Source organism: Notothenia rossii, assembly GCF_949606895.1.
Source record: "Notothenia rossii genome assembly, chromosome: 9".
NCBI classification, from domain to species: domain Eukaryota; kingdom Metazoa; phylum Chordata; class Actinopteri; order Perciformes; family Nototheniidae; genus Notothenia; species Notothenia rossii.
This window is the reverse complement of record NC_136907.1, coordinates 60,496,056-60,637,385: the sequence shown is the minus strand read 5'-3', so window position 1 is coordinate 60,637,385 and position 141,330 is coordinate 60,496,056. Positions and strand designations below refer to the sequence as shown.

Genomic DNA, 141,330 nt, shown 5'->3' with positions numbered 1-141,330 from the left:
ACGAATAATGAATTAAAATGCTTGTTCTTCTTTCAGGCTTTTCTGATCCTGTCTAATTGTCTCCTCACCTTCCAGTGAGGCCTAGACACACAAACACACAAACACACAAACACACAAACTGCTCTGTGTCGCATAACCGGTTTCTATCTGGTCCATGCACTGAAGGAGACTGCATTGGGCAGGGCAGAGAGCTCCAGTGTGTGTTTATGTGTATGTGTGGGAATCTCAGAATTCAACAGAAGCAGACAGTACCATTTATCAGACACCTTTAGAGCTGCCCCAGGCGATGCATATCATCCATACACAGGCAGGAAGGGTGTCAAAGGATCAAAGAGTCACACAAAAGCCAGAGAGATACACTCAGGAGCACCAGATCACTCCTAGAAAAATATTTCCATTGTGTTAAAAAGACAAAAAAGCATTCCTTGCAGTGAAAGTGTCATGAGGTCAAAGAGAAAGTTTTCCGCCTTGTAAGTGAGGGAACCCTCCCTGCGCCATGTCTGGTGACTCCAGTTTACAAGCGTCCTCTTCTGCCACACACACACACAAATGCATTCCTGCACATTAACCGTAACTTGTGACATACATATACTCTGTCACGGAAGCGTAATGCATTCACAAAAAATATTTGCACTGTTTAAATTAATTAACAAGATTATCATCTTAGAACTTTGAGAAGAAAACAATTGCATGGTTTTTCTGAATATACAAAATACTTCAAAATCCCAATGATAAACTCTTGTTTATTTTTGAAACCTTCATTTAATGGAAGAAAACATGTCTGGCCTGGTTAGTTTAATCCAGTTGTATTCAGCGTCTCTTCTGTTTTAGAGTTATTTCTTTAATTAAAACGAGCAGAATTGTCTTTACATGACAACTTTTCTTGAAATATTTAATTCAGAAAACACTTCCGTAGCCTATTGTGGGTTAGATTGCCACCAAAACATCCATCATACAAATATCCTCCACTTTGTTCCAGAACAAAATATGCTAAGATGCTAAACTAAGATGGTGAACATAGTTAACATTATTCAGCTAAACATCAGTACAGAATGTTAGCATTTTCATTGTTAGCATCTTAGCTCAGAGTAGGCCTATCGCTGTTCAGACGTGCGGCCTCTACAGCTGCTAACATGACTTGTTACACCCACACAGGTGTATGAGTTGGTGTCTATGATTTTCAAAGTTTGTTTAACTCGTGTCTATGAGCAAAGGTGTTTAATCACCCTCAGCTTCCCCCTGTGGCTACATGTCACGGCACAGTGCATATTTGATTCCTCCTAACAAGCTCAGCTGTTTATTGGCCTTCTGGTGAGTCCTAACAGAGGCTATTGCTCAGTCAAAAACATTACATGCCATTTGTGCATGTGTCAGAGAGATCTGTCTTCACAAGTCTGAAAATGATACCTCACCTTGTTAATGCCACAATTTTACAGGTCACCAAGGTAACCAAGAATTCCTGCAGAGCTCCTCAGTGAAATCTCAGGTAAGTGTGATATATAACAGTCTCAGTCTCACACACTGGGATGTAGGTATGCACACCTGGAATGTGGGAACGTGGGAGAACACATTATTCTACTCATTCAGTAGCTACAGGACAATATAGAGAGTGAATGTGTTAACACACAAACACACACACACACACACACACACACACACAGAGATCTTAACACAAAGTGAACAAAATGAGGAATGCAGATGGCAGATATGAACATCACATGTGACTGTATCTTTAGCGCTAGGGATGCAGAGCATTGTAATTTGTATGTGGTACAATACAATTCCTTATCATATACAGTGTTTTGACGTCTAACAGCATCCACCATGAATGAATAAAGAACACTGAATATTTTTTTAGATAAATCAGTAATGTCTCTAATGTAAAATATATTCTGAAGATTTATCTTGTGTCAGACGTGTGACTGAATGCTCTTTCACAGACTTTAGACAAAGCATTCATTATAGCAATTTATGTCAAATGTCACACATAAATGGATTTGGCAACCAACCATATAGAACACAGTTAACTTTCAATAAAAATAAACTTTTTCAGGCTCATGCTCCAAATCTATGTCTGTTTTTTTTCACAAAACTATCTCAGGGCTTCTTAACATTTAACAAACTATGAATGTGTGTCATACCCACCTAACGGGAAGAAACTCAGCTAACTGACGATACGAACATTTTTTATTGAAACAAAACATAAGTCTCACAAGAAGCGTCTAAATGAGCCCTGAAAATGCTAGCGCACTTAGCACAGAACTCACGGTATAAATACTTTACTATTTATTATATTGGATCTACACAGACAAGATATTAGCTAGCAAGCTGAGATTCCACAGATTCTAGAAGGATAAGTATCACCACTGTGCGATCAAAACTCGCGACAGGCGGAGCTAACCCAGATAACACACAACGTAGCTTTACGGAGGAAACGCGGAAAAAAGTCTTACCATGCTGTTTCTGATCAAAAGTTGTGTTCAATGGCATTAAAACGAGAAAAACGCTGCAGATGATTAATCCATACGTTAATCCGATGTGTCTGTGTCACTTTGAAATTACTGAGGATCCATCAACAACCAGCGACCCTCCCCGACAGGCGCAAAGACGCGAGGGCCCGTCCACAACTGCGCACGACTGTGACCACAGTTTTCATTTACATCTTTTTCAATCTGAATTTACTTTAAAATTAAAATAAATCTATATTGATTCTGACTCTTCTACATCCCACTCACAGGTTTATCATTGCTTTGAGAAAAAAGATTATTAATTTACCCCTTTTAGAAGTGAAGTTATAGTCATTTGTTCTGGGAATGTCATTTTCCAGCCTGAGACCTGGAAAACAGGCTCAGGGTTTATCAGATTAAAGGACATGTGTAGGAATTAATATAAATGTGTAGTTTTGTAGCAAAGTCAATATGTCATAAACATCCGTGCCAGTAGAGGAAACCATAGAGGGCATGGAACCATTCGTACCAAACAACTGATATGCTTTGGCTCATGTCCTAACTTTCCACCATATTTCCCTGGAATAATCAAGCAGGTACAAACTCCTGTTTTTTTAGAGGAATTAATAATCCAAAAGGTTTCACCCAGAAGCAATAGAAGCATCACATTTAAAAAGAAAAATGTTTTTTTAAGATTGAATACCAAAGACCAGGCGAGAGAGCAGGAATGAGTCCCGACATGCAGGACAGGAATGAGAGAGGATTCATGACCACAATCCAGCACCTCGCCCTGCCACTCCCTACTCCTTAGTCTTTCCCACCTCTACTCCCTTTAATATCCAACCTCTGCTCTCTGCCTTCACTTTCTCTCCTTCCAGCTGACATACATCTTTTCACATTATTATGTTTCAAAATAAATGAATCATATAAGGGTGGGAGAACATTCAAAACGGCTTACAAGACTCCTGTACTGATTCACAGGAAGCTTGCACACCTTCAGCCACACACACACACACACACACACACACACACACACACACACACACACACACACACACACACACACACACACACACACACACACACACACACACACACACACACACACCTGCCTGAACTTCAAATCGGGAGTACTGTATTGCTTCAACAATAAAGATTGTGCACTTCAGTCCAATGTTTTAGAAGGTCTTTCCTCACAGTTTACAAATCCCTCAAGTCTATTTATGTGAACAAATATAAGCAATCCTTATTGGCATCATCAGATGTCTTCCGTCAAATAAAATGATAATTTATGAATCATTTCCTGGCTGGACATTGCCAGACTCTTGATTAGCTGATCCACCTTTATTTGCCTAATCCTTTCCTGCCCCACCTACAAACTGGCACAGAAACACACACACACACACACACACACACACACACACACACACACACACACACACACACACACACACACACACACACACACACACACACACACACACACACACACACACACACACACACACACACACACACACACACACACACACACACACACACACACACACACACACACACACACACACACACACACACACACACACACACACACACACACACACACACACTGAGCACACAGGCAGGAAGTGAAAACACACCCAGTCGGATGGAATCCAATTTTTTCTTATATGATTTGTTTCCTCTGTAGCATCTCTACTTCACCACCAATACATTCATATATAATAGAAAGCTTTTAATCCCTAAAAAAGAATCCCTTAATCACTGCGATCTTACTTGTGACAATTAACAAAGCTGTAATTTAAGCTCTTATTCAACTAAGACCTGTCAGATAATATACAAGCATACGCATGGTGAGGTAAAGAGAAAGACCCTGTGAGATATTTCATCACATGTCCTTTATTAAATTCACCTTTGGATAAAAGATATATAGTTGAGAGGAACTGGAGAGAAAACAGGATAATGCTGTGGATTGGATTAACAACCCTCAAGCATTATGTTTGTCTTCTTGTTATTGCACATTTTATTTATTCAGCACGTTCTGTCATGCTTGGGAATCTACGTCTGGTAATACTGAGAAAAACCCTTGTCATTGGACGACCATGGACGGTTAATCATCAAGTTGGCCTCAGGCCCTGCAATCCAATGTCGTTAATAGTTGCTTTCCATTAATCTAACAGTGCTTTCTCTGTATGGTTATGGGCCACAAACACATTTTATGATGGTGAGATGTGGTTTGATGTGCGTCTGCTCATCTGACAGACATGAGGGAGGAAGTGAAGCCTGAGCTTGCTACTACATGCTCAACGTAAAACATTATTTCAATGTTTGCTGCCCTCTGCTGGTGGTCACACTTCAAATGTCATGATCACATTGACAAAACACCTCTGAAGCTTGTCTTATAAGCCTACAACTGAGTTAATTCCCCACTGTTATTGCTGATGCCATTTGTGTGGGGATTTGTATTTTTATGAAATAGGGAATATTGTATTCTAAAATTACATAAATATTGGTTGTCAGATGTTTGAAACATAATTTCGATATTAGACACAAAAAAAGATTTGGTTTTCTATAACTGGATTAAATGCATTGCAGTGTAGAGAAGACTGAAACATTTAGACCATAAGTATGAGAGATAGTTACAGATAATATAATGAAACAGAAAAGTTCATGCTTAAAAGGTAAAACAGAGAGAACATAATACAGTGTTTGGTTGATGGCAAGTCTTTTATTTCTTAAGTGGATGGGAGAATTTGGATTAAGGACCTTGATACTCTAAAATACCAAGGAATTACTCGGGTTGTTTCCATTTAAAAGTCCCTCCAAATTGTCACAAATCATTATCAACTTCCATTGTTCAATGTATCCGCTGGTCAGCTGCTGATGGGTTAGCAAAAGAACAGACTGACATTGGGGTTTCTTAAAGTGACAGCACTAACACTCAGGACATGCATAGATCTCTACTACAGTTACACGATGCACCAGCAACTGCTTTTTCTCTGTATACGCTACAATCTAGGGGGAAAAAACAACTCAGTATAATTGAAAATACAGATACTGTATGTGTTGCCCCTAGTTAATAAATATAGGCAAAATAATAAAAAATATATTTTTTATACATTTTACTGGTAGAGACGGTAACTGTCTCGCTTTTTTTGAGGTAAATAGATTTCTAACTTGTTGGCGTGAGCAGTCTCATTTATTCAATTCTAGATTCCTCTCTTCTGGCAGTTTGGTGAGAATATCCACCCCGTCAGATGTGATGACCACCGTGTGCTCAAACTGAGCCGACCTGCATGAATGTCAGTTAAGAAAACACAACATGTGTTAGCTTTAAGAAGAACAATTTAATCTGTGTAAGAGTATGAAACTTGAGATACGTTGGTTAATTTGGTCAAATACAGAAAAAAACCGTAATGTCAAAAATATTTGTCTTTGTTTTATGTACGTCTGCGTCACATAAGAAAAAAACAAAATACCTTGAATGTCATGATAACAATAATACTTGTGTAATGTAATAATGATAAGGGTGTGTTCAGATCTTCTTTTCTGCTGCATTGAGTTTACTGCTAACATACAACATATTGCTTGTTGAGTTCTTAACAATGAAAAGTAAAACACAATTATTTATTTTATTGAATAAATTAAACTTTAATCCAATGTACTAATAAATAAGTATAAGAGTTACGAGACAACAATTACCAAGGTGGAATATCCCAGTCTTTCTCCATAAGTTGAAGTTGTGATAGATTGTGCATTGTCTTAAGCAGTTCTAGTTTTAAGACTTGTATGTGCTATAATGATGCTAGCTTGGAAACATTTTGGTCAGGAAACTTTTTTTTGCTAAAACACAGAGCCAAAATATAACTAGTTGTGACCTTTTATTGTCTGTAGACACTGCAGTCCACTTGTCCCCCAGGATCCTGAACTCTGAAGAGCCCTCCATCAGTATGGGCTCTACAAAGAAACAGAGGTGTTAGTACCACGTTTATACACAGTGGTATCTTAATGTTGAAACAAAAATAAGATAAATAAAGTAACTTGCCTATTGTGAAAGACATCCCTTCATCCATGATCATATCATTGTCGTTTGCTGAAAATAAACAAAAAGATGATTCTCTTAAATGATTAAAAATGACTTTTGGCAACATTGGTATGGTTTCCAGATTCATTTCTATTGTTCCCATTTCAGCTTTTTAATATCCTAGAGTACAAACTAGACAAGTTGTATGAGATGTACAGACTTTTACAGTATTCCATATACATTTTCTCCAGACAGTACATACAATATTTAAAGGAACCCATACAATCCCAAAGAAAGCCTATTGACAAAGTCAGAGTCTGCATGCACACATGTGATAACATCTCAAGGCTTATTCAAACTCACCATGGTGCCAAATCTCAGGATGGCAATGAAAGTAGGAACCTATTCCATGACCAATGAAAAAAGGGCACACACGGAAGCCACTGGCCAGCGCAATTTCACTGCAACAAGAACAAAAAATATTATAAACAATGAATGTCATTCATTTTAGTCTGGATTTCTTTGTTTTTAGAGCTCATTTCAGTTTAGTTTCAGCTTTTCAGAAAGGTTTAGTTTAGTCATAGTTGGCCAGGTATAATGTCTAAGAAGTATGTAGCTACAGAATATATAGTTAGAGAACTGTGTAGGAATGGCTTTCATTTCCAAATCTTTTAATTTGGTAATCAACAACCCTTTCACATTAAATCATGATCTTGGTAGTTATTCTACAAGAAAAAACAAGGATTCATACATTTTTAAATATTGCGGCATAGCGCCCTCTCCTGGAATGTTAAAACCTAAATTAATTTATTTCAATTTGTATTGATTTGAATCACCCAATATAGTTTCAGTTTGGTTTATCTTTCTTAAAGGATAGTATTTGATTTAGTTGTTACCTGATAGTGTTTCCTATAACACAGAGCTGTGCACCCGGCCTGCAGGCAGTGATGGCTTCGTCTCGGCAGCGCCTGGCTGTTTCCACCAATCGCTGCCCCACCTCGTCCACCTGGCCAATCAAGAAGGTCTCTGAGGTGTCACCATGGTAACCATCTAGATACACCTGTAAGAAGCAGGCAGAAGTCAGTGATGTTCTGGTAACGTTTGCAGTAATGTCTTTGAGTTTGATTGTGTGTCTGTTAAAGCATCAACTCACAGTGACATCAACGTTGATGATATCTCCGTCCTCAAGTTGCCGACTGCAGGACACAAGCATATCAAAAATGAACGTTGCAAACACAGAAAATCTCTCACATTCTTAATTTTGTACCACATTTGCATAACATAATAATTGATACTGGCCGTCATAATAGTACCTCAGCTTATAATATAACATAAATCTTTTTTTTATTAGTTGCCAAAATTAATTTGAATGTGTTCTACTCTTGAGATAAAAATCATTTTCAAATTGACATAACATTAAACATTTTAGAATCTTTAATACAAATATTGTTCTGTTTATTTAAATAATGTGTGTCATTAACACCTTAATGTACGTGACTTGAGAATAATTTACAATATATTCAGCTTGCTGAATGTATCAAAATGAAGTATAAATCCCTTAAATTTACTTATTATGATAGTCTCTTAAATAAAAAAGCTCATGGCAAAGGACAAACATTTTTCCTCCATGATGCCCTTAGCATGAAAAGTTTTGGACACCCCTCATCTGAAGGTTGTGAGGGGTGTGCTGTTACCTGTCAGGTATCCCGTGGCAGATCACGTTGTTCACAGACGTACAGACTGACTTGGGAAAACCCCCGTATCTCAGAGGGGATGGGTAGGCGTTGTGCTTGATAGTCTCTTGGTGCACAATGAAGTCTATATCATCTGTTGTCATACCTACCTGGAAGTCACAGATCAAAATTGGAACATTGTTTTTGAAGTTATAGAATCATAAACGCCCCCCGTAGTTATAAGGTGCTTACCCTCAAGCTGCGTCCAGCTAGTAGCAGTACTTGTCTGGCTAACTGACACGCTCTGGCGAGGCCGTCGATCTGCTCTTGGTCTTTGATTTCTAGGTAGTCTGGCCATTCTGGGATAATCCCACTTGTTACATAGCCAGGCTGCACAATGTGCTACAGTCAGGGAGGAAAAACAGAGTACAAAGGGTGGGGAAATTAAAGGAGTCATTATTTAGAAATACACACCAAATTACAATATGAAATTTGAGCTGACTTAGAAAATCACGAGGTGCCGTACCTTAGGTACTGCATAGGCAGGCCGAACAGTAGCTGGGCGAACTACATTTTGAGAACTTTTCCACTTCCTCCAGAAGAGGTGCCGATGTTGCTGACACAGTAGGGCTGTGGGGGGGCCAGAGTTTCTTAAACGGCAAGCTCTCTGCAGAAAACCACCCAAGCCTGGAAAAAAGCAAAGCAACACAATGAAGATATACGGGTTCTCTTTCACAAAGCTTTTCTGCAAACATAAATGGTAGAAGTAGAAATGTTATGATGGGGCTGGGAACCACCTTCACAAATGTTTTTTAATCAATTAAACAACAGTGACTGTGTGGTCAACCATATCTGATGAGAACATCCTCAAATATGTAAGTACATGGGATGTCCTGGACATTGACCTCTAATTGACCGACAAGGTAAACTCAAGTTAGAGTGCAGCAGAAGAAACTTTGTTAAATCAGGGCTACTGTGTGGAAGACCACACGCTGCATGGTTTTATTGTACATGTTTGCATCCGTTTCACTGTAAGGGAAAGATAATATTGAGTAGATAATGACAATCTTGCAAAGGTAATTATTTGGTATATTTTGCTGTGCACATTATATGCTTTAACAAGTAAGACCTTGTTCACCCTAATATGTTATATTATTACCTTTCTTTGTGTAAAAGAAACTTGGGCCAGTGGTTATTATTCCAGCAAATAAGTGATGGTTGTTTTTGGAACTAATAATAAAGCTATAGATTACACTTTGCTCAGTGCAATGGAAACTTGGAGGTAAAAGGGTCAATATCATGGTAAACATCCAGTTCACTTGTGCGGGTAAAATAATATGCAACATACACTTTGTGGCCAATGTATCAGGTACTCCTGTACACTGTAATGCAGTCAAAAGAACTACTTTAACTATTTAACTAAGTGTAATATATTTGAAAACATGTCTTACTTAGTGTGTGTGTGTTGTACTGGACTGCATGGTAATAAGGGGTGTTTCTAATATTCTGACCCCTTACTGCCCAGTCGGGATACAACGGTTCATTTGACGTAACAATAAGTTAGCTAGCAAGCTAACAGTGGTTAAAACACCGCCCCTCTTTGACACAATATTAGAGCTGCTGTCATGTTCTAATGTGTTTGTTAAAGAAGTACTTTATCTATGACTAACGCGAGGACACATGTGGTCCAAGCAGCCGCTGATGTTAGCTGTCTATAGAGTATGGACAGGGATTATTTAGCTCAGTACCTGCCGCTCTTGTTGCTAGTCGTGCAGAACAGTGCGCCGCCATGGATTTTTATTGAGAGTCACGTGGTGCGGAAGTCACGTGACGCACGGATACTAGTTCTCGATCTGTCTCTCTTGCACCATCCAGGCATGGATGTATAATAAGAACCATCCAGGCAATGTCAAGTATAATTTATTATATAAACGTTTCTGTGTATTTTGTTTTCATTATTAATTTTCCACAGACTTGTTTTCTTTCTTATGATTTTTAACATGTATATATATATATATATATATATATATATATATATATATATATATATATATATATATATATATATATATTTAAAAAAACTTGTAGCTATATCATTTAAATTCTAAGCTGTGTTGTTTCTTGTATGGCTTTTTTTCCTCCTTTTTTGTTCAATTTTAAATGTATGTGATGATTTTCCTGTGTGTTTAACACATCATTCTTTTTACCAATACAGTTTAGAAAAACACTCCCAATCTAAAATGTATGTGCAATGTTTTTTCTCTGCTTGTTTTTCTTTTATTGCCTTGTTTTCATCATGTTTGTTGCTGATGGTTGTTGAAAATCACCAAACGTCATTTGGTTGTATGTGTTAAGTGACAATAAAGTGTCTAATGTAAAGACTGACATCTGCTGCCCCCCATTAGGCTACTCTTGTATATCCTGTTGAGTATTACTTTTATTTATTGTAAGGCGACCTTGAGTGCCTTGAAAGGCACCTCAAAAATAAAAATTTTAATTATTATTATTATTATAACTTTGTTTCAATTTTAAGCTTAATTTGATTTTTTCAGGTCCTCAACAATTCACATCTGAAATATTTAACAATCCAATTACGCTCTTCCTCTCCGCCAGGCCCGGTTCCAGAACAAAATGACTCAGGGAGCATCTGAGATTAGAGAGGGTGCAGTGGTAGAGTGCTATTTTTCTAAGTGGGGAGTGGACCTAACACCCAGGAGGTCCTCACCTCCTCTAGGGGGGTCCGGGGCATGCTCCCCCGGGAAGATTTTTTTTTAGATATTGAAGTTAAAAGCATCAATTTGGTGCACTTCAGCAAAAATGAAGAGATCTATGGATACATCTCAACACCCATATGAAACAGAACTGTAAACAGATTTACTATTTCTCTGTACAGGCGAGTTGGGGACTTTTTTAAATATACCTGGGCAGGCTCTGTTTTGCCGAGGTCCTCTGGCACTTGCGGGCCGCTGAGGGGTGGCGGTGTTTGGGGCAACGAAGACGGCTGCGGCTGCTCCGCCTCCGTGGGCGAGGCGGGCAAAGTCGGCGAGTCGGGCGGGAGGACGTTAGTGTCCACGACAGTGGCCGCGGGTAACGTAATGTCCCCATGATCAGGGGCCTCATTTATAAAGGGATATACGTTCAAAAAATGGCGTACGGCAGTTTTTACGCAATGTTTGCGATTTATAAAATACTAACTTGACGGGAAAACGTGCGCTCCTCCACGCAAACTCTAACCGATGCGTACGCATTAAGCACAAAAACGGGAGAGACGAGGAACTGCGACACCGTTGGCAGAAGGAAGAATGGAGAGAAATATGTGGAAATAATACCATAAATAAAATGTTACCTCTCATTTATCATATATGAAGAATTCATTTTCAAACATTGATTAAAGCCAATCTTAAAATGATTTAACAAACGCCTGTTTGAGACTCCTCAGTGCACACAAAAACATAACTGGGAGAAATAAATAAATACGGATATGTTATTTAAAACCACCTCGAATATGTTGTGTTCATGTTATGAAATGTTTTCTCATAAATGATGCGGTAAGCAGGAGGACAGAATTACGTCTACACTGACGCCGTTTTGCATTTATATAGGTTGTAGATACGAGCATGGTTTTATATATGTTTAATACATGTTTAATCGTGTTTTATGTCGTTTGCCAAGACTTGATAAGTCGCTCGTAAAATACAGGATGTATGGAAACTAAGAGCACCATATGTGGTAAATTGTACAGCTAATATAAAACAACACATTAGTTGTATTTCCTTTAACTCGTGGATATAGAGTTGCTGCGGAGGGGGCGGGGGGGGGGGGGGGGGGTTGAGATGCACAGGCTGCAGTGCAGACGATGCGCACAGCTGATCGACAGCTGGGACACAAACCGCCAAATACAACAACATAATTCTGATCCAGCCGTCATGACTCCACTCCGGAGGGATCCCCCGATCATTTCTTAGAGTTTCTCATCAAGGGGGGGTCTCATGTCCCCGGTACAAACACACTGCCTGAGGAAGGCTATGTGTATTTTGTTTGTCATTAACCTTTTTCGGACCACATATTTATTTATTTTGGTGACGATCCGACCTCATGCTGCTACTCTGGTTCAAACTGCATCCACCAAACAACATGATTTATCTCGACCTCCCCAAAATAACCAAAACCTGACACGATGTGAGATGTTTTTTTTAGCTGTTCTGTCGTCATTTCCTGCGATCTTCTCCATGCAGTCAGTCAAAAATGAATGAATGAAAGTGCGTTTCTTTGACTATTTATAGGCAAACATGGGGGTTACGTGAAAGCCCGCAAAAGCTGCACCGCATTTCGAGTCGGTTGTGATTTATAAAGGGAAACAGGCGTAGGAAGTGCCATACGCACTTTCCTCGCCGGTACGCAATGTTTGGTGAATCGGAAAGTGGCGGAAAATGTATGGACCTATTTTTCGGATTTCTACTACGTAAGCAACCTTCCCACGTCAATCCTACGCACGGCGTTATACATGAGGCCCCTGAACTGTTATTACCTGCAGTAGATGCAGTGTTACTGGTGGCGATAAGGGCTGGCAGGTCACGCGCACCTGACAAAATAACGTTACTTATCGTTTAAATTGACCAAATAAATGCAGCAGACAATGTTATTTAACCACAATTACAATTTATTTTATTTCAACTATATTCTTCTTCTTCTTCTTCTTCTTCTTCTTCTTCTTCTTCTTCTTCTTCTTCTTCTTCTTCTTATTATTATTATTATTATTACTACTATTATTATTGTTATTATATATGTAATATTTTTCACTTTTAATAAATACAATTTCTTTTTTTTCACTTTTAATTCAAATGAGGGTGCATGCGACTCAGTGGCGGATTTAGGATTGAAGGAGATCCGGGGCTTAGCCCAGGAGTTGTTGGGGGTGCAGGGGTAGAGTGCTATGTTTTTACAACTGGGGGATGGACCGAACATCCTTTTAGGGGGGGTCGTCGGCTCCTTTAGGGGGGTCCGGGGGCATGCTCCCCCGGGAAGATTTTTTTTGAAATATTGAAGTTAAAAGCATCAATCTGGTGCACTTTGAGAGCAACATTAACCCTACCTTAATAATACCTTAAAGTGGACAAAAGGCACTGGAGAACACTTATTAATTAACATCCTTTAATGAAGCAAACTAATGCCTTAACTCACTCAAATACAGTCGTTTACTTATTTCGGTGAAACTAATGTGCGTAGAGTTTTAAAGGATGCGGATAGTCTCACCTTGATTCTGGCGCATTGCTTATTGTTTATAGACCTATTCTCATCCACCATCTTTGTTTGTGACGTAAAGAGTGTTAGATTCACGTTTCTGAATCGGACAGTGGATGCAGTCACAGCCAATCGGAGTCTGATTCAGAGGGTTGCCTGTCAGTTCCGTTTCCTGTCAGTTCCTTTGCTATGGTTCCGTTGTTAAGTGTACTGAAACGAGAGCCGGTATAATACCAAGACAATATAAAAATTGGAATACGTTATTTTAGTGTCTTAAAGGTAGACTGAGGTATGAAGGGTTAACGTTACATCTTAGGGTAATTTTTAGTCATGTTCTGTATACATACTAACATATAAGGGTATAATTAGTGTTGTTACTCCATGTTTACTAGCTATAACATTAACGTTACATCACTCTTTTTCACTTCTTACTCAGTCAGCCAGACTGCAGATATCACCATTATATTCACAAACCTGAAACATCATCCATTTCTTCATTGCTGGTGATGACATTGTTGTCAGCTGCTGATACTGCTGCTGCTGCAGGTTGTGGCGCCGTTTTCAATGAAAATAACTTTCTCATATCCATAACTTTATAGGCTATTAGCTTAAAACTCGTCAGGCACTAGCAGAGCCATATGGCAGTGGGCACTATGGATCACTTCTTCTTCAGGGCAGGGAAGGCTACGCAGTACGCAGGCTACTGTTCCGCAGCGACTGTCTCTCTGGTGGACTCCGGTACTGGACATTGCTCCCGAGACGTTTTTAAAAATATATATATATATATTTTTTTTAATTGAAACATCCGGTGCTTTTCAGAAAACATCCGGGGCTTGAGCCCAAGTAGCCACCCCTAGCGCCGCCACTGCGACTCAACTGAGGGTGCAATGCACCCTTATGCGGCCTGCTCTCCGCCCACATTACTATTGCTGTGTAATTTCTGAAAGGTCCTGGGGCCTCATGTATAGAGAGGCGAAGTCCCTCCCCTTCCGGGAGCCTCCATGGGACCCCGGAAGCGGAAAATTATACATTGAAGTCAATGGAGAGAGAACAGTTATCTTTTGATCCCGTTTGAATTGTGCCACGAATGACACATATGATGTTTGTCAATCTTAAACAATCATTTCCATGCAAAAAAAGTCACAGTTTGTCGTAAAAATGCTGAAATATAAGACTATGAATAATACGCAACTAGAAAGACTACAAATCCCAAATACATTCTGGGTCGCGTAAGTGATGTCATAGGCGATAATGCTCCAAGACTGGTTGTGACTCGCAAAGCAAAGAGGAAGAAGAAGACTGATTTATTCCCTCCAATAAATATAAGAGATTGCTCCAATAAATTCACTTTTACAAGATGCCTGTGTGCTTTGTACGAGGTTGTAATCACAAAAGAGATCATACCACTTGCTCGTTCTATCGCTTCCCGTCTGATGAAAGGACCAGGAGTCGTTGGACCAAACATATCAGGTAATATACATGTTTTGCATGGAACATAGTCAAGTTAGCTACCTAGCTAGTAGCGAGCATGTTAGTTAGCATTATATTACATTACTTAGCCTTGTCATTTGTATTAGCCTTAACATGAAGTAAACCAAAATGTTAAACAGTAAGAGTAGTCATGATGGTAAGTATTTTGTGAAACATTTGAAGAGTAGCCTATCGCCCCCTCCACCAGGTGCTAAGGGGGCGGGAGGTAGGCTAACGCCACATTAGTATCAGCGATCTTTTCTACTTAATGCTATCTGCACAAATGGTTAACATTGACCATTAAAAGATCAGGCAGTTCAGGGAGAGTCGAAGGAAGGAAGGCAGGCAGCTTTGCATGACATTCTTCTGGACGTGTTTCATTGTGATGATAGTGAGAGTGAGTCAATCTGTTTGTTGGATAGACAGTAGTTGAGTGATTACTGAGAGAAAATTATTAAAAGAGATAATTATTCAGTGTTGTTACTTTAAAGTGTTGTTACTGACCTTTTTCTCTTTTATTTTCTTTACCTCACCTGTAACTGCTGAGACCCTGAGGAACATGCACACTGGTCTGACCTGCTCTGGTAACCTGATTTCCACTGTACGTAATAGTATTTGGTTATGGTATATTATTTATATACATCAAAGGCACAATGCACCCCTCAGAGACACACATGTATTGAGTGTGATATTTTGCATTGGTCATGTGAAATCATCTTTACACACTAGAAAACTGTAGGAGCGGCAACTTGTTTTGAAATTGAATTTTTAATATCCGATAATAAAGTTGATCCGTTTTCTTTATTCTTCTCTCTTCCCAGCTCCATCCATCACCATTCTCTGTTCCTGCCAGGTCCTGCTTGCTAATCAATGCTCATATTTTTTTTACACAATTACAAATAAAGTCAATGTATTGTATGACATGAAGTTGTGCTTCATTCTGAGTCAATAATAAATTCATTCTGCCTTCAGCTGCAAAATTATTGTGGACTGCACCGACATCCATGTAGCAGCCCCCCCCCCCAGTAAGATGAACCAAGCAAAGCTGACATACTCAACATACAGCTGTGCTCTTAAGTTTACATGAAGAATTTGTGAAATATTGGTAATAACAGGTTTAAATGATTATTAGTAATTAATTATATAATTTTCTCATCGTAGATGAGCAGACAGGGAGCAGATGAGAAAAGCAGAATATGCAGCTGCCATTTTCCACATGGAAAAGAGAAAGGGCCAAGTGTATTTGAGTGGACAAAAGAGAAATCCCAAATACGAAAAATAAAATTATACAATTTAGATATGTATACAAATAAATACATATCCTATATACACCATCATGTATAATGATGGTGTATGATGTAGAAGGAAGTGTGGTAGATAACAATTAAATATAGAGTTACATACAGATCCATGTTACAGCAAAAGATGGAATAACTAAGAAGCACACAGTATAATAATAATTACACGCAACAATTAAATAACTGCTCAGCATCTCCACCACAATCCCAATCTGCTGTGTCCTGTTTTCCTCCCCTCTGCATAACACCCCATCACACATACGAAACACAACGCAGAGTCCGAGGGTGTTAAGAGTATGTTTATTTAAATGTCCTCCTCTCTACTGGCCAACACAGGGAGCATATGCTGGGTGTAGAATTGTTCCAGGAGGAGATTGCAATGCCATGCAGGGTCTTTGGGGATGGGGATGATGATCCCCTCCTTCGTGGTCCACAGTAGCAGAGACTCCGGTCTGTGATTTGCAGCTGTTATATAATATACAATACATTTTTTTGAAAAACATTTGATCAAAAAATAAGGATTTGGTCAGGATCTAGAGTCAGTGTGTAGTTTATTAATTAATCAATGCTCTCTACATTAGGAAAACACATACCAGTGTACCAGAGGGAGTCACACACAGCTGTGCCTAGATAACCAAACAAATTGACAACAGGGATGCAAACTCATCAGGTATGAAAAAGGTGACAAGGATCCGAGCCCCCTGACCCCACAGAATATCGGCTTTAAAATGAGGAATAACAGAGGATTTTAGCAGTCAGAACAACTAAAGCAGCAGTGTTAATATTAACAGAAACGCCATAGAGTCACATCTAATAGAAATATATAAAAAGCATTTATTTTAATTGTGTAGCAGTCAGTTAATAATTTTGGCAGCACTGTTGAGCATTTTGAAAATGTATTTTCAGGCCTCTGTGCAAGGCTTAGTCTTTCTATCTTTATAGCCACTGGTGTAAAGTAACTAAGTTCATAAACTCAACAAGTACTATACTTGGGCACAATTTTGAGATACTTGTACTTTACTTAAGTATTTCAATGTTTTTGCTACTTTGTACTTCTACTCCACTACAGTTCAGAGGTAAATGGTGTACTTTTACTCCACTACATGTATGTAATACCTTTAGTTACTTTACAGATGTGGATGAATGATGTGAAATATAATCAAGTGTTAAATCAGACTTTAGTTCCACCTGGAGTAAATCCAAAAGCTACCCTGCAGTATACAAAGTCATTCAGACTAGCTGCACCTTTACCAGCTTTGAGAACACTTTCATGATCAATCATTATAAAACGTATCATATTATTCTGAAATGGACCAATCTGCAAAATGACTACTTTTACTGTCGCTACTTTCACTATATTTTGATAATAATACTTTTCTACTTTTACTTGAGGAACATTTGGAATGCAGGACTTTTACTGTAACAGAGTATTCCTACACTCTGGTACTTCTACTTTTACTCAAGTACAAGAACTGAGTACTTCTAATTTTAATCAATTACAAGATATATACTTATACCACCTCTGTTTATAGCCTATGAAAAAAACGATTAGAAAACGAAGGCTAAAGCTAACGTTAGCAGATAGTGACAATGTATGCTAGTTAGCTAGCTCAACGATAATATTGCGACGGGAAAAAAAAACTTTTCAGTGCACATCACGCTCTGCCGCTCCGACAGGGAGCTCTATTGTGAACACCTGAACGGCCCGTTCTAACAGCTGTTCACCAGCGGTCCAGTCTGTGCCACAGGGACTCCGGACGCACAGTTAATATTAACGAACGCACCGTAGGTAATGTAGCTGCTGAAGCTAGACCATCATCGCCGAGCAGCAGAGGCTTATTATACATCATGAGCAGAGCCGACAGGCAGGAAGACTCGAGCACACAGCTCGCGCTTCATTATAATATATATAAAAAAAGCTCGCGGCCGCACATTAATCCGGGTCCCAGACCCCCTCCCATACCCAAAAAATATTTTTATTGCAGATCTACAGGAATCACAAAAACGACCTATTTTGGATTCAAAACGGAGAATTTCGCCGAAAGGTGACAAGTTTGCATCCCTGGACAAGATAACCAAAATCCTTGAATCTACACACAGCAAATAAACTCAAATGACACAACGAGATGTAAAAAGGAGATCACACATATAGTCGATATAGAACTGGCCGCTTCAATCTGAAGAGCAACTAAAACAAAACACGGGAGTGTATCTTGTTCTTGTGAACACTAATGTTATCCACAGCATACACAGACACCACAAAGTTCTTAAGGAGAAAACTAGTTTCTAAAACAAAACACGTTAGTGTACCTTGTTAGCTAGCTGACATTAACCTTAAACATTGCACTCATATTACTCACTGAAACCTTGTAAAGCCGGTCCTGCATGCTGGCTCTTACAGAACCGCTCCCTTTCGTGTATGTACAGCTCTCAACATGCCCAGACTTGTAGTGATTTTCACCTCGTTTTATACTTTCTCGCCTCATTCTGAAAGAAACAGGTGAAATTTACTAACGTGACAGCCATCTTTGTGATGGTGACGCGTATTGTGCGAGACCAGAGACCTGTAGTTCACTGAGCGGTTTCACACAAAAAAAATTGTAACTTCACAGTTTTACGACACATTTTTATTTTTTTGACTTGCAAAATGTTCTTTTAATTTGACAAACATCATATGTGTCATTCGTGGCACAATTCAAACGGGATCGAAAGATGACTTTTCTCTCTCCATAGAGAGGCGAAGTCCCTCCCCTTCCGGGAGCCTCCATGGGACCCCGGAGGCGGAAAATTATACATTGAAGTCAATGGAGAGAGAAAAGTTATCTTTTGATCCCGTTTGAATTGTGCCACGAATGACACATATGATGTTTGTCAATCTTAAACAATCATTTCCATGCAAAAAAAGTCACAGTTTGTCGTAAAAATGATGAAATATAAGACTATGAATAATACGCAACTAGAAAGACTACAAATCCCAAATGCATTCTGGGTCGCGTAAGTGATGTCATAGGCGATAATGCTCCAAGACTGGTTGTGACTCGCAAAGCAAAGAGGAAGAAGAAGACTGATTTATTCCCTCCAATAAATATAAGAGATTGCTCCAATAAATTCACTTTTACAAGATGCCTGTGTGCTTTGTACGAGGTTGTAATCACAAAAGAGATCATACCACTTGCTCGTTCTATCGCTTCCCGTCTGATGAAAGGACCAGGAGTCGTCGGACCAAACATATCAGGTAATATACATGTTTTGCATGGAACATAGTCAAGTTAGCTACCTAGCTAGTAGCGAGCATGTTAGTTAGCATTATATTACATTACTTAGCCTTGTCATTTGTATTAGCCTTAACATGAAGTAAACCAAAATGTTAAACAGTAAGAGTAGTCATGATGGTAAGTATTTTGTGAAACATTTGAAGAGTAGCCTATCGCCCCCTCCACCAGGTGCTAAGGGGGCGGGAGGTAGGCTAACGCCACATTAGTATCAGCGATCTTTTCTACTTAATGCTATCTGCACAAATGGTTAACATTGACCATTAAAAGATCAGGCAGTTCAGGGAGAGTCGAAGGAAGGCAGGCATGCAGGGAGCTTTGTATGACATTCTTCTGGACATGTGTCATTGTGATGACAGTGAGGGTGAGTCAATCTGTTTGTTGGAAAGACAGTAGTTGAGTGATTACTGAGAGAAAATTATTAAAAGAGATAATTATTCAGTGTTGTTACTTTAAAGTGTTGTTACTGACCTTTTTCTCTTTTATTTTCTTTACCTCACCTGTAACTGCTGAGACCCTGAGGAACATGCACACTGGTCTGACCTGCTCTGGCAACCTGATTTCCACTGTACGTAATAGTATTTGGTTATGGTATATTATTTATATACATCAAAGGCACAATGCACCCCCCAGAGACACACATGTATTGAGTGTGATATATTGCATTGGTCATGTGAAATCATCTTTACATACTAGAAAACTGTAGGAGCGGCAACTTGTTTTGAAATTGAATTTTTAATATCCGATAATAAAGTTGATCCGTTTTCTTTATTCTTCTTTCTTCCCAGCTCCATCCATCACCATTCTCTGTTCCTGCAGGTCCTGCTTGCCAATCAATATTCATATTTTTTTACACAATTACAAATAAAGTCAATGTATTGTATGACATGAAGTTGTGCTTCATTCTGAGTCAATAATACATTCATTCTGCCTTCAGCTGCAAAATTATTGTGGACTGCACCGACATCCATGTAGCTGCCCCCCAGTAAGATGAACCAAGCAAAGCTGACATACTCAACATACAGCTGTACTCTTAAGTTTACATGAAGAATTTGTGAAATATTGGTAATAACAGGTTTAAATGATTATTAGTAATTAATTATATAATTTTCTCATCGTAGATGAGCAGACAGGGAGCAGATGAGAAAAGCAGAATATGCAGCTGCCATTTTCCACATGGAAAAGAGAAAGGGCCAAGTGTATTTGAGTGGACAAAAGAGAAATCCCAAATACGAAAAATAAAATTATACAATTTACAGATATGTATACAAATAAATATATATCCTATATACACCATCATGTATAATGATGGTGTATGATGTAGAAGGAAGTGTGGTAGATAACAAGTAAATATAGAGTTACATACAGATCCATGTTACAGCAAAAGATGGAATAACTAAGAAGCACGCAGTATAATAATAATTACACGCAACAATTAAATAACTGCTCAGCATCTCCACCACAATCCCAATCTGCTGTGTCCTGTTTTCCTCCGCTCTGCATAACACCCCATCACACATACGAAACACAACGCAGAGTCCGAGGGTGTTAAGAGTATGTTTATTTAAATGTCCTCCTCTCTACTGGCCAACACAGGGAGCATATGCTGGGTGTAGAATTGTTCCAGGAGGAGGAGATTTCCATGCCATGCAGGGTCTTTGGGGATGGGGATGATGATCCCCTCCTTCGTGGTCCACAGTAGCAGAGACTCCGGTCTGTGATGTGCAGCTGTTATATAATATACAATACATTTTTTTGAAAAACATTTGATCAAAAAATAAGGATTTGGTCAGGATCTAGAGTCAGTGTGTAGTTTATTAATTAATCAATGCTCTCTACATTAGGAAAACACATACCAGTGTACCAGAGGGAGTCACACACAGCTGTGCCTAGATAACCAAACAAATTGACAACAGGGATGCAAACTCATCAGGTATGAAAAAGGTGACAAGGATCCGAGCCCCCTGACCCCACAGAATATGGCTTTAAAATGAGGAATAACAGAGAATTTTAGCAGTCAGAACAACTAAAGCAGCAGTGTTAATATTAACAGAAACGCCATAGAGTCACATCTAATAGAAATATATAAAAAGCATTTATTTTAATTGTGTAGCAGTCAGTTTATAATTTTGGCAGCACTGTTGAGCATTTTGAAAATGTATTTTCATGCCTCTGTGCAAGGCTTAGTCTTTCTATCTTTATAGCCACTGGTGTAAAGTAACTAAGTTCATAAACTCAACAAGTACTATACTTGGGCACAATTTTGAGATACTTGTACTTTACTTAAGTATTTCAATGTTTTGCTACTTTGTACTTCTACTCCACTACAGTTCAGAGGTAAATGGTGTACTTTTACTCCACTACATGTATGTAATACCTTTAGTTACTTTACAGATGTGGATGAATGATGTGAAATATAATCAAGTGTTAAATCAGACTTTAGTTCCACCTGGAGTAAATCCAAAAGCTACCCTGCCTGCAGTATACAAAGTCATTCAAACTAGCTGCACCTTTACCAGCTTTGATAACACTTTAATGATCAGTCATTATAAAACATATATTATTCTGAAATGGACCAATCTGCAAAATGACTACTTTTACTGTCGCTACTTTCACTATATTTTGATAATAATACTTTTCTACTTTTACTTGAGGAACATTTGGAATGCAGGACTTTTACTGTAACAGAGTATTCCTACACTCTGGTACTTCTACTTTTACTCAAGTACAAGAACTGAGTACTTCTACTTTTAATCAATTACAAGATATATACTTATACCACCTCTGTTTATAGCCTATGAAAAAAACGATTAGAAAACGAAGGCTAAAGCTAACGTTAGCAGATAGTGACAATGTATGCTAGTTGGCTAGCTCAACGATAATATTGCAACGGGGAAAAAAAACTTTTCAGTGCACATCACGCTCTGCCGCTCCGACAGGGAGCTCTACTGTGAACACCTGAACGGCCCGTTCTAACAGCTGTTCACCAGCGGTCCAGTCTGTGCCACAGTGACTCCGGACGCACAGTTAATATTAACGAACGCACCGTAGGTAATGTAGCTGCTGAAGCTAGACCATCATCGCCGAGCAGCAGAGGCTTATTATACATCATGAGCAGAGCCGACAGGCAGGAAGACTCGAGCACACAGCTCGCGCTTCATTATAATATATTAAAAAAAGCTCGCGGCCGCACATTAATCCGGGTCCCAGACCCCCTCCCATACCCCAAAAATATTTTTATTGCAGATCTACAGGAATCACAAAAACGACCTATTTTGGATTCAAAACGGAGAATTTCGCCGAAAGGTGACAAGTTTGCATCCCTGGACAAGATAACCAAAATCCTTGAATCTACACACAGCAAATAAACTCAAATGACACAACGAGATGTAAAAAGGAGATCACACATATAGTTGATATAGAACTGGCCGCTTCAATCTGAAGAGCAACTAAAAGAAAACACGGGAGTGTATCTTGTTCTTGTGAACACTAATGTTAACTTTCCTTTCGGCCCCCAGACCGTAGTCGAGGAGGGCAGAAGCAACAAGCTTCAGGTTCAATAACCAACTTTAGCTGAAATGACTGGAGAGAGGCGAGCTCTTCTTGGGAGGCCGTTGCATTTATTTAGCTGTTCTTCTGTTTCACAAAATACATCACAGACCTCTGTTTTTCTGCTGCCTCGTTTCACTTCCAGAAACACGTTCCCTCACTGTCGCTCTACCATCCACAAACACACATGCACAAGCCACCCCCCCCCCCCCCCCCCTCTCTCTCTCTCTTAAAGGGACAGCGACCTCATCTCACTCTGCATGAATCTAATATCAGAACATGTGTGCTCTAGAGACAATCACAGAACGGACGATCGCCCTTATTATTATGCCGTTTAAACCAATTGTTTAAATGTGTTTGTTAAATTCGGCATCATGTAAGTTGCGCTGACATGTCCACACACTGCTTCCCCGCAGCGAGGCTGATAGTTGACGAGCGTCAAGCTCCTCACCCCACCCCCCCCTGTTGATAATTCTCGATCGTTGGCACGCTGATGTAAAAAGGAGATCACACATATAGTTGATATAGAACTGGCCGCTTCAATCTGAAGAGCAACTAAAACAAAACACGGGAGTGTATCTTGTTCTTGTGAACACTAATGTTATCCACAGCATACACAGACACCACAAAGTTCTTAAGGAGAAAACTAGTTGCTAAAACAAAACACGTTAGTGTACCTTGTTAGCTAGCTGACATTAACCTTAAAAATTGCACTCATATTACTCACTGAAACCTTGTAAAGCCGGTCCTGCATGCTGGCTCTTACAGAACCGCTCCCTTTCGTGTATGTACAGCTCTCAACATGCCCAGACTTGTAGTGATTTTCACCTCGTTTTATACTTTTTCGCCTCATTCTGAAAGAAACAGGTGAAATTTACTAACGTGACAGCCATCTTTGTGATGGTGACGCGTATTGTGCGAGACCAGAGACCTGTAGTTCACTGAGCGGTATCACACAAAAAAAATTGTAACTTCACAGTTTTACGTCACATTTTTATTTTTTTGACTTGCAAAATGTTCTTTTAATTTGACAAACATCATATGTGTCATTCGTGGCACAATTCAAACGGGATCGAAAGATGACTTTTCTCTCTCCATTGACGTCAATGTATAATTTTCCGCTTCCGGGGTCCCATCGGTCGGAAGTAGATGGGCGGGACTTCGCCTCTCTATTATAAGAGAGGCGAAGTCACGCCCATCTACTTCCGGTCCATGGGACCCCGGAAGCGAAAAATTATACATTGAATTCAATGGAGAGAGAAAACGTATCTTTTGATCCCGTTTGAATTGTGCCACGAACTACACATATGATGTTTGTCAATCTTAAACAATCATTTCCATGTCAAAAAAGTCACATTTTGTCGTAAAACTGTTGAAATATAATATTATGAAAAATACGCGACTACAAAGACTACAAATCCCAAATCCCATTCTGGGTCGCGTATGTGATGTCACAGGCGATAATGCTCCAAGTGGTTGAGACTCGTAATTAAAGCGAAGAAGAACATTTCATAACTGATTTATTCCCTCCAATAAATATAAGAGATTGCTCCAATAAATTCACTTTTACAAGAAGCCTGTGTGCTTTGTACCATGTTGTAATCACAAACGTGATCATACCACTTGCTCGTTCTATCACTTCCCGTCTTATGAAAGGACCAGGAGTCGCTGGATCAGACATATCAGGTAATATCATAGGTAATATACATGTTGTGCATGGAACATAGTCAAGTTAGCTACCTAGCTAGTAGCGACGAGTAGCGAGCACGTTAGTTAGCATTACATTACTTAGCCTTGTCATTTTTAGTAGCCTTACCATGAAGTTATTATTTTATTACATGAAGTACACCAAAATGTTAAACAGTAAGAGTAGTCATCATGGTAAGTATTTCGTGAAACATTTGAAGAGTAGCCTACTGCGCCTTCCACCGGGTGCTCAGGAAGCAGTTCAGGGAGAGTCGAAGGAAGGCAGGCAGGCAGGCAGGCAGCTTTGCATGACATTCTTCTGGACATGTGTCATTGTGATGACAGTGAGGGTGAGTCAATCTGTTTGTTGGAAAGACAGTAGTTGAGTGATTACTGAGAGAAAATTATTAAAAGAGATAATTATTCAGTGTTGTTACTTTAAAGTGTTGTTACTGACCTTTTTCTCTTTTATTTTCTTTACCTCACCTGTAACTGCTGAGACCCTGAGGAACATGCATACTGACCTGCTCTGGCAACCTGATTTCCACTGTACGTAATAGTATTTGGTTATGGTATATTATTTATATACATCAAAGGCACAATGCACCCCCCAGAGAGACACATGTATTGAGTGTGATATTTTGCATAGGTCATGTGAAATCATCTTTACATACTAGAAAACTGTAGGAGCGGCAACTTGTTTTGAAATTGAATTTTTAATATCCGATAATAAAGTTGATCTGTTTTCTTTATTCTTCTCTCTTCCCAGCTCCATCCATCACCGTTCTCTGTTCCTGCAGGTCCTGCTTGCTAATCAATGCTTTATCTTTTTACACAATTACAAATAAAGTCAATGTATTGTATGACATGAAGTTGTGCTTCATTCTGAGTCAATAATAAATTCATTCTGCCTTCAACTGCAAAATGATTGTGGACTGCACCAACATCCATGTAGCTGCCCCCAGTAAGATGAACCAAGCAAAGCTGACACTCAACATACAGCTGTGCTCTTAAGTTGACATGAAGAATTTGTGAAATATTGGTAATTATTTGGAAAAAATGACTTACGATGCAGAAAACTTTTTTTATTTAGGAACAGTGGTCAAGTGAAGCATTTATCACTACATATGTGTCACACTTAAAAGGCCAAACACACTGGCCAAACACACCTCGTTTACAACTCCCCAGTTGACAGCCATGACGCCGTCTAAATTGTACCCCCCAAGCACCCTCTTCATGAGGGACGCGCATGGAGTGGATGAAAGTCCCGACCTCAGCACAGCACCAAAATTGCTGGCTGTCAACCTGCCCTGCCTGTGTAACTGCCACGGAGGATTTGTCCGCTGTCCTACGTTGGCTGTCTGGATGGCAGCTTGCTGGTCTCTGCTCAGTTGCATTGAGGCAAGAATTGCCTCAAGCCCCCGACCCCCATGCTCCTTCACTAGCTCCGGCACGTTGAAAATGGCCTGATGTTGAGGCTGCAGCTCTGGCTCAGGTGACAAAAGCCATGCCATGCCACGCTGCGCCCCTCAGTGCAGACCTGAACCAGTCTACTTCCTCAGTGGCGATGTCTCTGGCCAGTGGGTTGTATGTCTCCTCTTGCTGTTGGTAGAGTTGAGACACCGGCTGGACTACTTTTGAAGTGCCAGGCTTCCTCCACTGGCACTCAACTTCTGTGGAGCTGATCTGCCACATGGCAAATATTGCCAATGCTGCAGCGTGGCTGCATTTGTACATCCCCCGTGCACAACCACAGACAGCGCTCTGCATCGCGCCATCCTCTCCCATGTAGATCTGTACAAATAAAGTAAGTACCATGTTTGTTAACATGCTATAATAGATTGAATGAGCAATACAAGGATGGTCCAGATCTGGGGGTGGGAGGGTTTATTTTTCCATAGTTTTTTCCTCTTGTCTGATTGTTGTTATTTTTTGTTTTTTCTGTATTTTTTGTCATTTGTGTTGTATTGGTTGTGATTGTACATTGTATTTTTTTAAATGTGTATTACATTTTTGAAAAACATTTGATCAAAAAAAAAGGATTTGGTCAGGATCTAGACTCAGTGTGTAGTTTATGAATTAATCAATGCTCTCTACATTAGGAAAACACATACCAGTGTACCAGACGGAGTCACACACAGCTGTGCCTAGATAACCAAACAAATTGACAAGATAACCAAAATCCTTGAATCTACACACAGCAAATAAACTCAAATGACACAACGAGATGTAAAAAGGAGATCACACATATAGTCGATATAAAACTGGCCGCTTCAATCTGAAGAGCAACTAAAACAAAACACGGGAGTGTACCTTGTTCTTGTGAACACTAATGTTATCCATAGCATACACACCCGTATACAGTACACCCGTTCTAGGTTCTGATTGGCTCTCTAGGTTGGCATTCTAGCTTCTGACTGGCTGTCCAGGTTGTCAATCACAGCCGTGGGCATATTATACTAGTCGACTCGTAACATCGCTAAACTTTTTTTCTTGACGGTTTTCTCAGTCAACTAATGCTATTGATAACAGTAACATAAATTAAGCACACTGCATTCATTATATGCCGGGTCTGTGGTTCATCATCTTCTTTTTCATTCTCCTCCTTATTGACTGACATTAACGTTAAACATTGCACTTATGTTACTCACCGAAACCTTGTAAAGCCGGTCCCGCATGCTGGCTCTTACAGAACCGACTAACTCCCCTTTCGTGTATGTACAGCTCTCAACATGCCCAGACTTGTAGTGATTTTCACCTCGTTTTATACTTTTATTCTCATTCTGAAAGAATGAGGTGAAATGTGCCAACGTGACGGCCATCTTTGTGTTGGTGACGCGTATTGTGCGGGACCAGAGACATGTAGTTCACTGAGCGGTTTAACACAAAAAAATGTGTTACTTCACAGTTTTACGACACATTTTTATTTTTTTGACTTGCAAAATGTTCTTTTAAATTGACAAACATCATATGTGTAGTTCGTGGCACAATTCAAACGGGATCAAAAGATACGTTTTCTCTCTCCATTTAATTCAATGTATAATTTTCCGCTTCCGGGGTCCCATGAGCTCCCCCGGAAAGGGAGGGACTTCGCCTCTCTATACACACTCGCAAGTGAATACTCCATCTTGTGTTCAATGTTGGAACTGCATCATTAATTAAACTTGTGCAGATAAAATACAAACAAAGACACATGCATTATGGCTCCAACCAACCCATTGTCATTACCATTTAGCTGACACTTTTATCCAACGCAACGTACAATAAGTGCATTCAATCATGAAGACAAAAACTGAAAAAGCAGGAATCCTGCACTTACATTAGCTATCAATAAGCCACAACATTGTAATTGCTTACATTTAATTTAATTTAGCTATTTGCTTCATATCAGCCAAAAACGTGTAAGTGCTGTTGCATTATAATTTCTGCTAGCACGGTAGACAAAGCAGCCTCTTAAGCCCTCCACTCCCCACACCCATTATATGACATTGCAGTGATTCTTACATAATAAGCCATGACTGGTGCTTTAGTGCAGATCGTGCTAATAGGTCGCTGCCTTATCAGCTACAACAAACACTGTTGACATCTCAATATGGACACCTGACCACGAGATGGCAAATGTTTACTTTTTTGCTGAAAAGTGTTTTCACTTTTACTTTATTCAATTCTAATAGTGAATGTTAAAACAATGTCAGTATTTATTGAGGATTATGGGAGAGTTAAAAGTCAATAGTACTATAGGCCCTTTTCACATCAATTAGCCTATACATTATATATTTAACTGTACAGTATTTCATCTCAAATTGTGTTTCATGTCATTCTATTTTATAAGTATATATATATATATATATATATATATATATATATATATATATATATATATATATATATATGTATCTTACTCCTGCAACTTACTTGCCCCATTAGTTACATTTAACTATTTTATGCTTTTTGTTTTTATTTTAAATGTGTGTTGCATTTGTAGAGAAGCCTGAGATTTTCCATGCCAAAACTATGATGAAACTATTGTCCAAAAACTGAAAAAGCAGGAATCCTGCACTTACATTAGCTATCAATAAGCCACAACATTGTAATTGCTTACATTTAATTTAATTGAGCTATTTGCTTCATATCAGCCAAAAACGTGTAAGTGCTGTTGCATTATAATTTCTGCTAGCACGGTACAGAAAGCAGTTATCCATCATACAGTATATATGCAGCCTTTTAAGCCCTCCACTCCCATTATATGACATTGCAGTGATTCTTACATAATAAGCCATGACTGGTGCTTTAGTGCAGATCGTGGTAATAGGTCGCTGCCTTATCAGTTACAAAGAACACTGTTGACATCTCAGTATGGACATCTGACCACGAGATGGCAAATGTTTACTTTTGTGCTGAAAAATGTTTTCACTTTTACTTTATTCAATTTTAATAGTGAATGTTAAAACAATGTCAGTATTTATTGAGGATTATGGGAGAGTTAAAAGTCAATAGTACTATAGGGCGTTTTTACATCAAGTAGCCTATATATTATATATTTAACTGTACAGTATTTCATCTCAAATTGTGTTTCATGTTATTCTATTTTATAAGTATATATATATATATGTATCTTACTCCTGCAACTTACTTGCCCCATTAGTTACATTTAACTATTTTATGCTTTTTGTTTTTATTTTAAATGTGTGTTGCATTTGTAGAGAAGCCTGAGATTTTCCATGCCAAAACTATGATGAAGCTATTGTGCAAAGGACAAATAAAGCCTTTTAATCTTTTGAGTCGTGGTAGCAATTTTAGGTTGGCCTGCTTTCATGTCTATTAGATAACTTATTTTGATGCTAATATTTGTAATTTTTCTCAAGTGAGATTTTAAATGTAGGTATTTTAAGTGTAACATAGTATTTTTAGACAGTGGTGTGACTTTTATTTGGGCAAAATCTGAGTAGTTCCACCACTGTAGGCTACACATCGGTGGTTGAACCCATATCCAGATGCAGGAGAGACAGTTGAGTTTAGACTTTAGAGGAAAACAAGTATAAGTTTATTTAAGAGGGAAAATGTGAGTTGGAGGCTGGCAGGTGTTTTGGCTGAGTAGTGGGAAAGGAATACAAAAAGGGGGGAGGCTGGGCAGAGGAAATCCCAGGAATGAGAGCTGGCTCAACCAGCAACAGACAAAAACCAAAAAGAAATGCACACCTAACAACAAAAACAAAAGGCTGCAATTAACATAAAGCCCTCTCACACACAGGCAGGTATTCACGTGAATGGATATTCTGAACAATCTGTGCTTATTGTATTAGCTGTAAAGTGTCTCTACTGTAGGCTATTTTTATTATATGTACAGCACTTTGGCTCGACCAAAAATCGTTTATAAATGTGCTATATAAATAAAACTTGATTTGATTTTATTCGAATGAGTCAGAGAGGAGAGACTGTGACATTAGTAGGCTACTAGTGGTGGAGAAGGAGTAAAAACAGAGCTTACGTTCTATACATAGATATGTGAATATAAGATTGTCATTCGCTCCATATAATTTCCATTAATCAACAATCAGTGCTGTGCTCATTGAGATACAGAGTGCATCTAGAAGCACTAGATTTGGAAACATTATGTTGCACTGAACAACAACCATCACCCCAAGCTCTCTTAAAAATAGATGGGGGATTTCATTCCTGGGCTTTCATTGTAACTTGGTATTTTTACCGAATCTACAGTTTTATCACTACAAGATTAAAAAAAAACTTGCATCAGGGTTAGGATTAGGTTTTAGGGTTAGCGCACGCGAGTGTGAATTAAGAGTGTGTCTGCGCGCACTCGTTTACGTTTGGTACAGGATACAGTCCCTTGCCAGCATCATCACAATACAACCTACCTTTGTACTGCCCTGTAACGTGTTTTACAATTATTGAATACATGATAACAGCATTAATGATTAGTTAAGTGATATTTCTGCGGGTGTTTCTGAGAGGCTGCGCAGTTTCGTTTTCATGCCCGGACTCGTACACTTCCGAGAGCGTGCGCTGCGCCTTGCTCCGCTCTGCTCTCTCTCTCCGGCTCACTCACTGTACGTGACGTCAGACCAGCATGGCGGCCAAGGTGACTTCGGCATCGCTCTCTTGGCGATTTTCGACCCTCTACTCTAACATGTCTGCATGTCTTCTATTGGTTTTCGTGTGTAGGACTTATGACAGACATTCTCCCTGGTGCTGTCTGTGGGGCGGTGGGCTCTGAGGCTGCTGTAGCATCACTGCGCTAGCTGCCGCCCGGCGGTGGCTGGCCTTGATGAGACATCCACAACCTCCAAGTTAGCGAGATAATGCTAAACAGCTATTGCTATTGCTATTGCTGCCGTGATAAAAGCCACTAACGTGAGCTAGAGTCGCATCTTTACGTAGCAGCCGACGTTTCGTCATTTTACCCTCGCCCTCTCGCTTTTTGCAGATTTAAAGCTTAACATGTCATTGCAACGGTGTGTGTCCTCTTCATATGAGAGTAGTTTGTGTTTGCTAGCCGGCTACCCAGCTGTGATGTTCGTGTGGTCTTTTTTTAGCAGTTTGGCTGATGGGTTATGGTGTATTTATCTGTATAAACATGCTTAACTTGAGGATGTGCCAGGTGTAGTCGTGTAGTTGTGATTGTTTGCCTATAGCGTATTTCTCCTTCACAGCAGTGGACATGTAAAATAGACATTTACCCAGAGCAGCCCGGTTGTTTGGCTTCATGTTGTGACCCATACAACGCCTGCACCTTTATTTGGACATGTGCAAATCTGAATTGCACAACAGTTTTATAATTGTATTTCAATGTGGACTGTTGTAGGTGCAATCTACCAAGCGCGGGGACCCAGCTGAGCTGAAATCAATCTTCCAGAAGGTAAGATTTGCTCATATTACATCACAACACAACCAGCCTTAAATGTCACTCACTTAATGAATGTTACTTTGTGTCATTGATAATAATGTATGTGCTCAGCATGTACATATGTCAGATGTATTTGTGAAACATTGTAGAAAATAGCTCCACAGCACTGTTTGAGGAATGAGCATGTACGTTTGTCATGGGGTTTGAATTACAGCATTAGCCACAGTTAAAAGTTCAGAACAGACTCCTGTTGTTACATTATAGCAGAACTGACTGTAACTGAATAGATTGTCTGTGGTTATATTCATCAGTTAACCTAAACATATTGTGTTTTTGACACAAGTTTAAAGCCTAAACACGACCGTGGTTCAAAATTGTTGAGTCAGCAACAACTGTTGTGAATGGAGCTGTTTTTGGTTCAGTGTTAAAAGAGAAGTGATGCTTCTCTCAGTCTAAATCTGCTATGATTGTCATGACAAGTTCAGGGAATGTTTTCGAGGGTTTTCAAGTCAGTGTTTTCCATGATAGTTGGTAGTCAGTAGAGCATTAGACTTTTAATCTGAGGATCCAGAAGTCCCTATTTAGGCATACTTGTCTGTTTCTGTTTCACTACCTGCAGTGCAGCACAAGAAAGAGCCTGAATGTCCTTTTACTTAACAGAGCATAGAGCACAGTGTCACATCAGTGGTAGTGTTATGTATGTCAAAACATTTGGAGTCACAGTAAAGGTTGATGCATGTCACAGGATACGAGAGACTGACCTATGTGAGAGCATGCAATGTGTAATAGGAGTGGATCTGGGTAACCTTCACCTTACTTCACTGTGTCCTTCATGCTGAGAGTGCATGATCCACTGTGTGGTAGCCGTGCGGGCCAGCAGTTGTCAAATATCTCTAGCTAAAAACATTATTGCACTTGTTGCTACTCATGCTTGTGCACGTGGGCCATTCTGACATGTCACGCTGCAATGCAACAATGAATGACCTTGGTTATCAGGTGCATCGTGAATCACCAGCAAAGTTCAGTTTGAAGACCTATGACTGCTGAGGATTTTGTGAGCCACTGACCTAATAATAGTGTTATTTGAACACTTTTGTTAATAATTTGCACCTGTAACAAGGTCAAATTAGCAGTTTAAAAAAGAAGTCAGTTTATCATCATGAAACATGCACCGTATTATAATGTTTACACAGCTTGTCGCACAACATTTCAACTAATAACAGAGAGCCTACATCATGTTGACCAATGGTTCTCACAAAGGCAGGTTATTAGCTAGGGAGCTGTTAACAAAGCTGCTACAGCTAATATCAAGTCACTCTGTTGAGGTGGATTAACTCCAAGTTCTGTAAATGCTACTCACAATTTTCCTATGTTACTAACAGGAAGTGTAAAGGCACTCCGTTCTGTAGATTATATAAATCGTTTTCTATTTGTGTATAAGGAACACTTTTTGTAATTGTTCCCAAAAAAGATCAGAGATGGTTAAGTTAATGTAGGCTTAAGGGAAAATAGTTAAGTGTCGGTGTTGATTTGATTTTCCTGGGTTCCCCCACAGTATGCCAGTGTTGCGGACAAGGATGGAGAGAGGTTCATGACCTCAGGAGACTTTGTCCAGAGGTATATAGGACTCCACACGCAGATCCACCACAACCCCAAAACTGTGCAGCTCATTGCTGCTGTCGCTGACACCACAAAGGACGGGTAGGTACCCACACACACACGCACTGCATGAACACACATACAGCTTATCTTTAGTAATTGATAGTTTATTGAGCCCTGTCTGATCTGTACTTGCAGTTATTGCTACTAACTGATCAGATAACACTTCTAATAACTCCTGGTTCCCAGACTGTTTGAGCTTGTGTTTATCAGTGCACAATTTACCAACATACTCTACTGACCGAGGTAATTACTGTTTGGATGTGAGCTTTTTATGCATAAATGAACATCTTTTTATCTTCCAGCTGTAGGTACATTTCTCTATGGCCTTTTAGTTAACGCTATAGAATGTTACTGTTTATGTTGCACATCAACATATGCTTTATGCTTATTTCTCATGATTTATGTGAATTATGCCCTTTTTAAGCAATACTGCGTGACGTTTTTGATGCATATGTTTAACAATATTTATTTTTCTCCTTTAACACACATATCAGGCTGATCTCGTTCCAGGAGTTTCTGGCATTTGAATCAGTGTTGTGTGCGCCTGACACCCTCTTCATCGTAGCCTTCCAGCTCTTTGACAAGAATGGAACTGGAAACATTTCCTTCGGTACGAGCAAAATGAACAAACCTCTGTATACTCCTATTATGTAGTTTAATTGCAGAGGCACTGAATCAATCCCTGTTGTGATGCAGTGCTTTATCATTACAGCATTTTCCATGTTTCCCTGCAGTGCAATGTTGAGAAAGAATTTCCTAATGTGACATCGCTAATCAGATTACTACTCAGTCGTGGATTTACATAATAGCTCTCATGCACCTTTTTGTTAATTCCCTCACAACCTTTATTTACTTATTTACATTACATTAAAATACTGCTTTTTTGCATATACGTTTGTGCCGCAGATAACGCACGGGACATCTTCAGCCAGACCACAGTGCACCACCACATTCCCTTTAACTGGGAGTGTGAGTTCATCCGTCTGCACTTCGGCCACGACCGCAAGAAACGCCTCAGCTACCTGGAGTTCACTCAGTTCCTGCAGGTGTGCAGATGATACACATTGTTTCCCCACGTTTTCACTTTGATCCTTCTTCCTCGAGACAGATACACTCAGCCTTGTGGTGTCATGTTTGTAGGAGCTGCAGTTGGAGCATGCACGCCAAGCGTTCGCCCAGAAGGACAACGGGAAGAACGGCGTCATCTCCGCCATGGACTTCAGTGATATTATGGCCACCATCAGACACCACGTGCTCACACCGTTTGTGGAGGAAAACCTTGTCTCTGTGAGTGTGTCTGTGTGCATGGAAACAACAGTCATTGGTAGTGTTTTGACTGTGGCCAAGGAAAACAATCAGTTTTTATTAACTTAATTTTATTTGTTTTAGATAACCTAAGCTTTGACTGTTTTAAATTACTTGTCATAGCTGGAAGCTCATTAATTTCTTTGTTCTAAGATTTTACTAAATGTACTAATCTCATTTTTTTTTGTATTAGCAAACTGTTCAAATAAAAAACTTTTTAAAAAGTACTTGGTCACAGGCTACTGGCAGTAAGATTCTCCCTGACCCGTGGGTTATAAAAGTGTACATACTCAGCACAGGTAAATCCTTATTCCCTTTGCATCTGGGATTATTAGTCTTAGAGGATAATACTGCCTATTTTCAACTTGGGCCCGCTGCATTTCATATTTCATTTACATAATCTTTCAGGCTAAGCTGACGCTTTTTGCTATATTCGTTCCCATGTTCCCTTAATTATAAGCATTAGATACATTATTATAGCACAGGTTGTCATTAAAAGATATTGTACAATATGATAACTAAAATAAAGGAGTTAAGATACTCGGATACTTGGCCCTTCTGAAGACAAGAGAATTCTACGGCACAGCTTAAATGTACATAGGATAATGTTTGGTAATATTTTAAACTTTGGATCTTGTATTTCTCAGCTTAAATTGATCAAAAGAAATACAATTTGTATTTAAAGTAAAGCCTATATGTGATATGCCTTTCTTCTACCAGGCTGCAGGGGGCAGCACTTCCCACCTGGTCAGTTTCTCTTACTTCAATGCCTTCAACTCCCTTCTGAACAACATGGAGATGATTCGTAAGATCTACAGCACGCTGGCTGGCACGCGAAAGGACACGCTCGTGACCAAAGGTGCCCACATTGTTACTTTGTTTTTATATTGCATCTTTGACTTTCAGCTACAGATGTTGCATGAGAGTGACTGGAATGTCCAACAAAAGTCATTTTCTCTCATTCCATGTCTCTGCAGAGGAGTTTGTTCATGCTGCCAACCGCTTCGGTCAGATCACTCCGATGGAGATTGACATCCTGTACCAGCTGTCAGCCCTGCACTCCCCCTCTGGGTAAACACTCTCTGAGACTGTGATCAAATTTGTGTCGCTCTTAAAATGCTCTGTACTAAAGTGACAAATACTGAAAAACAGATATTTTCGATGTAAATAAAGGGGGAACTATACATCTGTCTCTCAGGCGCCTGAATCTCGCTGACATAGAGAGGATAGCTCCGTTGGAGGAAGGATGTCTGCCCTACCACCTGGCTGAAAGCCAAAAACAGGTAGGATGACAGAAAATGTATCATTGACATCATCATAATCTTATTTGGAAATGTACATTTCTAATTCCATATGTGAATTTGCGTCAGACCCACGGGGATAGCTCCAGGCCGGTGTATCTGCAGGTCGCTGAGTCTGCCTACCGGTTCGGCCTGGGCGCCATAGCTGGAGGTCAGTTCTCCTCAGGCACAGCAATTCTTGACATATGTAACTTTATGTAATTAGTATACTAAGTCTGAATTGGATCACACAGCTACGGGAGCCACGGCCGTGTACCCCATCGACCTGGTGAAGACTCGGATGCAGAACCAGAGGTCCACAGGCTCCTTTGTTGGAGAGCTGATGTACAAGAACAGCTTCGACTGCGCTAAGAAGGTGCTGCGCTACGAGGGCTTCTTCGGCTTCTATAGAGGTAGGCCAGCTGCAGTCACTACACCAGGGATTTGTTTGTTTTTTTGTTCCGTCTTCTTAGACTCCTGAGGCCTGTACTACGAAGCTGGTTCAACCTAACCTGGATATGTTTGAGTTAGCCGGTTGGCCTAATCCAAAACATACGCGCTGTCGCTAAGCTGTACTACGACGCGGGTTATCAAGTGGATCGCTCAAGCCAGCCGTGCCCTATCTAGTTAGGTGCGCGTTCACATGAAAGGGGTGGTATTTGAAGCATTCGACCAATCACAAACATGGAAAGGGTACTGACAGCGCAGCGTCATACTTCCTGAATGAAAAGTCAACTATAATATTAGACATATGAAGAAGTTAAACTTTAAACATCCATGACTTAAACACTGTATCTAGGATAAAAGCCACATAGCTGCACCGGCAAGGTGAATACAGCTGGTAACAGAAAAAGTGTTTGAATGCATACATTAACAGGTTTATGATATCACTGCCCCGTCTAAGACACGATCTGACTTTAATTACATTTGTCTCGAGTGTTTCGTCAACCTAATGTGTTGCTTAAAATAATACTTCTGCATACAGCATATCACACTGTGAGTGTTGCACGGCCAGATACGGCTCAGCTGACTCAGATAAGGAAAAATATGATACATTATGATGTGATATGCCGCGGACTGTACTTAATGTCACTATGGTCCGGTTACTTGTGTTGTGGCAGATATTTAAGTAATATTTCTTAACGCTAATGTTATAATAGTCAGATTGCTCTGAAGATGGGAGGTGATATTCTATTAATGTTGACGTTCACACAGTCGGTGATTTTTGCCGGCCGTCTTTCCTGCAACGGCAGCTTTTCTGTATTTCCCTTCTCCTGTAATATGACTTGATCGCTTTAAACTCCGCACACTGAGCTCTGATTGGTATGCAGGCAGTGGTTTCACTAAGTTGAGCTCTTAGCCTGCAACCTAACCTGCTCCGGGGCAGGTTAGCCGCACAGCATAAGTTACCATGGAGATTTAGCCTGCTAAAAAGAGAACCAGCTTCGTAGGACCGGAAACCCCGAGTTTTCCCTGAAGTTAGCCGGCTAAGTGAAAATCCTGCTTCGTAGTATACCCCCCCGTCCTTAATACTGTTGTTATTGTTTCATGTCATTCCTTCTTTGAACCTTTTTTATAATGACATTTATTCAAGGGTTTTTAATTTTTTTTAAATATTCATTTGATCAGTTGTAGCATTTTAATTTAGTTATTTTGAAACAAACATTGAATGAGGCAAATATAAGACTATGTTTTGACATCAAACAGAAAACTATTTGGAAATAGATTGTTAGCCAATTAGAAAATTCCCACTCTATGAATTTGCAGAATTTGCTCCAGTCACAATAACATGCCTCTTTGGTGCCACCTATAGTGAAAGAAACCACATTGAAGCTTTTCTACACAGTATTGCACTTTTGAAATAACAAGCTCGTCTGTATCAGAATCAGTGTGTGTGTGGGTTTATTATGGTATATATTTGGTTAGGAAGAATCATGCAAATGTTTTGTTGTGAAATTTTTATGTCGTTAAGCTTCCTTTTCTTTCATATCCTTTTTCATTTCTTCCTGATTCCCCCTCTTTGCTCCTGTTGGCTTAGTAACACTAATGAAATGAGATTCTTATGTCACTCATATCCCATGATGCTCCACAGGTCTGGTCCCTCAGCTTATAGGCGTAGCACCTGAGAAGGCTATCAAACTCACCGTGAGTATCTCCCCTCTCATACACAAACCTTAATCCTGCTCCACTCATCATTATACACTTTGTCATGTGCCATTTGTAATACCGGGATGTATTTCACGGGAGCTTCTGCACATCAATGTTAATAATATAAGCGTACACATCACATTACATGAACAGGAGGGAGATGTGGATGAAAGAAACCACATTAAAATGTCAAAAAGTCAAGATAACTGATAGATGTTCATTATGTTCTTAATTGTCTCTGTTTGTGTCCCTCAGGTAAACGACCTTGTCAGAGACAAGTTCACCGGCAATGACAACTCTATTCCTCTTCTTGCTGAGATTATATCTGGAGCTTGTGTAAGTACCAGGTCCAATTCACTTTCCTTCTCCACCTGTTTGCGAATGCATAAATAAACAATAGACGAGAAGAAGAGATTCTCTGAGGGCTTGTGACTGATTTGTTGTAAAGGCTGTTAAAAAGTAACTCCTGCATGACGAGTGAGTTTATATGTTGTAATAACTTGCTTGCAGAGTTCCATTACTAACAGAGGACTGCGATGCTACATCACATCCGGGATTCAATTGCCATTGTCCAATGCAACATTTTTTCTGTTTCTGTTTTGATAGCGTTGTTCTTCCTTACACACATTGGCCCAGCACACCTTACCCTCCGAGGAAATGGCAAAGTAAATGAATGATGGATTCATGTTTTATTTTTGATATGTTTCATGAGCAAGACTTGGCCTGATCCCTCAGCAGTGTGCATGTGAGATGCAGGAGCAGTCATCTTTTTTTAATGAAAATATGTGGTCAAGCCCTTCTCCCTCTCCATGTCTCCAGGCTGGAGGCTCTCAGGTGATCTTCACCAACCCTCTGGAGATTGTGAAGATTCGTCTGCAGGTGGCAGGCGAGATCACCACTGGACCCCGAGTCAGCGCTCTCAACGTGATCCGTGACCTGGGCTTCTTCGGCCTCTACAAGGTAATGTCATCTTCTCTCAGGCTGCCCAATGATGCGTGCACAGGTAGTGGTTAAAGTCTACTCCAGGGTGGGTTTCTGAACTGCATTATGCTGAGTTTCACCGCGGCTGTCAGCTGTGTTTACTCCTGCCATTCAAACAGGACGTGCTGGAGAGGGGGCGGGGCTTATATCCATGTAAATACTGTGTCGGAAACCAACTACGACAAAATTAACCATGATTTAATTATAATACACGTTTAAAAAATGATGCCGAAGTAACTAAATACTGATAACGGTCAGTAAAAACCGTGCCTTAATGCTTTGACAAGTGTGCAGACAAGAAAAACCTTTTAAATGCGTGTTTTCTGAATGGAGATCGGATCGATCAGGCTAAACTAACCTGTATCTGCTCCGTCCAAACTCACAACAACGTCCTAAAGACAGGATTAAAGCAGCGACTGTATTCGCCATGACACAGACAGTCTGTGGTTTGTTCATGTTTAACTTTCGTCATCCCTCAATAGCCTTTGTTCCCTGGCATGTGGCCTTTGCGCCATGAAAATATTTGTGACACCAAAGGCCCAAATGACCTTGCCCCTAAAATGACGAAAATCTAAGCCTGGTCTACTCTCAAGTCTCAAACATGTGTCTGTTCTTTGTGTGTCTGTCTAGGGTGCTAAAGCATGTTTCATGAGAGACATCCCCTTCTCTGCGATCTACTTCCCTGCGTACGCCCACCTCAAGACTCAGTTTGCTGATGAGCAAGGCAGGCTGGGCGCTCTGCAGCTTCTCACTGCCGGAGCCATTGCAGGTAACTTCAGATTATGACCCGGAGCAGAGGCCTTCAGTCTGCGCTGTATCTGCACTGTATTTACTAAATACTGCCAAAGAGAGATTACAAAATACCCTTTTAATCACCGTTTCAATTATCAGGATTTCGTTTTTTTTTTGTCAAGAAGTCATTAAGCCATTTCCTGTATCATTGTAGATAAAAAAATATAGATTGACCCATTGTTTAAGATGGCCATGCACACATCATGTAAAAGATACAAATTGAGGACTAGCCTATTGTCGTTGCCAGTTTCATTGATAATAGTGAAAGCATTGTTTGGCAAATGATCAATATTAACAATCTACATTCCTTGATTATGTCATTCTGTATGTAGCCTGCCTGTCAATCGTTTTCAGGCACATGGACTGGCACCATTTTATTTCAGATACCGTGTTATTGATTATAACGGACTCATGGAGACAACACTTTACACAGGTAAACATGCATCATCTGACTTCTTTGTAACTCTATTTCCCAGGTATCCCTGCAGCCTCCCTGGTGACGCCTGCCGATGTCATCAAGACTCGTCTGCAGGTGGCAGCGAGGGCAGGACAGACCTCCTACACGGGGGTCATCGACTGCTTCAGGAAGATTATGCAAGAGGAGGGCTTCAGGGCTTTGTGGAAGGGAGCTGGAGGTGTGTGTTTGTGTACACCTGCATGCACACACACACACACACACAGACACAGACACAGTGTTTGTGTGTGTCCAGATATTTATTTGCGTGTACACTGTGTTAAAATGTCTCTGTATTTCCTCCAGCTCGTATGTGCCGGTCCTCTCCTCAATTCGGCGTGACTCTGGTGACCTATGAGCTCCTGCAGCAGTGGTTCTATGTTGACTTTGGAGGACAGTAAGTGGACTTTTTTGATAAAAGGAAATTGAGCAGTTAGTAACTATCGTGGTTTATTTTTTTTACCAACGTAGACATGGAAGGTGGTCGGGGAAGCACATGAGGATGCATCCGCAGTATAGAACTACAGAACATCTGGTTTTAGATGCAGGAAATGCAGTTTACTGCCTTTTTTAGTTTTTCAGCATATTTTTATGATTATCAGAATATCTTGTATTTTGGCCAGGATAATAGTTTCAATACATTTTCAAATAATGCCTGAATACTTGATAATAAATGTAACTATGAAGGTTAAAAGCAACATTTGAACTCATCACTTCCTCTCTCCTCTCTGCAGTCGTCCCGCGGGATCTCAGCCCAAGTCTCGCATCTCAGAGCTTCCTCCCATCAATGCCGACCACGTGGGGGGCTACCGCCTGGCCGCTGCTACCTTTGCAGGGGTGGAGAACAAATTTGGCCTCCACCTTCCCAAGTTCAAGTCCTCCGGGGTGGTGTCCATCCACCACCCAGAGCCTGTCGCTGCCACGCCAGCCTCGGACCCATAGAGGTCTGAACCTCCACGTCATTCTGCCATCCCCTCCTCCTCCTCCAGGAGCCAGACACTTGCATAGATACATACACACACACACAGTTTAGACACACTGCACACGTAGGGGCATTTGATTTAGGAACAAAACAACAGCAGGGTGCGCTCGACTGGCTGCTGCTGTGGAGTGCTGACTGTGTTGTGTCTTCAGTGGCTGCTTGCTCCTGGCCTCTCCATCTTTTGTGTTCTCCTCTCCAGCTTTCATATGAAACTGCACTCCTCTCTTTCTCATGAGTACCTGATTTGATTTATATTCAGTTTCTGTCTGATACTCAGTGCGACTCTCTTATTGGACAGCGGGCATAGCAAATATTAGATTGGCCGGCATGGTGTGCAGGGCTTCACTCTCGATTGGTCCTCCCAAATGAGGTGACATACTGTACATATTGTATAACTGTCCTGAGACAATGTAATGACGGGAAGGAAGAAAGTTACAAGCTCCGTGAGGTTCAGTTGGGATCATGATACATTGACTGTAATGTTAGGACGATGTGGGGCCTTCCTGGTCTCTGAGAATCACTCTTACTGATGTACAGAACTTTTCAATTAAGTGTTTTCTTGTTAAAACAAGAATCATGAGAAGAGAATTAGATATTAATAAATTAAATGTATCGCATTCAACCATTGTATTTTATTGAAATAAATCATCCATATGGTTTTAATTTTAACAATATGTCTTGAGTTTTATTCCAATGGAAAAGTGCAACCATTAACTGTATCAGGAACAGTTGGAAGGGTAAGAATACAGTACAATTAGTCATTGCACAATACTGGTTGCTACAGTGCATTCTTTTTATTTTAGCTCATTTTACACATTAGAGAAAGCGTATGAAGCTGACATGTTTACCTGCCTGCTGAGGTTGGACTGCTGCATCCTGGAAGGAATTAAATATTGGATGGAAAATAAAAATCAATTCATGGTCTGGGTTAAACATTTCCAACCTCAGCTTTACAACTTGATTTAAATCTTAACGTAGTTTATTTGGATCCTCATAAAGAGGACAGTCAGGAAACGGTTTCAACTACAGTTACAGAGTATAAAACAATAACCTTTGGTACAGAAATCACTTTGAACTGTACTACTGTCAATAAATTCAGGGCAAGTATAGAAACAGATGTTGCCTAGCAGAAAGCTTGTAGTGCTAATCTTAGGTATGTACTACTCAAGCTTTAAGTACAAAGCAGCATTTGTTAAACAAAACTCAACATATTTAAATAAGTGCAACCACCAGAATAAATATTAAATATTGTAGTGGTAGAAATGTAATAATGGCACACTTCTGCACAGGCCAGAGTGCCTGAGTCAGTTAGCACGTTAGCTGATCTAGTAATCATATTCAAGTGCTGCTGAGCATAAAGAGGTCTGATAATGATATGTCAGCTGTTCTTTGTTCGCTCTGCAGAAACACTTTGCCAGCCGTGTGCAAAAGCGTGTTTGGGAAAAATATTAAAACATGTAAAAACACTCAAATGGTAATAAAAGGTGCAGGTACAAAGGTTTGCATATTTAAAAAAAGGACTGAGTTTGCTGAGGCCTCAAGAGAAGAGCAGTGTCTGCAGCCCTGAGGGTTTCCTCAAAGCTAGAAGTCCCATCTATGCTGAAAATCACTGTATTCCTGTCAGTTAAACTTTCAACCACTTCCCTGTGGGATCTGTTCTACTGCTGCTACGAGTGACATTCTTTGTCCCTACCGTTGTACGCTAATACTCTTGAAGACACATTTAAAAACACATCTAAAACTTGTCTGAAGCTGTCTTTTCTATCCATTCTAGCTCTGCAAATCTCCTCAGGCCAATTCATGTAGTAGGTAGGTGGAAAAGCTGGAAGCCAGAGAGTGGAGAGCGCGGCTCCTCTGGCAGTGTGGTGTAGTGTGCTATAGGGGGTGTAGTGTACTGGAGGGAAACTTATGAGCGTTTGTCAGTGTGGGGTTTGTATCATCAGGCGTTGGCCAGTTCCTCAGCCTCATCTCGGTTCTCGTTGATCTCAGCCAGCGTCCTGACGAAGCGCGTCCACTCATCAGCCTTAGGCACGCAGATTTGCTGCAGAGAAAAGAATGGACCGGGCATTTAATAAGCAGTCTAAGGTTTAAACCTGTAAGTAAATTCCATATTGAAATAACCAAAGCATCATAGTAACATGAGCAGCCTCTCACCTCCCCTACGTCGTACACCTGCACCTGTCCGTCAGAGTCCCCGGTGGCGATCTCTTTGCCAGAGGGAGCCCACCTCACACGGTTCAGGGCTGGAGCCCCCTCCACATACACACTGGCGGTGGGAACCTAAAAAACACACACCAGCTTACAAATTGCCGATTTACAGATGATGAGCTGTTTCCCATTCTGAAACCACCACATATTCATGTTTATGAAGTATAATATTAGGAATAAAAGCCAATAATACTGTTATTTCTATGTAGGATATATGCTTATTCAATTGAGGCGAAAAAACAAATAACCCTCTCAGTAATCCAGCATCTTTTGGTTTGCAGAGATAATGCCAAGTTATGCTAATACCCTGCTGGCTTCAGCTGAATAGTAAGTGAGTGTTACTTTTGGAATTGTATAAATCTTATCCTCTTATTATTATTTTTAATTTATATATTTGTTTATGTTATGACAGTTTTCCTAAAATTGTTCTCTTTTTTTTACTTTTATGTATGCACCATGAGATCAAGTCAAATTCCTCGTATGTGTCAACCTACCTGGTAATAAACCTGTTTCTGATTCTCTGACTATCCGCAATAAAGTGAAAGGGAAAAAGTGCACTTCCAAAATGAAACTTGTACTTTGAAGGGTGACATTTCAGTTCTAGGTTTCAGCGCATTGTGTGTGCGCATACTTCTGTGTCATTGTTGAGGTTCCACAGGTCCAGACGTCCAGCCAGGTCCACACAGGCGAACAGAGCCGGGTGTGTTGGAGACCACATGGCATCATAGACATAGTCACAACTGTCCTCAAACGAGTACAACGGACGGGTACTCTGTGCAGAAGAACAGAGGGGGGAAAGGGATTTATGTTAAGAAACAAGACAAATACTGCATCCTATAGTGTAACAGCTTGTCTTTGACTGTAAATGTCTCACCTTGGTGCTCCAGAGTTTGACGGTCCAGTCAAAAGAGGAGGAGATGAAAAGATGAGAGAAGTCGACAGGCCCTCCGGCGCTGTGGCAGCTCAGACCGGTCACCGGACCATGATGGCCCTCAAACACCTCAGTAATACCTGCCTTACTGTAACACACACACACACACACACACACACACACACACACACACACACACACACACACACACACACACACACACACACACACACACACACACACACACACACACACACACACACACACACACACACACACACACACACACACACACACACACACACACACACACACACACACACACACACACACACACACACACACACACACACACACACACACACACACACACACACACACACACACACACACACACACACACACACACACACACACACACACATTACTGAAGGCTCTCCACTAACTAATACCTTGTTTCCCCGCAAGGCTTTTCCAGCACTTGTTGGAAGTGTTGCTGCATGCTGGTTGTGAACCAGACATAAATGTGTGCTTTGGTGCTAATGAAGGCAGAGGTCAAAGGTCACACACCTCCCGTGGCGACAGGCTGTGTACACCGAGCCATCCTCGCTCCCCACCACAAAGTTGTTCACGTCTCCCAGAGGGAACGCCATGGAGGTAACGGCCACCGCTTTGCTCTGTTTGAAAACCAGCTCCAGACTGTCCTGCAGGGAGAACAACACACAGCCTCAGTCTCTGACATCTGATACTAGTAAAGGAAGCCTGTGCATCATGCATTCAAGTGTAATGTACCTGTGGCTGGGAGAGCATGTCCAGGCTCCAGGAGCACATTTTGCCGTCAGTGGAAATGCTGATCAGGTTGTTAGCGTTTTGGGTTCCGACCACATTCACACAGTAGACTGGGTGCTGAGAGAAGAGCACAGACAGAGGAGTTAGACAACTGACACTTCATGTAAGAAAAACATGGCTGTAAAACGAACACTAATATAAGCAGTTGTGTTGATCATATTAGATGAACTCAACTTAAGAGTGTCTGTAGAACAAAGGTTCGAGCGCCTTACTGTGTGTGCAGCTGCAGACAGGGGAGTTCTCTGAACGGGGGTGCGCTTGTTGCTCCTGTTGTCCCATAAGACAATCTGTCCGGAGTACGTCCCACCCACCACCAGGTTGGGGTGGAACTTTGCAAAACCGGCTGACATCACCTCTGACTAGAGGAATAAAAATAAAAAACAGCTTAAATATATCAGCGAAATATTTGTTCTGTCTTAAAGGTTGCATATTATGCAAAATGCACTATTTTATGTCTTTTGTATTTAAATATATATTTCCTTTTTTATTCCACGGACCCAGAATCAGCACTTCTCTAACAGGGCTGAAGGGGTGTGAGGCATGGCTAGAAAGGTGATGGTTTGGTATTATGAGCAAAACACTTCATAGACATGTTTTTTATATATCTGAGACCTATAATATATTCCTAAAAATAGTATAATAGGAGGCTTTTAAGCCTAAAACAATTACATTTGTAATGTGAATTCTTCTTGAAATAATGATTTTAAGCCTGTAGTTTGTAGCGAAATTCCATGTGAACACTTTCCTCACCTGGCAGTGAAAGATGTACTCTGGTGTTTCCTTCTTGTACTTCAAGTTCCAGACCAGAGCCACTCCATCAGGCTCATGGGGGGAATCCTCGTTGTTGTTATACGAGGCCACCAGCAGCTCTGGATACTACGAGGACGACATTAGACAATTATAAACTCAGTGAAGCAAGGAAACACTTATTTAAGAGTCACAAATGAATGACCATATTGATCTGTTTGGATGAAAAACAAACCGACCTGAGGGGACCAGTCCAAACAGGTGACCACTCTGTTTTTAGTCCAGCGCTCATCTGCAAACTGCCTGTTCAGAACCAGCTTAGCCCCTGCCTGCAAGTCACTGCGATGAAAAACATTACAAATGATCAACCCTGTCCATCCACCTATCTGTGATTGAACCCAACGTTTATTGAGTGCCTCACCCCTCCTTATCCTCTAGATCTCTGCCGCTGTAGTCGAAGCAGACGTCCACGTGCTCAGCCAGAGCTCTCTCCACAATCCTGCTGCCCCGCTCGAAGAACGACAGGAAGTCTTCAGAGTGCAGGACCTGCAGCTTTTCTTCCTCCGTCAGCTCTTTGGGACCGTCTATACACAAATAATTCAATATAGAGAACAAACAAAATTACCAGAAAAGATCTCGCTTACTGGTATCAAAATTCTGGATGGATAGAAATGTGTTAAAGTACTGGTAGGAGTAAGAAAATGAACAGTTGAGACTATTTCCTTACCGTCCTCCTGCCCTTCACCATCATCTTTCTCCTCCTGGGCATCATCTGCTGTAGGAGGAGCAGTCATCTCCTCATCCTCTTCCTCATCTGACAACAGATGTTTGTTTTATTTTGTTTTTATTCAGTTTTAAATAGGCCAAGGTAAAACGTTGGCGAAACATTTGGATGTTTTTGTACCTGCTTTTTGATCAGAGTGTGTCAGTGCCTCAGTGGCTGTCTGTGTTTCTTTGCAGTACGACACCATTTCCTTCGGTGCAAAGTCCACCTGGGTCAGTTTGGACATGCCCAGCCTCACAGCTCCACGTCTACACACACATATCATGGAGGAAATAAGCACACATATACACAGGTTTGCAAAATCAGGCAGATTTTGATGCAAATTGTACACGTAAAGACATAAATAATGATGCACGGACATAATACAAACACATTGAGAGAAATCTAAAATGAAACCACAAAAAATGTAATCAAGTTGGAAGACAAGCTAAAGGAGAGAGGAGGAGCAGTACCCCATGAGCTCAGAGTCGGAGTGCAGTTGCAGAGTAGAGGGGTCAGGATCCCAATGCAATGTCCTAATACAGCCAAACCACCAGACGGTGTTAGTAAGAGAAAGACAGGACAGACAGAAAGAAAAAAGGAAAACAGAGAGGATGAAACCAAACGCAAAAGGTAAGCCAATAAAGATGTGAGAGGTGAGACAGAGGAGGAGAGACAGAGAGAGAAGGAGGGCGTGTTAATTTGAGAAACATCAGCGTGCCGGTGAAAAGGCAAAAAGGAGACAGGTCAGAAATCATTAAGTATTTTTAACATATCAATACACATACAATTACCATGCAGGTACAACCTAAAATGACATAAAAAGTGACCTAAAACAACCGATCCCCATCACTCTCTGTCACACACACACACACATGCACAACACACACACACACACCTTGGTCCTGCGTTTCCATCCCCAGAATCCTGGCTTCCTGCATCGCTGCCCACTGATTTGTTGGAGGGAGACATGGGGGCGGGGACTAGGTAGTGAAACAGACACGTATCCTCTGTTACTACCCTCAGGGGCTGAGCTGCGAGTGTGTGTGCATGGTAGTAAGTCAATGAAAGAGTGAGTGAGGAAGTGAGTGAGGGACAAAGGGAGTGAGGCATGGAAGAGGTGCGTGAATGAGTTTGCATGCAGTAAGGAGGACAACACAAAAGGACAAAGGGGAGAGAAGAGAGAATGAAAATAAATGGCAGGCAGGTTTTTTAGGTGTCATGCACAAACAGTAAACAACATGTACAAATGTTCAGATATTGTGTGAGGTGGGGAGAGGGGGCGGGGCGGGGGGGGGGGGGGGGGGGGGTGTGTGGCAGTGACGGAAAACCAAGCCAAACCACAAAGTTAGAAGTGACTTTTTTTTATAAACACTGCGATTCCAAGCTGACACTCAGCAAAGGATGGGACATAAGTGAGGGCGAAAGATAAAAGATAGAAGCGTGCAGGCGTCTCTCACCGTGGGAAATGTCCGGGGTGATGCCGACGCTCTGCAGCAGCATCTCCGCCTCCCTCCTCTTCCTCTCCAGGTCAGAGTCGTCATGGCCGCCCGCCTCCCCTCCACGCTTTGATTCTCCCTGCAGAGTACAGAACGAGCTGGAAACTGAGCAGCAGCCCCGCAGGTCGTTCAGTGATTCATGAAATAAGAAGTGTTTACAGCACACTTTCTACCACTTACGTCCTTCTTTTTCTTCTCCTCTTCTTTTCTCTTCTTCTCCTCTCGAATTTGGGCAATCCGCTGCTTCTTCCTCTCCAGCTCAGCCTTCAGCTCACTTTTGTCAGACATGCTGCAGGAGAAAGAGACAGATTGTTGTTTTTTTTGCCATTTTTGTATACTTATTTGAGAGAGCGGACAATGTAGAAATGGATAAGAGAGAGGGGCATGACTGCAGATGTATTATAGAGCAGAAATTAATAGATTTTCTAGACTTTTCAATTGACTTAATGTTCTACAAATGTTGATATCTTAAAATGTCAGTGTTTTCTTTCCCATACATAGTAGAGCTAAATATATTTGATTGATGTATGAAAAAAACTAAGAATTAAATGTTATATACGAAACGATTAATAGATTAATTGAGACATTTGATGCAATTCTTTCTTAATCATCATCCTTAAAACTCCATTTGCTTTGACATTTAAATCAAGTACATAGAAGGACGTTTTGGATTGCTTCCATAAGGAACAACAGCTGATACAAATCATTTCAATTACGTGGGTGCTTGAGTGAGAAAGATAAATATATACAGATTATGGGTAATTCATTAAACATAGCATCAGAATCGGAATACCACTTGCTACAGCATTCAGACTACACACATCAGCTGCTGATTCTGATGTTTAAAGCAGCAGATCTCAGTAGCCCTGGGCCGGTCATACCCATGACATGTGAACACAACCCAGCTGTTGATAACAATGTTCTCTTTATGAGCTTTCTCCATTATGACACAGCTCATCATGGATGACTGGGAGGGTGTATTAGTCAAAGAATTAGGAGAGATTATTATAAATCCACTTATAATTACCAAAAGTATATTAGTGTATTAACTTTACTCTTATCTTATAAACATATTCAAAGTCAGCTCGCAATAATCATCAGTGACCCATACAACCTTTTTGAGTTTTGCTCTCAATGTTCTTACACAGTTAATACAGCTAGGAACAAGGAAAACCAAACTGGATATACATTTAACGAATATATATCTACATATAAGAAGCAACACATGACCAACAAGTAACACTTAAAGTATGTGCATGTATTCATATTGTAAATACAGGTTGAATAATGAATATTGACGGTGACGGGTCACAGTTCTTTAAAGCTATTTAAAAAATGTAGAATTTTTTTACTTTAGAATTATAATATATATTGGGAGGAGTGGATGTGTTGTTGTCAGAGTTAACAAGCAGTAATATGACATTACACACAAATAAAAGCAACTAAAGTGGTTCGTTACACAATCATATCCTAATTCTATTATTAAAGATTCGTGTTCAGTGAAGATGGACAACAAAGATGACGTTGTGTCAATTTTATCTTTTATTTTTAATAATTAACAGTTTTTTTTTTGGTGAACGCTTTGTGTTAAGAAACCGTCCTTCTCAGTCGAGTATTTGTCCAACATTTTATAATCTGATTAACGGCTGCAGTCACCATGGAGAACTAACTGCTAGCATGCTAATCTCCATGGCAGCCGGCGGGCCTACTGTCACAATAAGTGGAATATAACGGTAGCCTCGCGAACCAACGCCCGAGCCTTTCCGCTTCACCGTGCCGCTCACTGATCCGCAAAGAGCAAACACAGTTATGAATATATGATAAAATACCTGATATCAGATGTTAGATTTTAGCAGGCAGATGACAATATAATCCAATTTTGTGTTCGTTAATTCTGAAGAGAAGGGATGGTGGAAAGACTGATGAGGCTGGAAGAGAGAGGAAAGCGGCGGCCTTCTTCTTCTGTGGTTGCGGCACAGAGCACAGTGTTAGAGTGTTACCGCCCACTAGCGGCCACACTTATATTTCCCTGAACGATTCTTAACACTGTGGGTTTTGTCCACAGCTGTTATAAGGATATATACACTGTTTGTTGCCTGCAGAGGATGAAGAAGTATACAGATCCTTTATTTAAGTACAAATTAATAATGCTACATACATGCTTACATACATTTTACTTTTTAGTTCTGTTTTATTTTTCTATTTTGATATGTTTCTATTTTATGTTTGTTTATTTCCTACTCTTTTTCATAACATTATGTGCAGTGCCTTGTTTGCTGGCTGCTGTGACACGCTTTTTTTTAATCAGTAAAGTATATCTAATCTAATCTGATCTCATTTTACATTACAATTAAAAGTCCAGAATTACATTTTCAACAGTAGGATTGTGAAGTTCATTCATAAAATGTTCAGGTGTCATGTTCTTTGTGCATAACAATTAGGTCAATCAGTTTTTGTCAAATTACTAGATCATATTCATTTAATATATATACAAATATCCTGCAAGTAAAAGCAAAATGAGAATCTGAGACATTAAATACTAAAACATGATACAGCTAAAATGTACACATAAATAAAATGTATACATTTGCAGAAGTAATGAATTCAAGCAGGAATGTTGTATGCAAATGTAGGTCTTAATCCATATTCAGAAGTGATTAAAGTATGCGTAAACAGTGTTAAAGCTGGTTTCAGGATAATGGTAAAAAGATAGGAAGATTAAAGTTGATGTGTATCAAGAGAAAAATAGAAAAGAGAAGCATAGGGTAAGTATTTATACTGCAGAATGTCAGTCACATTAAAAAAAAAAGTATACTGGATTTGTAATACTGATATAAATCATATATTACATACGGATATCTGAAATGGAGCTGATTGTGTCTTACTGTATGGTTGTTAATATATGTGGAAATTGCATCAGGGAATTTGCAGATGTTCTTGCCATGCAAATACTTCACAGAGAGTAAAATACCACAATGAGATATAAAAACACGCATATTTATTACCATAGGTCAATCATTTTGTATTATTATTTATTTTATTTATTCCATTATTTCCATACAAAAGCATTTTGTGCATATTTCATGAACATCCATACAAATTAACCATTGTATGGGTTAAACAGTATGTAGAAAAATGCACTTATTAACATACTGTTCAATAATATTTTACACATCTGTCCTGTGAGATTGTATTATTTGCATGATTTTAACTCAACCCTTTTTATCCACATATATTTGTTTTGGATTTGCTCACAGTCTTGCCTTGGTTTGGTTTGGTTTGGCGATTTCATTTTGTACCCTGGATAGAAAACTATCATATCTTAAGCGCTTTGTTTTTACTCTGGTTCGGGAGCTGGTTCGGCATACAGGAAGGGGTCATAAAGGTCACGCTTGAAATCATAGGGGTCAAAAGCAGGGGCTTCCTCGTTGGCTGGAGCTTCAGGGATGGGTTCCTCGACTTTAGCTTCCTCCTTTGTCTCTGCTTTCTCTTCAACAGGTGCCTCTGCGGCCGTTTCCTGGATCGGGCGGGGAGGATGATCGATGAGACAGTCAGGGTCCCAGTACGGATCGCAGTCGTACTCCATACCTTTAACAGTGACCTCAGGAGTAGGGGGAGGCGGGACAACCTTTTTGGGAGTTGGGGGAGGTGGGGGTGGTTTGGCAGGAACAACAGCTTTTATCTCTGCCACTGTTATGGGCCTGCAGTCGGGGTTAGCTCGTGGGTCGCACAGTACTGGAACAGCCCCCGTTGGCAGGTAGACGATCGCAGGATTGCACAGGGAGTCTTTGGGGTTACACAGATAGATCGTCGGAGCATTCTCCAGAGGGTCTGGTGTTGGACCAGGGGTAGTGGTGGGTAGGAGTGGCAGAGTGGTAGTAGTTGGTGGTGCGGTGGTGGTCAGCACACCCATGACACTTTGGTAACTGGAGGCATCTGGGCCGTAGGTCAGCTCCAAGTGACGCATCTGCTGATAGAGGATCCGGATCCTGTCGATCTCATACAGCTGAACACAGAAACATATGAGATTTTTGGTTAAATACTGTAACACAAGTAGTCCCACCACCTATGTAATCATTTACGATCAATCCTACTTACTCCTTCAGTGTGTCCAATGCTGTTGTAGAAGCGGTAGTAGGACTGGAAATCAGGAGTGCCTTTGTACCACTTTGGCTCAACGTTCCTCTTTGGGCGAGAGTTAGTCAAGAAATCATGTGCCTGGGCAGAGTCAATGTTAACATTACCTATGGAAAAACACAGATTCAGGAATTAAATGGGGAAATTGTTTTTGTTTAATCAATATCTATATTTACTTTGTATTTATCTAATGGTCAGCAGAGGCATTTTAATTCCTTAACTATTAGTATAAGTACTAATCTATAAAAACTACAAACTCAACTCACTTTTTTAATAGTTTACAAGTTAACAATTTATGAAGAAAGTTAGTTTTAGTTATAATTAATGTATTACATTTATGTATGAAATATCTTAACTTTAGTACAGGTACTACTCAGCTCTTAAGATCATTGAATTATAAGTTAAAATTGTGATACGAACCTTTGCAAGAAAATACCTTATTCACTATAACCTATTCATATATATATGTATATGAATACTTTCTAATTAACCATAGGACCTTTATGATAGCATTACAATCTGAAATAAAGTAACACATTAAATACCTCCAGGGTTCTTTAATTTCATCAGAGATGTTGCTTCTAGCAAACCTGGAGAGAAGTAGAGAATATATTAGACACCCCAAACTCAGTTCTTTCCTCTGCAAGATGTTACACAGCAACCAAAGGAGAAATGATTCAAGAAGTCAAGGTAAAAGTAGAAAGTAGAATGATTTCATGCACAAACCTGGCATTAACAACACGTAGCATAGGGCCCTCAACGAGGACACCTGGGAAATCATCCTCAGCATCTGCAGTTGAAATGTCATGCAAAAACATTATTTTACATTCAGTCTTACATCACTGCTATAATACATACGTCTATTTCATAAGTATAAGCAGATACATGCATATTGAAAGCACAACAATTGTTGAAAATAAAACAAAAAAAGAAAATATGCAAGGACACTTAAAGTTATCAACAATTATGAAGATACCCTGCTGGCAAAATAGAAAACCCCATTCCAATTGTTTTGTATTTAATGTGAAGTAACTAACTAGTGTCTTTCAAACATTTGGCAGAGCAATGTGCACAAAAAGCGTCAAATGCGAAGCAAAGCTACTTCGTCTTACTTTTGAACTTGACCTATAAGACTGAGAAAGAAAACGTAATGTACTCACCTGATGGTGCATCTCCCCAGTCCAGTTCTCATGTGCTGCACAACATAACTGTTCATAAGTACTGCTCTTAATACTGGGGCCTTTCCATTGGCCACTGAGCTGCAAGTTAGCCTAACTCCACCCTCATGCCGTTTCTGTTGAGACGTGGAAGATCTCATTAGTACACTGAGTGTGCACCGGCAGTAAAAGACCAGCTTCAGACAAAATGGGTCTCCTTGTAAAGCCACAGGAAATGGTCCTGCAACAGCAGGGCACCTATGGGTGCCCAAGCAGTCCAGTTTCTCAGCTCTTTCTATGGGGTCATAGTCGTGGATGAAGCCATCAGTGGATGTAGAATGTATTCATAAAAAACAATACATCTTCCTAAATCTATAGCTGCCAAACACCCAAACAATATTTTATTTTATGGCCAAAATATGCAAATCATGGCGACATGCACCCCTCTTACTGTAGCCTAATTCTTGACAAAACATGCCTGGAAGGAAGGTAAAAATTAACCCTCTGCCCAAAACAGCTGGATATGTCCTTTTAACTTGCTGTTGGCCAGTCAAAAAATAGAGGGTGAGCGAAGTTACCTGCTGTTTAAGTCCCCAAGAAATATGCAAGAATGATGGGCTAGCTTCGTTCAAACACCACTGTAACGCAACCTGGGAAATTGTTGTTTAGGGACTTCAAACGAGCACTTTTATTAGTTTCCGCATTGATAAACATAATTCTGAATGCCTAAATAGAAAATACACATACATGCACAAAAAAGGTTAAGGATATTATTATTATTATTATTATCATGTACTATTTGGTTAAATATTTAGAACATATAAAACATTTTTGGGTTATTTTGCACTTGTTTTTAACTCTTTGTCCGTCCCGTCTCAATTGGAAACACAATGTTAAGAAACAAATGATATTTTTTAAATGTTTTCTTAAGGACAGAAGTGTGGGTTCAGTTGTCAAACTATGCAAGTGATAACAAATAATGTGGCCATGTGATATAAAAAACCCCACATTTAATATTTCTTAAAAGCACTTCGGGATTTTGAAGTCAAATATGAAGTGCTTTATAAATGAAACCCAATATTATTATTATTAAAGTCTGAACGGGCTACATTTAGTGAAGACTTATGGTAGTAAACATTGTTGTATAACCCATTAGAGTCAAATGCTGTGTGTAAGTGTGTTTGTTTTGGCCTTGCCACTGGCTACAAAATGCCATGGAGTGTCATAACATGGAGTCAGACCAAACACCTCCCTCAGAGCAGCCACATACTTGTTTTTAGCTGGCTTCAATGCATTTATTGGTTATCTTTTGACTATCCACATGTTCCTCGGGGCTCACCTGCCTGCTCAGTGTTTTTCATTTCAACAGCGAAGCTAATTCTATCCTTCAAACCAGCAGGCAAGGCTGCGATCAAAGAGAGGAAGAAGGAGACAGGGAGTCTATGTGGGCTTTGCCAGGTGGCTAATGGTGAACATCATCTGGTAATTGCTCTGCACGCAAAAATGTGAGGGTCAGGGTACCTGTTACTTTTAAATGATATACATTTATTTTACTTGTAGCCTACGCTAGGACAAACAGCCGGCTAACAAAATAAATCAACTTATTTTACAGAAGGCTTTAGAAGGGCAAAAATAAAATGCCCCTATAGGAATCTGATACTATCTTTTCAATTTTTGCAGGCTTGTCAGACTTACACTTTTATATTATTTCTATATATTGGCTGTATTTAATCATTACATTAAGCCACTCCTTGTCAATGGATAAGAGCACATCTGGATTTGTATTGTTGTAGCTTGACAATTGTGGAGATAAAAATCGCCGAATAATAAACATCATACTGCAATATCTCTAAATGTTAACCATAAATGTTACAAAGCATTTACAATGTTCCATACCCTTCATTCCATTGCCATGCTTTGGCCATATTTCCACTATGCATGTTCAAGGTGCTGCACCATATTCCTGTTGTTAACCATGCTACATTGCAGGTATTTTGGATTCAACTTTCTCTCTTGCTTGCTGAAGAAGAAAATGTGCAGGTCTGGAGTCAACTGGACGGAAAACAAGGTTGTCAGTTATGGCTAGCCCTAAATTGGTCCTTTCTTGGACCACAAGATTAAGTAATGGAATCAGCCTAAGCTAAGCCACATGTCAACACCACTCTTCGTCAGTGGTGGAAGAAGTATTCCGATTCTTAACTTAAATAAAAGTATTAACAACCCCCTCCCCACATACACAAACGCACACATCTAGCACCAGACACTTTTCTACTACACTGCTATGGACAGTCCTTTACACTACTGTACATATTTGTAGTGTTCTAATATGTTCATCTTCATCCGTTTTGAAGTGAATGTTATTTTGTAAATGTTGACGGTTGTGCCTTTTATTTATGCCTCTTAATTTGAGCACGCATATGTGTGACTATGTTTACATATTATATATATATAGGAAAATGGTTGTACAGGTATGAATGAATGTATATATACACATACACACCGAAAACCAGTCAGTATCTGGTGTGAGGGTTAGGATTAGGGTTAGGGTTAGGGTTAGGATTAGGGTTAGGGTTAGGGTTAGGGTTAGGGTAATGGTTTGAATCGAGTGGCCCATGGTAGTGGTGGGGTTATGGTGTGGGCAGGCGTATGTTATGGACGATGAACACAGGCCACTCGATTCACAACATTACCCTAACCCTAACCCTAACACTAATCCTAACCCTCACACCAGATACTGACTGGTTTTCGGACCCCCCCAGACCCCCCCAATAAAGCAAAACTGCACGTTTTAGAGTGGCCTTTTATTGTAGCCAGCCTAAGGCACACCTGTGCAATAATCATGCTGTCTAATCAGCATCTTGATATGCCACACCTGTGAGGTGGGATGGATTATCTCGGCAAAGGAGAAGTGCTAACTATCACAGATCTTTTCAGATTTGTGAACAATATTTGAGAGAAATGGTTATTTTGTGTATATAGAAAATGTTTTAGATCTTTGAGTTCATCTCATGAAAATGGGAACAAAAACAAAAGTGTTGCGTTTATATTTTTGTTCAGTGTATGTATTGTATAAATGTATATATTTTTATATATTTTTATCTTTACTCCTCGGGATTGTGAGAAACAGCATCTTGATCTCCCTGTCTGCCTCATAAACAGAAGATTGACAATAAAGTTGACTTTGACTGTGAAAATATTCCAAGTAAAATTCTGGCATACAAAACCATACTTAGAGATATAAAACTAGACAAATTCAGCTTAACTGAAAGCTGTAATAGTATTAATAAGAAACAAAGCACATTTGGTTCTTTCACCCTTTGCTCTTGTTTCCCTTACTGCTGCCTGTTGCCATACCTGAACTCCATAATATTCTGTGAGTGTTGAACACACAGCCAGATTTGTGCTGCCCCCAAGTGGCTTACTTGTTGCAGGTTTCAAATAAGCTGAATATACAACCTTTTAGTAAATAGCAGAATCGGGGGAAGTTCAGTGGACAAAGGTAAAGCTAATATCACATTAGCTGTTACATGAATTATCAAAGAAGAGAACCTAAAGGGGATATACAGATATAGATTTGGGGGGATTTAACTGTTTCCAGAGTCAGAGACTAATGTTGAGTGTCAGAGGTGGGAGAAGTACTCAGATCTTGTACTTAAGTAAAAGCACCATAGTGTAGGAATACTCTGTTACAAGCAAAAGTCCTGCAATCATAGTGTGACTCAAGAAAAAGTAGAACAATTATCAGCATCAAAAAATACTTCATTATGCAGTTCGGCCCATTTCAGAATAATATATAATACGTTTTGATTAGCAAAACCCTCTGCCCTCTATGTTAGAGGCAGAGCTGGAGTATGACGGGGGATCGACACCAATCTCCCGGGGGGAGGTCATTGAGGTCGTCAAACAACTTCACAGTGGCAAAGCCCCAGGGGTGGATGAGATCCACCCAGAAATGCTGAAGGCTCTGGGTGTTGAGGGACTGTCATGGTTGACACGTCTCATCAACGTTGCGTGGAAGTCGGAAACAGTACCGAAGGAGTGGCAGACCGGGGTGGTGGTTCCCCTTTTTAAAAAGGGGGATCAGAGGGTGTGTGCCAATTACAGAGGCATCACACTACTCAGCCTCCCCGGGAAAGTTTACTCTAAGGTACTCGAAAGGAGGGTCAGGCCGATTGTCGAACCTCAGATTGAGGAGGAACAATGCGGATTCCGTCCTGGTCGTGGAACGACGGATCAGCTTTTTACTCTCGCAAGGATCCTGGAGGGGGCCTGGGAGTACGCTTATCCAGTCTACATGTGTTTTGTAGACTTGGAGAAGGCGTATGACCGGGTTCCCAGGGAGTCACTGTGGGAGGTGCTGCGGGAGTATGGGGTGAGGGGGTCTCTACTCAGGGCCATCCAATCTCTGTACTCCCAAAGCGAGAGCTGTGTCCGGGTCCTCGGCAGTAAGTCGGACCCATTTCAGGTGAGGGTTGGCTTCCGCCAGGGCTGCGCTTTGTCACCAATCCTGTTTGTAATATACATGGATCGGATTTCGAGGCGTAGTCGTGGGGGAGGGGGTCTGCAGTTCGGTGGACTAAGGATTGCACCACTGCTTTTTGCAGATGATGTGGTTCTGATGGCTTCATCGGTCTGCGACCTTCAGCACTCACTGGATCGGTTCGCAACCGAGTGTGAAGCGGCTGGGATGAGGATCAGCACCTCCAAATCTGAGGCCATGGTTCTCAGCAGGAAACCGATGGACTGTCCACTCCAAGTAGGGAATGAGTCCTTACCCCAAGTGAAGGAGTTCAAGTATCTCGGGGTCTTGTTTTCGAGTGAGGGAACAATGGAGCGTGAGATGGGTCGGAGAATCGGAGCAGCGGGAGCGGTACTGCAGTCTCTTTACCGCACCGTTGTGACGAAAAGGGAGCTGAGCCAGAAGGCAAAGCTCTCTGTCTACCGCGCCATTTTCGTTCCTACCCTCACCTATGGTCATGAAGGATGGGTCATGACCGAAAGAACGAGATCGCGGGTACAAGCGGCCGAGATGGGTTTTCTCCGCAGGGTGGCTGGTGTCTCCCTTAGGGATAAGGTGAGAAGTTCGGTCATCCGGGAGGGACTCGGAGTTGAACCGCTACTCCTTCGCGTCGAAAGGAGCCAGTTGAGGTGGTTCGGGCACCTAGTTAGGATGCCACCTGGGCGCCTCCCTAGGGAGGTGTTCCAGGCACGTCCAGCTGGGAAGAGACCAAGGAGTAGACCTAGAACCAGATGGAGGGATTATATCTCTTCACTGGCCTGGGAGCGCCTTGGGATCCCCCAGTCAGAGCTGGTTGATGTGGCCAGGGAAAAGAAAGTTTGGGGCTCTCTGCTGGAACTGCTACCTCCGCGACCCGACCACGGATAAGCGGGAGAAGATGGATGGATGGACGTTTTGATTATAAATATTGATGCATTAAAGTGTTATCAGAGCTGGTAAAGGTGCGGCTAGTTATAATGACTTTGTATACTGCAGGGTAGCTTGTGAATTTGCTCCAGGTGTTACTAAATTCGAATTTAACTATTTTATATATCATTAATCCAAATCTGCAAAGTAACTAAAGGTCCTAATTAAAAGTATTGGAGTAAAAGAACACTGAATTGTAGTGGAGTAGAAGTACAAAGTAGCATAAAATGGAAATTATCAAACAAAGTAGAAGTCCCTCAAAATTGTACAGTACTTGAGTAAAAAAACTTTTTTTTTGTAAAACTGTGCAGTTTTCGAAGCTTTATCTGACTGAAGGCCCGCAGTGTCAGACTTTAAAAAAAATTATGATATAAATGTTTCTTATGTAGTACTGATTTTTTTTTTAATACTGGCGTGTGTTCAAAACTTTATATATACAGTCTATGGTTCAAAACTATAATTCATTTACTGCCAATCTAATGCACAACACTCCAGTCCAGCAGGTGGCGGTAATGTACGACATCTTTGGTTGCCAACCGGCAATATACCTGAAGCAAAGAAGAAGTTCCTGGGTTGTTGACCTGTCAGCGTTGTAGTGCAAGCTGTCACTGCTGATAACTTGTCTGTCCCACCGGTAACGTTAGATGCAGTTTTTGCCTGCAACACAGCGAGTTCCGGGGCGTTGAATTGACAGATTTATCGTACTTCCCGTTGTTGCTGGGGTCAGCTAACCGGCGAGCTAACGGCTAAAGTTAGCTCACAGTCGAATCAGCTTAACAGCTAGCTTGCTAGCTAGCATTCGACGGTAGATAGCCGCGTCAGCTAGCTTTCTTGCATTTAGCTAGCTAGCCTGCTGGCAGTAGGAGTCTAGGAAGCCGCCCACTCCTGCTAGCAGCATTACGGACTAAAGCGTACACAAGTAAGTAAGCAGAAACCTTAACAAGATGTTTAACGTTAGCTAATATTGCTATCTGGGTTTACTTAGCATATTGATTTGAAGGATTTTTGCCAGAGGCGAAAGCGTCCAGAAAGCCAGTGTTTGACAGTTGAGCTGCACAACCTGTGTGGCCAGTCAACTTGTCTGTCAGCTGTTTTAGTCACTGATGTAAACTGTGTGATCAGTTTAACAATGCATACTGTGTATTATGCTAACTCGAATACGTTTTGGCATGCCTGTATGACGTTATCCAAGCGACATATTAAACCAAGTAGGAAGGCAGACAAGGGGAACATTGTGTGAAATACAGCTGAAGCCTGTGTCCGGGAACTATCAGGCCTAAGAGCGAAATGGGCCCTTGATTTCTGAATTTTAACTCGACCAAAAGCACGATAACATAATAATATTGACTTTTTAATGGATCTCCCAGTCCACAATGTCAAAAGAAAATAGGTTAAAAATGATTTTGATCATCGATTAATCAATTGAGTATTTTATAAAGCTACATGTAAAAACATTTCTGGTTCCAACTTCCAACTAGAAGCTGATCCAAGGATTTGCATGGTTACAAACACAATTTGTGGGGTTTTTAGTCTATTGCTCGATCTATATGAGCATTTTCAAAACTTCATCTGGGGCTCTGGGGAATTCTGACAAGCAGCTTCACTATTTCTATATTTCTGTTAAATTACTGGAGACATTATTTAACATTTTCTTCTGTAATGCCAATTGTGTTAGTAACATCCCTGAATTAACTTGAAGCTACGCTAAATGGCAATCTAATTAATTGCATTGTCATACTAAGGTTGCAGGGGCTATCATTGACCTCTGCTGCAAAGAAAAATCACTCTGCACTGTGCTTCGGTTGCTCTCTTATAGCAGCCTGTTTCAGTTATGTTGACACTTGCTGTTCATGTAAATCTCCTTCGGAAGTGTGTGAAAGTCCTGCAGGCTTCTCGCTCTCCGGGCTCAGCTGTTGCCAAGATAAAGAGGCAGAGGCTTGTTGTGCAAGAGCCCTGTGTGGGATCAGGTAGCTGTCCCTAATAAGATCACGCACAGCCACGTCTATCACACATTTCACTGAGTCACACTTTCATAACTGACCCTATGGTTCAGCCAAGGGTTCAGCAAGTTAAAGGGATAGTGCAGTTTTTAAAAGTCGGTGTGTCTATAGTCACAGTATTGCCTACATTAGATGGCGGTTAACTTGCCCCCAGCTTAGAGAAGCATTTAAACGTGGTGCACAGTGCTTGAATTGGAATAAAAAAATGTGCCAGTACTCTAAATCAGCAACTGTTTCAAGTCAATTTATTTATACAGCCCAAAAACAAGTATTTGGCTCCAAGTCATATCTTATAATGCTGGTGGGTTTGTCTCTTTACTGTATATTTCAGAAAGGCTCACTGACTGTACTTAAACAAAATGACTCGGGGTGCATCTGAGATTAGAGGGGGTGCAGTGGTAAAGTACCGTTTTTATAAGTGGGGATTGGACCTGACACCCTCTAGGGGGGTCCGGGGGCAAGCTCTCCCGGGAAGATTTTTTTTTTTTTAATATTGAAATTAAATGCATTAATCTGGTGCATATGGCTACCTCTCAACATCCATATGAAACTACTGTAAACAGATTTACTTTTTCTTTATGGATATAAAAGAAAGTAAAGCCTGACTCCTACTGGCGGCTGGTTAAATGACTCCTCGTCCCTGAGTACACTCACCATCTTTCAGCAGGAAAGGAGAGAGGGAATCCTTGTCCGGCGACAACCGCTGTCTCTTCGCACTATTATTAAGCCACGCTAACATTTTCGAAATGCTAACGTTATGTGATGTGTTTTCTGCTCTAGTCTATCGCAGCGGCGCGTCATAGATGCGTCCGGCGGCATCTCATAACGCATCTAGGTACGTTGGGCATATTTGTTGTCATGCGTCATGACGTGCCGCAGGCGGCCGGTGGCTGAGTACCGGCCCAATTCAAGCACTGAACGTGCACACATGGAAGCTAAGCAACCTTTCCTGTGGGCACGGGGCAGCACCAAAATACATTTTAGCCACCTAAAAACAATTATATAAGTCTAAGTGTGCGTTATATTTAGAATATTTTCATCCAGTCAGTAATTTGCATGTTCTGTCAGGTCAAATGAAGCTTTTTGTCAAAGGAATGGTGGCTTTAAAGAGAATCAAAATAGCTTCATTTCCCTTATCTTCAGTGCCGGTGCCCTGACTCTGGATTATAAATCTCACGCAACCCCCGCAAACAAATCCGACCTATCCCTTTAAAGAAGTGGTGAGGCGAGACACTGAATGGGTCCCTCCCTTTAATGAGCTGAGGCTTTATTTATGTTTGCTTGATGGAATGAGTGGAATGTTGCAGAGCCCACAGGATCTCTGGTGTTAGGACATCAGCAGGAGTTTCTATTGTTTCACTCAATAAGACGTACAGGGTGGATGTCACATCATCGTCGTGGCTGGGATCTCTGAAGGTATTTTCATCTCGGTTTTAGCCATAGAAAAACAGGTCCTGGTTCTGTTATAGCAGGACAGCTATGGGCTCATTTAAGAGACTTACTTACACTCGGCTAGGTTTCTTTATTTTATGGTTTCAGCTTCTTTAATGTGGGAAGTGACTGCTCTTATCTCTGGGTTTTCATGTGTTGATATTGATAAAGCGAGATGTTTCAATACGTTTCCTGTTTTTTATTCAGCTAACAATTCAAGGAATAATTGAAAAGTGTATCTTAAGCAATAGGCTTTACTTATTTTTTTCCGGGCCTATTTTATAATATCTACAGATAACCAGGATTTTGATCTCTTTGAAATATTTTACTCTTTCTTATTACATGCCTTTTTTTTACCTTCTATGCTCCTTTTGCTGTAACACTGTAAATGTCCCCGCTGCCGCACTGATAAAGGAAAATATATACTTTTTAAATACTTCATAAGGAAATTCACCCATCTGATTTTTATATGGACAATTTAATTCACCTGAAATCAGTAAACATCTAATACAAAAGTTGGCACACTTGTGGTGGTGAAGCAGGGCTGGATCTTCTCATGTCAAAGTCAACATTTGACTGATTCTCTATCACCCTTGTGTAAATAAGAGGATCAGGATAGCAGCAGGCATGGTTTATATTATTATCTGTACGTTTCAGAACAACATGTTTAATGTTGAAACAGGTGGTGTTTGTTTTTTGAATTCCAGTTGACCTTCCTATGTGACACTCCGCTTGTTTTATCCAATGCTTCCTGGTGGTTGATCAAGCCGAGGCTCACACTGAGTTCTCCCTCTGTTACTGGGTCAAGGTTGACTCAGTATTTGTCATGGGCCATTAATCACTGGTCCTGAATGCTATATATAATGCCTACTATATTTATATATGATTCTGTTCCTGTCCAGCATGTGGAAACATTATCCAGAGTAAAACTGCAGCGTCTGCATCTCGAAGGTGTCAAAGCAACACGGCGCGTGTGTAAGCTCTGATTTAATTGCGTTTGTCTTGACATTTGAAACAGATGGAGGCCCAAAGCTCCAGCGACATGCTGCTGTCCAGAAAGAGGAGGAGAGAGAGCTCCACTCGGGACACAGAGGAGGGCGAGAGGCTTGTGAAAGTCCCCAGATGTACTGTGGTGAGTCAGCTGTGTTCTTCGGCTGTCATTGAGCAGCGTGTTGTCCAGCAGTTTCTATTGGCTCGGTGTAGCCAACTATGACTGTCTCTCTCTCTAAATATATATATATATATATATATGTGTGTCTGTATGGATAGCTCAATTTACTAGAAGAACGTTGAAAAATGAAATTCACATTCAGTGTAACATTCTTACTGTATCTGCTATGTGTCACACGTTCTATAAAACTAACAGCATTTATTCCCAAATCAAATTGTTGGGGGAAGAGAAAATGAATCACCAAGGTGTCTTGTTATAATTTTTGTGTGAATAAATAACAAAGTGACTTAATCACTGACATATTCCACTTCTTTTGATTCGGGTCTTTTAGGGATTGAAGCACCCTGCGCCTTTTGCAGATGAGCTGGAGCCAGTGACTAAAAAGCCCTACGTGAGGGTCAACATGGAGGAGGCGAAGAGGGGGACACATCGTGAGTCTTATTCCTCAGTCTGTCGGTTAATATGTCTACTTATTGCCTCCTGATCCTTTGACCTTTGACCCCCGATATCAGTACACAACCTCTCAATATTGAATATAGTCATACCAGTGGCGAGCCGTGACTTTTAAGGCCCGGACACATCAATCTGACAACAAAGAACTGACACAGACGGACCCCGACTGTTGCGTCGCCTCGCGTCTCTGCGTCTTGGCCATGTGTCGCACTGGAACACGGCGCAAAGACTTCAGCCGACGGCCAAGAAGCACGTACGAACTGCGCATGCGTGAGTGGCAATAACTCTCCTTACCAGCAGGCGGTGGTAGTGTGTATTCGTCATTCAAAAGAGGCAACAACCGGAAGAAAGACTGATAACCGAGAGAAAAGAACAGACATACGTATATATGATATAAACAAACAACAAATAGCGTGTCCGTTCCATTTTCACTCTACAACGAGAAGCTCATGGGGCTTTCCCGAACCTTAAATTCAATCTCAGATTCGCCTTCTTAATAGTTTGTTTGGGTCCCTCGCTTCCGTTCTTTTCTCATGCACTGATTCGCTAGCTGAACAGCCAATCAGAGTGATTTATTTTGCCGACTGCCCGCCGATTCAACAATCGGCGGGTTTTTGGCCGAAAAGGCGGTGCGGGACACACCAATCTGATTAGGGCGTGTCGACGCTCATCGTCGGCCTGACGCCCACCGACGCCGATAATCGGCCTGGTGTGTCCGTGCATTTATACCTAGGCCCTCTGACCCCAGCTGATCCTTTGCCACTCCAGTTTATTATTGTAACTCAATCTTGAAAACGACTCGGTTAATAATTTCACAACGATGTCATCATTGACATGAGCCATCATGAACGAACTTACGCTAATCATAAATCTATCGATCATAAATCTATCGATTAGATTTATGATTCGAAAATAATAAAAGTAGGGTTGACATGTGGATATTATCTGGCTGAACAAAACATGCATTTATCTAAAGGGTTTGTTTTCCACAGACCATATTTCCAGCTATTTTCCAAAACCCTATGGAGAAATCCCATTAGGTTTTTGTCGAGGGAACCCGAGCGCAGCTTACTTCCGGGTTTTAGGACGCGTCACTGCACCACTCGAAAACACACATGCATAAACCTCACAGCGGGCAGAACTTGTCCGCGAAAATAAAGCCCACCCATTTAGAGGGAAGATATGATTGGTCAATTGTACTGTCATTTGACATTACTCTCTCGTTGAGCTACTGTAGCGGGCCCTCTGTGAATGTACAGCAGGACCACCAATCAGCTCCTACCTTCACAGTAACTCGCAGAGACGACCAAAGGAGCTTCTTTCATTTAACCCTTCACATTCCAACAGAAACTGAACAGGCAGATTCAAAGGATTTATTTCATTGGAAATTTTATTTTAAATACAATTAAATCAAGTTATTTTGGTAAAACTAATGAAAAATATAACAAAAAAAATATTTTTAATTTACATTTTTTCAACTATTATTTTTTAGAATATCTCAGAGAGGGTCTAGAGCAGTGGTTCTCAATCTTTTTTCAATAATGTACCCCCTTTGAGAAAAGAATTCAGCCAAGTACCCCCTGATCAGCGCAAACACAATTTGTTAAGGAAAAAATGCCTATATAAAGAGGTACAGTAAAACAACAAACTTGTAACTGAGAAACACTTAAATGCTACATTTCAAATGTTTACTATCCATCACTAAATTCATGACAAACCAATTTTAACATCATGCAATAACACTAAGACGACATTAGTTGCATTGAACTGATCTTTTTTAACAAGTTGTACTTACAATATAGTGAGAAACATGGGCTTGTGCTTCACTTTGTCATGCTGACAGGGAGGCAAACTGCAGTTATTACACTTCGCGTTTTGAAATATGTGAAACTCTGTTAATATAAAACCCACACTACTCAAACTTTGTTACTTTTCCTACAAATGTGTATATTTATTTATTTTGGGGCGTGGGGAATGAAGAGAAAAAAAATATGAGCATTTTATGAGCATTGGATTTTGACCCCTCATATACTGTAAACACAGGCTATGCATAATGCTGTGCTATACTTTACAGCCACAAGCTGTTGCCAAGCAATGCTTATTGTTTTGGTGTCCTTTGATAAGCAGTCATATCATTAGCTAGAACTAGCTAGATCTGATAGATTTGGACATAAACGCGAGTGAAGTCTAACCGGACACGAGACAGAGATCAGATCAGCTGATGCTGACGGAGAACACGCAGCTCTACTCCGCCGTGGACCGTTAAGTGGAGCAAAATTAAATACACTAAGAGTTAGAACACACTTAGCTAGTTTATCTACTCTGGAACTAGCTAAACTAGTTATACATATATGTATTCTTTACTGTCGGGTCACTTATTACAGGTTCAGCGAGCTGCACGAGACTGACGGGCTGTCAGGAGAGGGAGAGGAAAAGAGAGCACCCCGTTTATTTTTCCCATTTTATTATCCAGAATTATTCTAAACCTTTGAATAAAGTAGTTCATCTACTATTAGTAGTTTTTTTAAATGCATTAATGATATTGTTTTTTTCATTAACATAAATCTCACGTACCCCCTGCAGTACTCCAACGTACCCCTAGGGGTCCGTGACCCCCATTTGAGAACCACTGGTCTAGAGGGCCCTGACGGCTCGCCACTGAGTCATACATGTAAAAAGTGCTTTATCTCTCTGTACAGAACAATAACTCTTGCATCTCTTGTCTCTGTCCAGCTGACAGACCGGTGCGGGTGTATGCAGATGGTATCTTCGATGTTTTCCACTCAGGCCACGCCAGAGCACTCATGCAGGCTAAGTGCCTCTTCCCCAACACACACCTCATTGTAGGAGGTAAGTCTTTGTCTGTGAATAAGTGCGTCCATTCAGGCTTTCACAGCAGCAGACCTTTTATTAGCTGCTTCTTTGTGTGTGAAACAAAAAAAAACAGGAAAACTATTGAGACAGTTCAGTCTGAAAAAGCCAGGAAAAGATAAACGGATAATTAATAATGCAAGAGAAGGAACATTAACTGATACATTGTGAGATATTACTAAATGTTGCTAGGTCTATTTGTGTTGATCGAATCATGCTTAAGGACATTTCCAACAATCATTTCTATGTCTCTTTCTCTTCAAAGTGTGCAGTGATGACCTAACCCACACATACAAGGGCTTCACAGTGATGAATGAGGATGAGCGATACGATGCCATCAGTCACTGCCGCTACGTGGATGAAGTGGTGCGGAACGCTCCCTGGACGCTGACGCCGGAGTTCCTGGCAAAACATCGCGTGAGTGGATGAAACAGAGGAACATCGAGACAAAACAACACATTTACAGAATGGTTTATTGGTTGGTTTATACATCTAACATCTTTTAGTTGAGAGCTTGAGAATGAGTTGGCAAGCCACCATTCTGATCCTCTGTAACTTCTCCCTCCCATTTCTTTGTGTGTCCGTACACTTTGTAGACTGCTGTGTTGATGTGTGTTGTAATGACTCCTCCAGATTGACTTTGTGGCCCACGACGACATCCCCTACTCCTCTGCAGGCAGTGATGACGTGTACAAACACATCAAAGAAGCTGGTGAGTGGAAAGAAACCAAGAGGTGGGTGTGGTAGCATGTCATTACTGTAAAAGGCACAGTTCACTACTTTTACTGTGTGCGTGCGTTGCCTGTTGCCAGCAGCTTATCAACAGTAGCATAGCAGAGTCTTATGATCCACCGTAAGGTTATTAAAAAAGTAACACTGAGGTCTTGTATTCTGATCTAGACAGCAAACTCTTAATTGCTCCAACATTGTTAACTACAGCACAGCCTCAGAGCTATATTTGTGTTCACAGCGTCACTGCCTCAGAAGAAACTCAAATTCCCTCAGATCATTCCCCTGAGAGGAAGATCAACAGAATAGCTCTCTCATAGATCTGCTCTCGGTTATCCCTGCAGGGATTTAACCCGAGCAATGTGAAGGTGTTAGGATCTGATCCTTATTAATAGTTTAGATACAAATATATATATAAACACTATGATGCAATAATTCATTCCTGTGGTTCTTTGGCTTCTTTTCACTTTCTCCACTGCCCTGCATTGACGAAAAATCTGAATTTGAAGTCCCTTGTTCTCTCATCTATTATTCCTGATTATTCAGAATCGATATATTATAGGAAGGTTATGTAATCATTGGTATAGTGACAACACTGTATGCTGTATTAAGAACATTAATCCATGCGTTCAGACACATACAGTAAAGCGTATAAGGCAGGGGTATCAAACTCAATTTCATCACGTGCCACATTAGCATTAAGGTTGCACTCAAAGGGCTTTAAGACTATATAAATATGCATTTATAAATATATAATATATATATAAAATAATGTATTCTATTACATTATTGCCTCTGCATTGAATTATTATCAGATAGGGTAATAACTTCATAATAAACTACGTATGAAAGCAGAAGTCTAGGGCAAATGATTGCACGTCTCTTCAGTGCGCATGTCACAAAATGAGATGCATTGTGGGACATGTAGTTTATGGACAACGTGCTTCTGTAAAGCGGCATGTAACCGTATAATAAACGTATTATATCCTTTGCACGCTCTTGCTGGCCACATAGGGCCTTGAGTTTGACACCCCTGATATAAGGGGAAGGCTTCCTACATCTCCATCTGGTGAGTGCTGACCTTCTCCTTCTCCTCCCCCGCTCCCCTCCCCCTCCACAGGGATGTTCGCTCCCACCCAGCGGACAGAGGGCATCTCCACCTCTGACATCATCACACGCATAGTGCGAGACTACGACGTGTACGTGAGACGCAACCTGCAGCGAGGATACACGGCGAAGGAGCTCAACGTCAGCTTCATCAACGTACGACAGCTAGCTTCTGTTCAGCCATTTCTAATAAGTCATTAGCCTCTTTCTTTTTTGATCTAACCTTTGCTGTCCCACCCATCATCAGGAGAAGAAGTACCACCTGCAGGAGCGCGTGGACAAAGTGAAGAGGAAGGTGCGTGACGTGGAGGAGAAAAGCAAAGAGTTTGTCCAGAAGGTGGAGGAGAAGAGCATCGACCTGATCCAGAAGTGGGAGGAGAAATCCAGAGAATTCATCGGCAACTTCCTGCAGATGTTCGGCCCCGAGGGCGCTCTGGTGAGGATGTTGGTTCAGTCTCTAATCGTTGTTTAACCAGGCAGCAACACATCCTTCGTCACACCGTCACACTGGTCACTGCTGCTCTGCCTGGGACATCTAGTAGAAATGTAATGACAGTCACCTCGGTTACACACATGTAATAACATACCAAAGAGCACCTCATCCTACTATTTAATAATAGCAAATACACATTTCAGAAAGCATTCATTATTTCAGTAAATGTATTGGACTTATTTTCATTTACTGTCCATTTTAAAATGGCATACACATGTCCATAACCTTAAAAGCTTTGGTATGCTTACAGAACCTGCTAATGAGCTACTCAGACTTGTGTTAGATCATACACTTCAATTCGATTAAATTGAATGCCACTAACCCAACATTTAAGAAGGGTTGGTTCACTCCAATTGTATTCCTACAGTCAAATAGTTAGCACTATGATTCATTTTGTACAATTGCAAACAGGAAAGCCCAAAAGCCCATTCAACAGTTAGAAACAAGTAAGGGTAGAGGATAGGTGAATATTGCTATTTTGCATGTCAACTTTTGTATACATTATTTTAATAAGTATGAACCCAATCGAGTGCCGATTTTCGGGACTGGTGACTCCGGACTCGCGCACTGATTGACGCGACTTGGACTCGGACTCGTGAATTCCCCCCCCCCACACGATGACTCGGACCCGACTTGTACATTTACGCTCAGACTTGGACTTGGACTCGGACTCGAGCAAGTTTTCTCTGGGGTCTGATGTCCTCTATCCTGGCGTGTGCACCTGCGAAGCGAGTTCACGTACTGGGCCCCGCTATTCCAGTCTAAACATGTCTAGGACACACCCCGCATCGTGCTGTATGCTTTCACACATTCTGCTTCCACATTGGAAAAGAGCAGCGCAAAATGCTCATTATGTGGAAACAATATTGAAGAGAAGGCTCCGTAACACATTACTCTAAGGATCGAGTTCAGACATATAGGCTGTCTTGAACACTATCATCAGAGTAACCTAATCAATAAATAAAGATTCAGCCATAAAGCACATGGCTACTTAACATGCAGAATGACTTCATTTTGCATGCTCAGTAGCCATGTGCTTTCTGGGGCTTGATTTAACCGGTAAAAGTTCCTTCAAAATAAGAGTCCCGATCTTATTACTATCAAAATAAAAGTGCAAAACGAAAACTTTACCATAGGAAAATATTGGCATACAAAACTAATTTGAAATATAGTTAGACATATTAAAAGTCATTTATAATAATATTAGTAATAAGCTTTATATTTGTATAGCACCTATTACAAGAATTGTAGCCAAACTCGCTTCACAGCAGTTCAATAGACATATTAGTATAACATGACAGGATGAAAGCAATGTAGAGGAGCAGCTGCATTTCAACACATTTATCCACGAAGATTAATACATGAAGACTTGTGACTCGGACTTGACTTGGACTCTTCTTAGGTGACTCGGACATGGACTCGGACTCGAACACAGGTAATTCGGACTCGGACTCGACTCGGACACTACTTGGGTGACTTGGACTCGAACAAAGGTAATGATGACTCGGACTCGACTCGGACACTCCTTGGGTGACTCGGACTTGGACTCGAGAATTGGTGACTTGACTAAAACACCGGTTTTACTATATATTTTGTCTTTGTAGTTTAGAAAGACAGACGGCTACATTAGCGTGCATTAAGACGGGAAAACAGCTCGAGTGGTGAATGAAATGTTGCTGAATGAAATAGGACAAACCAAACAGTAAAGCCTCAGAACCGCTCTCTGATTGTTTGAAGCACAGTTTGTAATCCTGAATCCATCCCATCCACATGTTTCAGACCTCCTAACGTCTTTCCCCCCCCCCCCTCCCCACAGAAGCACATGCTGAAGGAGGGGAAGGGTCGCATGCTGCAGGCCATCAGCCCGAGGCAGAGCCCCAACAGCTCCCCCTCCAGAGAGGAGCGCTCCCCCTCTCCCACCTTCCGCCTCCCCTTCTTCACCAAGACCTCCCCTCCCCCCTCGCCTCCCCCCCACCACAGCGGCGCCCGCGGATACCTCGTCAGCGAGGACGACGATGACGAAGACGACGAGAGCTAGAGCACACCTGGATCCATCGCTGTCGCCGGGGGTTACCGTCAGACGCTAAGGCTGTCGAGTCACATGGTTTTCATCGAGCTCCTGCTTCCATTTTTTTTTTTTTTTCTGTTTATGATTTTTAGATTTTCAGTGTAACCGTACTAGCAAGTCCCTCCACAGGTTTTGTTTTAAAACAAACATTGTTATCCTCTTTGTTTCTGTGTATTGGTCAGTAAACGGTACCACTAGTCATTCACGTTCTTTGAATATTAGTTTGATTTATCTCCGTCACTTTTCATGTCGAGTTAATCAGTCTCTCACCAGCACTTAGGGATATTTTCAGGGGAGCACTCTTCCTTATACTGACGGGTTCTTAAAGGTTGGCGTTGTGAAGTAGAGGTTTGTGTTTTCGTCATGGCTTTAGCGGGAGGGCTCGTTTTCGGTATGCTTTCGGTATTTTGCTGGAGCGGCACGTGTAGTTTGTTGTGGGAGCGGTGAGCTGAGATGTTTAAACGTCTCCTGGAAGTCTTTCAGAGCAGGTCAGGAAACTGGACAATTGAATGATGTGGGGCAGTTTATACTCTGCTCATACTAACAAGAACATGACTTTAAACTAACAGGAAAACTCCAGATGATGTCAGATCTGAACCTGGGAGTGGAGTTTCACTAAACAGCAGCTTTGCAAGTTTGTCTGCCTGCCTTGGGTTTCTGCGTGTCTGTGCATGTGATGTTTGTGAGTGCAAGTCGGCATGTTTGGACGCCTGGTGACAGATCTGGGTTCAGCTTTGACTTTTACTGCATACAGTAATACCTTTTGCTTTTATGACAAGAATCAGTCTTTGGAAGACTAGTTTTAAACTGGACGCCTTTCTCGCAAGGAAGACCCATTTAAATGTCGATGTAGAAATACTTATTTTTGTAGATTTCATCCGTCTTTATCCTCTGTACAGATAATAAGCTTAATCATTTATGTTTATAAGTGCTTTCACAGTTTGAGCAGTGAATCAACATGAGCCAGGCTGGAGTTATGTTACGGTTTTCTTTGTTTGACTGCATCCCCTGGGCCTGTAGGGAGGTAGTCATTCAAATTGGATACACAAAATAGAAAGTCATGAGAACTGTCTCAATTCCTTACTTCTCTTGATGGATACGATCTGAGGTTAGTTGGAGTTAGAAGCACACTTTTATGATTAAGGCTTTTTTATGAGTCACACACGGCAAAATATAAAACACTGTCTTAAACATTGAGCTTTTTTCACCAATCTGCAGGACTTCTGCTGGTGTTCGGGATTCTGTACTCAAAACCCCCGATCAACGTTTATGTAGCTACCTCCTTCTGCCCTGAACTGATTTAGTTTCCTGAGATGAGCACAAAGTTTGAACATTGTTTTTTGTTCTGAGCCGTTTGCCGCACTGAAGCAAGGTGACTGAGTCCCTCCGGCCTTGGTGTGCTTTTCCTTCATTAATGCTTGTGTCGTCTCCTATATAACTGAAATATGAAACATCACAGCTGATCTGAAGATGTAATGCAATACTGTGAGATGAGTAATATAAATGTTGGCAGATGTCAGATTGGTCTGTGCTAGGCTTGGTTTCCCAAAAAGAACTTACAATGAAATCAATCTTCGCTACAGCCTCTATTCTTCAGGGTGTGATTCAGATTTCAAGGTTGGAAAAATAACTCAAATGATTCCCATCGCTATCAATTGCTACTTTTAGGAATTAAAAGCAGAGCAAATCCAGCTGTGATTTGTGCTAAGCTACTTTTGGGAACCCTCGCCTCGATTCTTGTGGAATCTGTTCCTTTAAATCTGTGTGAACTTCTCAGTCAGCATGTCCGGGAGTCAGGTGGCAAAAAGACTTAAGGGCAAGCCGATAACTGTCACCACTGCTAGGTACACATGTAAATGTTTTAAACCAGTTTAATCATGTATCTTTTTGTTTTTAGTCCTGGATGTAGAGGAAAGGTGAGACAGGAAAAGTGTATTAAACATGTTGGCCAAAGCATTTCTGGACTGAGACAGTTTATTTTTGTTGTGGGTTGCCGGGTGCCATTAGCATCCGACTTAAAGGATGTGTATATATTATTTCCAAAAGAATCAACAATAGTTTAAATATTTTATTTTTCAATACTAAATCACAGTAGCTTCTTTCCTATCAAATCTATTTGTTTAAACATGATTTAATACATGTTGAAAATCTTTCACATATCAAAACAGGCTATATCAAATGGACATTCTCTACATTGGAAAGTGTCTTGACAAATTGAACCTCTACAATACAACATTAACACGGAAAGGAAGCAGTTGGTTACATAGTCAGATTTTATTGGACAGAACGGTCACCAGGGCTAAAAACATGAAGAGGCAGACAGTGACGAGGAGGACCACCAGGGGGAGACCTCACCCCGCTGCACACACTGATTTCCCCCAAACACATATTTGAATCAAACCAGTGTGACAAAGTAGATCTCAGGAGGGGATGATGTTCAGACCGCAAAACTGGAATGATCATTTTTTCTTTAATGTTGCTCACTAGTATTGGAAAAATAGCAAGGGGGGAAAAAAACAATACACTCTCCAGAAAGTACAAAAACAGTTCAGCCACTATCAATTCATTGTCTTTTTGAACCATCCCTAAGAGACTTTGAAATGAGACTTTTGATCCAAATTGACTAAAAATAACACAGATCAATATCAATCAGTCCACAATACACAATCAGTCAATGCATCTGGACCTTAAAGGGTAGACTCTACTGAGACAGAAGTTCATATCCAGGGACTATCGGTACTCATTTAAACCACAACAGCTACCGGGGATTCCCTCTAGGACTTCTAAAGTAACTGGAGAGTAGATGGTGGAATAAACACAAGAGAGCGACCCTGAGGGACACCCAGAGGTGCCTCAGTCCCCACCCCCTGGTCCCCACCTGCATCACGTCTTGTTTCTTTCGGACACCAGTTGGTTTACAGGTTTTTACTCACCACTACGAGATATATACGGTACAATGGTTCACATTTTGCATATATCTGTGCAGTATATCATTTACTTCTCTTTTTTTCATACGATGTCAATTCAATCTCCAACACGTAGTTAGGAAGGGGTGAGAAGGTGGTGGGGGTGCATGAGGGGGGCGGGGGGGGGCTTTAGCAGCGGGTTTCGTAGATGCCGGAGCGGCCGATGTAGCGCACCCATTTGATGACGTCGTGGTCACTGTAGTTGAGCTTGGACTCGAACACCTTCAAGTAGCGCACCTTCAGACCAGAGGGAGCGAAGGGAACCTGCAGGACCAGAAGAGGGATGTTAGGAAGACGCGTCGGGGCATGCTGGGAGATGTAGGCCATACGGGTTGTTACTGTGGCTGTGAGGATTAAGCAGGAAGTGTGTATGAGGTAAAAGTAATTGCAGTGATTTGCATGGCTGATACCGGGATCACTTTTAATCCATAGTCCATGTGTTTGGTTGCCAACGCTGTACAAAGTTCAGCTACGCAACAAGATAGCTCATTTAAATCAGGGAGTAAATTAGTTCCTAGTTTAGGGATGCGATTCGGGATTATTTTCAGTCTTATCATTGATTGTTTTGATAACATTCTTTGTTGTTTGGTTTTGAAAACTCTTTCAGCAGAGCACTCAATGTCAACTCTAAATATATTGAGTTTACCGTCATGAGTGATAAAGAACAATATTCACATTTAGGAAGCTGAGAAACAGAATTGTAACTATTTTTTTCTTGAAAGATTACTAAAAACCAATTATCAAAATAGTTGCCGAAGCATACACTAAAGCTCTGCAATTTATTGGGAAGAGGTGTAATGAATGACTTCAGTATCAGATTTACAAACTATATGTAACTGAGAGGAAGACTGTGAAAACTATTTGTGTGTTCTGACCTCAAAGTTCATAGAGATGGGAGGCCTGGCCCATTTCTTCTTATCGTTGGTCGGCAGCAGCTCGATCTCAGCACTGATCTGAGACTCCTTCATCCCAGCCATGCGTTTGATCCTACACACACACACACACACAGATCAGCTTAGTGTATAGATATCAGCAACAAGGAACCCCATTTTGAAACCCTCACAAGAATAAATAAGTACAACAGTTGTGCAAAGTGAATAGGACTGTCCGAGTGGTTACACAAGCAAACGGCACAGAGCAGCTGTGGATCATTAACCTGACCGAGCATAAAACAGCGTTAGGTTGTATCTCGTGGATTTACGGTCAGAGGGACTACTCACTTCCAGACAATGGCGTTCTCGCTGGCCTTGTACTTCGCTTTTCCCTTCATACAAATCACCTGCACGCCGCTGGTGTTGAGGGGCGTGGGGATACGCACCTGAGGAGGTCATAATAAGGAGAGATAAACGTTTAACATCATTTAAAACTCATTACATTAGGCCATGTCTGAGCTGTGAGGAAATAGGACCTGTGTTTGATAGGGTTAGTGTTTATCAGCACGTGACTTTGATAAGAGCTCACCTCGATCTTTTGGGCCAGCAGCGAGGGTTTGAAGTTGGACTTGATGACCACCTTAACCTCCAGTTTAGTGCGGCCGACCTCCCTGACCAGAGGAATAACTCGGAACGGCAGGATGATGTCTTTAGTGGTGCGATACCTGCCAGAAGAGGGGGAGAGATTGGATAATGTAACAAAAGCAAGCATTTCCTCAAGTGGTTTCAGTGCTCATTAATGCCTGTAGTTCATTTCTCCAAACAACAACTATTGAAGGATAGAAGGCACCATGTATGCTTTCAGTCTCACTCGTGCCTATGAGACAGCCTGATAACAGACAGAAGGGTTTACAGATATTCCAATCCACTGACCTCATGAGCTCGTACTCTCCATCGGGGGGGATGAAGCTGATGCTACGCTCCGAGTCAAACTTACTGAGGCGCACACACTGGTGGAAGGTGCAGTCGTCGATGGCTATGGACTGCTTCCCGCTGCTGCAAGACAAAAACACATCAGAGACACACAAAGACACACAAGGAGACACAAGGACATTAGTTCACTTGTTTTAAATGATTTAATCAAAATATATGAAACTACTTATCTCCCTAAATTGATATTAATAGTGAGAACACCATGAGCAGAACAACAAGGACAGAGAAGATAAGTGCTAGTATCAGGACATGAAGACCTGGTGGTTGATGACACTTTAGAGCAATAAAACACCACGGACCCAGTTAGACGTAAGGTGGGGTAATACATACATAAACAATACACCAACTATTGCAAAGAGTAGGGACAGAGCCAGCATGTACACCAAATACTTAACATGGAGTGTTTGATTTGTATTGAGTGCATGAGATGATTCTTAGGCCCAATTCCAATCCACCCCCTACACACACACTACCCCTACGTTTGCGCGGAGGGTCCGCCACATTAGGTGCTGTTCCAAACCAACGAGTGTGGAGGGGGAGTGGGTTATCAAGCCCTCAAACAGCGAGTCTGCATCGGTGCTGACTTCACGTGCTGCCCTACCTGACCGCTCTCAATGCTGTGTGTGTCCGTCAGGAAGCACGCTATTTACAACCTCATATGTTTTTAGTTTAGGACCATACCTGTGTTTAGTCATAACTATGCATTTTAGTATAAAGTTGTGTATCTTTACAGAATGTTGAAAAAACTAAGAAGCTTATAAACATCAGGTTTAAAGCTAAAAGATCTTTACAAAAAAGTAACACAATTAAAGATGTTTGGAGTTTTATTTTAGTTATTCATTAAAAATGTTGTCCAAGAGATGCTGATTTGAAACTGTTGGAATTGGGCCTTAATGTGCTTCAACAAGGGGTGTGTGTGTGTGTGTGTGTGTGTGTGTGTGTGTGTGTGTGTGTGTGTGTGTGTGTGTGTGGCAGAAGGTGAGGACACTTGTCAGTACAGTACCTTCCTCCCCCTAAATCACTGAGGTACAGCACATAGAAAAGAAAGAGAGGGAAAGAAAGGAGGGACGCATCCAAAGGAAAGAAAAAGGAAAAATAAATTGTAAAAGCTGTCTTGTTGCAAACAGCAGGACAGACAACACTCATAACACAGACAGGGCTTAAACGGACGAGGTGGTCTCTTACATTTTGATTTAACAGTGAATATACATGTTCAAGCTTAAAAAGTAACATTCTTAAAGAAACGGAATTTGCAAATGATCCAAATGATTTTCAGCCTTGCTTTTAAAAGTATAGTTGATTTGATATAAACATTTTGCCGTCTGCTCGATGCTTCACTGACCTTTTCCCTGTGTCCTCCGTTGTTCCTCCCTTGCCCTGCTTGTCGATGACAATCTTGTCGTTCATGCCAAATTTGCACTCGGGCATCCCGCTCAGGTAGCTCTTCATCACCACTCGGCCCGACACATGGGCGCTCAGGACCTGGCCTGGAGAGGAGGGGGAATAATGTGAGTCTCAAACTGGACACACCACAACATCTGTTTTTCCTCCATTTGGTTGTTAAACTCTAATTCTCTTAGCTCTCTTTTAAAGACTCAACATTAATAACACAGGAAACCACCATTTGCTATGTGAAGATATAGTGGAGCCATGTTTTAGTCTCGGACCCCCTGTGTTTATTGTAATTCAAACGTCTCTATGCTTTAAACACATACGGCTTGTTGCTCATGAATGTTTGTGCACTAGAGTCCGTATGCATGTCCCACCGGCTGCTAATGGACTCCGCTCAGCGCTGCTCTCACACGGTGCTTACAGCCAATCACTTTTGTCCTGACCGACAGCGTGTAATGGCAAATGGAACGCCCAGTCTACAGTTTCCCCTTTAAGGGTAACACTGTTAGCACTGTTGCTGCGGTTAGCACTGTTAGCGGCTAGCCTCCTGCTCGGCTGTCAGTATGTTCATAGCAGTCAGTTTGCAATCATTCTGCTCTGACTTTCCATTTGAGAGCCTTTAAAGTGAAATAAATGAAGATTGTGAGATACAATCAAAAGACTCATAAACCTAATAATTGGATTTTCTTATGAACTGTGATCGTTCATAGAGTCTGAGAAGTATTGATGAATTCATGTCTTACGTATAACATCAAAGTCAAATAATAAATACACTACAGTGGCATTAAACACAGACACAGCTAACTACTGTCCGCAGTTGTTCTGAATGATACAGTTTCAATAAATAATGCATGCTCAGCAGTTTACAGACCTTGTGGTGACATGAGCAGGTTGACGCTCTCCAGGACGTCCAGGAAGAGCTCATTGCGGCGATACTTGATGCCTTCCCGACGCCAGCCGATCTGCCCCGTCACCTGGCTGGTGATCTGAGACTGCTCCTCCTTCGTCTGGGAGACAGGGAGAGAAACTGTAGCACCACTAACAACAGCAGACCGCCGACAGACAGGGGGGGGTGAAAGAGGATAATTTGCACTAGAGAGAGACAAACAAAGGTGACATGGTTCCACATGTGGATACAAAGAATTTCCTTAGAACGTCGGTTCTTACCTGGTGCTGAATGATGCAGAGTTGAGGATTGCAAAAAAGGAGAGAACAGAAAAATTAAATGTAAATACAAAATATTACTAGTTTTATTACTGTATTGCAACATTACACATTCCCTCTAATCGCTTCCTGTTGTTTTGTGGCTATAGCATTACATCACACCCCTCTAATCGCTTCCTGTTGTTTTGTGGCTATAGCATTACATGACACCACTGTAGACACGGCAATACAATGTGTAATATCTATGCCTAATCCAGATCAAGAAAATAGGCCCTGGACATCCCATTACATATTTATCATCCGTCTATCACTCGTGATTCTAAAAAAGGTCTTGGGTGACATTTAGAGGCGTTTATAATATTTAGTCTACCCTCACCGATATAAGCACATCAATCTGACTGTGATGCAATAAAATCCAACTGCACCACAAACAACAGCCACTGAAATGCCCATTTATCTTAATAGACACCTGTTTCAACATAAACTGACTGTAAAACCTTCGTGACTGTAACAGTTTGAGACTGCCCTGGTCTCACTGACCTGTCCCTTAATGCCCTGCTGGGTGATGAAGGTCTTCAGAGCTCCAGTCTCTGAGTTCTGGGGGTATCCAAAGTCCAGGATCTCTGTGTGAACACAAACAGATAAACTGTCGGTTAGAGATAAGGTGGGTGAGGACTCTAGGGCACGCAGCAGTGGAAAGAACCAGTGTTGACCGAGTCTGACATTATACGCTTAATATAATGCCAAACAGGTCACTTTGAGTTTGGTTTGTCACCATGCCAGAAATGATTTGGACAGTCATATCTCTTTCGCTAATATCCATTTAATATTGCTAGGAAAACTTCTCAAGCAACTGTATTTTTTCAAGTTTCTTACTACATTGAACACATCATGACCGCTTTAGAATTGAACTTTGCATAGTACACATTTATACTGAATGCACCTTTTATGGAGCCTCTTGTTCACACGTCTGACAGCTAACAGTTATTGTTCACTTTCTTTCCTGCTGCAGATTACAACACAAATGTGCTTTTAATAATGTAGCATTATAAAGGGAAAATGAGTGTGCTTTTCTTGATGGAACCAATAGAGTGTACTGCGTCCCAAACACATTTTCCATCGTCCCCGGGAGGTTGGGACACCATTGGAGACAAAGCTAGGCGGTACTACAGTTCAGTATTCTAGCACTATAGGTACTGAAGTATCGGTTCTTGTGGTATCCCTACTATTAAAAAAAATACTACGTAGAATAATAGTTTGATGTTTGATATAAGCTCCAGAGAGGCCCAGTTCCCTGATTTACTCGATTATATTTAGGAAAACATTATTGAGTTTTCGTGTCCTACCATCCAGCAGCTCGTAGATGAGCACAAAGTTGTTCTTGATGTTCTCCTCGCTGATCTTGCCAAAGTAGGCCGTCATGACATCACACATCTTGTAAAGGAACTCGAACACCATGGCGGCGTTGACATTCTGCTTGGTGACGGCCGCCAACCAGATGTTTGAGCGTTTAACATGGAAGAAGCTGGTGCGGGCGATGTTGGTCACCGGGGATCGAACCTGCTGCCGGGCGTGAATCACGTTCACACGGAACGCATCGACCGCGTTACGCCTGAGATTGGGGAAAAAAGAGAAATAGAGACAGAGGAAAAGAAAGAGACGATTGAGTTGGGAGAATTGTTTCAGGCTTTTGCATAACAGACCGTTGTTAACACCACCCCACCCTGTGACATCCTGTGAGAATATTTGCTGAGTTTGATATCCAGTTCTGCACTGGACTCAAAATAAATAATCCCGTCAGACCTCAACAGCATATCCACCCATCACGAGGAATATAACATCATCAAAACTTTTCCCAACCAACGGGGAGAGGGTACCTTGAGTTTGTGCGCTTAGAAAAAAGGAGCGTTGTTTTGTGTAAATGCAGATAATTACCAGGAGGGAGAGGGAAGAGTTTAGGAGGACACCCAGGCAACATAATACTTAATTATATAGACTCCAAAGAGATGTTTTCACCATATACTGTCAGAAACTGACTTTTAGATTTTTTTTCCTCTATTTTAATAAAGTTGAATACTCTGCTAATACTGAAAAGTCAGTGAGATAACATTTACCTTAGTGCTACAATGCTTTAGGGAAACAGCCTTTCCTAATGGGGATTTATAAACAACGGGGTCTAGAGCAGAGGACGCAGCACGATCTGACAGGAAGACCAAAACCTCCTGAGGTGTAAACTGACTCAAACTGATCTTATATTCAAGACTACTATTTTATATGCTCTAAAATGAAAAGAATGAAACAAATCATGAAACACTGATGTTTGAGGTTGTTTCATCTAATTTGGGTTATAATAAGCCACTTTCCAAAGAGTATCTTTCCAGGCCTAAAAAATAATATATTTCAAATTCGATAACTTTTTCAGGTTATTTGTGACCATAAACCTTTTCTAAGTTTAAATCTACTATATCTTCTACATACCGAAACACTTTTCCAATTTGTTTGTGAAAGTCCACAGCAGAATCAAAGGTGGTACGAACTACGTTAACCGTCATACCCCATGCTCAGATAACATGCTTAGGTACTTAGGTAAAGCTGCTTGTGGGTATCAATAATACTTATAAAACTTTAGTAATACACTGAATGGCTGTGGCAGTGGCTGGATGTGTTGCCTGTTTGAATTGGCTGCTGCACTTCAGTATCTGGTGGTTTATTTACCACTGCAATGTCATGACAGGTGACTCATGCTCAGAGAAAGTATCAGGAAGTTGTCTGTGGAATCAATGGGCATGCAGTTAGGGGTTTCAGGGGATCATTGATCGGTGGCCATGAGCGGGGGAGGGGTCATGCTTGATAAGCTCGAGCATCTCTTACCTATTCCTACAGGGGCCAAGATGGACAGATGGAGGAAAATGGTGATACAGAGGATAGAGAGGAAACAAGGATGAAGTAAAAGGAGAGGAGAGAGACAAAAATGCACAAGAGACATTTTCGTGCATCGTGTACACAGACAGAGTGAGTAACATGGTGTTTATTATGATGCCATCATTGTAACTGAACATGTTGGGAACGAGTCACCAGCACAACATATTGCTCTTTAATCTACTGTAGCCTGACAACAGTATGGCAAGTGCATATTGATACATTGTATGACTCCAAAACCGCTTCTTTTTTACTTCAAGTGGGTCCATTTTTGCTTCAGCTCACTTGCAATATTAAAACAAGTGCGATTATAGATTTCAACACAACATTTTGTCCATACACCGCGGCAACATAAACAGTCTGGTTTACTCTGTGTGTTGCGGCAACAGGGCGGATCACCATTAGCAAATGATGCCGTGGGAACGTGGTGGAGACAAAACCTGGATTTCCAGGTTTTCTACTGAACATAATAAGAAAACTCTCTTGCTGTTATCTTTATTTTTAGTGAGTGCTGCAGGAATTATGCCTTAAACCTGGATTCAACTTAGCATTTTTTTTTTTTTTTTTTTTTTTAAATTGGTTTTGGTTAAATACCAGAAACAAGGTCACTGGTTAACATAATTAAAAAAGGAGTTTCACATTTTTGTGCTAAAACATAAAGTATGTCAGTGAATACTGTTAACTTTTGAACTGTTACGCGTCTTTAAAAAGGGCTAAATGAGACTTCAGAGGTTGTTCTTTTGTTGTTTATAGAACAATGCTAACTTCCCTGTTGGCCTCCAAAAATACATCATATCTGCAGCACTCTATGGAAATTCCACAAAATGACAAGTTTTCCTTTTTTCATTATTTCGCAAAATAAACTGTGGTTATCAGGGCATGAATATTGTGTTGGTTCCTTTAATACCTATCAGTGATATTCTGCAGTATGCATTGTGCTGTGTCTGAAGAAGCGGAGGCAGCTGCATATTATCTGTGCTACCACTGGACTGATAAAGCAGCCACCATTATTTTACAGATTGCTGCATAGAAACAGGACAACAATGCAAAAGGGATTGTAGCAGAAGTAAACCTGTAGGTCAAAAAAACTGCAAACAGAATATTTAATGGGGTCTTAGTCAGTGAAGCATAATATACTACTCTGTTTGTGCCCATATTCATAGGCTTCTTAGCACCTCTAACCCTACAACAAAATAATTCAAGGAATGCCCATTTTCAAATGCTTTAGAGCCTATCATAGTTGACTATATTACTTTGATGCTACACTGACTTGTAGGAGAAAGAACGGCATCTGTCAGTTCCGCTCTGTGCCTCGATTGGCTGTGTTTGCACTATCTTTGCTGAGCAGGCCGACAAATCCTGATGTGTGAGAGAGCGTAAGGCTCATGTAAGTGGAAGGATTTTTGGGGAAATTACTTCTCTTTTTTTGTGTCCTCCATCTTTTCCTGATGGACAGAACGTTTTTCCTGCAGCTAAGTAATGCTAACTGAACTATTAGCTGCAAAAAGCGAATTAGCTGTTAGCTCAGGATGCCGTGCAGCCCAGACTGGGAGCACTGGGCGAGTGTTGATGTTTACATGGCTAGCACAGGAGTTTTGGTCTGCTGCGTAGAGAAGGTTTTCAGGCTCAGGGCAGGGGGATGTTGCTAAGATGCGCTGCCTGTTTTGTGCAAGAACAGGAGCCGGGCAGTCAACAATACCAGGCTAGTCATATTAGCTGGCTTGATAAGTCTTATGTTTGTGCACTTGATGTTTGGCTGTTAGAAAGATCCTCAATTAGATTTCTGGATCATTCATAACATATGTATCCATCTTCATAACAGATGCACATGCATCGTGCTGTCAATATGTCTCAGAGGTATATGTTCAAATGCAGTCTGAAACTGTGGGGACCCTAAATCACAAAAATACTGAGTATGACATGTTGGCTTAAAGGTCTACATACACAAATAACCTACTGACCTGCACAGCTGCTGTGTACCTACATAACTGACACCATGTTCCCTCTCTGTACCTTGCCGACCCTCACGGTGTAAATCTACATGGTACTGGAATGGTGTCTGCTCTGGAGACACCTGCCCTCAAAATCAATCAATGAATGCGGTAGGGTTTAAATAAAACAAAGTGAGAATTGGGTGTATGCATGGGGAAAGGGTATGTCCAACACAGGTGAATCACATCAAACATGTGTCACAAAGAAACAAACAAGGTAGAGGAAAGGAAGACAAACAGTAAATAAGAAATATATTCACATTCTTTAGCTTATACAGAACGTCTGGCCATTACATACTCATATGAATCGGCCAAGTTTTAGCCACACATATTCAAAACAATATATTTTTCATCAGAAATCAAATGTCAGCGTCTTTGGATAGGCTCCTGTCTCAGCCCGTTAAGTTGTTAGTTTAAATCTCTTTTTAGCTCAACATTTAAAATGAGCCACGGATTATTCATTGTCAGCCATTTTAACACTCCTTTTCCCCAACCAGGCAACTATTTACTTTGCATCCCCTCCATGCAAAACCTAAGAAATTATTTGATTTAAGGTGAAGAAAGATGATTGTATCTTATTACCATTTTGATACAAATACAAAACGTGTGTCTTGTATCACCACTGATGTTACAATATTGAATGAAAACAATATATTTTTTTAACTGATTGCGCATTTCAATACCTTTGTCTTTTGTGGTTATTTCTCATAGTCCCTTTTTTATTCATTTATCGGGAGAATACCTACGTCATTTCTTCTGTTTGTTCTACTTGTAACTAAATACTACATATTCTAATCATAGCAAACTGTGTTTTTTCTCGAAGGGCTAGTAATACTTTCCTAAATGTAATCCTGGCTTGCACAATTTTTTAACCACATTTCCGTGGAGATAACAAAACAAACAAAAGACACCTATGTCAACTACTAAGCTTGGAAGAGCTACATAATCCTCTTTCATCCTTTCCTTATCAATCTGAACCCGTTCACCCCTGCTCATTCAAGCACTTCTCTTTGAAGTGAACTCCCCAAAAATGTAGGATACATATTAGAGCAGTTTTGCTCCTGGGAAACATACCCAATGTCGTCTCGGTAGACCCGGGAGATGAGGACCTCCCCCTTGTGGTTGTAGATGAACAATCCTCCGATCATTTTGGCTGCTTCTCAGTCCCAACTGGCCATGGTGAAACCAAACCCGGCATGAGAAGAGCGAGAGACTGCAGGAAGGAAACAGGGGAAGAGAAACAAGGGATGTTTAAGAAGGGAAAGCAGTGAAAAGTGAGGGAGTGACCAACAGCACAGGGAAGCACTTGTCCCTCACATCCACTTTTCCTGTCTCTCTTTCTCTCTCACGCACACACATCACTCTATTGCCAATTGAATATACCCTGCAGCTGCCCCACTGTGGCGACTCATTTTAGCTGTGTGCATACACACATCATCAATCCCTTTGATAAAGGCTGAGGAGACTCCACTACCACTACCCACACTACAGTCAAATCCTCGTTTCTGTACAAAGTAAGATTAACAGCAGATTAGCAGCAACCAGTTTGGAGCAGGATGTCACCAAGTAGCCAGCTACAAATCTGTTGCCTTTTACTAGCAGGTGTAAATCTGGCATCTCAAGTAAGATTACACCTAAAGACACCTTCATTCATCTCATTTAAAGGCAGTGCAGCTGTTGTAGTAGCTTGCATGTGTCTAAGACAAATACAATCATAGCAGTTTCTTCTAATTCAAGAATGAAGCTTCTGGAAACCAGGAGATGAAGGACATGCTTGAAATTCCTCGAAGACAGAGGCCAGATAACTTACACACACGGTGGACATAGGAAGTATGCAACACAACCATGTCCAAGATGATAAAATAATGTCACCATAAAGACTTGACCGGGTCGTGACCGAATAATTCGTGCACAAGACATGAGTAGTTTTAATCGCCCTTTTATTGGTCGAAGTCAAGATGTCTGCTCACTCGGGCCATTTCCTAACGTTCATACATTTTTCATATTTTCTAATGTCTCATCGACGGATGGGGGACATGTTTGCTTGTACCACTTGGTTTTAAGATTTCTTAAGTGGCTACAATACTGATGGAGACTTGACCTTCAGCTCAAAGTGATGGAGAATAGACCAAGTGAGAGGTAGCTAGCTAATTTAGCTTACGATAGCAGGCTAGTTGGCGGTGGTGTTCGGCGAAGCAGCGTTGAGCCGTGCGGAATTTTAAATGGACTTCCGGTGAAGAAAACCAGACCTGTTGACGACCCTTTCAAACGCAATACTATTAATTAACGACAACATACACATTATAAATGTAAACGTATAACACTGACTGTTCACAAATACATCAACCCGTTAAGAAAGTACATACATTGCATACTGTGTCCTTTTATATTTAGTAGAAAAGAAGCCTCTAGTCGGTTAGCATAGTACCTGCCGCTGCTAGCTTGACGTTAGCCAACAGAGCGGCAGCTAACAATGCTAATGCTAGCATCGAACGCGATTGTAACAGTTTCCCCGGCTTCCAGAAACGTTTATTTCGCTACAGTTGATCATTTTTGACGAGAAACATGTTACCGTCTCGACTATGGTGAACTTACCCCAGTTCTCTCACGAACGCCACCAGTCTTTCGCTCCCCGTTTGTCCTCGGATATAGCTTCTGCCAGGTTCCAGTCTCTTCCCAGTTCACACACCCGCTAATTCCGCTCCTTCCTCCCGGTTCTCTGATAGCTGTCAGCTGACCCGCCGTCTTTACGCACAGCCGTTCCGTTGTGACAGGAAAAGGCGCGGCTGGAGCGATGTGTAAACCGCACCCAGGCCCTGTTATGATAAGCTAAACGGGCGGTCAATTATTTGTTTCAGCGTTATGTTTGTGTAACTATACAGTGCAGCACGGGGGGCTTGCCCTCTTTTGAAAATGGACTTTTCGGAGAATGTTGGCACAAATCCAACTTGTTTCATTAAATGTTGAGTAACACAGTGGTATTCATTTAGTCTCTCCTAAACTCCCACCTTCTGTGAATATGTGCAATAATCCTAATTTCCTTGAATGCAAAAATAAAATGTGTTTATCCTTAAAACTAGGTTGTGTGGGTGGTCTTGGTGAATCTTGTCCTGCAGAGTCCATCTGATGCAAAACTTCTTTTTTTTGTTTGTCCAAGTTGAATTAAACCATCTCTACATGAGTTCCCCCCCCCCCCCCCCCCTTCTATAACCACAGGGACATTTTGGCCTCGGGTCATTTAGTTCTAAAGCCAGTCTAAATGTACACATACAAGACTGATCACACACACACACACACACACACACACACACACACACACACACACACACACACACACACACACACACACACACACACACACACACACACACACACACACACACACACACACACACACACACACACACACACACACACACACACACACACACACACACACACACACACACACACACACACACACACACACACACACACACACACACACACACACACACACACACACACACACACACACACACACACACACACACACACACACACACACACCAGATTGCCTAACCTTCACATTCCTAATCTTGGACAGTCTGGAATGCACTGCCTTTGAATGCAAACATGACCCCGGTTAACTTGAACAAAAAAAAACACAGGATTGAAAAATACTGCTTAACAAGCATATGCACACACACACACTCAAATAAAAACATAACAACGAAGCAAAGTTAAGTCATAAAACTATATTTATAAATAAAAAGAAATTTTTCCTTGATAAAAGAGTAGTGTGAAAGACATGGTAAGAAATATTTCCCGACTATACATTATCACAAGAAAGAGTCTTAAAATGCTCTGGTTGACAGATGAAAATGCAGCTGTGTAGTGTAAAAATGACTCTTTAAGCTGAATGCTCATGTTTAGATTGTAAAATGAAACTAGTTGTGACCAACTACGTATATAATAAAACAAATGCATTCTTACAGTTAGAAGGACTTCGGTTCTTTTGCACTACATACACATGTATCCATTTCTTTCTCTCTTAAGTCAAGCAAACATTTTAAAAGTCTGAATAAGGTTAACAGTTAGTGTTCATCTGAGCTTTTTTTTCTTTGTTAGGAGGTCAGCAGGGGTGAATTGAAAGAACGGAAGGAGGGAAGAAGCTTCTTTCTTGCAGTTTTTGACGTGTACAGGGGTGGGGGAGGACAGAGTGTGTTAGATAAGGGAGGCAGGCAGAGGGAAGAGTGAAGAGAACAAATGAAAAACATCCATGTAGAAAACGCTGAGTCATTTTCCCCAGCTGTCCAATTCCACCGCCTCCCTTCCTCTCTTGCTCTTTGTCCTAACGCAAACTCTTCCCCCACTGAAGAGGGGTAACTCAGAAAGGCGCTTTGGTTCCATCTTGAGCGAGGGGGCTTCTTCACTGAAGAAAGTATTGTCACTACTACTAGGAAGAAAAGCACAAGGGAGGAGGAACATTTTCTCTCAACATACACAACAGTGTTGGTTCCACTTCTGCTTTTAGGAGAGTGGAATCAAGGCCTTGGGTTACAGCTTTTGCAATCTTCCCTCCCTCCGGTTCTTCCCAGTCTCATAATGACACGGGAAAGCCCAATCTGCTACTTTTGTTATCGGCCTACAACCTTCGTTACATCACATCAACAAAGAATTCTCCGGCATTGCCCACCGCCATGCGCAGAGACTGGCGTGAGGCAGTGAGCTCAGGGGGCACGGTGGTGAGCTCTCTGCCTGGAGGGGCGCCAGGTGCAGATGTAGAGAGATGTGGGGGCTGGGGCGGCAGCCCGGGGGGGCCGTAGACAAGGCCCTGAGCATAGGCTATTGAGTGGGAGTTGGCACTGCGGTGGCTGACAGAGCTACGGATGCTGCGCTCACTAGGGGGGGCCACTGAGCGCTCGCTGGGAGCTCGGTGGCTCCTGATCTCATTTTCACTGCCACTGGACTTCTTCCCCTCATTCTTACTGCAGTTAGAGCCGCTGCTTCCTGTAGAAACAAGAAAGAATATTAATAATATTAGTGTGTAATTAACTGACACTTTGCATTTATTTTAAAGCAGAGTGACCTACATGAGCCTCTCACCCACCCATCTGTTCGCCAGTGAAGTGACGCAGTACTGACCCAGTTAGTGGGAGACTCTCAGGAGAGATGCATGACTAATGCAGACATGCTCACCAAGCACCCACTGCCTTTCAGAGGCCAAACAGCCCAGCCATTACTGAAGGCAATTAAATGTTTTCATTTTATTACCACAAAATAGCCTGCTTGCTTTAGAGGGAAGTTCTCTAGGCTGATTCATTTAAAACCATAACTATGTCTACGCTAAAAGGAACCTTCTAACATTATAAGAAGCATGCTTGTTGTCATCAAACCCACATACGTATGAAAATATATTTTATCTAACGTCTTTAGATAGGGTGTTTTGGGAATCAGCTTAGCCCAGACTATGAGGACTAGAGAAATATTCCATAAAAAGCAATTCACAGTATATCAACTCTAATGTGAATGTTGTACCCTGTTTAACTATTCAGCAGTATATTCAATGGTAGTGTGCAAAAACAGAATAAAGACTCGACATCTGTGGTGTTTTGCGTAGCCAGTGGGCCCAGCTGTTGTTGGTCATTGAATATCTCCACTGCGTATGCAAATTGTTTCTGGTTTTCTATTCCTAAGCATGTTAAACACACAAATAAAACATGTAAATAAGGCTGCTTTGGAGCTGTTTGATGACATATTTGTTCACGCTTGAAAGGGCTCTTTGAAGAAAGCTAATTTAAACAAGCCGACAGACCTATAACTCTTTAGAAAGTGTGGAGATAGAATTTATGTTGATTTTCTCATCTGGCTTTGGATAAAACGGTAAACAGCATCTCAAAACAGGGTATATGCAGGAATCCTGAAGTCTAATGTAAAACCTTTTAAGACTTTTTTTAAGACCCTTTCCATACATTTCAAGACCTCATCGCCACTTGGAGTTTTAACCGGTTACATTGGCAACACACTTTACCTCACATTTACTATATACAGCATTGATTGTCCTTCCTCCTTATCTTCCAACCATTTGGACGCAAACTTGCATTTCCCCATAACGATGTTGTTTAACAACCGGCGTAAACGGACCTTCGCGCTCTATCAAGCAGTGAGCGTGCGATGTCCTGTTCAGATGACATCAAATCCAACGGGATGCCATAAATAAACTACACAGAATCACACTACACACCTACGCAATGATTACATTCAGGCACACTTTAGAATACAACCTCTTTGGACAATTTATATACTTAATGAAAACAAGCTACAAAATTAAATACCTTGGAAAATGCCGTTTAATACTTTTTTATAGTCTTAATTTTCGCTAAATTTAGCGAACTTGTACTAATACTTTTTAAGACCCCACGGAAACCCTGCAAAATGAAACTCTGCCAAAGTCTATGCTTCTGTAGACTTGAAAAGGGTTTAAATAAATATTGTAATATTGAATTTTAAAAGCTCAAGGACGAGGATGTCTTTGAAACCAAGCTGCACAACATAGTGTTTGCAGAACATCGATTGAATAATTGGGAAGAGGAATTTCCAAGCAGTGCCAACAGACATTTTTATAAATGTTTCCAACATGAAACTGACATGGTTTCGACCTCACTGCTTATGCTGTTTTATGAGAAGGAGCAAAATACAAACTTTAAAAACCGACAGGTTTTAAGTCTATAGGGGGTGACGGTTTTGATATGGCATTTATTTTCTATTCCACCAATTCTCACTGATCTGTTCTTTATTCCATGTTGAATGTTCGTCACTCACCGCTGTGCTGGCTTCCTGCGCTGCCGGCGCCTGGTCCACCATGGAGGGGCTGCTGCATGTCGTACGGGTGTGGGATGGGGAACTGATAGGGCAGAGTCATGGGCCAGGGGGCCGCCCCGGGATGAGGCAGAGGGGGGAGAATGTCCTGATCTGAAGCACCCCCACTTGAACCATCATGGTCGTGCAGAGAAAGATGGGTCATGTCTAGGGGAGGAGAAAAAAAAAACAGATTTTGTTTTCCACAGTGATACACCACTGATGAACTTGTTATTTGTGCTATAGGTTTAGCTTAGCGTCCACTTACTGCCACAGAGGTCCCCGAAGACGTAGTAGCACTGTTCAGAGAAGGTGATCTTGTTGACGGTGTGTCGGATGAAGCCGGCCTTCAGCAGGTTGCTGCCGTATTTACGGGATTCTCTGCGATCTGAGAAACCTTCTACGTGATGGAAGAGCCAGTCCACCACATCAGAGCCTGAGGACACAAAGAGACACACGTTTTAGGTACTGGTTTTTTTACTCATCACATTGGAAACATTTCCTGATATAAAAATAATATGAATTGAATCAGCTAGGTTTACGTGACCCTTTTCTGTCTACGATTGAAATTGGACTGTTTACGTTAGCAATGAAGCCGTATCAGAAAACACTTATTTTATGATATTCAACTTTAAATAAGATAAAAACAGTACATCTTGAGATCAAAGAGGTTGAAAAGAGCATTCTCTGCCATTTTTGCAACTTTTTTCACAACAATAGGAGATGCTTTTTTCTCAAGTTATCATTGCAATCAACATTATTTAGATGGTTATTGTTAATTCTGAATTCATACAACAGGCTTTCACTGAGACGCACCATTTCTAAAAACGGAACAAAGCAAATAAAGATCAGAGTTTGGTGTGCATGTATACTGATGAAGTCAATAACAAATGCTGGATCATGCCCTTTGCTTTAACTGACATACCGATGAAGGCGTTAGCGATGGTTATCTTGAGCCACATCCTGTCCCGCACCTCCAGACCTGACTCTGGGCAGGCCATGGCCTTAGCAACTGTTGCCATGTCGCTGTGGATTGAGAGGTGGAAGTCATCGAATCCTGGGAAAGAAGGACACCATTGAGTGAAAACAAATCAAACTCCCACACATTTTTGTTTTGTTTTCCATAAACTTAGTGAAAGCCCAGCAACAAGCTGTAAGCGTATCTCTGACAACACCAGAAATGATTTGGAATTTGCCTCATAATATTTGGCTTCCTGTGGTTTGGACTGCAATGCGACCCTTGTTATTTCTCGATCATGAATCAGACCGATTAGGCTGGACCTTTGTTTGAGTAAGACTTCAACTGAGCATGCCTTCACAAAACTCCAAGAAAAGTCTGATCATAATAAATGATATGTTCTCCGTAAAACACTACCAGACTGAACATCTTTTTGGATTTTTGTTTTACATTTGGCAGTTTAATATTGTATGCATATAGATTTTCACGTTTTAAATAACTTGTAAACAAGCAGAAGTGAACAAAGGAATACATTTATAAATCTTCAAATTCTTATAAACATTTCAACACACCAATACTATTTGCTATTGGTTGGAATATCCACATAAACTGGACTTCCCTTTGATGTTTTAGAATAATGCCATGTTGTCCATGACAGATTTCTCCCTGTATGATTGTTGAACACTGGTGTAAAACGTGTAGAAAGAAGGCTTAAAACTCGCACACTGTTGTTTAAAATTGCAAACATTCTTTTCTCCTTATTAACGTCTCTTTAGTTAAACTTAAAAAAACCTCCCGGCAACAAAAATGTTGGCCAATTATCCAAAGTCAAGGAAAAATGAAGCAAAAAAAGCATAAATTGTAGCCATAAATGTGATAATGTGAAACGTATGTTCAATCTGAGGGGGGAAATGACAACAAATGTAAATCATGTGGATTATGTCAAGAAAGTGTGTTGTGCGAGGAAAGATTTTTCTCCAGAAAGAAAGAAGAAACTCCCTGTCCTTCCAAAGATTACAGGGAAGATGATAGTTGTGAGTTATGAGTTAGTTTTCTCAAGAGTTATTGAGCAGATGGAAGTTGTGAGGCTGAACTCAGTCAAATCTGGAGCAGAGAGAAGTTGCAGGAATGCAGAGAGAGGGCAGGGCCACACTTTACACAGAAACCCTCTCTCAGAAAGATACTGCTATTACTTGGGAGATTGGAAAGGGGGAACTCTAAAATATGAGCTGAATGTGCAAAAAGTGAAATCCTGAATTATTAACTATATATGTTGCCTTGTATCAGATGTATGTACTGTGAATAATGAATTATCTATATCAAAAACACAACAGAAAACATGCTATAGAACTGTCTCTTTAAAATAATAATAAAACAAATTAAAAACATGAAGGAATGTGATAAAAAAAATTTACCTAGAAAAAAAACACAATATAATGTATTATAAGAGTAAAGTATTTTTCTTAAGGAATAAGTTTGTAGTTGATAAGCCCTAAAAAGTGGCAGCAGGGTGGGGGTGGGGTGACTCACTCTCAGTCTCAGGGATGGAGCTGCTGATGGAGGAGCTGGTGGAGGTGACTGTGCTCATGGAGGGGCTCATGCCATACGCAGGGTAAACCCCTGTCATGGCTGCCGTGTGGGACACCCACGCTGCTGGATCAATGGGCCGGATCGGCTCACCTGTTTAATACAATGTAGGGTTAGCAGTTAGCTAAACCAATTTGTCTGCATGTAGTTATTTGATTGAAATGAAAAGAGAAAAAGAGAGACGAACACTCACTCCTCGGCAGAGCGAAGCAGCCCCGGGGGTTTGGGTCCCAGCACTTGGCCACAGTCAGAGTTATGGGGCTGGAGGTAAACACAGACACAGAATATCATCAGCTTCAACTTTATTAGGATTCAGTCATGTCCTTGTTTTGCACCTGGGTTTTTACAGATTTCAACGCTTGTATGTATTAATGTTCGCCAGATTGCTGCTTACCCTGGCTTATGCACTATATCCCTCAGTACTCGCACTGCGTCGTCATTGCTCATGTTCTCAAAATTAATTTCATTCACCTGCAGGAAAAAAAAAGAAGCAATTTAAACATATATTTGGAGAAAATGTATTATGAGAAAAGATTTGACCTTTCACTAAACTGATGTATTTGTTTACAAGAGGTATAAACACTTGACAGTTACCATTATTCCATTAAATTCCACTACACAAAGCCATTAGTGGGACTGGCAGTGTTCAACATGGCGTAACATATTAGAATTTGGAAGAGGCTTTGAAATAATGAAAAAGTAAAATTACCATTAGAGCCGTAAACACAGCTGACCGACTTAGGCTCACACAGTATATTATAATAAGATTGAGATTACATAGGTTGGAGTGAGACGGAAAATTATGGGAATAGTGTTGATATACTGTCTCATGCATTAATTGTGTTAATCAAAGTTGAGATTTTTTTTATCATACACACGTGTGCATCTGAATTAAAAACACTTGAATTGGTCTCACATTACGAAGTGTTTTCAGTCCACTTCATGCACTGGGACTGAACCCAAACACAGCATCACAGCCCCTACCCACACACACTTTCCTGGTTCATGTCCCAGGTATGCAGAGACACACATTTTCCATCCTCTTTGTCTGTGTGTCTCTCTCACTCATTCTTACACACACACGCAGACACACACCTGCAACAGCATGTCCCCGGGCTCTATGCGTCCGTCTGCAGCCACGGCTCCTCCCTTCATGATGGAGCCGATGTAGATTCCTCCATCTCCCCTTTCATTACTCTGACCCACAATACTGATGCCCAGGAAGTTGTACTTCTCTGTGAAAAGGAGAGAAACAGAGAAAGTGTATTCAAGAATGAAGTGAAGCAGTGGTCAAACCAGTAAATGAGCATATTTTCCTGTCTTGTCCTTACACATCCAATGTGTGATTGTATAGAGAGGCTTTATTGAAAAAGGGAACACTATTTATCCCAGCAAATTAAAATAGCATTGCGTGCACATCTCCCACGTGTCTTACCCATGTTGAGCGTGACAGTGATGATGTTCAGAGACATAGTGGAGTCTGTGACGCTGCTGAATGAGGAAGACTGGATGGAAGAAAGGTGACATTTGGGAAGAAAGAAAAATATGAGAAGAAGAGTGAAAGTCACAAACTACAACACATTTTTATTTTAAACGTGTTTTTCCTCCAAGTGTGTTTTCTCACCCTGTCTATATTGGAGGCCTTGGGTTTCCGTCGGCGACGGCGATGTCGCCTCATTAGACGAGAGGAGCTCTGCTCAGTGGAGCTGCTAAACCTGAACACAAGAATACAATACGGTATCTTTTAAAAACACTATACAAATATATTGAGGGCTTTAATATGTGACTAAATATAAGCTTCATTACTAAATAACTGAATAAATGATACCATATAAATTCAGTTAAAAGTGCAACTCTACCTGAATTAAGCTAATAAAAAAACAAAAACCTAGCACATCAAATTGTGAATGGTAACATAAGCTTTTTTTCCTTATAGCGTATTCTTTCCTTTAAATGGTCTAGTCTAAATATCGCATTAAAGCCTTAAGTTACCTACATGATAAAAGCCCTTTAAAACACAGTTGCCATCATAAAGCTTGGCTTCCTAGGAGTCACTCCTTTAACCGTTTCTTAAATAACAGCCTGCGACTTCATTTAGAAGTTATGACCTGAAACTTATACCAATAAAGCTGTTATCCAGATCGACAGGAAAAAACATCCTGGTAGATGCCTAAGGACTGAGAGCAGCAGAGTCTGTAAAGTGGGTTGCAGATATTTCTACGACTCCAGGAGGAGAACCTGGGGGGCTCACCACAAAAACCACCAGACAATTAGACTGTGCTAATCTCAGCCAAAACCCATCATCTGTAACTCCAGATGCATGCCTCGAGCCAAAAGGCCTTCTCCTCACTGGAAACGGCACTCATGAGACTTTTGAACATCTACACAGAACATCTGACCTGCTGGTTGCATCATCATCCTCCGAATCAAAACAGGAAGTAGACTCCAGCTCGCTGCTCATGAAGGACGAGCAGCTGTCGTACTCGGGTCCGCCGCGTCCCATCGAACGTGACGGGAAGCCATTTTGCCTTCCAACTGCAGCGGGAGGGCGGGAAATATAGGTGCTTTGTTACGTTAAATAAAAGCCTTGAGTCAATCTGTCAGGAGTCAGAATCTACTCTTTGACTTATTGCCTACCTTTTCTCAGTTAACAAAATTGCTCTCTTCAATCCTTGCCTGTTACTGATAGATACATAACTAATGAATTCATGAAAGTCGAAGGTGACATTTTGAAATATTCTTTGCATCTTATTCATAAGATCAACCGAAGAGCAGCATCATGTTGAAACAAATTATATTTTAACCTAGTTACCACTGCAAAGGTTTAAGAGCTACTGTGATTCATGTACAGCAATATCTTTTCTACAGTGATGGCTCTGTCACAACATCTTTTTTCTTTTTGAATCCAACCTCTGCACAAGCCTTTCATGCCTACTCGTTTATAGAATATGTGATAGTTGCAGGCTAGCTTTAAATGTGTGGCACCCATCAAATAAATATCTTTGCCTTGTTGTGAGATACATAGAGTACAAAAAGGAAAACTCTATGTGGCAAACATCTCTCTGACCTTGTTCGTTGGAGTGTTTTCGCCGCGGCCTCTCCCTCTCTCTCCGCTGCGACACCATGGAGCCGGTCTCCGTGTCGTTGTCCAAACTGTCCCGAGCGCTCGCTGCTTTCCCACTGCAGACAGAGACAGTATTTAAAAGAGATAGAATTACACTGCATTACCAAGTTAGTTAAGCTCATTTAGCGGCTTAGTGTTGAGAGTAAATGCTTCTTGCTATAATCACATTACAATCTGTGTTTACCATAAAGCCTTCTCTTGCTCAGTGCAGTTGAGGCATATGTTATTGAACATTTGGCAGGAATTATGGTTTTTAAATGTGTATCGTTAGGCTAGTAAACAGGTTTCATCCCAAAAAGACTTCTACCAGGATGTTAAAAACACCCTTAATAAACAGGCTTTTATATGAACTACCCTGACCAGCAGACTGTAAAGATGTAATCTGCTATTAATTCGATCTCTGTTTTGTTGGTGTGGTTAGTCGTATCTGTGTATTTCATATTTGATCTTTTTTCTGTACCTTTTTTCATTTTTGCTGTTTTGGGTTTCATTGTATTTGAAGCAAACCATATGAGTAAAGTTAACTTATTACCATTTATTTGTATCATCAGGTGTGGTATACACACACTTTAAACTTTGCTTTTACTCGCAGTCTTACCAGACTGCACTGAAAAATATGCAAGGACTGTACTATATATCCTTTTTAACAAATATGTTAAAGAACCAAAGCCTGGCAACACAAAGCTTGAACACAGAATGCAGATAACCTAATAATCTAAGCATTTGAGAAAAAGTATGTTATTTCCTCCTGAGCCGTCACAAGGTGTCATACTTTTCCTATTTAGTTTGCTGTTTCCTCTCTCAGTGGTTATTAGGAGTCATTCAAGACACACGCACAGAGTACACATGGCACGCACCCACAGTCACACATTACAAAATAACTCTATTGCACAATAAAATAAATACACCAAAAGTATTTTACGTATATACTGACTGATAAGAGGGTGGTCTCGAGTCTCCGATGCCCCCGGTCCTCTCCAAAGGCGGTGCTGCCTCCGTGCTGTCGGCCACTGATCCTGCGTCTGTGTTGGCCCCGTCTCCAGAGACCAGCTGTCAACCAAGCAACCAGAGTGGGGTCAGTCAGAGGAATGAGACAAACACCCGGACGAAAGTATTTACTGAAAGACACGGAGCAAGTGGGCAGCAGACCCCTTTCACAGCACTCCTGTGTTTACACTACTCTGTACTCAAGGGCTGGGTGGTATATCCTGTTTTATTGTCACTGCCTTTAGGCTTGGCAGCAGAAAGGATTGTTATAGAATACAATGTCTCATTAAAAGAAAAAATCTATTTGTCTTCCACACATTTTCTTGCTGAAAGAAAGAGTCTGTGCCAAGTCATTGTTTGTCTACCCGACAGAGTTGCCCAGGTTACCAAAGTGTGGGAAGAATGGATCTAATGGGCCATTACTGTCTTTTCTTTTACTTTCAGCACTTTATAGTCAAAGTTATTTGTGATCACACAATATAGTTTTTTGACTTTCTGCAACAGATTTTTTGCAAACTTGGAGGTTGTCCATATTAGAAATAAAACATGTACTTGCTTGAGTTGCAAGAAAAACAAGCTTAAGAGCAAACAATTGTATAGTGGGAAACCAATATTAGCTTGATGTTTATGTCATAGTTGGGTTATTTATGACTATAATTCTCCACTGCTTTAACAACTACATTGCATCTGTTGTATAATGAGGAGCAAAACAGCTTTTGGGAAGAGAGACCAGTGCAAATAATCTGGTTGTACTTTACACTAGGGTTTATCAAATGTATCTTCATCTTCAGCATTAATACTTCATTAGGACTTTGGAAGTTAGAGGATTGTGAAAAGAGCCCAGGGTTTTTTTTTCTCCAACCACAAGTCAAAAACTGAAATATTATTTTTCAGTTCACTAATCAATACATTTCAACTTTTTTAAATGAAGACCTAATAACATCATGGACATGAGCCCTACAACTAATTGTATGTACCATTTTATCCAGTTTACTGTGTGTGTATAGGTTTAATGGTAGTTAACAGTACTACTGGCTGGTTAAGATACAATAACAGAAAGTTTAAATAATATGGTGATAGACAAAATCTTGTTGCCAGCTGACATTAATATACAACCGAGCAGACTGAGGGTGATGGCCTGTTGATGTGATGATAGCAAGCCAGGCCCCTCGGACCCCAGAGGACTATCAATCATGTCATTGAAACAACAGATGAACACTGGAGACAAACAAATGGACACACTGCCACAAAGATAACGTTTCATTATACACGGAACATTTCACCAAGCCGAGAGATAACAAACATATTCAAACACGCATGCACAAAAAGAGAAACGGGCTTTGAACCACAGCCAACCACCAAACCACTAAATCGAATGAAAACAACCACAATAAAAGGAGGCATTAGAACAAGCACGATGGATAATGCACGCAAACAACCAGCATTAACACTTTGTTGATGACTCTAAAATAAAACCTATAATCATAACCACACTGTAGTAAATTAACCAACTGCATGAGCCTTTCACATCAAGAAACAGAGCACTCTTTCTCTCAACTTTATTCTCCACACCCTGTGAGATTCAATCTTCTTGTTAGAGGACGTGCAGTGAGGCTCTTTGTTACCAGGTATTTTCCTGCGACTTCACTTGCTCTTAACCTAATTTCAATGTCGAGGGGAGAGAAAGGGAGCAAGAGATGTCTTGTGTTGTAGAGAAAGGATCATTTTTGCCTCATTATAGAGCCTCTAAATGCATGCAAGTACATGTATGTGTTGCGTGTGTCAGGACTTAAAGGAAATTACTTTAAAACTATTGTAGCTTAGTTTCTGAAAACATGTTATAAAAAAAAGGAGAGCAGAAGGGCAGGGTGTTTGAATGAGTCTGTTCCTCCCGGGATCATTATGTGATAATGATATTATCGGGCAGATGCATAGGGCATCTCCCAGGAGACGGAGTATGATTGAGGTAACAGAGCAACAGATGGGAATCATTGTTATACATGCACGCACACAAAGTCAGCCACTTTAACTCTCAAATACAGTGAACACAGACAAGCACACGGAAAATAAAATAGTTAACCAACCCAGAAAAAGACCCCATGATTTATTTTGAACCTACCCATGACACCACACGTCCGTTAAAACAGGGCAGCTTAGCGTTGTCGTCGGATATTTCCTCCTTTACCACCCTGTAAAGAGAACAAAGCTTGGTTTCAGCAAAACACAAAAGCACTCTCAGGGCAATAAACATGAGGCTGGAGATGGGTAATGCTTCAGTCAGGATGCAAACAGGCAACTGAAACAACAAATGCAGATTTTATTAGTGCACTTACTACACTGTTGTTGCCAACTACCAGCCAGCGATAGAACATTTACTGTAGAAAACATCCGTTCAGAATATCGTGTAATAAGGGTAAAAAAAAAAGTCAACAATTCAAGTTGTACTTTACGAATTCAAGCAAACACGAACCTGCTCCTTGATGCTTTGTAGCTGGCATATAAGAACATATTTAAGGGAGTCAAGAAAGCATAAAGGCAACCTAAATGAAAGCTTCACGTTCAACCTTGTATAGAAGGACTGTATGTCTTTGCATCAAAGGCTGCGTAAAAGGGAAAAGTTCTTGGCTCTGAAATTAACAAGTTAAATAAAGATATATATTTCCCTTGGCGAACACGGTTCTGCCTGTGTTTTTAACCAGTTCCACTGAAGGAATTTCCAGCTAACTTCAATCAATCTTCAGCATACTTTTGTGACAACTAGGAAGAATCTAAAACAAATGCATTTATTTTATAGAGCATCAGACTGCTGGTGATGTTAAGATTAGCTATGCCTTTCTGAGAAGGAATAGTGATGGTCAGTCAGTCTTTTGTCCTAGAGTCTGGGTAAATATGGATTCCAGTCTCTATTCCAGTCCGGCAGGTTGCTTAATCTATACTAGCTTTTGGTGAAAAGGTTTTACAGAATATACCTTCTTTTTACAACATGAATAGCTGTGGTTCCTTTTAAAACATGCCTTTCCCACTTGCAAATGTTAAGAAGTTGTTGCCCCACCCTAGTTTGAGTTAAGCCAAAAACAACTTTGGAAACCTGGCTGAAATGTTTTAAAAATAGTACATTTCTACCCCATTTTAACTCTGTAGAAGGCACTGTCTGGAGGAACATAAAACGTTTGCAGTGCTTTCCAGCCTTGTTTGAACACAAAAGAACATACTCATAAAGCTGCCAGGGTGATGAACAGGGCATTCCTGTGTCCAACTCTGCATTCCTCGGGCTAATAGACAACAACAGCAGGGGCCTGCTGGGCTCACTGACTGAGACCGTTTACATTCTGACATTAGCCTGTTAGCACAAACCATACATTAGCCCCCAGCTGACAGTCAGTAACAGCTTATTGTCAGTGTTGTCAAATAACTCTTGTTCCCACTTTACATTAGACACGTTTGTGTGTCATTCGGGACTTTCCCTAGTGTTCGTGAAACTGACAAATACCAAACTTGGTCAGAGAAAGTCAAGGAACAAAACGCATAAGCTAGCCACACAGGCAATGTAAACAAACGGCGTCGGGACGCTGAACAGACCTGCTAACGCTGCTAGCAGCTAACAAAGGAACTGCAATGCACGTAGCTAATGATCCACAGTCAGGTAACCAGAAACTGGTGACAAGCCAGCTGGCAGAGGTATCACGTAAACTAGCTGCGTTTACGTAGTCAACCCAAGCAGTTGTGCTGATTCAATGTTAAACACATAAACTCTTGAACAGTTACCCGAAGTCATCGTCCATAGATTTGAAGAAGAATTTGTAATTTGGTTTCTTGAGGACATTTTTGAAGTCTGCGAGAGTGACTTTGTCCGCCGGCACAGATAGTTTCACCAGATACGGTGTCTCCTGGTCGTCGAGGTGGTAGATAATTTTGGTCTCCCCCATCTCGGACTGCGGCTAAGGCGAGGCAGGCAGGGTGCATCAAGCCGAGGGCCTGGCAGGCTCCCTCTCGGGCCCCGACTCCCCGTGGCGCTGGCGGCGGCTGTGCCCTATTCCTCCCGGCTCTCCCTGGCTGACCGACTCGCTGCGTAGCCCTGGTTCTCTTGTTTTACGCCAGCTCGCTAACGTTGCGCCTGCTTTTCGATTCAAAAAAGCACCTTGCTCCTCCGCAAATAGTCCTAACTCTGCCCGAGGATTGAATCGCGTAACTTCTCGTTTGTATTAAACTTCCAATGCGCCACTGAAAGCTTAGAAATAACTGAAAACCAGTTTGAAAAAACGCAGTCAAGATAAACAATCTCTGAAGGGTTGGTTTTCTCTTCTTGCTAGCTGCCAAGCTCGGTACTTTGTTGCACACGAAACTGCAGGAAATCGTCCAAGCCCGTCTCGGAGGGGCGCCCTCCGCAGGAGAGGAGGAGGAGGTGATTCCTGCTGCAGTGCACGAGTCAGCAGAGGCGGTCAGACAAGGGCACAGGGCTCCTGCAGCCGGGGGGGGGGGGGGGGGGGGCATCCCTATCAGTTACAGTAAAGCATGTGATGTGGCGGAGTTATGTAGCTCGGAGCTTTGCTACTTTGACAGAAATTATGCCGAGAAAAAGTCGCTAGGCCCCAAACATTATAATTGTCTCTCTAGCCTATATATATTTTCCTAGAATGCAGCGGAAAAAATGAATGGAAAATGTTTATTCCTTTTACGACTTGGGTTGTCCTCACAATCATTGCATTTCAGCAGTAACTGACATGAATAATGTAAATGTGCCCATTAATTTTAAGAATGACTAATAAATAAAACATACAGGTGGAAAACCTACACAAATAATACAACTATATTTGCCTATTTTCCAGTACAGACTTTCCGAAGTAAGCAGGATTCTTGTCAGCGGAAGTGACAGCTTTGTTGGTATCTTGTTTAGTCATTTAAGTCTGAGCCATTTTCTATCATATTTGGCACTACGCTTATTTTCCCAATCAGTGATATTAAGCTTATAATGTATTAGCTATATCAGAATCAACATTCAAACAATTATACAAGCTTGCCAATTCATCTTCCATTATTATCTTATTATATCTGGAAGATGCAACATTTATTCCCCTTCAATCACAAAGCCCTTTCAACAGGTGTTATCATTGAAATTATGAAACCGTAGTATCACTGTGTTTAAGCCTCTCATACAGAACACTCTTGAATCAAATGTGAATATGTACAGCGACCACAGTTTATTGGACTAAATGAATTTAGATTTGAAATGACAAACAACACAAAGCCAAGAGTTAATACATCACACCTCTCAATGGAAAGTAAATGAAAGTTTTGTGAAAGAATCAATACATGGTGTACAAAATGGAGAGTCTGAAATAGATATGATGCATCTGTGGTTTTGCTGAGAATTAAACATTACTGGTATCATCCTCCACATTATCATTATCAATATCATCATCATAACAATCTACTTAAATCCTGCCCCTGCAGTAGGACTTGACAATATAATATTTTTACGTACAAATACAAAAAAGGGGGAAATGGAGTTTGGTCTCTTTCTTCTCTTCTTTTTAAATAAGCTCTGAATAGTGCTGGGCAGCAGAGTGGCGTCATGTTTTAGTCATCAAGAAAGTCATCATCGAGGTTAACGTCTGTGGTGTCGATGTCGTAGATCTCCATGTTGTCCAGGTCCTCTTCCAGCTCGTCAAGATTCTACATAACGACACACACAAGAGACATTTCCTAAGAACTCTTCATCTCTTAAATGTTCCAGTTATTTATTTTTAATATGTCTTTGAATTTAAGATTTTATGTGAACCAATTTTAAGGGTATTTTGTAGATGAAAAACTGCCTAAATCTTTTTTTTTTTTTTTTTTTAAATGCAAGAAGTACTTAAATGGCATATCGTTTAAAATGCCATAAACAATATTTGATTTAATATTTATTAACTCTGATTAAGTATCAGTAACTATTGTATGAACAATACAAATCTTACTGAATATATTTTCCCATGGTGAGATACAAACATTAATCAAAAGATAAAAAGAAAGGAAGAAAGACAAAAGAGACCAACCTCCTTTTGTGACTGTGATATTTCCTCCTTCTCTTCTTCCTGTTCTTCTTCTTCTTCCTCTTCTTCTTCCTCCTCCTCTTCCTCCTCTTCTTTGTCAACTGCTGTAGGAGCAGCAGGTTCAGGCAGTGAAGACATCACAGCTGCTACTGCTGCAGCGACAGGAGCAGCTGCCACTGACTCCTCAATGTCCTGTGTCTGAGGAAAGAGTGAGTGGAATAAAGTTTGACTGAAAGTTTGAATATAGCTCATCTTTTCAAAAGAAATGTTGAAACTTTTTGTAATTCCATTGTTAATGATTACAAAAGGTAAAGATAAAGCATGTGAGGTCTGGTGCTAAAGGCTTTAACTGGTGCGTAATCAGGTTACTATTAAATCAAATATCACTCATAAGAAAATGTTGGATAATGAAGACAAACCTTGGGGATTGCAGGAATGAAGGTTCCTTTGGGTTCGTATCCCTGAGCCTCCTCAAGAATATTCCTGTCTTCGTTGAGCTGAAAAATGTTTGAAGTTTTTTTTAAATGCAAGAGGGATGATTGAGATACTTATTGAAACATTGCCTGCACACAACATATGTGACCCGCTCTATCGTAAGCAGTCGGAAGTCGCAACGGCTCATTTCAAAATAAACGTGGATTTGCGTAAAAAACTATTTTTCCGGGGTTCGGGTGTTTCGTTTGATTTTAAACAAACAAAGTCTTGGCTTTCAGAATATGAAACTTTTATTTCCAAACTCACTCGATAAATACATTCTTTAAGCTTGTAAAGGGAAGATGACAGGAAATCTGCTCTTCCGCAGCGCCGCCACCCCCCCTCCCCCCGGCTGACATTATGAATGTAAGCGTAGAGTCATCATAAATAACACGGCAGGGTCCGTTACAGTTTGTTTTCATCTGATTTCAATTAAACAAAGTCTTGGCTTTCAGAATATTAAACCTGTTTCGGCAAATTCAGATGATAAATACAACTTTGAAGCTTGTAACAGCATGATTACAAGCGGAGAACAGAGTCATTTAACGTCACAGCAGGCATAACAACAGCCGGTGGTTCTTGTGAGGGTTTTCCCCGAGAAACAAACGTTTTTCTCAAAATGATGACTCGGTGACAGTCATTATACAGGGTATATGCAGGAATCCTGAGGTCAAATTTAATACCTTTTAAGACCTTTTTTAAGACCCTTTCCATACGTTTTAAGACCTCATCGCAACTTTGAGTTCTAACTGGTTACATTGGCAACACACTTTACCTCACATTTACTATATTGATTGTAAGACAGCACAACTAAACAGAGTGCAGACAGACTACTGAAGCCTCCAATCCACATGAACTTCAACCTCTCTGTGAAGGTCAGGTTTAATGCAGTATGCTGCTTTGTTGCTTCTGTACTCTGTGCTCTTTGATTCCAGTAAAACTCCTCAGAAACCATTAGAAACCAGTATTTGACCAATAAACAAAACAATTGACAAAACTTTGAACTATGAAATATATTAAACTTCGGTGAGCTTCAGCGGGGTAATGCCATATAGGAGCTCCCTCACAAATACCCAGGGGTTAAATTGGGCCGGGCTGTCCAGGGCATAGGACGATGCCCTGACGTCATCACCCTCACACATTTGTCATAATAAAAAACGATGTATATGTAAAGACTTTTCTCGTTCTTAATATAGACTATATTAGGGTCGATATGTGTTGACTTTACTTTAAAATAGAAGATCTCTGTGACCGGATATAGTTTGGCTTAGTGAACATGTGTCTCTTCCTTGGAGGAGCAGCATCGCCCGGACTCCGCTGCTCCTCCGTGCAGAGAGCCTGCACTGCAGCGGTGTGTGTCAGCGACGTGCAGTCAGGGGAGGCACGGATTGGCCATCAGGAGAGTCGGGACTTAAACGCCGCGGCCTTCTGGCTAGCACTTAGCATGTGGGACCGGACAGCTTTGATCCCCATCGAAAGACTCTCCCCCCGCTCCGCCCCGCCCCCCCCCCCCCACCCCCCCACAGAGCGGAGCAAGGCAACGAAACTTAAAATAAGAAGCAGCATTTTACGACGTGCTATGCATGGGGCCGCCTTGAGGGGGTTTCCCGACATGTCGTTTCAGTAAATTAAAGGTTGTTTCATGTTGTCGTTGCTGTGGACCTTCTTAATACCTTGGAAAATGCCGTTTAATACTTTTTAATACTTTTTAAAAGCCTTAATTTTCGCTAAATTGATTTATCAACTTTTAATATTTTTTAAGACCCCGCGGACACCCTGTATATAATGTGACATATTTCACTTAATATTTGGAGTACAAAAACAATCCTGATATCATTAAAAAGCTAGGAATATCCTCTTTCCAGCAGTGTATACAACTCAAAATGTGTCTTCGGGTCAATGCGACTGGTTTCGATAGAGCAGTTCACATATATCTATTTCATTTGTCAACTTAAAACGTGTGCCACTCACTGTGACGAGAGGGAAATCCTTGGCAGGCCTAGTGGTGCCCAGGCAGGACTCTCTGAGGTAATGCTCAGCTGCAAAGGCTTCTCTCAGCCCGGGGAACAGATTCTCGTACTCTGTGGGGTCGGCTAGGGACTCAGCTGCCTGTAATTCAGATTTAATACAGTGTGTCAAGGTCAAAAATAAACATCTAGACATTCAAATACCTTTTTTCTCTTTTCCTCTAAGAATCTATGATCCTGTCAATTTTATTACAATGTTCCTACCTCAATTTGTGATTTCTTAAGTTCTTTATTGTATCAGTATTTTTCAAAATTCTGTGTAACAGAACTGACCTTCTGATTGATCTTAGCCAGGTTCTCCCTCCACAATTTGACCACACGTGACACCTGACTGGGCAGGTAGGTGCGAGCCAGGAAAGCAGCTTCAGGCAGTCGGTTAGTCCTGATCAGGAGCTCCAAACACTGATCCAGACTGTGGAGAAAAGAGTAACACAGATCCCATACATTTAACATCATGAATACATTTATTTCACCTCATTTCTCCACCACTGTGACATTGTTCTGGTACTTACTTCCCCTGCAGGAAGTAGGTCATGAAGGCCACATTGTTCTTGCCGTCCTTCTCTGCCCCCTCAGCTAGCTTGCCCACCATGGTGGCGTTACCGGAGGCGGTGGCGAGGAGCAGCAGGCCTCCGTAATCCTGGGCGTGGTGCAGGCACTCCTGGGCCAGGCCGAATTGGCACTTACTGATAGCCAGCTCTGCTAACTGCTTCCACTTCTGCTCCGACTGCAGGGGTTACAATGACAAATATTAGAAATGTAGTGGGCAGAGAAGAAGAAAATAAAATTACAACAACTGCAAACTCTTGGGAGCCATTGTGAATGGTCAGTAATATTTTAGAAGCTGTGAAGATTTGACATGTTATAAAGTATGCTCTTACCTCTGCCTCCACAGCCAGCTGGTAGGCGATCTTCAACTCTCCCAGCTGCAACGCCAGTTCAAACCTGTGCTCTGAGTCTGTGGACACAGCCAGCGCCTGCTGCTTGAAGCCCTGAAAAGACAAAGAAACAAACATCAGCATCCTACAAGCAAAAACTATACCATCTATTTTTTGTTATTATTTAGAATTAGGCATGCTCCGATCGATCGGCCGATATTCACTCTCGGCTGATCGATCGGTGCTCTCTATAAAGGCCGATCACATGACGTAAAATACATGACACTTTTCTCTGTGCGCGGCAAAACAAGCTCGCCAAAATGGCTTCACCGGTCTGGCAGTATTTGAAGGTGTCAGAAAAAGACAATAAAATAGCGGTATGCAACGTGTGTGAAGCAGAAATCCTGCAGCTCCGCCCGCTGTGACGGACCGGTGAGCGGAGCAACACTAAGAGTTAGACCTAACACACTTAGCTATTTTATCTACCTCTGGAACAAGCTAAACTAGTTATAAATATATGTATTCTTCACTGTCAGGTCACTCATTACTGGATCAGTGAGCTGCATGAGACGATACTGACGGGCTGTCAGGAGAGAGAGAGGGGGAGAGAGGAAAAGAGAGCGCTTCCGCTCATTTCTCCAGTGTTATTATCCAAAGTTAATGTAAACTTGAATAATGCACTTCATTTGAATGTAATAATGATGTTGGTTGTTGTTTGTGGAAGCCCCAGTGAATGAGCCCCATCACTTTAAATGGAAGATCCCCATAGGCCCCGCCCACCCAATCGGATCGGCCGATACTGATTCCGGCAATCGGCCCCAAAATTGTCGATCAGAGCATCCCTATTTAGAATCTCACAGTTCTTTACCTGTTTCTCCAGGAAATGGGCCACCCTGGTCCTCTGCTCTTTAGGAATCGTGGGAAGCACCTTGTCAGCCATTCCAAAGTCCCTCCTCATCACGGCAGTCTGGTACTCCAGGACGGAAACCAGCAGGGAGTAAGTGACAATGTTGAGTTCCTTGTCTCCCAGGTACAGACGGTCATCTTTAGGTATGTAACCCAGCAGGTACATGGTTCTGTAGGGAGAGAAGATAATAAGTCTAAAGATGAAGAATCCTTCACAGCAATCAAACAAATACATGTATGTACTGTATGTGTACCTGTCCAGGTGAGCAATAGTGACGATCTCTCCTCCTACATAGTAGTTGAGTCGGTTCACAGAGCTGGTGTAGATGAAGCAGTCTCCAACCCAGAGTCCAGTCTTCACAATCTCCTGGATCTCTCCCTGGACCTGGACATAAGAAACACCAAAAAGATGTAAGGTATAGTTTGAAATTGAAGAACACATCTCTTTTCTAGTTACATAGCGCTGGGATCCTTGTATACAAGACTCAATAATATTTGTAGCAATGAAAGTTAAAACAACCAACCTCAAAGGCATCTTCAATACCATCCTCGGTCACTCCTTCATTGTTTTCTTGAGAAGCGGCTACTTTTTCTGACATATAACGCAGAATGAAGAAGGACTCCTCAGTAGCGATGCAGACCAGTTCACCAGAGTCGGACCAGAAGATCTGGGTAAAATATGAAAAAGAGTAAGAATAGAAACCAGACACTAAAATGTTATCACTATGAAATTGGTAAATGACTTCCAATGACAACATTTATATCAAACAGAGATCAAGACTTGAAATACAAAATGAGTCAGCCTTACGTGTTTGGGCTGGATCTCGATACGGCGGACCAGCTCTGTGTTCTCCCAGTCATAAAATGCCAGGCCATTCACTGACCTCACCCCGAGCAAGAAACCTCCATAGATCCCTGCAGGGGACAATGGGAACACATCCAGGGAGTCAGACAGTGGGAACAATCCACTTCCTGAACCGAAGTCTACTATAAAGCACTGTTAACGTTACCTTCAGCTCCAAAGTCGGGCTTGAAAGATTTCTTCTCTTTGAAGTTTTTGAAGATTTTGACGATACTGTTGCTTTCCCTGATGGCATACTCAGATGAGTCATGTGCCCAGACAAACTCCTGCGCTGAGCCGAAGCTCTTGTTCCTCAAAGCCATGGCAGTATAGATGATGTACTCTCCATCTCCACACACCACAACAAACCTGGTGCACAGAAAAATGCATAAATCACTGACAGATATCATATTGAAAATTCACCTCTAATCTGGCTAACGAAGATGTTGACATGTTTGTGAAATAACAATAACCAGTCAGAGGGCCTGGGTGAGTGTATGCGTACCTTCCGTTGGGGTTATGCTGGATGGTTTGAGGGTAAATCTCACAGCTGCCCATGTCTTTGACAGCCAGAGGCAACCTCTCGCCGTCCTTGATCTCAGCATCACCCATGGCTTTAAGGTTAGCTTGCTGTACTTCACTGTGTTTAGCCCAGATTATTTTTCCGTTGGTGTCCATAGACATAGCCGGCTCCTCCCGACCCACCTACACAGCAGAGGGAGACAGATCACAAATATTTTAGGTTTGGATACAACTATAATATATTTAATCTGGATGTTTTTTACAGATAAACTCTCTTAAGCCACTTTCTCCACAAATATTTCCCCCCTTTTTTAGAAGTATTGTATATATAGTTAAGTTTATTTACAATCAAAGTACTTTTAACCCTCCGGTATCATTCGATTGGACTTCGCAAATTAGTCATTCGAGACAAAAATGTCAACTGTGATACCGGAGGGTTAAAAATAACTATCTCTTCCATTCACCTTGATGATGATGCTGCCTTCATCGTAGCCCAGTGCCACATTGTTGGAGCCCCTGAGGCCGCACACACACCACACTCTCTCCATGCCATAGTTGAGAGTGCTCTCCAGGCGGTAAGTGCTTGAGTGCCAGATGCGAACGGTACCTACAGAGGAAAGAGGTAAAGTAGCATAAAGTAATGATCCATGAGGCCACTGGGTGAAATGTATTCTTGAGGTTTTTTTTCCTATCGAGGTGAGGATGAGTAAGTTTCCTGCTCACCGTCCTCTGATCCGGTGATGATGATGGGCAGCTCGGGGTGGAAGCTGACACAAGAGACATTTTGGGCGTGGCCCTCCAGAGTCTGAACACAGGTCTTGTTCTGCAACATACAGAGGAAGACTGTTAAAGAGGTAAAAACACAATGCCACAGGATGCTCTTAGGAAGGACAGAGCAGAATAATGAGGAAAAACAACATGCTTTGAAGAACAATCAATTATTTGAGTAAGCTTTAATTGTTTGTAAAGCTATGTATTTAACACATGTAATACAAGACAGCAGGAAATTAACCTATTCTTATAATATTAGAATTGATTCAACATATTTAATTGCACTGTTTACTATTTATAATATACTAGAATGTGAAATCAAAATCAAGGTGTATTAATACACTAGATATATAGCAGTGAACAAAATAAGGAAAACATTTTCTAACCTGGTAGTCCCAGATCTTTACTTGGCGGTCATCAGCCCCTGAGATGAGGTAAGGCTTGTCTCCTCCACTGTAATAGTCAATACAATTGACTCCTTTCTCGTGACCCTCCAGGGTGAAGTTAGGAGACGAAGAGCCTAGCTGCCAAACCTTAAAAAACCCAGAGGAACCAGAATCACTCGATGCACCTTAGACACAGGGCTTTAAATATATGTTTATTTAAAAAGGCAAGAATGTGCCTAAAGTATTGTCTTTAAAAAAGTTGCAGGACCGCAGTAGAATCTGCAGTACTAACCCAACGACAAGATACATTTAGCAGCAGTAAATGTGACAACAGCAAGTGGCCCTACTTTAATGGTCCTGTCCAGAGAGGCGCTGGCAAACTGGTTGTTGTCCTTGGGGTTGATGACAATCTGCATGACATAGTGAGTGTGCCCCTCAAACACCTGGCTGCAAGACCACTTCTTCTCCCAGTCCCATAGCTTGATCAACATGTCATCTGCAAAGAAATAGAAAATACATTCATGATGTTTTGCACACAATGCAAATACAATTGAAGACCTTAGTGTTCAAATGCCTTTAAGTGTATCAATGTACTTAGTTTACAAGCGTACCACTGCTGGTGAGGATATAGGGCTGGGTCGGATGGACAGCAATGCAACGGATGTAGTCAGAGTGGGCCTCAAACATGTGGACACGCTCCAGGGTGTTGTAGTTGAACACTCTAATCTGCATGTCATCCTGCGCGGGGAGAAAAAAACATTGAATCATAGCAGTATACACAGTGCAAGTTCATAAAAAGATTATATACAAAAGACCAAAATATATGTTCTAACAAATGCAATTGGTATATGCTGTTGTATAGTATGGTATCTGTACATTCCAACTGTGACACACACACAATTAAATATATGTAAAGCTTTACTGTTAAGATGTTGCACATGCCCACATAACAAAAGACACGTAAACAACACTAAATTAAACCTCTGCGAGATAATACTGTCAGGTTTATACAAAAATGCTGTTGTTATAGACGACAGCTGTGAGAGTTGGGAAAACAAACAATGGATGTAACTCACTGCTCCTGTGATGACCCAGTGCTTCCTTGCCACAAACTTAGAAGCTCGGACAGGGAGGTCACATACTTCAAACGTCTTGACAAGAGTCTGGGGAAAAAGAAAATTACTGAATTGGGTTGCATCATCATCATCATCATCATCATCATCATCATCATCATCGTCGTCGTCGTCATCATCATTATCATCATCATCATGATGCCCTTGTGTGTATTTTAAGTCACTATATTACTATAAAATGACATATTTATGCAGTTTGGTTGTATAGTCATTACTGTTTCTATACTGTGTTACTGATCATACCTGTGTTTCGTGGTTCCACACACAGACACTGCCGTTGTACAGACTGGCCAGCATCCATGGCTCAGTTGGGTGAAGGTCCACACTTTTCACCCTGTCTGACCTGGCTGTCAGCCTCCGCTTAATATCCAGCCGCAGAGGCTGAAAAAAAACATAGGAGATTGGTGTCTTTTCTATGCCGTTTATACACAACACTTCATGGGCATTTCATTATCTTTTAAAAACTCCTCAGCTTTCGAGAAAACACAAAGTATTAAAGGTAACGTAATAAAGCCAACGTAACCGTTAGCATGCTAACATAACATTTAGCCTCGTATATTGTAATGCTACCAACATTTTTTAACGTATGCATCATGTAGGAGATCTTTCGATAACTGATTCAAATTAACTGTTAACAAAAATAAATCTTCCAAACAGCCATCATCCTAAATATTAACATCCGTTAGCTACAAGCTTTCAGGCTAACTCAAGCTAGTTAGCCGTTAAGCTATTTACAATAGTGCATTATTATTTGACAGTTTCACGGTCCTTTTAAAAACTATACCAGGACTCGTGGAAGACCTGTATGAAACAACAACATGCTAGTAACTATTTTAAATATCTCTTACCATGTTTTATCCCCTTTGTGTCACAATAAAATAAGATAAATTAGTTGAAAACGGGGTCCAAATGTTGCGACTTCAGTGAACGGAGCACTGGATACTGACGTGGAACTTCCTGAATCTCAATCTCGCGTGAGTTGCGCTCTGGAAGTGGTGACGTGACATGAAGAACGTCCACAAATTAATAATAAAGTGAGAATAAACGTGCCCTACTTCGAAGAGATTCTGGGTCTTTTCCACATTTCATAACATATTGCTATCCGATTTTTAACTAGGATATTGTATACTGGTAGAAGGTATCGATGCTTCACTTGTTACTACTTTATCGTGAATAAGGTTAAAAATATAATTTTATACCCTCCCTCCTCCCACCTAATTTCATATTAACAGAGTTGTAGTGTCTGATGCTTAGATCTCTGTTTTTGGTTATATTATTATATATATAAAGAATTTTTTATTCATTGGGATAAACCCCTTGAGATGCACCATCTCGTTTTCAAGGGGGTCCCGACAATAGCAACAACTTACAGACATACATAAACAAAAAGACAAAATGCAAAACATGACACACAAGACAAACCACATACAGTCTGTTAAGTGAAATTCAAGCAATGCACACAATCATTACAATTTGAGACAGTCGAGCAAATCAGTTTCATCAATATCAGTTAATAACAAGTACAGACCAGTTGAAAGTGAGATAACAATGCATGTTTAAATATACCCAATATTGCAAGAGATCTAATAGCAGCAGGTAAAGTATTCCAGTCAGTTGGAGCTTTGAACATGAACGCTCTTCTGCCAATCAATTTTTTAGCAGAGGGGACAGAGAAATAAATCTGAACAGAATGTCTAACTTGATGATTTGGTGAGGGTACAAAATACTGCTTTAAATAAGGGGGATAGTTAAGATAAATGCATTTAAATATCAGCTGAAGCCAATGCGGGTGTCTTCTTACATTTAAAGAAGGCCATTTAAGTTGGTTATACATTGTGCAGTGATGTGTACGAAAAGGACAACCAAGAACAAATCTGCATAGTCTGTTGTAGGCTATATTGAGTGGAGCAAGATCTGATTTATGTGCATTTTGGTAAACAACATCACAATAGTAATATTATTAGATGTCTTCTTAGAGGATACCACAATTTTTTCCCCAGCAGATGGCGATATAAGCATTTGGTTTTAAAAGGCCCTGGAGGATGTGTTTTATAAAATGTGTAAAACAGTGTTAATATTATAACCCTTCTTAAAGTGAGCTTATTAGTCTTTTGTGCAGGATGTGACTGCATTGCATGCTGTTACATTCCCTAAAGAAGATGTATTTTAGGTTTTAGTTATTATCAAGTGTTGTACAGGGAACAAAAATATGTGTTAATACACTTTCAGCCACCTTATGTAAGGGGGAAATGTTCACTCTCTTCCTTAAAAAAGAAGCGCTATAATCTGATGTAAGACCCATTGTAAACATCTAAACTCATTATAAAATCAGGTTTTTCTCTATTAATACACAACACGTCATGTCTGAAAAGCACTTTTATTCATTTTGTTCATACGTTTGGGAAAAACATGTTATTGAGGAGTATGTGCAAATACAAAAAACCCAGATATTTCCGTTTATGCTTTTCTCTTGAACACCTGCACACAAACTACATCTTCACACGTCAGCTCCTGTGGGAGGAAAGAAGGATAATTAGAGAAAAATGAGAGCAATAACAGTGTCCTCATCATACTCAATAATCACATTCTGCTGTGCAATACATCCTACTAATCTTACATATTTCTCTTTTATTCATCATCAGGGCGTGTTCTGGTTCAAATAATTCAGCAGAAATCTAATTATCATGACAGATACTGTCAACCCACCAGGAAGAGTTTGTCTCCTTCGATCCAGTGTTTCCAGCCACGGTTAGCCTTCTCTCCTTTCTGCGTGCACACCAGCTTGTCCCCCTCCCAGGTCACAAGACACTACAATAAGTCACAAAGTGTATTTATTAAATACTTTAATTTAATATTTAATGCACATTCAAAAGTAAATAACAGTGTAGTAAAAAATTCCCCCGTCACTAAAATAAATCCTCTTTGAATTCCATCACTACCGTTACCACAAACATGCTCAATTTTCTGACTTAAAGGTTACTGCCACCTTATTTTGGCATATGTATTAAATGTTTCAGTCGCTATGTCTTTATGTAGACTTATAAGTGAACATCGTTACTATTAAGCTGATAATGTCTCAAAATAGTAGGATACTATCAACAAATAACCTTAATTCATTATTAGTTATTTTACTCGCCTCTAAAATGTGATGCTTTCTCTTTAAAGTTATTTCACAAGTCTTATTACATTTAATTTAGCTCTTTAAACAACATCTTCTTCTTACTTGCAGCTTGATAATCAATGCAAATATGCCTGCAAGTAACTGAAGCACCATTAGCACGCCATTTTGTGGAACAAAGCTATTGGATGTCATAATGAGAGCCCCCCCTCTCTTTCCTTGACTTGATAATACACTTGACTAACCATTGCCCTGCAAACACTTACATAACATGTTTTCACTATCTGAAAAGCAACCAGGCAATATGAAAAACTTCGACTCATCTGATAAACTATCACTGACTTTTTTTTCACTTCAAGGACTCCGTATCTGAGAGGTCAACCCACCTTGATGTTTCGGTTGTCTAGTCCCTTGGTGTGCTCGTCAAACTCTACCCCTACAGTGAAGGAGAGTTCATAATTCCTGAAGGTGCTCAGCGTTTTGACGGTAAACTTGTCTTCATCTTGGGATATAACTTTGGTCTGAGACAGGGAGATGGCAATTTTCCTTGTAGCAAAGTCAATGTCTGGAGCCAGAATACAGAGAGTGAATTAAGACATCTTTCCAGAGGAGACAGATTATAGTAGTGCATACATTATATTTTACAGGGATGCAATATTGAGAGCATTTTAGCAGTTGACATCATACAAGTATTTACATAAGAATCTGGGGTGAAATAACCTTATAATAAATGTTAGCCACAGAATACATTGAACTGTACAAAAAAAACTATATTTACAGATGCATGGGAGTGGATAAATATGTCTCTTCCGCTGCTCAAGCAGTAACATCACTTAACACATCACTAAGACATCCCAGACCTAAATTAAACATTTCTTACCCAACACTTTCAAATACTCCTCAAATATGTCATTGCTCTCCAGTATCCATTTCCCACTGAAGTCTGCAGGCATGATGGCAGCTGGTGACGCTGATGTCTGTGTGTGTAGACTTTAGACAGTGTATAGAGGGGAAAGGTGCAGGGTGTCCTCCTGCTTTTATACAATCAGGGGGAATGAGGGCAGACAACTATTGATAAGTGGGTTTATGGCTTGAACAGGATTGGCAGTGGTAGTTGTTTTTGGAGCGGGAGGGGGAGGGGACTCACCCTTCTCTTCCCGTCTTCACATGGTCATTGGGGGGGCTTGCGATAGGCATTTATGTGGGTGCGCGCACACACACACACACACACACACACACACACACACACACACACACACACACACACACACACACACACACACACACACACAGCAAGCTTTCTCTCACATGCACCTTTACAAACGTACACATGCAGACACTGCCCTGATGTTTTCAGTGTACAATGTACAGACGGAGAAGTTTTTTGTAACATCTGCCAACAGTGTGCACTCTTTATTTGTTCTTTTCTGTGGCATGTACAAATGCTGATCCAGAATACCCAGAAATGTGACCAAAGAGGTAACTGGAGTTCAACTAGTTTAGAAAAAAGTCAAGCATTTGTGACTCATGTGAAATAATTCAATGAATGCATTGATTTTGAATAATAATTTCTTTCTGTTATGTTTTTTTTTAAAGTTTAAAGTTATAATCCTTGTGATTTTCATCATATTAAACTCAAATTTTGATACAATTTATGTTGGCAAATAAACTGATCGGCATTAAATGGTCACACAATCACTATATAACTTTATATATGGTACTATGCATTGTCAGTGCTGCAACCCCTAACATATTCACAGAAATATACCCAGTTACCGCAGGTGTCACTAAATCAACCAGGAGTAAAGTCTTTAATTAAACCACTGGAGTCGACACACGACTTCACCATCTATTCTCTTTGTACAATATGATATGATATATGTGTCCATATAAGAATGATTTGTTTTGCAAGTTTGTTGTGAGTTCACATAATCATGTTTGGTCCTAAACTGTAAAAAGCTAAACACCATATTAAAGGTGAGTGTTGGAGAAAATACTGTTGTCTCCTTTTTGGGTTTGTTTTAATGCACTGATATCATGTGTGAGTCTGAACTGTGTACGACCTTGCAGCTGCCTCTTCTTGTGATAGGAGGAGGCAGGGCATTTCAGGTTGTTGATCTTTATGAGGAGACAGACACATACTTGTTGTCTCCTACATATCTAATTTCTATGAGGCGTGAAGGAAGTCCAGAAGACGCCACAGATGACCCATCACAGATGCTTTTCCGACACCCGCTGCTGATATTAGCGCCACCTCGATTTACGACTTTGTTGTTATCTCCTGTATTTTGGACTATATAAGCCTGATGTTTTTCCTGCTCCGTTGAGCAACATACCCCATGTGTGTGAGTTAAACAATATCCTTATGTGATTTAACTCTGCTCATTCTTGCAAGAATAAATTAGTACCTGATTATTGATTCTCAACCTGGTGTCGAGTGATATTTTCCTAACAGTGAGCACGGTTAAGCTTTCAGCAGATTAATGTCAAAACTGTTTCACAGTGTAAAGTTCTGCACTTACATTATCTGCAAAGTGAAGGTTAAACAGCCAAAAGGAACACATTTTCTAGCATATATGTGGAACTTTAAAATTGAGCATGGCTTGAAATCCTGTCCTGTCTGTTGATTGCTGATCAAAATATGAGTTGAGTAACTGACCTTCTTCCAGACCAGAGTTGCACTCAGTAGAAATGTTTTAATGAGAACAAATGCAAATGGTGATTTCAGCCTGGCGCCAGACTCTGTTTGTGCCACCTCCCTGAGACCATCATTTTTTTTAACCAGCCATAGCCAGAGCAGGGAGAGATCAATAACAGCCCCCTGTGGAACCATACATAATCAGAGCCTGCAGGTAGATGCAGGGATTGGCAGGTTGTGAATGCACAAAAAGTGGCAGGACGCTGAACCGCAGAGCGAGCAGCAGCAGCAAAGAATGAGCAAGTGAGTTGGACAGCTGACTGCCCAATTGCTAATGGCAATGCACAGAGTGAGTTGACAGATTAGCTGATTCAGAGCACACCGGGGCTCGAGTTGTCTGGCCACAGCTCCACGGGCTTCACTTCACTCACCGAAACTCTCAAGCAGAGGCCATAATAGACCTTGTGCAAGTCTGTAAAAGCATTTTTAGATAAAAAGAGCTACCACAGCTGATGTGTTGGCCTGAGAAACTTGGATTAATGATAAGCAATCATTTATGTGTTGTATGACTGAACTACCAAACGAATACATTCCAAATCCAACAAGTCTAATTAAAAAAATAAATGGCAGTGGTACTCAGACAAACACATCTGACATAATTAAGCATTGTTTACTTTATTGATTGATTCATTTTACTATATTGGCACACTCCCAAAGGAACTGGGAGGGATACATACACATCATTATATATATATCCATTCTGGAGACTAAGCATCAGTAGTGAAGAAGTTTACAGCCCTCAAACACACTCAGACTTGTATTTTTTGACATCCAAAGCAATTTTTAAGGGAACTAAAATGGGATTAACCCACGCTCTATTGTCTTCAAGGCCATCCTTCACTTTAGGTCATTTCAGATTAGTTTCACCTCCAGTAGCAATATGCATGCAGCCAACGCTTCTAAACTGTTAATCAAAAGAGCTCCCACCCTGAGACAGATATAGAGTATTGCATGTTGTGATGATACATGATACATAATGCCCCTGCCCCTCTGAATTTTTTTTTTGGAAAAGTAGTTATGATGGAATATAGCTGTGTGTTTCATGACATTTTCAATACAGGAAAACAAATGGATGGACATTATGGATTGATGTAGGATTGGATGTCAGAGGCATGGGATGTTTCTGGTGTGTCTGTTTAGGCCCATGTCAACCGGGGGCGCCATCCTGTTCAGTTAGGACTTTTTGAACACCTGCTGGCTAACAACTCCACCGGCTCTCAGCTCCTGCAGGTAACAACAGACAATACATTCGTTTTAAATATTTTTAGATCTGACTCAGAATGTAATATTGACTAATGAAAATGACCAGGAGAATTATAGATCTTAATCCCTACTGTCTTCTGTATTTCTTACAATCACAGACAAACATTTGACTAACATAGAAACATTAAATAGATGGTAGGTTCTGAGGATATGTTAATTATTAGTATATTATTCAAGAGGTCATTCACAGTTCAGTATTCAGTTTAATTAAGGGGGGTTTTAAAGGGCAGCAACAGTTTGATAGAATACATTCTACCATCCAAATTACAAAGAGTTTTCTGCCACTGGAGGCCACTGTTGCACAACATTCATAACCCTCTGCCAGCTCTAGGAAACCTCCAACTAATATCTAATTTCATGCCAGCTGATTGAAAACATCTGTTGGCATAGTTTATAACAGATCATTTGGCAGATCATTTTTTGCCTAGCTTTGATAGCAGTAATCACACAGAGGGTAATCTGATAATGCTGAGCTAATGAAAATGGTAATGTGCAAGCCATTACTTTAAAGTCTTTTCAGATGCTAATGCTTTCATTACATGCCTCTCTGTGAATTTAGGAGGAGAGAAAGTTATTGAAGTTCTTCTAACAGAAATTAGATGGTAAAGTCGAGATAATAACGTGGCTGTTATGTGCTTGATCACTGGAACGCTTAAGAATTAGAATATACAAGTGTGTTTTTCCTCTTAAAACAGTTACTTTAGGGGTAAACATATATGATTGACTTGGCAGTAAATTAGTATCATACACATGCAGTTCACACAATAAATTGCACTGCTGGAGCTTGTGGGCTAATTCAAGAGTCACACATTATAATAAATGCACCGCACATACTGTGCTAAAAGGCATTTTGGATTTGGATTAAAGTGTCCAAATTGCATAAATTATTATTCATGGCAGAAGCTGATGTTTTCTTACCAGATGAAGCTCATCTCCATCCACCCAGTGGGTCCAGCCTCTCCCTTCTATCTCTCCCTTCTGCACACACACCAGCTTGTCTCCATCCCAAGAGATGGTGGTCTGCATGAGGCCAGGAGGAAAATGGGATTATAGCACATCATTTACTAGTGTAGACGTTTTTCAAAACAATGTAGATGCATGCACATATAGAGGTGTTAAACATTTTCCCATAAATAATGATTCTTATAGAATCTGCAAATACAGACACACATGACCCTTTTCTCTCAGCCACCCTCCAAACAGCTTTTTTATTATCAGCATACAAAAAAGCTTTTCAAGGGGGACCCCAGATAATCTTTGATCCTATTCAGTATTCAGGGACATAATCTGATTAAAAGGACTTGAGTCTCTACTTATTTCTCTCTCACTTTCTTTTCCTGCGGTATCTGACACCGGTCTCACAGCAGTTCATTCACATTGAGTGTGAGAAGTTTAAAGAATGTTTTGTAAGTAGACAGGTTTTTGTATACAGTCTCACTACACCATATGCTCATTAAAGTCTGGAGGTGTGCCAAACAGAACTGTTAGTTTATATGCACACAGGATTTGCACTGAGACGAAATCGGAAAGGTTCAATAGGTTTCTCAAAAGTGTGATACAGCACATGAATGAACATTTATAATAAACCCCTTCTGGTTACATTGTCTACACATTCTCACCATGCATTTCCTGTCATCCACTCCAGACAGATCCTCCTCAAACTCCTTGCCCACATGGAAGTCCATGTTGTAGTTTTTGAATGTGCTAAGGGTTTTGATGACTATGTGGTCCCCATCGTGGGAAATGTCCTTATCAGGCTTCAACAAGGTGGCGATTTTCCTGACGGCAACATTTACATCTGCAACAGGTTCCAGCGAAGTGCGAGAAAATCAGTCAGAAACATGAGAAACTCTCTGTTTTAATAGACTAATACAGTTCAAAACACAAACTTATTTCCTTAAGACATACTTTTTATTCAGTTATGGTAATTTGGTCCATTTCTGTTGAGTTGTATTTTTTTAATAAACAATGATTTTGTATTCTATAGTTTTTATATAAAAGTAATTGGAAGATATTAAGTATGTCAACAAATGTGGATTTCTCTCAATGTACTACACCTTGCAATAGCTGCAGTCTCGCTTAACTAAAGTTGAAATAGTAGTATTTATAGGTTTACAATAACTACTTTACTATTAAAAGCTCCAGTGATTAAACATTTCCCCCCTTGCCTCTCTCTTTAGTAGGCCTGTCCTCCACTCTCCCCTGCTGCAAACTCACCAAGAGCCTTCAGGTAGTCCTCGAAGTTATCGCTGGAAATCATTTTCCAATATCCGTTCAAATCGACTGGCATGTTGGCGGTTGCTGCTCTCTTTACTCCCAGTGAATGATGAAGATGTCTGCTGTGGACAGCAACTTGCTCCAGAGTGCAGAACCTGCTTTCAAAAGCCTCAATTTGAACCAAATTCACTTGAATCCGATTACCTCCCACTCCCCCTCCAACATGCATACAGAGTGTGGAGTAGCTTTATGTTAGAGAGTGCTTACTTTGGGATTAGGATGAATACACTTCTTTTATTAATTGACACAAGCGCACTTATAGGGATTTCCACGTGTGGCAGCTTTGGCATAGTTCTGTTGTATAAGATTAGTAATATCTTAAAATCAATCAAAGTAATAATCAACATACAGGGCAAACAACAATCAGCCTAATGGAGTGAAATCATACAAAGTTCTATTACGTATCAGCAAGTGGATGTAAAGCACACAGTGTGAATAATATGCAGCGAAATACAAAAGCAGAACCACCTGAGCTTAAAAGGATCCAACTGAAACAATGAAATGTAGCACAATAGGGACTGTCACCACTTTTGTTTCGCCTAAATAACTCAATTAATTTGATAATCTCTTTTAAAAGGCTAGCTGCAGCAAACAAACTGTCTAAATCCTTTGCTGACTGGGACACAGACAAAGACACACACAAAGACACACACAAAGACACACCACCGCTCAAAGGATGCCAGTCAGTATCAGTCACAGTGGCGCTTTCAGCCACTGGCCTCAATGAAAAAATACCTTCTGTAGCTGAGCAACTGTCAGGATTACTTTAAATCGTTTGGTGGAAGAAAAAAAAACACAGGCTCACAGACGCAGTGTGTGGATGATAATTGGGGAACTGAATAGCTCCACAATAAATTGCTGTTTGGAGGCTGCTGCAGAGTAGAAACACTAACAATGATCTTTATATGTGAGCAAATGTAAAACAGTATCTATTGTTCAATTAAAAACGTACACATGGGGCGCTTTGGTAGCCTTGGGATTAAGATGCACACAATCTAATATACATAAAATATACACAACACACACTCTGCATTTCAAAAGCAGATCCTTAGGTTTTCAGATATAAGGCCCAAATAATGTTTACATAAATATAAGTATTTCTCCAGGATAATCACACATTTATGAAACAAAATTCACACCATTGTGTCAGTTTTAAAAACAACTTTGACACATTTAAATGGATTTTGCACCTTGAACTATATTCCACAACCATTGTCTATTGTGAAATGATTTCCCATTTTGGCTGCTTTTAAGAAAAGAAGGAACATCAATTGTTTGTTCTTGTGAACTGTTTAAATAACGGTTTATAATTGTATCTCTAAAAGGGTCGGATAAGTTTTATTTTTATGCATATATTAGGTATTTGGGTTGTTAGGGGGATGTGGACTCATTACCTTAGTATGTCTTTAATGCTGCGAGCTGCAACGGAAAAAAAACAGTCAGACTTAAATAATTTAAATATATTTTATTTAAATGTATCCAACTCTGCAATGGTGTGATATGTAAAACTACAAGTACACTACAAAAACTACAAATGTTTATGTATTGGCAACACTCCAAGTGTATGATTGAAAACACACCACAGCACTGTGAAAATGTTCTTACTAACAACAAGTGATGCCTGGAAAAACACATTTGGGCCATGGTGTGTCTCTTAGCAGGATGTGCAGAGCTCTATCACTCTGCAGTCCAGTGGAAGTTAGCCGAGCGTCCAGTCCCTGAAGAGAAGCACTGATCTGTGAGTGAGTTCACACTTCAAGGCCTTCATGCTCAGCTATCAGTCATCCAGACTCTTCCCTGGCTGTGTTGCTTGTTTGGCGAGCGGCCTCAGCACTGTGCCCTTATTTCTCCTCTCGCTGTCCTCCGTGTAGAGGTTGTGCTGGTGAATATATTCTATCACAGAGTCTGGGATCAAGTATTTCACGCTAAGGCCCCGTCTCAGAGCCCGGCGGACCTCAGTGGCGCTCGTCTCGTTTCTCACCCATTCCCTCACCAGGAAAATGTTATGACTGTGGCGCGAGAGAGTGTCTGACGCGGCCACGGCTTGCTCGGGATGAAGCCCCCCCCGACTGACGCAGATGAGTCCGAAATGTCCCGCCACCTCCTCAACGTGGTCGTCCAGCCACAGGTCAGGGACCTGGAAAGTGTCGAGGAAATCAGCTCCACACAGGAGCTTCAACTGGGGACAGGGGCCTGAAGGGAGAGGGCGGAGAAATGGTGACTGATATTTATCATAAAAATACAATTATAAAACATAGCATGGAATAAAGTTCAGGAAAAAAAATTGATACGCAATGAGTGGCCAAAGTTACTTCTCGAATATATATATATATATATATATATATAAGTTTGCCAACTTCACAATGAAACTACAAAAGTTGGCAATCCTATAATTCTCCTCAAAGGGATCTCAAACTGGAATAATTAGTGATTTCAATATCAAGGAAAAAGTTGTATTTGAGTCTTGACCTGACATGACTAGATCTGATTAACTAGTTTTAAAGAAATACATTACTTAAATATCTATGGGGCTGAAGGCTAAAGCTAAACATGTGGATTGGTGGCTTTTGATTAGAAGACAAAACTAAAATCATAATATTTTTTGAAAGATATTTTCATGGTTGTCTAGTTGTTGGATGTGTTCATCCTCTGAGGAGCATGATATATGTATTCAATTTCATGGGAAATTATGAAATACGTTTACATTTACTCTGACCAAAATGGTGAACCAATCAAACATTGCCATCTCAATAATAAGAATAATTCACACCCAACGCCACAGTTTAAAACCAGATATATAATGCCGGAAACCAACAGAGGTCAAAGGGTTTCTGAGCTGATCGTAAATTCACAACAGTGAGAGGTTCTTACTCAAGAGGGGAGAGGGGTTTCCACTGGAGTCTTTGTGTTCTCCTGTGCTCTGCTCATACTCCTTCAAGATACGGCCATAATGATTCCTGCATGACAAGCAAAGATTACGATTAATGTCTTTGGTAATGGTAATACATCGATTTTCCTTACTAATATTGAGTATTTATTTCTTCATCTTGTCACCAGTAGCTAGTCAAGTATTACAACATAATTTGCCTTATTCTTTTCATTAATGGACAACATTTTAATATAAACATCATGCATAGAACGCTTTATCAAACTGAACTGAATAATTAAAGGGAAAAAGTTGATGCTTGACAGAGGAACTTTTAAAAATAGAAATAAAACCATTTTTCAAGTTAAGCCTCCTAAAGGTGTTCTAGAAGGTCTGTGTGTGTGTGTGTGTGTGTGTGTGTGTGTGTGTGTGTGTGTGTGTGTGTGTGTGTGTGTGTGTGTGTGTGTGTGTGTGTGTGTGTGTGTGTGTGCGTGTGTGTGTGTGTCAGGACTTGTGACATGGATAACAACAGGCCACTTCATGGCTTGATCAGCACCCTTGTTGCGCAAACACTATGACGGGATTTGTAAGAAATCCGAAGCAGGAGGGAGGGAGAATTAATAAAGCGGAAGAAGTACAATGATGCAAGTGTAAGAGACCTTTCTAAAAATAAGCCTGAATAATGATTAAGTTTGTGCAGTAATACAGAGTAAGGTAAAACAAATCCATTACATCATCCATTCTCTTTCAGAGCTGCAACGGTTAGTTGACTTGGGAGAAAAAAATAATGGCACACTTTTTTGATAATCATTAAAGGGCATTTTTATGCAGAAAATGCTGTTTTCAGCCTTTCACGTTCTGCTTGTCTGTTTAATATATACATCTGAATGTCTTATTGGGTTTGGACTGACAAAACAATACATTTTAAGAAATCCTCTCAGACTTTGAGTAACTTGGATGGCCTTATTTCACTTTATTATGACATTTCTTAGATTTAATCGATTAATCTAGAAAATAATCTGCAGATTAATCGATATTGAAAATAATCAATAGCTGCAGCCCTATTCGCTTGGGCTGGATTCTTGAAAAAGAACCACCTGCAAATACCTTCCACATTCCTGCATAGTAAACTGGGACATGCCCTATTCATAGCACCTACTGTATGCCTGTCTCTTTTCGCACATACTCATGTCCAAAGTAGCCATTTGCAATTACAGCATCCCATCTCTGCCAGTGAATTTAACAGCAGGTGCCCCTTATTTCATCTCATGAAAAACAGTCTAGTCTGGCAGGAGACCAGAACCTGACAACACACTGCTGTATATCTAGTTAAGGTTGGCAAGGAGCAGGGCGAGCGGAGGAGCAACTCTTTTAACTCTGCTGGTGCTGTGCTGAAACTTGATGTCAGCAAAGAAAACTATAACAGAGGTAAAAGATGAGAGTAAAGCTAATAGAAGCAATTATCAGCTACTGGGTGGTGGATATAAACTGGAAATAAGATGTTCTTGGTTCTGTCAACACAAAAACACAGTACGGGACACTTGTTTTATTATTAATGAAAGGTCTTAATGTGTTGACTAGCTGCATATACCATTTCATCTTAAAATGACAGGCAGGCTGACATTATCCTACAAATGTGTGCATGTAACCTTTAATAAATGAAGCGAAGTGAACTCTAATGTTGCTATAAACTTGTTTTACACCTCATGGTGACCACGGTCTCTGTCCAGTCTGCCTGCTGGCTCTCCCATTCATCAACCGTGACCCAGTCGGAGCTCTGCAGCGCCAGCTTTGCCATGGCGATACGGTGCTGAGCCAGAACCAGGCCTTGCTTTCCGTAGCCATCACTGACTGGAGACAAGATGCCACCCACCACCTGGTACTGGCCTGAAGGGAGAGAGGAAGATGAATACAGTGTTATCTGGACCATGAAAGCCGATACAGACCCAGCATATAAATCAGTAGACAAAGACCTGTGAGATACATGCTATGATTGATGCATTTAAAACATGGTTATCGAACAATGTCATTACTTACAGCTCGTACTGTGTAATCGATTTGAAACTCCTTTAACCATTGAGTTGTCTTAAGGGTAAATAACCCCAATGATATTTTGTAACCAACATTACAGAAAATAAAAATTGAAAGCTGTACACAAGGGTTAGGGTTATTTTTGACACAGCAATTCCCAATGTTGGAATAGATTCAAAAGATTTGTTTTGTACAAAATTATCTTATATACTTTCTATTTATTGGTGATGTTTATACACCTTGCAGGTGGAGACTAGTATTGTATGGTTAAAAAGCTCATTGATAGGAAAAGTTAAACAATACTTAATTCATAACAATATACGTTCTTTTGTTCCCCAAAAGAACAAGGACTCTTGTTGTTTCCCTTTACTTTTCCTAAACTGTGAAAAGGGAAAAACCAGCTATTACCAAAGTGGGCCATAAATGACAGGTTGTTTCTTCATGCTACATAGATTTAGGGTTTTACATTGAATTAAGCTGCTTTATTTCAGGGATTTAGCAGAGGTCTACCATTTCTGACCCTTTGATCAAAATAAATATACATATGATACATGTTTGGACAACCCAAGCGGAAATGAGTAAAAGTATCAAAATGCAATGGGGAATAGAGAAGCTAATTGTGTTAAATCTAGTGTTTATAAAAAACATGTTTCAAAAACAGATGTTTTTGCACCTGCATTACAAGAACAGTACTTTTCCTATTGTTACACTCAAACTAGTCAGCTGATCTTATAGGTGAGGGGTCAGAGGGAAATGGTAAGAGCATTATTCTCAGTTCCTGCCCACTGCAATGCTACACAGTGCATAGTTACACAAAGCATCTTAAGAGTGGGAGCCGACTCAGGACCAGTGTATTACTGTTCAGGTATAATGATGTCGTTGTGACCATGTGGGTACTCTTATTCAGAGCAGCTTTGGACCTGGGTTTATATAAAGGAGACTGTGTTTGCTGACATCATTGTTACATTGTCCAGTGAAACGTGGGCCCTGCGGCATCATAAAAATGACTTATAACTAGTTCTATATATATATATATATATATAAATATTATTATTCATACTTGATTCAAACACAAATATGTTGGGTGTTTAAAGCTGCACAACAAGCTGAAAAACAAAGCCCTGTCATTGCCTATATGCCTAATGTGCTAGCAAATAACCTACTTTCACATAAGGAAGGCAAAGAGCAAGATTAACATTCCTTTAGAGTTTGTTTATGGCAAGTTTAATCTCTCTTGAGCTTTCAGATTGAACCAACTCCTGAGACAAACTCTGCATTGTTAGCTTTCTTATCCCGCTACTGTCTTAGTGTCTGACTTTGTATATCTGGTGCTTATTTAGACCACTCAGACAGAAGGTTTATCTGGGCTTGTTAGCTGAAAACAGCTGCCTGCTGCTGCTGCTGCTGCTGGAAGCAAGGCTGATGAAAGTGAGGACACTGAACCAAACAGTACATTTGCAGGCCATAAAATAAAAATAATGATGTGACTCTAAAAAAAACTCTGTGGAGCTGTTGGCTCATAATCCTGTGTTAGTTCATTACTGCGAGCAACCTCTTTTACAATACACACAGTCATTTGATTTATTGTAAACATAAAGAATATTAATTGGTGGACATTAACCAGAAGCTCCTTTGGCCCTGAGGGTTTTCAGATACAAAAAGTAAAATAAACCAAACCATACCTGTGCTGTGCATGTGGTCTCTGGCCAGCTCAAACAGCCTCATGTGCTGGTTGGTGATGGGATTAAAGGAGCCGCAGGCTAGCAGGACCAGTGGAATACGGCGGGTGGCCATCTTGGTTTACCCCCCTTACACAACAGTCATCAAACCTTGGCTGGAAGAAGTAGAAAGAGTTATTAACATTGAGGGATTAAGACGATGAGATGCAAAGGGGAGAAGACTGAAGGAAGCTAGCATGAGTTTGTGTTCTGTAGAACAGGGGTTCCCAACCTTTTGTGTTTGATGTGTTTATGTGGATTCAAAAGTCATAAATAATCTACGAAATGGAGGAGACCGATCTGATCGGAGCAACTGTGACAAATAATCCAACTGAAACCGGCATGGACAATGACTATGTTTTAAAAATGCGCTTATCCAGACAAGCCTGGTTTAGACACTTTACGGGCAGAAGAAACATTTATATTAAAGAAAAAATAGGTACTAACTTGATTTTTTATTAAAATTAATTAATCAATTATTTTTTATATTTTATTGTAATGTAGAGACAAGGCTTTTAGTGACAATCATGTATTGCGTTATTATATGTAAAAAAAAAAGAAAAGAAAAAATTCTAAATATGATATTTGGCCCCAAATCATCTGAGGCCTGGCGCACCCCCTGCAATCTTTGGCGCACCCCCAAGGGGGGCGCGCCCCCCAGGCTGGGAACAACTGCTGTAGACTGTATGTATCTACAAGTTATGTTCAACTTTTAAGTACTCCTGCTGCTGTTGCATTCTGCAGAGGTTCCCTTAGTTCACCACAAGAACCTATTCGTCATTTGGTGGGAGTTTTTTAATCACAAGGCACCTTACGATGTATGAGTACTGTTAGTATAGGTGGCCCAAGTGAGCAATGACCCATAGCATGGCCATTCTGTGCTCATTTATCATTGGGACACACAAAGCAGGGAGTAACACTGGAGTCATGCACTGCAGGAGCAGAACAACTGCAAGGGCATTTCATTTTACTGTGTACATCAATGTGTAAACACACCTAATTAATATCAGACCCTGTCCACACATCAGCTGGAAAGATTTCCATCTGATCTCTCTTTTTTCAACAATTGGATTTTACATCCTGTCTTAACAGTGTCAAAGTATTGCTTTGGTTTTACTTTTCACCAAGTGTTTCTTGCTTTAGAAGTGCGATACACAGCAAATGTATTTATAAATGTACTTATTTGTTGATTAATACAAAGGTTCATATTGATTTGCACTAGGAGCACAGGTCTACTGTATGCAGTGGGTGTTTTAGATAAGGAAGCCATAACTTGACTTATGTTTACTTTAGGCTTATAGTATGTTTTGACCTTATGTGACTACACAGCAAATGGTCAATAATGAATTCAGTTTTTCAGGGGTTAGGGGTTAATTGCTTTTGAATGTACATCATGATTAACTTCCTGTAGGATCCTGATAGTTAGATCGGGGCATGTGACAGGAACATACAGCATACAGCAGACCAGAGACTGTCGTCTATCGCAGTTCAGCTATAAGGCTTTACGCTTTTAGAAAAATTAAAAAGGAGTTGCTGTGGATGTTTGTAGTTGTGACATTGCAATTTAAGTCAGAGGGCAGCAAACACTTACTCGTTTAGTCAAGGAAGCATTGACATTGAAAATCAGCTAACATTGATTAGCCCAGCAGAACATAAATATATGCTAAGCGACAAACACACATTCGGGTGAATGAATGAACGAGAGTGAAATGTGGTCACTTCAAACTGTGATAAAACAAAAACACAATACCATGTGCAGGCAGGAATAATAGATCCTTTGTTTACCTTCGTATCATTACTGTTTGGTAAGTGTGTCACACTCTTTCCTCTCCCCGTTCTGAGGAGCTGTTACTCGATGGTTCCGCAGAGAGAAACTGGCTGAAGTGCGACCCCTGGCGGAGGAAGGGAACACAATGGAGCAAAGCGACGGAGCTCTCCATGGTACTGACATACTGGCGAATGTGTTTTTAATTACACAAAATAGATACTTGTTTGAAACCAACAATAAGTATGTTACTGAATTCATTGTAATACAATGTTGTTCATTTATGGGTGAGCGCATTGTCTTCCCAGAATAAACCTACTGTAATCATAAACTGACCTTTAAAGCGATGCAGCTTCAAACACCTACATGCTCCTGGTAACCTTTCATTCCATTGTTGTTAACTCCTTGTCAAATGGTGAGGAAAAGCGTTGTTAAACACTAATTGACCATCAGACAACAGCTGTATAGTCAGTGGCTTTTCATGCTTTGTTGCCCAAGGACAAGAATAACATTACAACGAATGCAAAGGTTAAAATAAAAACCATGTTTTTTCACAGACTGTTGATATACAGTATAACCCTTCACTAGAAAATACTGTTTACTCCACCTAAGCATTGCACATTATGCATGCAAAAACAACCTGTTTCATTGTATAGTTAACGCTGTTAGTGCTCAGCCAATGAACTGTAGGTTTGAAGCCTTCTGATTGTTGGTTCATTAATGAATTAAGACTTTAAGGTAAGAATGTGTCTGTCTTTGTGAAGAAACAAATACTGTCATATATCTGGGCTAAAAGCTGTTATCGTCTCGCCTGCTCAGTCTGTATCAGATAAAATGAACAAATCCTTTCAGACCAGGAGAGAGGGGTTTGTCTCACCCAATAATCTAACAGTGATTTATTTTGGGCAGGAGCATGAAGGAACATTTTATGGTTTGGATTGTTTTGGAGTGTAGTATTGATGTATACCTTGGTTAATTTGGAGGAGGGTTATTGCTTGAACTATCCAATATCTCAGGGTTAAAATGTGCTTTATCAAAGTTCAAAATGTTTTCGAGTAGCTTGAGAATACAATTGCTATAAATGGAGACTCAAAGAAGCAGCTTGTGGAATATGTTGAAAACATTTACAACAACAGAACACAAAGTTCTTCCGTGATGCAACAGTGAAATGTTCCGTCTGTCCTGAATGTTTGCTAAGCTGATTGCTTAGTAGCAGGAAAATCTGCTCAATCCACCATCTTCCTCCCGTCACTGCTCTGCTGTAACTTAGCTGGCAATACCCATGGAAACAGCCAATTGGGAGTATGTGTGTGTAAGTGACTGTGTGTGCATGTAAATGTGGTCCTGCATGTGTTTGTCTGCATGTGTGTGTGTCTGTGCTATCTTTGTTATCCTCTTAACTCACTTGAGGTCTGCCCTCTCTCTCTTTAATCCCCAGAACACACACCCACACCCAACAGAGGAAGAAGCATGGGGGAATAATTGAAGAATATACGGCCGTTAGAAAAAAAAACAGTGATTCTGCCACAGGGTGAAAACTGAAAGACTCAAATCTGTGAGGGGGAGTATAGCTGCGCTTTTCGGGCTCTTGTTAGGAGGATACAGCTGGGAAAACATCATACTGTAGCAGCTGCTTCATTAGATTATGAAAGAATTATCACTGAGAGAAAATGAAAAAAAATCCACAGTTCAAGTTTCTCCTTAATTAAAGAGAAACCTTTTTGTTTTCATTTCCCAAATGTAGCCTCACTTTCACAGGCACTTAGTGGAGGGAAACAGCTAATAGACTGAACACTAGAATGACCAGCAGGTTGAAATCAGCAACGTGTTGCAAAAACATCAAAAGTAAATATTCAGGAGGAAGTATTAGGCATTGCTCTTTGATTGAATGGCCAAGACAAATAGGTTGGAAATACTGATTAAGAAGCTGTTCCATGTGTTGAAATAATTGTGTGTGTGTGCTTAAGGTATTGTTATCCTCTAGCTCCAATAATAAAGTAATCATTGCTTTATTTTATAGAATATGTGGTTAGCTTTTACAGCCATGCCTAGCCATAGCTTGGGGTTTATTGATTTGATTGAAAAGCTGTATTCTTGTAGAGAAATGCAATCACTGACAGCAAATTCTCAGTTTCAGCTGCCCTTCCTGGGGCGTCAAAATCAATCATTTCCCCTCTTAACACCAAACACAAATTCACACACATCTCAGACAGATCCCCTCCCTGTACTCCCTCCAAGCTCTCTCTTGCTTCTTCTCTAGCTCTCATTTACTGCCATGTCAAGGTTGCAAAACAAGGACATATTGTGCCTGAAAGCGGCGCTTTATCCTTCAAAATAAATGCGTACAATTGTCAAGCTTAGCAGAAAATCTATTTAAAAACAGCCATGATTATCAGAATGCAAACTAGATTTAATTAAATACATTCATTCTGACTTTGTGTGTATTCAGTGTTGTTTAGATACCTTTATATGAAGTTATTCATCATCTACAATCGATTGTGTTTTATTTTGAAAACCAAAAACCGGAACCTGTGTTGTATCCACGATGGTATAACGTGTTTCCCTCTCTTTCTCCTCACAACACCCAGTGGCTGTCTCTCTACCTGTCCCTCGCGCACCCGAACAGTTGAAAACATCCTTGCGCTCGGGAGGGGATCTAGGATTTGGAACGAGAAGAGGAAGGGAGACATCACACACTCTGCTCCACCACCATGCAGATAATTGGGCTGCCTTTTTTGCTGTTATGCCTCATCTGGGGCCACTCCTGCGCTCTCGGCGGAAAAGGTAGGAACATGAGAAAGAAAAAGATGAACAAAAAAACAATTTGTCTTCGAAATGTTTGAATGCGTTTTCGCGTTTGAGTTGCACAAGTTGGAAAGGGGGCACTTACCGTCCGTCCAACAACTTCATCGCCATTTAGGTGTTTTTGTCTCTTTCTATTTAAGTTTTCCATAATATTCAGTAGCTTGCTCTCGTGCATCAATGCATAGTTACCGTAGTTACTCAAAGTTAAAGCAAAGATGGACAGGGCAATTAGCGGGACAGGTGTTCAGCTGGGTGGGAAGTTGTAGCTTGTTATAACGCTACGTAGTTTCACTGTAATGTGTTGTGAGAGGGGGTATATTAAAGAAATTGGTGAATGATCACCAAGAGGCTAATATACAAATAAAGAATAATTCAAATGACAAATTAGTGGATTACTTGTTAACCCATTACTGTTCCCTACAACCCAAGATAACATCGTATGCTCCTAAATGTATTCAAATGTGACATTACATAAGACAACCAAAAGCAGCAGGTACTCACAAATGTCCAATTTAAACTGTTGTTATTTTACTTTAATAAGAAGCATGATACTTAATATAGAAAAACATATTGGCTCAATAGTAATAACATCACCCGTAGAGGTTACTAGGAAACTATTCTTTACATAATATTATGACTTGGCAACCTATAGCATGCCCCAGTTGCTCCTTGAAGATTAACACTATTAACATGACATTTATTGAGGATATCAGAGGTTTATGTTCCTGGTCATGACTGTCTGGTTGGCCAGTGATCTGGAGATGATTTCTAACTATGATAATCGATTAGTGCTCGGGGAGGGCAGCCACGGTCGGGGTGTAGCACTAAATCACATCCTCACCCTGTGATGCTCTCAAACATCACTTTCCCTCTCTCAAACACACACACACACACACACACACACACACACACACACACACACACACACACACACACACACACACACACACACACACACACACACACACACACACACACACACACACACACACACACACACACACACACACACACACACACACACACACACACACACACACCCCTACCTACCTACCTACCTAACTGGTATTGCATATGAAGGGCAGCAGCGGTTTACAGTGGTATTAATTGGGTCTCTGGAGTGAGAGCGCGGGGCTGACTGGCCGTCTGCGCTTAACCAAAAATAATTTGCCCTGTTTATGAAAGACCTCCATATGGCCGGGAGCCAGAGGGAAGGCTAAGTAGGTTTCGACACTAAGTTTACAGAGAAGAGCCTGTTTTGTGAAGTGTGAACGCAGCTTTGATTGCTACAGACAGTTGTCATCAGCTATGCAATGCGTAATCTGCTTGTCTCAAGGCCGAGTATATTGTTATCAAACTAGAGCTGCAATGAAAGACAGAAAATATTGCCTACTATTTTAATGATTAATAATTGTTCATGAAATATTGTGAACAATTCTGTTTTCAGCCATATTACATTTAAGGTCTTTAGGTTTTGGACAGACAGGAGGTAATATTCAGGTTAATCAATCATGACATAATGAAAACATCCCTATACCAAATATTTTATGGAATGGATACATTTGATTTGATCATTATTGTCAGGAATGATAGTAATTTAATAAGATTTGATAAACCTGTGTATTGTTAAGTAAAGCCACTTCCTCTTCACTTTCAAAAAAAGGAATAGATTAAGGCCCTGGATGTTTGTTGGCTGTATAACAAAGACACACAGTGAGTTTTTGATTTTGCATTTACAAGCTCTACAAGCTCAGCAGAATACAGTACGTACACGAGACAAAGGCTTGCCGCTGAATACCTTTGCATAAGTCAGGAAATAGACCTGAGCAGATGAATGCAACACAAAACAAGAAGATTTGAAAGGAGTGTTGAAAGCAAAAGAAAGGAAGAAAAAAAAATGGAAAACAAGATGAGATTTATGGGTGTCTTTCAACAGAGCCGTCTAGCTGCATTATCCTCGCTGGAACATAAATCGTGAAGGCGATGTGGAACGCAGCAACATAACTCAGGTTTTCCTCGTCGGTGCAACGACTGGTGAAACAATGTCTGGCAGGAACGGCCGGGCCCGTCCTGTCACTCTTTTCCTCTTTACTATCATTTATGCCCTTTTTTCTATTTTTTTCCTCCCATGCTTCTCTCTCTCCCGTTGACTCTCCCATTGTTTGTTGCTTTGCTCTGTTGAGCTGATGCTATTCAGAGAGCAAATGTCAGAGGAAGGGGATCGAGAGAGAGGCGAGAGCAACCTCATTCTGATTTCCAGATCTGCTTCTCTTTCCCTCTCCACTGCCCTGGATTCGATTCCAAAGTTTTATGGGCTTAAGTGAGTTGTGTAAATGGTGAGGCAGTCCTCTTTCTGTCTGTCTTTGTCTCATCTGGAGAGTGTCACATTCCCACTCCATCCCAGCTACCTCTATTACCAACACCTTCCTCCGTCCCATTTATATTCTCTGCCTTTCCCTGTCCAGATTTTCTCCTAATTTCACTCCCATTGTTCCTTTTCTCCCTCCAAACTCCCTCCATCGCAAACCTTCTCCTGTACTTTCTCTACTTTATTTTCTAAATCTCTAATGCCTCACAGAGTAGAACAACATGCACGTTTGTGAAATGTTAAAATGTCTGCCTGAATGTGGGCAATTGTGTTGAAAAAGACTGAGCACTCTTGTGCTTTGTGCTGACGAGTGTGGAGGAATTTCAGGTCTGTGTGCTGCCGGGCGTATATGCAAATGAGGGTAGAGATGCAAATTATTGTCCTAATTTGGATGTTAATTACTCAGTACGGCTAATTATAATATGTCTGATGAGGCGTAAGGTGGAGGAGAGGAGCAAAATGGAAAGGCTGCCATAGCATGATGTATGTGTGGGGATGAGATAATGTGTGTGTGTGTGTGTGTAAGAGTGAGAGGTGTTTATGAGTGTGTTGTGTGTATGCCAGTATCACAGCAGCTGGTCCAATGGCTCCGTTGGGGCCTTCTGGTCAGCACTCAATATGTGGTGGATAAACATTGCATGCAGTGCTGACTTCTGAAACACACACACACACACACACACACACACACACACACACACACACACACACACACACACACACACACACACACACACACACACACACACACACACACACACACACACACACAGTCCCGTTCTCGTACTGATGCATTGACACGTCCAACCTCTCGGACACTTCTGTATTTTAAAACTATCCGAGTAAACACTTGTGTGTGTCTTACAAAGACACTCACATACTTCCCCTTCAGCAGGTGGCAGGCTGTCTGTGAATGACTGAGCATGTGCTGTGCAGGAGACAGAGGGAGAGTAGAGAACCATTCATTGGAGAGGATGGAGCAAAAAATAGGTAGAAAAAGAGAAATATTCTGTGCGCGCATGAGTGTCTACATCATTTCATCATTGCCCTTTTAAATGATTTGTATTTCTTGATTTTCCTCTATATGCTTTAGGAACACAAATGACACATCCGGAAAGTTGGAAAGAGAGAATGGGACAGAGAATGATAGAAACCTTCGTAGACCATTACCCTACAAAAACATTAGAGCTGTTGAAGCAACAATAGATATGTTTTGAGCGCAATGACCGATTGGACCAAGCTGGACCTGTCGGTTGTAGTCTGGGAATTGAGACTTTCGGAAAGTTGTTAACTTGAAAATCATTCTTTGTATGGTATTTGTGAAGATGACCTAACTAGTGTGTTGCCGAGGGAGCACAGATAAATAAACCGCTCACTTTAATGTGAACTTTGCTGTTTAAAAAGTCTCACCTTTTCTTTGTATACTTTACTGTCCATGTTGCCAGATGCCGTAAATGCTATGCTCCGTTTATGGCCTTTTCAGCGCAACCACTGCTAGGTGCCATCCATGTTGGTTTTGGTCGATATGTGAGTTTCTTGCAGGATTTGCGAGGATTCAAACTGCCTGAACTCAAGCCGTCGTTCTGACCAGTTGTTCTGTATGTTGTCATAAGGTTTATGGCTCTTTCTCACTGGGAATGTTTGAAGAACAGAGCATAGGTTGTTGTATTCCATTCAATGACAAAAGGCTTCACTTACGAAATGTTCTTAGCCTTGGGCTTTGTTCAGATACAGCAAATGGATTTTCATGATATTAGTGCAGTTGCCTGAGGTGTACATTTAGTAGTTTCATCCACTCGCCTGAAAACCTCTATTCCTCACGATTAAAGTTTAATTCCATTTTTCTCCATGAAGTCCAAAGACTCATTTGTTGACATTTAGCTTGCTTTGTATTGAGATTAGAGTCAACACATTGAAAATAGCCTTTGTGTTGGCAGCAGATCCGAGGGCAAATACTGCACATTTTGTGTTTCTTAACTTTCTTCCTTGTAATCATTTGTTGTCTTCATATTAGCATGCAAAAATACAAATGTATTTTCAGAGTTGATCTGAATAAAGCAATGTTCAGTAGCAGCTATCAGACTGAACTAAGGCGCTGTGTCTCTGTTGTGTCTCTGCTGTGTCTCTGCTGTGTCCCCTGAGCCAGTGTCATTGCAGTGTTATCTATCGTCTCTATGTACACAGGCCAAGCAATCCTTTATTAAACAAGAGGCCGCGGTCTGTTGTGCCTCGTGATGAAGCCTGAAGTTATGAAGACATGCACCGCTGCACACTGTTTTAATTATAATTCCAATACAAACGTATTAGCCTTCTGTGTATTTGTTAACTTAATAATACATTGTGTTAATGTTGTAGTGTGTGTTCAGCCAAACATAAGAAACGCGCACAGATCCACACACACACCCCCCCTCACACATTGATTGAGTCATCTCCTTCATCTTCCTTTCAACTTGTCCTGTGTGGGATTCTTGTAGTCAGTCCAAAGCCTCACTACGCTTTGAAATGGCTTTATATTTGATTTTTCTTTTTGTATCGCTCCTCCAGTAGCAATCATGAAAGACACATGTCTTTTCCATCATGAGATATGGTTCTGGAGATGTTTTACAACCACATGTTTCCGTGTATATTAGAAAGGTATAGGCTACAAAGTGAAACTACATAGTGTTACATCACCGGGGCGACGATAAGTCACACCAAAGTCTTTTTAGTTTTTCTATACTTTGCCTACAAGGTAACTCGGTGTGTGACTGAAAAACAAATCACAGGCTGAGTGTGTGTGTGTGTGTGTGTGTGTGTGTGTGTGTGTGTGTGTGTGTGTGTGTGTGTGTGTGTGTGTGTGTGTGTGTGTGTGTGTGTGTGTGTGTGTGTGTGTGTGTGTGTGTGTGTGTGTGTGTGTGTGTGTGTGTGTGTGTGTGTGTGTGTGTGTGTGTGTGTGTGTGTGTGTGTGTGTGTGTGTGTTCAATCACGTCCTCATGCATACACAGACTCGTGTACCTGGAGCTACAATCGCTGCTCAGAAAGAAAGGAATCACAGCAGGGAGGCAACATGAAAGCATGTCCTCAAGAAGAAAGGTTTTAATATTCACGAGTCATCAGTCAGAAGTGTTATCTCTGTTTCTCTCTCTGTCTGTCTCGCTCTTTCTTCCTCTAGGTCTCGCTCTTTCTATAGCACCACACCTGTCTCTTCTTCTCCCCTTCTGGCAGCAGCAGCAGCAGCAGCAGCAGCAGCAGCAGCACATTAGATACGAGGCTTTGGATTTGTGTGTCAGTGCAAATATTCCTGTTTCTCCTCTCGGATCACTTTCACATTTCTCTCTTCTACTTCCTTCTGTAAAGCTGCCAGACGCAGGCCTCACCTCACAGAGAGTTTGTCCGCTCACCTTTGTCCTTCCTCTCTCTTCCTCTGTTCTCCTCCTCCTCTGCGCTCCAATGTCACCGTGTTTTCAGGCGACATTGCTGAGTTTGTGAGTTTATCAGATTTCTATTTTCTGTTTCTGTTTGTATATGAATTATTTATGCAAAAAGTAATCTTAGCAACCTATCATGGTAACATGCCTACGTGAGAAAACGGCTGACTATACACTTCATGCCTAAGATTACATTTATATTGTGCTGTGATGTTGCATGGAAATACATAGAAATGTGTGTTACAGGCAGATTAGATTCATAACAGAACATATCCTTGTTTATCTCCTCCTCTCAAAACAACCTAGACAGAAATGCTATTCTATTCTTTCATCATTTCCTACTTAAAACCTCTCCTAAACAATGACCTCTTTGATATAATAGCAAAGGAATACATTTGGCTTGTCATGTGCCTGACATACTTAATCAATCCAAACCAAATTGCAAAACAGGTTTTAAGAAGAAATACAAAGAAATGGGCAGAAATTATTTTCAAATATTCTTGTGTGTTGATGTTTGATTACAATTCCCCAGTGGGAATAAAATAAACTAGTTTGTTTTAAATGTGTGGATCCTTTGAAAAAGTGTATTATATGATAAATCCCTCTTTTGTTATTGCAGTGTGTTCTTCCTTTTCTGCTCAACTGGTCTATTCTCCCTCTAATATAAAGACAAGAAAAAGGCCCTTTAAATAGATTATGTATTTTGGCTTTTGCAGAACTCTAAATAAACAGGAAGATAGTCTGAACACTGTCATGTCCTTAAACAAAATATAAACATTTACATTACCAAGACTCCTCAAATCTGATCAAAATCTGCTACAGTTTAGCACTTACACAAATATTGACTTTCTGCTTCTGTTCTCAGGGACTTAATGACCTCATTTGTGTTATCCATGATTAACTGTGGGCGAAGAGCTAATATAACGCCTTGATCACAGTGAAACAAGTGGTGATTGTGAGTCACCTCCTAACTTACTCCCCGATCCATACATTTAGTGTCAAAACAGAGCCTCAATTTCCCATTTGTAATGGCCCCGGCTCTGCCTTTGTTCTTTCCATTTGCAGTTTGATGTATAGTCCGTTGTTGCCCTCGGAGTCATTTGGTCCTCCTCCTCTCTACGTTTTAATACACACTCATCCAACCTTTCACCCTGTCTGCTGAGCACTCACACACAACCTCGCTGTTTCCACCTCCTCCTGTCTCCCTCGGTGTGTCCCAAACGAAATGAGCAGTGCTTTCCCTCCCATAGCTCTGGGGTCAGCGCTGCAACATTTCCCATCAAGTCCTTGTCACATCTGATGAGTTTTAATTTTTACTTACTCTGGCGTAATGACATTTTCTGTTTATTTTATTCATGGTCCACAGCTTTCGCTGTAACAACTCTGTTCCCTGTCAGCGAAAAACCCTATTAATCTTTCTGCAATTTCAGCACAGTCTGATGACGGTGCTTACCCAGGTTTTTCAAGCTCATTATTGTTAATCGATTGACGTTCATCATCGCACAAGGAAAATGAAACATCGTGTTTATTGTGTCTTGTAAAGCACAAATGTGCAGATAAACATTAAAGTAACTCGTATTCACTTCCTGAGGCGATACCTCCTCCTGCAAGGTGTCAAGGGGAGATGGAAAAGAAGGTGTTATTTGCACATGATGGCGCAGAGTACTTACCGTAAGGGTGTGTGATTGTGTGTATACTGTGTGTGTTGTGTAAAAGTTTAAATTGAAAGATGGTTCATGAAAGAGTAGCTGGGTGATGGTATATCGTCACAGACTCTCCAACACCCTATAATTACCATATTTGATGGAATGTTAAATGATATGCATTTCTGCCTCTTTAGTGCTTTTGTTTTCTGTCGAGGATGAGTGCACATCATAATACATCGCATCAGTTCCTGTATAGTTTTGTCAATTAGAAAGGTGAAATACACAGCACTGTAAACAAAAACACTTCCCCTTCTCCCTTAGCGTTTGTCTCAAACACAATCTGTTCCCTCTGATTAGACAGTATGTTTTTACCAGACAGTCAAAAATGACTCCTGTGTTAAATAAACTTGTGTGCATTGTTTTTCAATAGTCAAAGGCAGCGAGATTAAATAAATGACGGTACTCCAAACAAAAAAGCCTGGCAAGGAGAAGCAAGAATGTCCTCTTCAGTTTATCCGTCACAATGAACCCACGTCTGAACTGTTACATTTCTATTCAAATGCCACGGCTTTGTGTGAGGCTCACCCCCATATCTTTGTGGCACTTTTCCTCTGTAATTATAGTCATTTTTCTTCACATGCTGACAATAACTGTATTGTGTTGAGTTGAAAAGACAGCGCCACCCTTACTGGCACATCACATTGGTGTGAACAAATTACTAAGTGTAAAACAAGCAAATACTTGAAACAGTCAGCCTCTTGCTATGGCAACATACTCTTATTATCCTCCTGAGATGTAACGATTAACTTTTCACCAGAGCACCTCAGTCAGTGTGCTTTTCTCTTCCAGATGATTGGATGAGTTCATTTAACTCTACAGAATACAACAACTTTATAGCTTTCATTTTTCCATTTATGGGATCCACTGTCAGTAGGATCCTGAAATATGTCGTACAGTTTATAAAGCGCTAGGTCCACCTGGAGCACACCGCATTGATAAATGTATCATTTGCCTTTTATGGTAAATATCAGTCACGTTTTAAAGCTTGGATCAGTGGTGTTTTGAACCTATTTATCTGTCCCAGGGGATAGACACATAGTGGGAGAAAACGCAGTGGGTGTAAAGGAGCGTTTTTGTAAAGGATAGCCGGAGTCCCAGAGGCAGTTGTGTAAAGAGAGGAGGAGGACAGGGGAGGACAGGGTCACGATGAAAACATCAGTTAAAGTGTAAGGAGGTGAATAAGAGAGCCCTGATCACACTGATGTATTGGTTTGGGATGTGTTAGCAATAAAACACATCATCAATCTCTTCCCCTCCTTCCCTCCCCTCCTGTGTGACCGCTCAACCATTATACTTTATTTAAGTAATTGCCCGGAAAATGGTTCTGAGTTGTCATCGGAAAGGAAAGTGCTCTTTTTAGCAGCTAAGGCAGCTTCGGCTTGCAACTTAGGGGCGTTTGCCTTTTATTGGACATTAGTGAGTGTTATGTCTCTGCCTACCTTCTTCGTATACCTTCCCTCCCACAGCTGCCCTTCTCTGACATGCCTCTCTCCCTCATGCACTATTAAACAGACACACGCATACACTTTCACTTAGCAGCTCCTCAGCCTCTGTAATAAGGCTGCTCTCCTCCCCAGTAATGGGGATCTGCTGTGAGTGGAGTGGTCCAAGATGGCAGCTCCACAAAAGGCTCTGACAGATGCTTGGGAACGAGACGCATCAGGGAGAAGATGGCCAGCTAACTCCTCTTGTTAACACCCCGACCCTTCTCTCTCTTTCCGCTTCCTGACAAGTTGGAGGACTAATACGAAGATTGTTTGCATTGGTTCTCACAAAGAGGTTGAGACGTTATCCAATATTAAAGTGCCACACTGTTTACCTCCCAAGGTATTGTTTGCCTTGTCTATATTGAGACCATGGGGCTAGAGGAGCACATAAAGGGGAAACACTTGTAATTGCTCAAAGTCTTGAAATGATTCCCCATCTGGGCTTGGGTAGGCATTCTGTGGATGGCACTGTTATATGCAGCAGACTTTCTTGTTTTAGTTCCATGTTTTTTTTAGACTTCACAGCAATGATGTTATTCTGGGGAAATCTGAGGCGCTGATGCTTCCCTCTTTATTGCAGAATATGTCATTCCTCCCTGTTGTCAGGTATTGATTTTAGGAGAAAGGTGATGATAAACAATGTTTTCTTTCTCGCGCCGATCCCAGTGGTAGATTAAAACAAACTGCTGAGAGTAATGTGGCCTGGCTTGGTATTCAATTCAGAGAATGCCTTGCACTGCCTTCCTACTTATGACACTATAGGAGGATAATACTCCAAATATATCATATTCAACCCCGTACCCTGTCACATTTCTTATGCTGAGGGATGGCATAGAAACTAAAATCATGAAGAACAAATTATGAAATCGAACACAAGCATCTTTCCTGCCTGAGAACTAGTGCATCTGGCAAAGTGTTGATAATGGTTCACATTGCACCACAGAGACATCATT

The 141,330-nt window shown here is 40.8% G+C and overlaps 12 protein-coding genes across 19 annotated transcripts in view; 3 read left to right on the top strand and 9 right to left on the bottom strand.

Annotated features, from left to right (window-relative positions):
* Nucleotides 1-5,155: 5,155 nt before the first annotated feature.
* metap1d (methionyl aminopeptidase type 1D (mitochondrial)) lies at nt 5,156-10,002 on the bottom strand. The gene is made up of 10 exons (XM_079652233.1): nt 9,893-10,002; nt 8,671-8,831; nt 8,397-8,546; nt 8,166-8,314; nt 7,625-7,667; nt 7,368-7,531; nt 6,835-6,932; nt 6,493-6,540; nt 6,326-6,404; nt 5,156-5,739 (listed from the first exon to the last, which is right to left on the bottom strand). The coding sequence occupies exons 1-10, from the start codon at nt 9,933-9,935 to the stop codon at nt 5,643-5,645; spliced, it is 1,032 nt and encodes a 343-aa protein (XP_079508359.1). The 5' UTR covers nt 9,936-10,002; the 3' UTR covers nt 5,156-5,642.
* A 20,653-nt stretch (nt 10,003-30,655) lies between these two features.
* LOC307019330 (electrogenic aspartate/glutamate antiporter SLC25A12, mitochondrial-like) lies at nt 30,656-41,801 on the top strand. Its single transcript, XM_079650127.1, has 18 exons — nt 30,656-30,760; nt 31,484-31,537; nt 33,081-33,226; nt 33,682-33,797; nt 34,094-34,233; nt 34,328-34,474; nt 35,213-35,351; nt 35,470-35,563; nt 35,691-35,775; nt 35,863-35,944; nt 36,027-36,185; nt 37,865-37,917; nt 38,176-38,256; nt 38,740-38,880; nt 39,532-39,670; nt 40,170-40,328; nt 40,454-40,544; nt 40,882-41,801. Exons 1-18 carry the CDS (start codon nt 30,749-30,751, stop codon nt 41,087-41,089), a joined length of 2,046 nt encoding a protein of 681 aa, XP_079506253.1. The 5' UTR covers nt 30,656-30,748; the 3' UTR covers nt 41,090-41,801.
* An 86-nt stretch (nt 41,802-41,887) lies between these two features.
* Nucleotides 41,888-50,038, bottom strand: LOC307019331 (dynein, cytoplasmic 1, intermediate chain 2a-like). Of its 4 annotated transcripts, none has more exons than XM_079650128.1 (17): nt 49,896-50,038; nt 48,247-48,355; nt 48,028-48,145; nt 47,466-47,601; nt 47,041-47,103; nt 46,709-46,836; nt 46,532-46,618; nt 46,226-46,388; nt 46,044-46,143; nt 45,808-45,933; nt 45,270-45,416; nt 45,001-45,114; nt 44,779-44,912; nt 44,212-44,356; nt 43,969-44,109; nt 43,284-43,409; nt 41,888-43,170 (listed from the first exon to the last, which is right to left on the bottom strand). In XM_079650128.1, the coding sequence occupies exons 2-17, from the start codon at nt 48,352-48,354 to the stop codon at nt 43,069-43,071; spliced, it is 1,938 nt and encodes a 645-aa protein (XP_079506254.1). In that variant the 5' UTR covers nt 48,355; nt 49,896-50,038; the 3' UTR covers nt 41,888-43,068. The 4 variants fall into 4 exon arrangements, with proteins under 4 accessions (XP_079506254.1, XP_079506255.1, XP_079506256.1 ...); XM_079650129.1 differs by having other exon boundaries at nt 47,466-47,550; XM_079650130.1 differs by lacking the exon at nt 47,041-47,103.
* A 1,107-nt stretch (nt 50,039-51,145) lies between these two features.
* On the bottom strand, nt 51,146-59,430 carry and3 (actinodin3). Of its 4 annotated transcripts, none has more exons than XM_079650491.1 (5): nt 59,334-59,430; nt 52,930-53,497; nt 52,749-52,793; nt 52,165-52,310; nt 51,146-52,072 (listed from the first exon to the last, which is right to left on the bottom strand). In XM_079650491.1, the coding sequence occupies exons 2-5, from the start codon at nt 53,009-53,011 to the stop codon at nt 51,404-51,406; spliced, it is 942 nt and encodes a 313-aa protein (XP_079506617.1). In that variant the 5' UTR covers nt 53,012-53,497; nt 59,334-59,430; the 3' UTR covers nt 51,146-51,403. The 4 variants fall into 4 exon arrangements, with proteins under 4 accessions (XP_079506617.1, XP_079506619.1, XP_079506618.1 ...); XM_079650493.1 differs by having other exon boundaries at nt 52,930-52,993; nt 59,334-59,369; XM_079650492.1 differs by lacking the exon at nt 59,334-59,430 and having other exon boundaries at nt 52,930-52,993; nt 53,364-54,685.
* pcyt1aa (phosphate cytidylyltransferase 1A, choline a) lies at nt 59,387-73,064 on the top strand. 2 transcript variants are annotated; one of them, XM_079650488.1, is made up of 9 exons: nt 59,387-59,704; nt 63,235-63,348; nt 63,719-63,818; nt 66,574-66,690; nt 66,977-67,128; nt 67,345-67,423; nt 68,561-68,703; nt 68,795-68,983; nt 70,857-73,064. In XM_079650488.1, the coding sequence occupies exons 2-9, from the start codon at nt 63,235-63,237 to the stop codon at nt 71,076-71,078; spliced, it is 1,116 nt and encodes a 371-aa protein (XP_079506614.1). In that variant the 5' UTR covers nt 59,387-59,704; the 3' UTR covers nt 71,079-73,064. The 2 variants fall into 2 exon arrangements, with proteins under 2 accessions (XP_079506614.1, XP_079506615.1); XM_079650489.1 differs by lacking the exon at nt 59,387-59,704 and adding an exon at nt 62,051-62,201.
* Nucleotides 73,065-73,363: 299 nt separating this feature from the next.
* On the bottom strand, nt 73,364-86,259 carry LOC307019514 (AP-2 complex subunit mu-A). Its single transcript, XM_079650495.1, has 11 exons — nt 86,001-86,259; nt 84,480-84,618; nt 79,842-80,107; nt 79,032-79,118; nt 78,203-78,358; nt 77,282-77,426; nt 75,880-76,002; nt 75,536-75,671; nt 75,295-75,392; nt 74,950-75,061; nt 73,364-74,338 (listed from the first exon to the last, which is right to left on the bottom strand). Exons 2-11 carry the CDS (start codon nt 84,551-84,553, stop codon nt 74,204-74,206), a joined length of 1,332 nt encoding a protein of 443 aa, XP_079506621.1. The 5' UTR covers nt 84,554-84,618; nt 86,001-86,259; the 3' UTR covers nt 73,364-74,203.
* An 863-nt stretch (nt 86,260-87,122) lies between these two features.
* Nucleotides 87,123-101,289, bottom strand: LOC307018593 (segment polarity protein dishevelled homolog DVL-3-like). The gene is made up of 15 exons (XM_079648906.1): nt 100,667-101,289; nt 99,021-99,090; nt 96,849-96,964; nt 95,858-95,970; nt 95,190-95,325; nt 94,415-94,505; nt 94,226-94,295; nt 93,886-94,025; nt 93,185-93,261; nt 92,984-93,051; nt 92,734-92,883; nt 91,171-91,302; nt 90,514-90,681; nt 90,210-90,413; nt 87,123-88,397 (listed from the first exon to the last, which is right to left on the bottom strand). Exons 1-15 carry the CDS (start codon nt 100,825-100,827, stop codon nt 88,045-88,047), a joined length of 2,049 nt encoding a protein of 682 aa, XP_079505032.1. The 5' UTR covers nt 100,828-101,289; the 3' UTR covers nt 87,123-88,044.
* A 787-nt stretch (nt 101,290-102,076) lies between these two features.
* copb2 (COPI coat complex subunit beta 2) lies at nt 102,077-111,860 on the bottom strand. Its single transcript, XM_079648518.1, has 21 exons — nt 111,720-111,860; nt 111,115-111,252; nt 110,815-110,901; nt 110,350-110,476; nt 110,086-110,234; nt 109,739-109,885; nt 109,305-109,404; nt 109,046-109,188; nt 108,565-108,764; nt 108,229-108,428; nt 108,027-108,133; nt 107,743-107,886; nt 107,473-107,603; nt 107,181-107,388; nt 106,316-106,426; nt 105,947-106,161; nt 105,708-105,846; nt 105,379-105,516; nt 103,353-103,430; nt 102,937-103,131; nt 102,077-102,574 (listed from the first exon to the last, which is right to left on the bottom strand). Exons 1-21 carry the CDS (start codon nt 111,720-111,722, stop codon nt 102,479-102,481), a joined length of 2,856 nt encoding a protein of 951 aa, XP_079504644.1. The 5' UTR covers nt 111,723-111,860; the 3' UTR covers nt 102,077-102,478.
* Nucleotides 111,861-113,234: 1,374 nt separating this feature from the next.
* rbp2b (retinol binding protein 2b, cellular) lies at nt 113,235-115,051 on the bottom strand. The gene is made up of 4 exons (XM_079648077.1): nt 114,870-115,051; nt 114,376-114,554; nt 113,578-113,679; nt 113,235-113,382 (listed from the first exon to the last, which is right to left on the bottom strand). Exons 1-4 carry the CDS (start codon nt 114,940-114,942, stop codon nt 113,329-113,331), a joined length of 408 nt encoding a protein of 135 aa, XP_079504203.1. The 5' UTR covers nt 114,943-115,051; the 3' UTR covers nt 113,235-113,328.
* Nucleotides 115,052-117,281: 2,230 nt separating this feature from the next.
* On the bottom strand, nt 117,282-120,373 carry rbp1.1 (retinol binding protein 1, cellular, tandem duplicate 1). The gene is made up of 4 exons (XM_079648076.1): nt 120,168-120,373; nt 119,570-119,748; nt 118,869-118,970; nt 117,282-117,911 (listed from the first exon to the last, which is right to left on the bottom strand). The coding sequence occupies exons 1-4, from the start codon at nt 120,238-120,240 to the stop codon at nt 117,861-117,863; spliced, it is 405 nt and encodes a 134-aa protein (XP_079504202.1). The 5' UTR covers nt 120,241-120,373; the 3' UTR covers nt 117,282-117,860.
* Nucleotides 120,374-121,677: 1,304 nt separating this feature from the next.
* Nucleotides 121,678-128,734, bottom strand: nmnat3 (nicotinamide nucleotide adenylyltransferase 3). The gene is made up of 5 exons (XM_079648075.1): nt 128,628-128,734; nt 126,807-126,958; nt 124,797-124,980; nt 123,099-123,184; nt 121,678-122,420 (listed from the first exon to the last, which is right to left on the bottom strand). Exons 2-5 carry the CDS (start codon nt 126,916-126,918, stop codon nt 122,005-122,007), a joined length of 798 nt encoding a protein of 265 aa, XP_079504201.1. The 5' UTR covers nt 126,919-126,958; nt 128,628-128,734; the 3' UTR covers nt 121,678-122,004.
* Nucleotides 128,735-131,202: 2,468 nt separating this feature from the next.
* clstn2a (calsyntenin 2a) overlaps nt 131,203-141,330 on the top strand; it is a 150,222-nt gene continuing 140,094 nt past the window's right edge. Inside the window, exon 1 of the mRNA XM_079647739.1 lies at nt 131,203-131,391. Within this exon, the coding sequence (XP_079503865.1) occupies nt 131,319-131,391 (73 nt within the window). The 5' untranslated portion in view covers nt 131,203-131,318. The remainder of the gene's footprint in view (nt 131,392-141,330) is intronic.

What these genes read in the sequence shown, in the direction of transcription:
- copb2 (XM_079648518.1), bottom strand. An exon ending in AAGGCAGCATCATCATCAAG is followed by an intron (nt 108,765 to 109,045) that starts GTGAATGGAAGA and finishes TCTGCTGTGTAG; the next exon opens with GTGGGTCGGGAGGAGCCGGC. An exon ending in TGGCTAAGATCAATCAGAAG is followed by an intron (nt 105,517 to 105,707) that starts GTCAGTTCTGTT and finishes TCTGAATTACAG; the next exon opens with GCAGCTGAGTCCCTAGCCGA.
- LOC307019330 (XM_079650127.1), top strand. An exon ending in AACTGGAAACATTTCCTTCG is followed by an intron (nt 33,798 to 34,093) that starts GTACGAGCAAAA and finishes TTTGTGCCGCAG; the next exon opens with ATAACGCACGGGACATCTTC. An exon ending in AGTTCACTCAGTTCCTGCAG is followed by an intron (nt 34,234 to 34,327) that starts GTGTGCAGATGA and finishes TCATGTTTGTAG; the next exon opens with GAGCTGCAGTTGGAGCATGC.
- rbp2b (XM_079648077.1), bottom strand. Translation starts at nt 114,942, where the DNA reads ATGCCTGCAGACTTCAGTGGGAAATGGATACTGGAGAGCAATGACATA. An exon ending in GGAGTATTTGAAAGTGTTGG is followed by an intron (nt 114,555 to 114,869) that starts GTAAGAAATGTT and finishes TTCTGGCTCCAG; the next exon opens with ACATTGACTTTGCTACAAGG. An exon ending in AAGGAGACAAACTCTTCCTG is followed by an intron (nt 113,383 to 113,577) that starts GTGGGTTGACAG and finishes TTCCTCCCACAG; the next exon opens with GAGCTGACGTGTGAAGATGT.
- LOC307018593 (XM_079648906.1), bottom strand. Translation starts at nt 100,827, where the DNA reads ATGGGGGAGACCAAAATTATCTACCACCTCGACGACCAGGAGACACCG. An exon ending in TCGAGACCACCCTCTTATCA is followed by an intron (nt 95,971 to 96,848) that starts GTCAGTATATAC and finishes CTCTGTCTGCAG; the next exon opens with TGGGAAAGCAGCGAGCGCTC. An exon ending in CCGGGGACATGCTGTTGCAG is followed by an intron (nt 93,262 to 93,885) that starts GTGTGTGTCTGC and finishes TTTTTCCTGCAG; the next exon opens with GTGAATGAAATTAATTTTGA.
- LOC307019514 (XM_079650495.1), bottom strand. Translation starts at nt 84,553, where the DNA reads ATGATCGGAGGATTGTTCATCTACAACCACAAGGGGGAGGTCCTCATC. An exon ending in GGGCATTAAGGGACAGGTCA is followed by an intron (nt 78,359 to 79,031) that starts GTGAGACCAGGG and finishes GTGGTGCTACAG; the next exon opens with TTTCTCTCCCTGTCTCCCAG. An exon ending in GGAGAGTACGAGCTCATGAG is followed by an intron (nt 75,672 to 75,879) that starts GTCAGTGGATTG and finishes CTCTTCTGGCAG; the next exon opens with GTATCGCACCACTAAAGACA.
- rbp1.1 (XM_079648076.1), bottom strand. Translation starts at nt 120,240, where the DNA reads ATGCCAGTCGATTTGAACGGATATTGGAAAATGATTTCCAGCGATAAC. An exon ending in GGACTACCTGAAGGCTCTTG is followed by an intron (nt 119,749 to 120,167) that starts GTGAGTTTGCAG and finishes AACCTGTTGCAG; the next exon opens with ATGTAAATGTTGCCGTCAGG. An exon ending in ATGGAGATGAGCTTCATCTG is followed by an intron (nt 117,912 to 118,868) that starts GTAAGAAAACAT and finishes TGTTACCTGCAG; the next exon opens with GAGCTGAGAGCCGGTGGAGT.
- pcyt1aa (XM_079650488.1), top strand. Translation starts at nt 63,235, where the DNA reads ATGGAGGCCCAAAGCTCCAGCGACATGCTGCTGTCCAGAAAGAGGAGG. An exon ending in AAGTCCCCAGATGTACTGTG is followed by an intron (nt 63,349 to 63,718) that starts GTGAGTCAGCTG and finishes CGGGTCTTTTAG; the next exon opens with GGATTGAAGCACCCTGCGCC. An exon ending in TCAACGTCAGCTTCATCAAC is followed by an intron (nt 68,704 to 68,794) that starts GTACGACAGCTA and finishes ACCCATCATCAG; the next exon opens with GAGAAGAAGTACCACCTGCA.
- nmnat3 (XM_079648075.1), bottom strand. Translation starts at nt 126,918, where the DNA reads ATGGCCACCCGCCGTATTCCACTGGTCCTGCTAGCCTGCGGCTCCTTT. An exon ending in AGACCACATGCACAGCACAG is followed by an intron (nt 124,981 to 126,806) that starts GTATGGTTTGGT and finishes CTCTCCCTTCAG; the next exon opens with GCCAGTACCAGGTGGTGGGT. An exon ending in GAGACCGTGGTCACCATGAG is followed by an intron (nt 123,185 to 124,796) that starts GTGTAAAACAAG and finishes CTTGTCATGCAG; the next exon opens with GAATCATTATGGCCGTATCT.
- metap1d (XM_079652233.1), bottom strand. Translation starts at nt 9,935, where the DNA reads ATGGCGGCGCACTGTTCTGCACGACTAGCAACAAGAGCGGCAG. An exon ending in GTTATAGGAAACACTATCAG is followed by an intron (nt 6,933 to 7,367) that starts GTAACAACTAAA and finishes TTCTTGTTGCAG; the next exon opens with TGAAATTGCGCTGGCCAGTG. An exon ending in TCCTGAGATTTGGCACCATG is followed by an intron (nt 6,541 to 6,834) that starts GTGAGTTTGAAT and finishes GTTTATTTTCAG; the next exon opens with CAAACGACAATGATATGATC.
- and3 (XM_079650491.1), bottom strand. Translation starts at nt 53,011, where the DNA reads ATGACATTTCAACTGCAGATGCTGAGGATGATTTCCCAGGTGTCCTCG. An exon ending in CTACGTGTTGTTAATGCCAG is followed by an intron (nt 52,794 to 52,929) that starts GTTTGTGCATGA and finishes ACTTCTCTCCAG; the next exon opens with GTTTGCTAGAAGCAACATCT. An exon ending in GAAATTAAAGAACCCTGGAG is followed by an intron (nt 52,311 to 52,748) that starts GTATTTAATGTG and finishes GTTTTTCCATAG; the next exon opens with GTAATGTTAACATTGACTCT.
- LOC307019331 (XM_079650128.1), bottom strand. Translation starts at nt 48,354, where the DNA reads ATGTCTGACAAAAGTGAGCTGAAGGCTGAGCTGGAGAGGAAGAAGCAG. An exon ending in TCCGACTCTGAGCTCATGGG is followed by an intron (nt 46,837 to 47,040) that starts GTACTGCTCCTC and finishes ATGTGTGTGTAG; the next exon opens with ACGTGGAGCTGTGAGGCTGG. An exon ending in GTTTGGACTGGTCCCCTCAG is followed by an intron (nt 45,934 to 46,043) that starts GTCGGTTTGTTT and finishes TCGTCCTCGTAG; the next exon opens with TATCCAGAGCTGCTGGTGGC.